This window comes from Stegostoma tigrinum, chromosome 1 (genome assembly GCF_030684315.1).
Source record: "Stegostoma tigrinum isolate sSteTig4 chromosome 1, sSteTig4.hap1, whole genome shotgun sequence".
Classification (NCBI taxonomy): Eukaryota; Metazoa; Chordata; class Chondrichthyes; order Orectolobiformes; family Stegostomatidae; genus Stegostoma; species Stegostoma tigrinum.
In genome coordinates this window covers 80,747,380-80,891,558 of record NC_081354.1, presented here as the reverse complement: position 1 = coordinate 80,891,558, position 144,179 = coordinate 80,747,380, and the positions used below count along the sequence as shown (strand labels likewise).

Genomic DNA, 144,179 nt, shown 5'->3' with positions numbered 1-144,179 from the left:
GAGAATTGACTGAATTAGCATTAGGCCTCCCTTGGAAAACCCACACAGGGCTCCCAGCTGCTTCCTTTGAGTACAAAAGATTAAAGGGTGATCTGATCAAAACTTTTATCTTATGGCACAGTGGTAGTGTCCCTACCCCTTGACCAGGAGGCCCGGGTTCAAGTTCCATCTGCTCCAGAGGTGTATAATAACCTCTCTGAACAGGCTGATTAGAAAAATAGGTCAAAGTCTTTAAAATATGTTTCAGACTTCCATTGGCGCAATTAAATTCTGCCTGTTAACTTTGTTTTTGTCTACTAATGTTGCTTTCCTTGCTCTGTATTATCAAGCCATGTAAGTGTAAATGAAAAGATGTAAAGCCATGCTCAGTTTCCAATTCTCATTTGCTGAGTAAAGACTGAGTCATTGCCTTGCATTTGAAGTGAATTATATGAAAAATTAGAATACATGATTTCAAATCATGTTCAACAGAACATACATTTTGTTACGATTTCGCCAACATCTAGCAGTATGTTTTCTACATGTTAAAGTACTATGCTATGATGCTAAAGCATACGTACAAAACTTTACTGGACACTTTACAGTGACAGGTCATTAGCATTTTGTTAGAGGTGTCCCTTGCTCTGCATGATAAATTGGAAGATGTAAGGTTAGTCAGTGAAGCAACAAAGAGGGACAGGAGTGCACAGTGGTTATGAGCAAGAGGTCCCTTGTATTCATGGTTTTCAAAAACCAGTATTCCTGTATTCACTTGGCCATATGCACATGGTGGTGCTTTTCCAAGGAGATCATTTATGAGATGCATAGACTTATCAAATAAATCAGATGGTGCAGTCAGGACTACATCATGGTGGTCACAGTAGTACTTAATTTTTATGCAACTTGATCCTTGAAGAGCACCACAGGTTATATAAATGACATCTCAAATTCCTCAGCACACTTTTACGTGCACAGTTCATTGCAGTTTTACATGTTGTGAGGAATGATTAATCTCTTATTGCCAGAGAAAACTGGAGTTAGACATTTTTAGCATTCAACAGAAACGCATGATTTCTCATGGTCCAGGGAGCCTTTAACACAACATGTGGTCATGTAAGTGTACAATTTAAGCTCAGAGTTGTAAGGAACAGCAAGGGATTGCATTTCCTCTCATGTGGCATGACTGACTACTGTCAATGTACGAAACAGGTGCATGGGAGGTGCTATGAGCCATTTATAACAGGACAGCTGAATTCATGGAGTTGGCAACAGATCTTGAGAGAAAAAACATGTACAACAATATAGTCAAACAACTGTGTAGAACAGCAATGTAAAACATTTAAAATCATGTTCAATTGAAAGCCAAAAAATCATTCTGCAAAGCAGAAAGAACAAACTAAAGACAAGTGGTACTCCATCGATGAATAAAAATGTACAGAAATAATTAACAGTTATGACATCGGCAGACAATAGATTGTAGAGGAATACATGATGATGGAAAATACAAACAGATTAGGAAAGAAGTAATTAAAAAGGAAAACAAAAGATTACAATGCAATTAAAACATCAAGGAACACAATATAAAGTAAAATAATCTTACAAAGGCATCAACTAAACAAAGAAGACTGTGATGGGAATAGGACAATTAAGAGATTACACATTTAAGTGAAGATTATAGCACAGATGTTGATAGAGATGTGACAGAAATACGATATAATTATTCTGTTTCAATGTTTATAAGGGAGGTAGGACAAATAGACATTTTATTCTGTAATGAGAGTGTGATGAGATAATGCATTTAAAATAAAATGTTGGATTAAGAAACAAACTAAAATTCAAAGAAGATAGACCTTTTGGTTTGGACAGATTTTGTCAATGCAGTTCAAAAAAATTCAGCAGCATTTTTATAAGTCATTAGAAAAATATGCTGTGCTGGAGGACTAGCAGGTAACTGACATAAATTCTATATTTAAGAAGGGAGCCATAACATGTCTAAGGAGTTACATTCCAGTCAGCGTAACATCTGTGGCAGAAAAGACCATGGAATTCTTGTTGAAGGGTAAAATATAGAACATCTAAAAATGGGAATTTTAACAATGAATATTTAGCACGGAGTTTAAGAGAAAATATCATGTTTGATCTTTTCTGATGAAGTTACAAATTTAGTAGACACAGAAGATATGGTTTATTGGATTTTAAATAATAATTTTTAGTGCATGTAAGTACATGGAATCAGAGAATATTGCCAGAATGGATTGCTTGCTGGCTTCAAGTCAGAAAGCAGAGAAAAGGAATAAAGGTCAATTATTCAGAGTGCAAAAGGTGTGAAGTGGTGTTTCAAAGGACCAGTGTTGGGATCATTACTGCTGAAAAATTACATTCATATTTCGGACTTGGAAATTAAAAACACAAATATCTAAATTTGTAGATGACACCAAATTGGGGCTGTTGCAAGACATGTTCAGGAGGAATACAAAAGATGACAGAATACGAAAGATGACGGAAGAGCTTCCCTAAATTTACAGAATAAGCAAATAATTGGCCAATGAATTTCAGAGTTGATAATTGTTAAATAGTTGTTTGAAAGAATAGGGAAGTAACTTATTAGTTGGAAGATGCAAATCCATGTGGTGTAGAGGAACAAAAGGATCTTGAAGTACAAATGTATCCTACATCACAGGTTAGCAAGCATATAATTGAAAATTAGAGAGTGTTGTGTTATATATCAGAAATGACATTCAAGGTCAGAATCACAAATTGTGCAACGGCATGACGCGTGGTTTCCAAAGCTGAAGGGAAGAACCAGTCCCTTGTCATCAACTTGCAGAAAGAAAACATTCTGGCCTGTTTTTGACCATTTTGATTCTTTGGAGTCTTCCTTGCTATAAATCAGGCTATTCTCTCTGAGAGAGATTTTCTCTTAGCACTCATGCTGCTTTCGTGTTAAGAGAAAATTCATTTTTCTTCCCTTTTTGTAACTTGCATATACATACAGGTTTGCAGAATGTGCTTTCTTAAAGCTGTGATGCATTAAAACTAACGCATAGCAGTCAATTGGAACAAAACTGCAGTAATGAGTTTATGGATCATTGGCCAATTATTTGCTTTTTCTGTAAATTTATTGGTGCTCTTCCATAATTTTTTGTGTTCTTCCTGAACATGCCTTTCCACAGTCCCAATTTGGTGTCATCTACAAATTTAGATATCTGTGTTTTTTTAATTTCCAAGTCCAAAATATGAATGTAATGTTTTAGCAGTAATGATCCCAACACTGATCCTTGTGGAACACCACTTCACACCTTTTGTATTCTGAATAATTGACCTTTATTCCCTTTCTCTGCTTTCTGACTTGAAGCCAACAAGCAATCCATTCTGGCAATATTCCCTGATTCCATTTACTCACAAACATCCAGTTCTGAGGAAGGGTCACCAGACCCGAAACATTACCTCTGTTTCCTCCTTCACAGATGCTGCCAGACCTGCTGAGCTTTTCCAGCAACTTTGTTTTTGTTCCTGATTTACAGCATCCACAGTTCTTTTGGTTTTTACTGCAGTAATGATGCTTAGTGACCCAAAAACTCATGAATAAGCATGCCTACATGTGACTAATGTTACATTAATTCATATAAGAAATGCATTAATAGGCTATTTGATGAAGATAGTAAGACATTGACAAACCAGCTTGACAAATGACAGCACTTCATTACGAATCGTATGAGAGAAACGAGAAGAGCCATTTGTAGTTCAAAAAAGTATCCAGCGATGAAAAAGCATGACAGGGAAGACAGTAGTGTTGGAGGTAGCTGTAATTGTTTCCAATGAGAACAAATTATTATAACTGAACAAAATTGCCAATTATTTTTCATTGACAAATATGTTCATTCTTGGAGCTTAGCTATGCCAAACATTCTTGCTTATCAACTAGGAAACTAAGATTCTAATGTACTCAACTCTCTTCTACTTGAGAAAACAACACCTTTATTGGTAGGACAGTAAGATTACATACTAAAGGAGTTCATTATAAATCTCATTAGGACGCTTACAAAGACAACAGTTGAATGCGAATTTGAAGAAGATGCATACAAAAACTTCAAATGTCGGATTTACTTCTACACAAAATAAAATCATTAAAATGTGCAAAATCAGGAGGCACAAAATAAACTGATAGAATAAGTACACAGTAATATGCTTGATGTAAAGATGTTTACAAAGTCAGGGCCAGCTTAACTGGAACTGAAACGTTTTCTTATTAAACAGGCTAGACGTCTACACTTGAACTCAAGAGAATTTTTTGCATTCAGCAAATGGCAGGAAAAAGCTCAGCCATATAGCTATGGAAAATTGAACTCTTTGTAAGTAAGCTTGTCAAATTTAATGAAGTGGGTGACGGTGAATTTAATACAGTAGTTAGGTACTTTTTCATTAAATTAGGCCCTCTTCTTGCTTTACCTTAAAAGATCCTGAATCCTGCTTTCTGCAGACTTGGCTCCTAATTTGAATCCAAGATCAAATGACACCATCAAAAAAATATTTTTCATGCAGTAAAAACTCAGAACAGTAATAAGGCCGAAACCCAGGAACACAACATAAGGTTTGGATGGTTATCCATGGAATTTTTACTGGAAAAGTGAGCAACACTTAAAAAATTCCCTAGCCAAGAGAGTGCGGATAGAGGTGGTTTTGGAAATCATTCAAAATCCAGTCTTAATGTAATGGAAAATAGAATGAAAATATTTGAACATTATTTAAATTTGTAAATAGAAAATCTTTATTTATGTTGCAAACTTTATCTACCACAGGATTTTCCAATTACTGCTGGTGGCGCTAAAAGAAAATAAATGTTAGTGACACCAAAATTAGCTATGTGTGTGTAAATACATAATAAAGCAATAATTTGTGGCAATTGGTAAAGTATTCAAAAACAGTGAAAATTTGATCAAGCATTTTCGAGAAAGGCGTTAATTTAATGATTCTGGATTATGGAAATCATGGATAAATTTTATTTTTAATGCGTGGTATGAATTTAAATGAGTATTTGTCAGAGAGTGGCTGACACAACAACATAAATAACGGCAGAATCTCATTGTTATCTGAATAATGTGGGCTGTGACGAGATTGTGGCAGAATTGCAATGACAAGTCTGCTAAGATCCATCTTGTTGCTGGGAGATAACAAGGTGTAGAGCTGGATGAACACAGCAGGCCAAACAGCATCAGAGGAACAGGAAGGCTGACGTTTTGGGCCTAGACCCTTCCTCAGAAAATCTTCTTTAATGTTTTATGCTTTTCACAAGAAGCATGGTGAGTTTCTTGCTAAGCAGCAGTGAGTTGTGAATTAAAGGAGATTATTTCTTGCTAAATGCCTTGTTCACGGCCCAAACCACCTCCTTAGTATTTATCTTCTTATCATACCAAAATTTTACCAAACTTGCCAAATAGGCCAAATGTTGAGAAAACCCAACCATAGAAACCAGAGCAGGTACCTGCTAAACTCAGCTTGCTACTTGCTCTCCTGTACCTCCATGTTGGACACTGGGCACAGATTACTCAGGGCACACTGCAAGGTCACCGGCCGTTCATGGAATTTGCAACCTGGCATGTGTCATTGAAACTTCATAGCACATCTGCTATCCCCTTACAGGTTGTTTCTACACTTCAATACTGCACCTTGGGCTGCCCCGGTAACTGTCATTGCAATGCTGCAGCAAAGGTAGTACGTCCTCAGGAACACACATCCAGCTCATGGGCTGGACAGGCTGTATTTCCAGGTTCTTAGTTCACTGTCATAGTGCTCACTCAATCCGAACCTATCTGGATACTCATAGCATTCTCACCGTGAATTGTTCTGTTTTTCCTTGTTGCGCTTTGCCTCCTCAGCCAGGTATATGAGGCTGATATTAGTTCAGTGTTGCCTTGCCATTTGGTGCAGACACAAAGGAAGGGATTTTGTCATGGTTGACAACAAGCCTCAGTCAAGTTAAGGGCGATAGCTATTGGAGGCTGTTTTACCCCTGGAATGAGAGCGAGGCAGGTGTTAAGGGAGAAGCAAGTGGATGGCACAGCTATTTCTTTTGTACAGGTAGGGAGGTAGCCTGGGTGAGTGAGTAGGCTACATGAGGGCATGCAGGATTAGTAGTTTTAGAAGTTGGACTGGATTAGAGCCAATGACAGAAGGTGTTGCAGGAATGATAGTTTGAGCTTTGGTGGGAGGTGGGCACAGTTGCAGAGATGAAGTGAGTATGGGGCATTGGAGAGCGGATGATGCCACTGATATTGGTGAGTAGAGAAGTTTAGTGACTTTCCTCCTATAATCCAGTGCAATCCTCCAGATGGCTGAGACTGCTGTATTGCTGGTGGCAACCTTGAACTGGCTGATGTGGTCTGGTGTTATGGTCTCCACTGCCATGGTATTGAGGCTGCCTTTTACTTTGTGCCACAATCCCCTGAGCAAAGGTTATCCCCTTGACTTGACTGAGGCTTGTTGTTTTCTTCCTTTGTGTCTGCACCAAATGGCAAGGCAATGCTGAACTAAGATGAGACCCTGGGGGGAGAGGGCATCCTTCCCTTCTAGCAGAACCTTCAGGCCCCTGCCTATACAGTGGGCTGCTAATTTCTCCCTTTCTCTGCCATGCCTGGGGATCCGTGCAGGGCAGTTCAAGACTGACCGCACTTGTCCAAGTGCACAGCAGGCTCTTAGAAATGGCATGGCTGCAAAGAATTTTACTTCATCCTGGGAGTTGTTCTTGGAGTGGTGTGTGTGATAAAATGACACAGATATGAGGGATACCATAGGGACAGAGGTAGTTAATTAAAGAGCTGAGATTGGTAAATCACAGTTAGAAACCTAGCTAAGCTTTGAGGCAAGAAACCCACCAAAAACCTCCACATAACTTGGACTTATTCAAAACATTATAAAATTCAGTGTATACAGTCATGTTGCAAGTTTTTTGATAAAATTGTTCTAGCTTCCTCACCTTGCGAATATCAGCACAAAACCTCAAGTCATCTTGTCAGTCTTATTAGTTCATCTATCTCACCTCAAATAATTTGATAACATCTAATAATTTAATAGAACTGAAGGGATCAATGTAGACAAACACGATAATCCCTCTCTGACAATAGTATAATTAATGTTTTGGATTGTGAAAATGATTGTGATCCTTGTTTATTTTCATCTTATTATCCCCATCAATTGGTGATTCACCATGGCAATATTGCAGTTTGAAAAACAAACCGACAAATAGTTGACCTACCTACTATACAGTTTAAGTATTACCTTGTACTGAGCGAAAGAGGTTTTGTGCTCTTTTTGGAAATGCTGCTTTATTTCTGAAATAACTGCATGCATTTATACAACACATTGAACAAAAGATGCTTCATTAAATTGCACAGAAAAATAGATGTACATACGAGGGTAACAAACAGTCTACTATTACCATCAAGGTGTGGAATCAACACTGGTTCAATGCAGAATACAGAAGGACATGCCTGGAGCAGCATCAGGCAATGAGGCATATCTAAAAAATTAGGTGTCAACCTTGTGACACTACAATATAGAATTACTTGGGTTCGAAATGGTGGAATTATCAGCAATTGATAGAGCTAGGCAATTCTACATCCAATGTATCAAATGTAAGCTCTGCAATCCTGCTACATGTAGTCATGATTGGTAGTGGAGACATAATCAGCAAACAAGAATGTCACCATACTTAATGATGGGAGAACCCAGGACATCAGCGCAAAGGACAGGGCCAAAGTATTTGCAACTATATTCAGCTACAGTGCTGCGTGGGTAATCCAACTCAGTCTCCTCTCTAAGTCCTCAGGATAATGTATGCCAATCCTTAGCCAATTCGTTTAACTCCATGTGATATCAAGAAGCAGCTCAAAGCACTGGGTACTGCAAAGGCTCTGGGCTCTGACAACTTTTCAGCAGTAATACTAAAGACATGTTACAGAATTAACACAACTGTGTACCAAGTAAAGGTACAAAACTGGCATCTACCTGGCATGTGAAAAATGGCCTAGCTATGTCCTAACTGCAGCGAACAAGACAAATTTACTGCAGCCAGTTACCATCCCATCAGTCTGCTCTTGATCATCAGCAAAGTAATTGAAGGAGTTGTTCTCAGTCTTGCCCAGTGGCACTTGCTTATCAATAACCTGGTCACTGATGCTAAGTGTTGGTTCCAAAAGGGCCACTTAGCTGTTAATTTCAATTTGCCTTAATCCAAATATGGACAAAAGAGCTGAACTACATGAGTGAGCTCAGAGGGATCGCCCTGGACATTAAGGCATCATTTCACCATTTCATGGCATCAAGGCATCCAAGCAAAACTCAATTCAATGGGAATCAAGAGGAAACTCTTCACATATTCTCTATGGAGTTTTACCTCATATAAATTAAGATGGTTGTGGTTGTTGATGTGTCTCTTTTCATAACTAGCTTTTGTAACATATTCAATATGACATGTCTCTTATTGAGTTAGATATCTGGAGGATCATTCACATTAACATGACACATCAGACTTAAATGTACAATCTATGTTATACATTACGTTAGATGTATTGTATTGCATATTTAGTCGACTGGCTGACGAACAAACTGAATATTGACCATTTTGTCAGGTAAAGTGAGTCAGCAAAAACCTGGCACAAGGGGTATGCGAAATTGTTCACTTTTCCAGGATGAATAAAGAAGCTGAGTGTTAACTAAGCGGGAAATGACTGTAGAAGTCTGAGGTGCAGAGGGATACAGGTGTTCTAGTGCACGACTCACACAAAGTTAGTATGCAGGTACAACAAGTAATTAACAAAGCTCATGGAATGCCATCCTTTTTTCCGGCAGGAATACTAGAAGAGGAGCAAGACAGGCAAGGACCCCAAGGTAAGCAGTTAGTATCATCAAGTGGAGTGGAGAGGTGAGACAGAAGCAGCCATACTGGAGGCAAATCTGTCTGGGACTTAGGAGCTGTAACAGTGAGGTTGAAAGGAGAAGCGAGAGCAAACCCAGAAGCAGACTTTGGGGAGTCAGCTTGGAAATTGAACACCAGGACTTCAAAGGTAATAATTGTGTGGATTACTCCCAGTGCCACATAGTATTGAGTATAGGAACAGAAGGATAGACCAGATAGACCAGAGGGTGATAGATTTAAGACAGATATCAGAGGCAGGTTCTTTACTCAGAGAGTGGTAAGGGCATGGAACGCCCTGCCTGCCAGTGTAGTTAACTCAGCCACATTAGGGGCATTTAAACAATCCTTGGATAAGCATATGGATGATGAAGGGATAGTGTAGGGGCTTGGGCTAATATTAGTCCACAGGTAGGCACTAATCTTTGGAGCTTGGGATTTTGGGTTCAAGTCCCAGCTGGGATTCAAATGAGGGGAAAGATGAAGTACCTTCTGCATTACGTCTGCATCCTCTGTAAGACTGTTCACTTTAGTTTATGATTTCAGGGTGGTATGGTGGCTCAATGGATAGCACTGCAGCCTGATAGCATCGGAGACCCGAGCTCAATTTCAGAGTTGTGTGGAATTCGCGCATTCTCTGTGCCTGCACGGGTTTTGTCCGGCTGCTCTGGTTTCCTCCCAAAGTCCAAAGATGTGCAGGTTAGGTGGAATATCCATGGGAGATGCATGGTTAGAGGGATAGGATGGGGTTGTGGGTCTGGGTGGGATGCTATTTGGAGGGTTAGTGTGGAATGGATGGGCCAAATGGCCTGCTTCCACACTATAGGGATTGTATGATTGGAAGTTCAACATTCCTAGTTATAGGGTATTCAGGTGAGGAGCAGAGGGGATATAGAACAGGAGGGGGAGGTGCAATCTTCCACTTAAGTGACAATTAAGGAATTAAAATTACAATCAAGAATCAATAATGGTGGTCAGCAGTATACAGGAGGAATGGTTTTTTAGAAGCTCTATGGGTAGAAGCAAAAATGACAAAAGGGGCTGATGGGTGTGTACAATAGACCCTTAAACAGTCAAGGAGAAATATGTCATCAAATTTCAGTGAAGTTTAACGACTAAAAAATTAGTGGTAGGGGAATTTAACAATCCAAATGTTGACTGGGATCATTTTTTAGTACAAGGTCAGGAGATAGCCCAATTCTTAAACTGTATCCTGGAGTACTTTTGTAGCCGATATGTAGAAACAGAAGGGGCCAGTTTTGGATCTAGTAGTTGGAAATGGCAGGTTGAAGGCGCATCAGTTTGAGCATAAGAGATAGTAGGAACTGCCAATGCTGGAGAATCTGAGATAAAAGGTTTAGAGCTGGATGAACACAGCAGGCCAAGCAGCATCAGAGGAGCAGGAAAGCTGACCTCTCAAGTCAAGGCCCTTTTTCAGAAATGAGGGAGGGGAAGGAGATTCTGAAAAAAAGAGGCAGAGGCAGGGAGGGGGATAGAAGAAGGATAAAGGGGAAGATAGGTGGACAGGAGACGTAAAGGTCAAAAAGGTGGGGTTGAAGCCAGTAAACGTGAATGTAGGTGGGGAGTTAGGGAGAATGGACTTGGAACAACTACTTCGAGATAAAACTGGGTCACAATAATGGGAGGTATTCCTGGAGGAAATAGCGAGCGTAAGGGTCAAACAGGTTCCTGTTACAACCAAAGGTGGGAGCAAGATGGAAAACTCTGTGTATCAAGGGACATCAATGATAAGAGAAATGAGATGATGATGGCAGATACTGAGGGCTCAATGCGGCAAAGTTTCTAGAAGAGTAAAAACGTATACAGTAGATCTTACAAAGGAGATTAGGAAAGCTAAAAGAATACCCGAGAAAACTTTGAAGTATCATATAAAGGAAAACCCAAAGGCTGATTTCTTAATTTTTTAGAGCAAGGGAATAATGAGGAAAAGATTTGGGTCCATTAGGGACCACAAAAGTAATCGATTTGTTGACCTAGAGGGCATGAGCATAGTTCTCAGTGAATACATTGTTGTCTATCTTCACTGTGGAAAAGGATGATACAGTTTAAAACATTGGAGTGGGCAACAGTGAAACATTAGAAAAAATTAACATAGGGAAAGAGAAGATTCAGCATTCTTGAAAGTGGATAGAGCTTAGACGTCTGAATGAGATGGATCCTAGACTGTTGAAAGAGGCAAGAGAAGTGATACTGGGGACCCAGCAGTAATTTTCAGGTCCCTTCTTGCCACGGGTAAGGTTCCAGAGAACTGGAGGACTGCTCTCTACTTAACAAGGGAGGAAGGGATAGACCTAGAAATTATAGGCCTGTCAGTCTAACCTCAGTGGTGGGGTCATTATTTGAAAAGAATCTGAGGAACAGAATATATCTGCACTTGGAGAGACATGAATTAATCAGGACTAGTCAGCTTGGACTTCTTAAAGGAAGGTCATGTTTCACAAATTTGAGTTATTTCTTTTCGTGGATTTAACTAGGAACATTGATAGATGTAAAATTTTGATGTGGACTTTAGCAAGACATGGCAAACTCGTCAGGAACAGAAGAACTCATGAGTTGTAGGCAAAATGGCAAGTTGGATCCCAAACTGGCTGAAAGACAGGAAGCGGAGGGTCATTGTAAAGAACTGGTTCTCTGTCACTGGAAGCCTGTTCCAGTGGGGTTCTGCAGGGCTTGGTGCTGGGACTTCTGCTGTTTGTGGCGTACATTAATGATTTGGACTAGAATTTAAGCAGTATGTTCAGGAAATTTGCTGCTGACACAAAAATTGGCAGCATGGTAAATAGGAGGAAAACCATAAAATGCAGGTACTATCAAAGCAGTTATCAGATGGGAAGGATAGTGATAAATAGTTTTGACACAGAAAAGTTTGAGGCAATGCACCTGGGACGACAAACGAGGTGAGGGATTACTCAATGAATGGAAGGGCCTTGAAAAGTAGTGAAAACTGGAGGGACCATGTGTGCATATCCATACCTCCCCAAAGGCAGCTAAGGTAGTTTAGAAGCTTTATTAGCTGAGACATAGCATACAAGGGCAATGAGGTTCTGATGGAACTGTTTAAAATGCTGATTAGGCCATAACTGGATTATTGCACGAAGTTCTGGTAACTACATTCTATAAAGAGTGTGATTTCTCTATAGTGGGTGCAGAGGAGATTAACCAGGATTCAGCCAGGGCTGGGGATTATGAGCAATGAAGGAAGATTGGATAGGCCGGAGTTATTGTCCTTGGAGTAGCAATAAAAGGGAGAGAATCTGATAGATGTATTTAATACTATGGGACGCATAGATAAAGTGGATAGGGAGGCATATTTTCCATTAGTAGAAAGGTGAATAATCAGGGAGCATGGTTGAAGTTTCTCGAACTAGAAGGTATAGTCTAAAAATTAGGGCTAGACCATTCACGGGGAGATGTTGGGAGACGTTTCCATAACTAAAGATGCTAGAGCTTTGGAACTCTTTCCCACAAGTGACAGTCGATGTTAAATCAGTTGTTAATTCTAAAATTGTAATTGATAAAATTTTGTTGAGCAAAGGTATTAAGGAATATGGGCCAAAGGCAGGTTAGGCCACAGATAAGCCATCATCTCATTGAATGGCTGATCAGGCAGAAGGGGCTGAATGGCCTACTCCTGTTCCTATGTTCCAATTTTCCCAATGACTAGATCCATCAGAGTTTCAGCTAAGATAGCTTCAGTGAAATCAAATTTGCATCAACATCCGCCAGTGAATTGACCGATACTTTCAGCTAGCTTTTGGGAGTATGACATGAACTCAAGCCTCTGAATCATAAGGTTGACTCTGATTTTAAGTTGATCTTCTAGGACATCAGTAAAAATACTGAAAAAATTATGTTTGACCTCCAGAAACAGGTGGAGCATTTAAAGTGTAGTCTTTTGGCATTGTTACATTTGCTATGGTGTGATGTATGCTGAGTATAGGATCTGCCAACAATTGTTGGATGATCCAGGCTTGGAACGATTAATGCCCAGGATCATTCACCTTTTATTGATCAGATCATTGGAGTTCTTTGGGAGACATCTTCAACCTCTTCTCTTTGCTGTCTGTGCCCAGAAATCATTGTATTCTGTTTTGAAATTGTTGGGGAGACTCAGGGAGGAACTAGAAGCCATAATAACGAGGCTCTTCAAATCGTCAGAGTAAAGGCTCTCCACTGAGACAAGCAAAGTAGGAAGTACAAATCAGATTTAAATCCTGTCTAGAAAGTAAAATACAGATTGGTGGCATGTGGTTCAATGCTGCCTCACGGTGCTCAGGACCTAAGTTTAATTCCAATCTCAGGTGACTGTCTCTGTGGAGTTTACACATTCTCCCCATGTCTGTGTGGGTTTCCTCTGGGTACTCTGGTTTCCTCCAAAAGTCCAAAGATGGTGAGGTGGATTGGCCATGGAAAGTACAGGATTATAGGAATAAAGTAGGAGGGGTAGGTCTGGGTGGCATGTGCTTCAGAAGGCCGATACGGACTCAATGGGCTGAATGGCCTACTTCCACACAGTAGGAATTCTATACTATGATTAGCAGAAATGGACAGTGTTAAGAAAGAGGTAGAAAGGAGAGGGATGAAAAATCTATAAGAAAGCATAAAAACAAAAAATGCTGAAAAGTCCAGCAGATTGAACAACATCTATGGATAGAGAAATAAAAAATAACACTTCAAGTTTGCGATCTTTCATCAGAACAGCAAAGTGAAGAATTTGATTAAGAGACTGTGATCTTACCCACATGGCACGTGACCATGACCATAGGAAGACAAAGAACATACTTACTTTCTAAAATAGTGTAGAATATGGATAATTTACCAAGAAAAATTGAAGTCCAAAAAATGATGTAACTTATTTTGTTGCTTCTTTATAGATAGACTAACACTTGTCTGGATGTACCACGAGAAAGTTATTAAAATGTCAATGATTTTTTGGAGGACCTTTAAAGAGGCATTATGAAACAATAGATCTTGTGGGGGATTAACTACTGTCTGGATATTTACAGAAACTCCAGACTTGGATCTGAATCTTCAATCCCAGGCTACAAGGACAGAGTCAGAGCAACTCTCAGTACTACATGCCCAACCCAGAGAAAAATTACCTTGAAACTTTAGGTTTTCATTCTAGGGTAGAGTGAGGGATTCTCTTGAATTTGGGCCCAGAAATCCTAGAAAAAATGCAGACACTGCCATTTACGAAAGCAGGCTGGACAGACACTTGGTACTAGCACTTGGCCCAAGGTTTAAAAAAACAAGAAGGCAACAAACAGCCCTTCAGCCCGCACCACCATACAATCCCTATGTCCCAAACTTGCACCCCATTTGCGTGGTGTGTTGTACCTTCCAACTCAAACTGTTCCCCTGCACCAACCCCATTTTAAAGTCTGAATGCTAAATTAGTGCTAACTTGTGCAAACCCAACACCACATATCCACCATGGGTAGACTTCAGGCCTCATGCTGGGATAAGATAAAATAAAGTTTCATGTTTCTATTGTAGGTTTTATTTAAAAAAGCAGACATGCATCACCTGTTATATTTATATTCCTTTAACTCCAGAGAGTCACAGAGTCTTAGAGGTATACAGCATGGAAACAGACCCTTTCGTCCAACTTGTCCATGCCGACCAGGTGTCCTCTATAAATCTCGTCCTATTTGAAATCATTTCACCCATATCCCTCTAAATTCTTCCTATTCATATACCCCATCCAGATATCTTGTGAATTTTGTAAATGTACCCGTTTCCACCACTTCATCTCGCAGCTCATTCCATATGTGCACCACCCTCTGCATGAAAAAGTTGCCCCTTAGGTCCCTTTTAAATCTTTCTCCACTCATCTTAAACCTATGCTATCTAGTTTTGGACTTCCCTAGCCTCAGAAAAAGACCTTGGCTATTCATCCTCTCTATCACCCTCATGATTTTACAAACCTCTATAAGGTCACCTCTGACACTCCAGGGAAAATAACCCCAGCCTATTCAGCCTCTCCCTATAGCTTCCTGGCAATATCCTTATAAATTGTTTCTGAACCCATTCTAGGTTCACAACATCCTTCCTTTAGGAGGTAGAACAGAATTGCATCTAATTCTCCAATGTCCTGTACAGTGCGGATGGAAGCCATTGAAACTTGTGAAGGCAAAGTCATTGAATATTTTTAAGGCAGAGGTAGATTTAATCCTTTATAAAAACAAATATTTAATTCAAATACTTAATCCTTTACAAAAGCAATAAAAACACTTCCCCTTGGCTAATGGAAATTCGGCACAATTGGAGGCTAATTTATATGGACTGCTGCCTCCACGAACCATGGTTGTGGGATTTGAAACTCACCCTTACTTACCACCGTGTCCCTACCTCTGCCACATGAAATTTTTTATTCAAGGGTAGACATGGGAAATTTTGTTTTTGCTACCATCGACACAAGGATGGCAAGGATCTCCCACCTTACAAAAATTAAAGGCTTAATTGCAAACTTGAAATTTAACTAAGCACAGTGTCATGGAACTAATGTAACACCAGACAATGTGAATGATCATCATTCATTGCCCATTGTGTGACAATAGCCTGTGCCATCAAGTCATTTATGTGGACAATAGGCGCATTAATTCAGTGAGATCATAACAGCAACTGCTTTCAGATGGCAGATATCTTGTCATTTTAAGACCAGCCCAGAGAGGGCATCTGAGACCCCAGCTGCAGGGCAGAGAGACCTCATCCTTACAAAAAGAAACTGGTCTCAAGAAGCTATCTGAGGCAGAGACGTGCAGCGTGAACCTGTGGATTATATATTTTCTTTCAGGGATTCAAGTATGATTTTTGGCTGAAAAAGTCAGAAGCCCATTACTGCTTGGATTAAACAATTGTGAGTTAATCAGATGAAACCTTCACTTTTCTGTCAGCAAAATTAAAAGGGATGCTCCAGTGACCACCTTGAAGAAGTATTGCAATAGTGACTTTGAACTCTTCTCGAATATATCAATACATGCTTTTTTATGTAATATGCTTTCTTATGTGTGTCCATGACTTAATGAATGAGGAGTGGCTGCTTACTATGATTATATTCAAAATGTTGTGTAAATTCATCTTTATCCTTTCTTTCGATTCAAAGAGAAGAAAATATTTTTTGTGACTGTTCTTAAAAGTCACAGCAATCAAAAGCTTAAAACACTTCTTAATACATGTTGTTAGTTAGTTGAGAGGTGAGAAAAAGGACGAAATTATCCCAAAATTCTCCCACATTTGTAAGAATGGAAAGGTGCCATGGAAATAGATGTGGTGCTGTTAGCGAAATGAGAAGTGGACCAGCTGGAACAGAATGAATGGTCCTTCAGAATGCTGAGGTAGGAGCAGAGAGGAAGACATACTTGGAAGTGTGGGATCAAAATGAATGGTACAGAAATAACATGAAAAGATTTGTGAAATATGCAGCCTGATGGATTGAAAGATGAGGACAAAGGAAGCCCTATCTTGGTTCTGGAGAGAGGGGAATGATGATAAAAGAAATGGGGGAAAAGTGGTGGACACAATCAAGACTTTGTCAATCACAATGATACCCTGGTTTCTCCTCAGTTAACCCCAACACCTCATCTCCTCTCATCACAGCTTTCCTCCGCAAATGCAGAAATTGTACACCCGTCGCTTTAATAATTTTCTCCTTGCCATCCAGGACACCAAACACTCCATCCAGGGGAAGCACTGGTTTACTTGTACTGCTTTCAATCAGTTGCTTTGTATGTGTTGCTCACAGTGTGGTCTCCTGTACACTGGGGAGACCAAAAGCAGTTGGGTGAAGATCTTTATTCAGTCAGCAAGAGTGAGCAATGACTTGTCATTTTAATTTTCACGTTGCTGTCATGCTGACAGTCGTGTCCTCAGCCTATTTCACTATTTCAGTCAAACTCATTGTAGGATTAAGAAGTATCAATTTATCTTCCAATTAAGCACTTTTCAACTTTCCAGATGTAACAATGAATTCAACAATTTCAATCATAATCTCCACCCAACATTTTTTCTGTTATTTGCTTGTTTTGTTTTCTTCCAACCAGTAGCAAATCTGTTCTAGATACATCTTCTATTTCTTCTCTTGCTTCAGCTCCATTCTCTTTGACTCTGCAAAAATAATTGTTCTGCTATTTGAGATGACCTGCCTTTCAATCTATCACAGATTTTCCTTTTGCCCTTGTTCTCCTAGTTCATTGCTCAAAATTTATATTTATAAGTTTTCCAATTTCTCTTGTAAACAATAGCTCTATTTGGTCTCTAGTGATTCTGCCAAACGTGTTGGGGTTTTCCAGCATTTTCTCATTTCAGATATCCAGAATCTGCAGTACTTTGGGTTTTTTTGGCTCAGTGGTTAGGACTGATACCTCATAATGCCAGAGACCCAGCTTCGATATCACCCTCAGGCAAATGTCTGTGTGGAGTTTGCACATGCTCTCCTTGTCTGTGTGGGTTGCCACCGGGTGCTCCGGTCTCCTCCTCACAGTCCAAAGATGTGTAGGTCAGCTGAGTTGGCCATGCTACATGCCCATCGTGTTCAAGGATGTATAGGTTAGGTGTTATACTCATTGGAAATGCAGGGTTACAGGGAAAGGTTAGGGGAATATTTCTGGGTGGGATGCTTTTTGGAGGGTTGGTGTGGATTTGTTGGACCAAATGGCCTGCTTCCACGTTGTCGGGATTCTATGAACATCTATTCTATGTATTAGAAATCTGCCATACAACGAATTTCTGAAGGAATCATCTTCTACAGTTGTAACTTTAAATTTTCAGGACAAGACAGGGAGTTTGGGACAACTTACCAATAGCTGTGCTGTAAAAAATTCACTTACCATTGAATGCACCAGACTAATACTTTTGAGGCATCTTTAGTGAAGAAATAATGGCTTAAGTACCCTCAAGTTCACGCAATTGTAGTGATTTCAGGGGCAAGTCTGTTATGAGGAACTGTTATGCCATGCATTGCGTAATCACTGGGTATAACATTTAGGTTTTTATGTTTATCAATGTATTCGCATACAATAGAAGTTCCTGTCAGATTTCCTCCACTATAACAACGAGTGCAGTAGCCTCACGGTTATTTCGTTCAAAAAATTTAGGCCGAAGAGTATAGTCAAGATACAATATAAGAGACTTTCATACAGGAACAGACAGAATGGGACCGCTGAGTGACAGGCTTGTACAGAAAGAGAGAGACGGTTAGCTAAAAAGTAAAGTACACGCTGAATGTGAAGAGAGGGAGACTTAAAGTGAGAGAACTATGAAATAGGAACGAAACAATTACAAGGGGGTCTCCGACTTAAAACAGCTGACTTACAAAAGCTCATACATACGAACATGATCCCATACGGGGTGTAATTTTAAAGACCTGACATATGAACATTTCCTGTACTTACGAACAGCTGCTTTATCTTGTGCAGTGTTGTGCTCCGACCTGCGTATAATTTGACTTGCGAATGGACTGCAGAATAGAACACGTTTGCAACCCGGGACTGCCTGTAGTTACAAGAAGAGAAAAACATTTCATTAGAAGAGATTGCCTATGAGCAATGCCAAGAGGAATCAATTAACATTCGAGAATAATCAAAAAGAAAAGCTTTGCTCTATTTCATCTGCAGTGATTTGGTCCAGAGGATACCTCTGGTATTTCAATGCTTCTCTTGTCAGTTACAAGAAAGCTTACAGACAAAACTTCCCCAAAGGGATTACTTTCTCATGCGCTACTCTCACAGCGTTACTGTATCCTTCATACTTTTGGCTGTCACCCATAAATCTGGTTTCCTTTCCAGAAACTTATGAACAATTTTTATTTATTTAAAAGAAATAACATTGCCAAATTTCTCACCTCCTTTCCTCGCCTGAAGTCAGAGTCTTTTTTTTACATATAAACACACACATTACAAGAAGTACGCCATTCGGCCCCTCAAGTCCTCTGCACTATTCAATGTCATGCTTGATCTAATTGTTCCGCATTCTCGCATTCACAAGATGCCTTTAAAGGATTCATGTTTCAATCACGTCGTCTCTTAATCTTCTTAATTCCAGCTGTTAGAAGGCCAGCACGTCCAATATTTTCACCGAAGACAACTCACCTATTACCAGTATTATCCTTGCCAAACATTATCTGAACTGTTTTCAATGCATTCCCATCCTTCCTTCTGTAACAATAATGCTCATAATAGTCTAGATGTGTTGTCACTAGTGTTCTGTATAACTGAAACGTAAACTCCTTACTTTTGTAGTTAATTCCTCTTTCAATAAAAAAATCAATTCCCTAATAATTATTCATACACTAGGACGCCCAGATTCCCGTGCACACTAGATCTTTGCAATATTTTACTATTTAGATAATTTGCTTTTTTTTGTATTTTCTCCGCCAAAATGGACAATTTCTCATGTTTCCACAATATAATCCATTTTCCAGGTCATTGCGTATTCACTTTACTTCTGCTAATAGCTATTTGCTATTCCTGAAAAAAATGAAAAAAAAAATAACCACACACTTCTGGCACTCATCATGACAAATGACAAGAATATGAATTTCAGGCAAAAACCTACCCTTTTGCAGTATGGGCCGGGGGTGGGGGGGGGGGGGGGGGGTTGCTGATTGATTGGCGGTGGATCCTGATTGGTAGAAGCATTGCGATGGAGAATGCATAAATTAATGATGATTGACACTTGACTGTCCAGTCTATGTTTAAATTTTAAACTCAGCTAGTAGACTTGATTGATCAAGTCATTGCCCTGACAGAAGAGGCAGCAAAAAGTTGTCAATTATTGTTGAGTTGATACAGGCTTACTGTACATACTTGTTCTTTATGCCTGCAAAGAATAGGGCTCTGTATACAAATGGACTAAGCTTCCAAGCGTGTGTACGTGCACCACACTGTGAGCTTGACTGCCAATTCTAAATTGGTTGAGAGCAGAATTCTTCACATATTCAGGATTATTCATTAAATGTGTCCACTTGTGGAATCACATCTCATATTGGACGCTGTGATGCGAAATTTGCAATTTTGGACTGTTTACGTACAGTCACTACCTTGCTGGTTGCATACATGTATCACCCTTTGCATGAAAAAGTTGCCCCTTAAGTCCCTTTTAAATCTTTCTCCTCTTACCTTAAACCTATGCTCTCTAGTTCTTGACTCCCATACAAATTATTTCATCACAACTATGGGGAAGAAATTATGTTTCAACCAAACCTCCCCAGAAGACTTTGAAGGGATTTTTTTCAGGGAGGTAACAGCCTCAACTTTTGGCTATCCAAACAATCATATTGACAGAGGAATTCTAGACTGCCAATGCCAACATTAGATTTTTGAAATTTATCTTTCAAATTTGGACATTGTTGAACTGGTATCCCTCTGTTGTCTTCTTTTGTACTTGTTAGGGGTTGAGTAACCTCTTCATAATTTCTGATTCCATCTCTCTGGATATATTTGTATGTGCATCTATGTTGAGAAGCACTTCCCAAGCCTCAAATTCATCCCACATCTAAAAGTATGTGATATAAACTCCGACTCTGTTCTTGTCTCAACTATATTACAGCATTATTACAGGAAAGAAAACAATCTGCTTACAGACATGTGGTGAGAATAAGAGAGTTCTGTTTGAAAATTTACAACCTATTTGTGACAATTGTGTGAGACTTGCCTGTGAAAGTCAACATGTTCTTTTCTTCAGAGACACCAGAGCTGAATGCTCATTTCATCAATAAAATGGTGCACTTTATGCTAGGATCATTGAGAAGTGATCAGCATCAGGAGTAGGAACCCTGGCAGATTTCCCTCTCTGCTACCTAGGTGTACGGCAGATAACTGTAGACTGCCCTTAACTTAAATCTAGGCTGCTGGTCATTCATGTCTCCACCCAGGAGAAAAAATCCTTCCTGTCTATCCTATCCATGTCCTTCATAATTTTGTACATTTTAATCATGTTCCCTCCCAGTCTCCTTTGCTTCAAGAAAAACAACTCCAATCTATCTCTTGAGATAATGAGAACTGCAGATGCTGGAGAATCCGAGATAACAAAGTGTGGAGCTGGATGAACACAGCAGGCCAAGCAGCATCTTAGGAGAACAAAAAATGACGTTTTGGGCCTGGACCCTTCATCAGAAAAAGATGAAGGGACTAGGCCCGAAACATCAGCTTTTGTCCTTCTAAGATGCTGCCTGGCCTGCTGTGTTTGTCCAGCTCCACACTTTGTTATCTCCAATCTATCTCTTAATAGCTAGAACTAACCAGCCTAGGCAATATCCTGGCAAATCACCTTTGTACCTTCTCTAGTCAATAACATTCCTTCTGTGGTTAGATTCTAGAACTGCACACAATACTCTAGACATAGCCAAAATCACTATTTTATACAATTCTAGTCTAATTTCTTTCCTCTTTGACTCTATGCCTCAGCTAATAAAGGCATATCCCATACACCTTCTTAACCACTTTATTTACCTGTCCTACCACCTTAAGGTACCAGTGGACATGAACACCAACGTCCTTCCAATCCTCCTTACTTCAGTCCATCTGACCAGCACATGTATATTTTCCTACAATCTAAGGCTATCTTCTTCACTACTTATCACCTCAACAATTTTCACATCATTCATGAACTTACTGATCAACACTCCTGCATTCAAGCTGAAATCAATGATATATATCACAAATAGCAAGAGCCTCAGCACTGATCCCTATGGAAGTGCACTGGAAACAGACTTCCTGACACAAAACACCCTCAACCATTATCTGCTGCTTTCTGTCACTAAGCCAATTCTGTATAAAATTTGTCAAATTTCCTTATGATCTCACCTTTGTTATAACTCTCCCACATGGGACCATATCTAAAGTCTTGCTGAAATCCAAGTAGACTATATCAAATGCATTGCGCTTATTTACATACCTGGTCACTTCTTTGAAAAATTCCATATGATCATAAGATATAGGAGAAGAATAAGGCTGCTCAGCCCATCGAGTCTCTTCTGCCAATCAATGAAATCATAGCTGATCTGATAATCCTCAACTCCACTTTCCTGTATTTTCCCATAATTAAACATGGTTAAAAATCTGTCTGTCTCAGCCTTGAATATAATTAACGACCCAGCCTCCACAACCCTCTGTTATAAAGAATTACACAAATTCACAGCCTTCTGAGAGGGGAAATGCATCCTTATCTCTGTCTTTAATGTGCAGCCCCATATTCTGAGACTATGCCCTCTGGTCAGGTTCCTATATATACTTCAGAACTGATTTGAATTCCCTTAAATGTTCCTCTGATGATGGTTAGGGGCATTTATTTAATAATGATTTTCTTTTCAGTGGTGGACGGGATATTATATTACTAGGGCCTCACTGGCCTATCAATGATAGCATTAGATCATGAAAACTAGCAAGAAATCATCTCTTTGTTTAAAAGTTGAAGTCACTTGTGTTGTGAACAATTTCATGGTGTGTTCAGATTCAGCCTTTTCTGCAGGATGATGTGTGCAGCGGGATTTATATTCTCAAAGCCATGTGACTTGGCTGAACTTGTCGACAAGCCTCTTGTGGACCTTCCGTAAAATGATGTGCCAAGGAGATTTACCAATATGATGTGGTCTTCGTACACTCAAGCTCTTCCCTATAGCTAAGGTGTACAAATTTTGGTCAACATAGCTTCAGCAATGTAGATACAAATGTGAAGTCTACATCTTGGTGGCCAGTCATAGTTTTTGATTTAGTATGATGAGGGCCAGTCCCTTCTGGGGGATGAAGTATACAGGTCATGAAGTAGTTCCAGGTGGAAGGTGGCAGAGGTAGATGTGTATTGAGAGTGGATAATGGTTCACAGGAGATATGCTGCTGGTCAGATAGATGTCTCATTCTTGTGCACAGATGACCATGATCCTGGTATCTTGGAAACATTTTTAGTTTCTTTCATAGGTTTCTCAGTCATCTTCATTGGTGAAGGAAAGCAGCCCTTCTGTGGGGATGAGCGACCATAAAATGATAGATTTTTTTAATCAAGATGGAGAGTGGGGTAGTTGATTCGGAGACAAGGGTGCTGAATTTTAATCAAGGGACCTGTGAAGATGAGAGGTGTGAGTTGGCCTTGATAGATTGGGGAGAGGTACTTAAAGGGATAACAGTGGATAGGCAATGGCAAACATTCAAGGAATGCAACAACTGTTTATTCTTGTTTGGCACAAAAGCAAAATGGATAAGAAGGCCAATCCCTGGTTTACAAAGCAAATTAGAGATAGTGTCCGATCCAAGGAAGAAGCATACAGATTGGCCAAGAAAAACAAAATGTCTGAGGATTAGGAGCAGCTTAGAATTCAGCAAAGAAGGACCAAGGGATTGATTAAGAAGGAGAAAATGCAGTATGAAAGTAAGCTTGAAAGGAACATAAAGACTGACATGAAGAGTTTCTATTGGTACGTGAAGAGAAAGAGATTGGTGAAGAAAAAATGTACGTCCCCTACAGACAGATATAGGGGAATGTATAATAGGGGACAAAAAAATGTCTGAGCATCTGATACATACTTTGGTTCTGTCTTCACAAAATAGGACACAAATCACATAGCAGAAATGTTGGAGAATGCAAGATTTAGTGAAAGGGAAGAATTGAGGAAGATCATTATTAGCAGAGAAATTGTGCTGGGAAAATTGATGGGAGTGAATGTGGATAAATCCCCAGAGCCTGATAATGTAAACCCCAGAGTACTTAAGGAAGTTACTCAACAAATAGCAGATACATTGGTGGTCATCTTCCCAGGATTTTACAGACTCTGGAACAGTCCCTGCAAATTGGACGGTAGCAAATGTCATTCTAATATTCAAAACAGGGAGACAGAGAGAAAGCAGGGAATTATAGACCAGTGAGCCTAATATCAGTAGTGGGGAAAATTCTTGAATCCACTATCAAGGGCTTCATAGTCGAACACTTATAAAGCATTGGCAGAATCAGACAGAACCAGCATGAATTTATGAAGGGGATATCATGCTTGACAAATCTGTTGGAATTCTATGAAGATGCAACTAGTAGAGTTGGCAAGGAGGAGCTGGTTGATGTGGTATATTTGGGCTTTCAGAAAGATTTTGGCAAAGTCTCACATGAGAGACTATTGTACAAGATTAAAGCACATGGGATCAGGGGAAATGTATTGAGATGCATAGAAGACTGGTCGGGAGAAAGGAAACTAACAGCAGGAATTAATGCGTCCTTTTCAAATTAGCAGGCAGTAAATAGCGGGGTGCCATGGGGATCGATGTTGGGACTCCAGCTAGTCACAAAATGTATTAATGATTTGGATGAGAAAACAAAATGTAACATCTCAAAGTTTGCAGACGATACCAAGTTGAGTTGGGGGGGGGGGGTTCAACTGAGACAAAGATGCAGAGATCCTTCAGCATGATCTGGACAGATTGGGTGAGTGGGCAAATCAATGGCAGATGCAGTATAATTTGGATAAATGCGAGGTTATTGACTTTGAAGCAATAACAAGAAGGCAGATTACTACCTGAATGGCAGTAAATTGGAAGAGGGGACAGTGCAGTGGGATCTGAGTGTCCATGTGCACTAGTCACTGAAGGTAAACATGCAGGTGCAGCACGCAGTAAAGAAGGCAAATGGTATGTTAGCCTTCACTGCAGAGATTTTGAGTACAGGAGCAGAGATGTGTTGTTGCAGTTGTTTTTTTGGTAGAGTTCAGATGAATGAGGGGGGATCTCATAGAGGTATATAAAATTCTAACAGGACTAGACAGGCTAGATGCAGGGATGATGTTCCCAAAGGTGGGTGTGTCCAGAACTAGAGGTCACAGTCTGAGGATTCAGGGTAGACCATTTAGGAAGGAGGTGGGGAGACATTTCTTCACCCAAAGAGTGGTGAGACTGTGGAATTCATTACTACTGGAAGTAGTTGATGCCAAAATATTGAATGTATTCAAGAGACAGCTAGATGTAGCTCTTGGGATAAATGGGATCCAAGGTTTAGTGGAGAAAGCAGGATTGGGCTATTGAGTTGGATGATCAGCCGTGATTGTGAAGAATGGTGGAGCAGGCTCCAAGGGCTGATTGGCCTCCTCCATCTTCAATGTTCCTACGTGTTCTTATATGGCAACTGCTCTCCCATTGCAATGTCATGTTGTTCTATGCATTGCAGCCTACCCTCTGTAGCATGCATTGCAATCCTCTGCCAGGCCAGTTAAGGCAGCAGAGGCTCATTTCCAACATACCATGTTTTGCTATATAATTACCCATGTGCTGCATTGCAATACTTCTCTGTGGTGTGATGTTATTACAGGGCACATTAGACTGAAATCTAGCTTGATAGATCAGTTTTTGTTTTGTTTTTACTGACAAGATGCTCATTCACTAAAACAAGGTGTTCATTCACTAAAACACAACCACACAATGCTGAAGATTTGGTCTTAACAATAAAACAGCATTTGATTATGCAAAAGAAATGGAGAGAAAGTTGAATTAAAAATAGAATAAATCAAACTGTTCACATACAACACAATTTAAAACATTTTGAACCACACAGTAATAATGCAATCTATCCCAACACAATCATGTTATATGGCTGAAAAAACAGATAGGTTTGACTGATCTGTTTCTTTCAAATCCCAGTCTTGAGAATTTGATAGCCTTATCCTTGAGTACTCACATAACTGGGCTTAGATTTTCTCAACTTTGTCTGCCATGGTGGGATTCAAACCTGGGTCCCCAGAACATTAGCTGAGTTTCTGGATTAACAGTCCAGTCATAATTCCACTAGGCTAAACTCTGTGACCAGTGGTGTTCCACAAGGAGCAGTGTTGGGACCTCTGTTGTAACGATTTGGATTAAAATTTTGGAGTTCTAATATGTAAGTTTCCAGATGACACAAAAATTGGTAGAATTGTGGGTAGTGAGGAAGGATATTAAATGATGCAGTGGGATACAGATCAGCTGGAACATATGGCGGAGAAATGGCAAAGTTTTATCCAAGATCAGTGTGCGGTGATGCATTTTAGGAGGTTAAACGCAAGAGGAAAGTATATTGTGATATGGAATATTGATATACAGAGGGATGTTAAGATCTAGGGGTGGTATGGTGGAACAACGGTTAGCACTGTTGCCTGACAGCAGCAGGTCTAACCTTGGGGGAATGTCTGTGTGGAGTGTGCATTCTCTCCATATCTGCAATGGGTTCCACTGTTGCTCGGGTTCCCTCCCACAGTGTAAAGGTATGCAGTTGTGGTGGATAGGCATGCTAAATTGCCACATAGTGTCTAGGGATGTGTAGGCTTGGTGGACTAGCTTTGGGAAGTGCAGGGTTGGGGGGGTGTGGGTTGCTGCTCAGAATAGACTCAATGTGCCAATGGCCTCGAACTGCACTGTAGGAATTCTCCGATTCGATAATAAAGTCCATAGCTGCCTGAAAGTTGCAACACAAGTGGTCCAAGTGGTAAAGAAGGCAAACAGCATGTTTGCCATCATTCTTGGGGCATTGAATATAAAAGTTGGCAAATCATGTTGCAACTGTATAAAATTTTCGTCAGGACACATTTGGAGTCCTGTTGCAGTTCTGGTCGCTGCACTTGTAGGAAGGATGTGGAAGCGTTGGAGGGGGTGCAGATGAAGTTTACTGGGATGTATCCATAGATGGAGTTTGTAAGCTATAAGGAGAAGTTGGACAAACTTGGATTGTTTTCTCTAGAGCCTTGGAACCTGAGGTGCTATCTGATATAAGTATATAAAATTATGAGAAGCGTGGATAGGATGGATATTGGAGTCTGTTTCGCAGGGTGAAATTGTCAAATACTAGAGGGCATTGGTTTAAGGTGAGAGGGTAAAAGTTTAAAGGAGATGTGAGAGGTAAGTTTTTTTTTATACAGAGTAAAGTACATGCCTGGAATGCATTGCCAAGGGAGGTGTAGAAGCAGATATGATAGCAAATTTAAGAGATATTTAGACAGACACATGAACAGGCAGAAAACAGGGGAATACGGATCATGTGTGGGAAGATGGGATTAGTTTATAATAGTATCATGGTCAGCACAGATATGATGGACTGAAGGGCCTGTTCCTGTGCTGTACTAGTCTATATCCTAATATGGTACACTGGAGGCCCACTAAGACCTCTTTAACAGTACCATGATTCTAAACTCACAGTGTCAGCAGGCAAATTCACTTTTAAAAATTGAATGAAAAATCAAATAGCAGAAATGACAAACGAGGAGAAATTTGCCCGGTAGGTAGATTAGGCAAAATTTATGAGGATAATAAAGTGTGAAGCTGGAAAGTCATCTTGGGGCCTGGGATAGGGGTGAGGGAGGAGGTGTGGGGACAAGTGTAGCACTTCCTGCGGTTGCAGGGGAAGGTGCCGGGTGTGGTGGGGTTGGAGGGCAGTGTGGAGCAAACAAGGGAGTCACGGACAGAGTGGTCTCTCTGGAAAGCAGACAAGGGTGGGGATGGAAAAATGTCTTGGGTGGCGGGGTCAGATTGTAGATGGCGGAAGTGTCGGAGGATGATGCGTTGTATCCGGAGGTTGGTGGGGTGTGTGTGAGAACGAGGGGGATCCTCTTTGGGCAGTTGTGGTGGGGGTGGGGTATGAGGGATGTGTTGCGGGAAATGCGGGAGACGCCGTCAAGGGCGTTCTCGACCACTGTGGGGGGAAAGTTGCTGTCCTGGAAGAACTTGGACATCTGGGATGTGTGGGAGTGGAATGCCTCATCCTGGGAGCAGATGCGGTGGAGGCGGAGGAATTGGGAATAGGGGACGGAATTTTTGCAGGTGGGTGGGTGGGAGGAGGTGTATTCGAGGTAGATGTGGGAGTCAGTGTGCTTGAAATGGACATCAGTTACAAGCTGGTTGCCTGAGATGGAGACTGAGAGGTCCAGGAAGGTAAGGGATGTGTTGGAGATGGCCCAGGTGAACTTGAGGTTGGGGTGGAAGGTGTTGGTGAAGTGGGTGAACTGTTCGAGCTCCTCTGGGGAGCAAGAGGCGGCGCCGATACAGTCATCAATGAAACGGAGGAAGAGGTGAGGTTTGGGGCCTGTCTAGGTGCGGAAGAGGGACTGTTCCACGTAACCTACAAAGAGGCAGGCATAGCTACTATCTATTATTTATTATTGCTATCTATCTACTATCTCCTACATACTACTATCCCTACCTCCCCACCTATACTCTCCTCTCCACCTATCTTCTTTTCTCTCCATCTTCGGTCCGCCTCCCCCTCTCTCCCTATTTATTCCAGAACCCTCTCCCCATCCCCCTCTCTGATGAAGGGTCTAGGCCTGAAATGTCAGCTTTTGTGCTCCTGAAATGCTACTTGGCCTGCTGTTTTCATCCAGCTTCACACTTTATTATCTTGGATTCTCCAGCATCTGCAGTTCCCATTATCTCTGATAAAATTTATGAGGATGCTGCTTCACTGAAGATCACTGTTCTAGCTCCACCAATCACAAGATCCCCCCCTTTCCCTTTTTCACTGCTTTTTCAGAGACAAAGACTGTGATTGGAGGAGCAGCAAGTGTGCGAGATTGGGAACCTAATGGTGGAGAACCTGGAGCAGTTATTTTGGCTGGTCCCACTGCTGTCATCCTCAATCACTTTGACAGGGGAATCTTTGAATGGAGGCAATGTAATTTTATTTTAGGCTCCCATAACTTATATAAATTGGGATAGGGTAGGATTTGAGTTTTTAGTTTACAATTGGGGTCAAATACATTTTACAAGTTAGCTATTTTCAGATCAGTGTTTATTTTTTAATCTCTGAATCTGCGGCTGTCCTACATGTGGTGTGTATGTAACTGAATCCCTGTTCATACCTCCAGAAAGACCTTCACAATTTTTAGGCTGATGGCTTTTGTGTGGAAATTTGCGTTTTTTTGCTCAAAAATCTTACATTGCTGACTTTATGCTTTTTTTTTGTTCATTTAAATACTGCGGTGTCTATGAAGTTAATGAGGCACAGTGCCTCAGTGGTTAGCACTGCAGCCTCACAGTGCCAGGGACCCGGGTTCAATTCCAGCCTTGGGCAACAGTCTGTGTGGAGTTTGCACATTGTCCCCGTGTCTGCGTGGGTTTCCTCCCGGTGCTCTGGTTTCCTCCCACAGTCCAAAGAAGTGCAGGCTAGGTGGATCAACCATGCTAAATTGCCCGTAGTGTTCCAGGGGTGTGTGGGTTATAGAGGGATGGGTCTGGGTGGGATACTTGAAGGGGTGGTGTTGGGCTGAAGGGCCTGTTTCCACACTGTAGGGAATCTAATCTAATGCTTCCGTTGCATGTTCTGCCTTTAAATTTAATGGCATTGTGATAATTACTCAGAATATTGATAATTTTTTAAATTGACACTCCTCCTACTCTCCCATATATATAGCTGTGTTGGCTGGGAAAATTTCTTCCAGTTGTCTATACCTATGATTTGAAGACAAGCATTCAATATTGAAATCAAAGCAGATTTTTTTGTTAAACCAAAATACTGTAAATGGATGCTACTTTTATCTATTCTGTCAGCCAAGGGAAATTTGTCAAGAATATTTCAGCCAGTTAGTCTGTATATTGCTGTTCCCATATTTGCATGCAAATTTTCAATGTCCATTGTGAAAAGTATAGCATTGGGGAGATACAGTTAGTGACTTAACCGCCTGTATAAAGTGAAATGTATATTTAAAGGGAATAAGGTGCTTCTGTACCAAGAAGTTCCAATAAATGTCTCTCTAATGCAAAGATGATCATGCAAGGTGATTTATTAACTTAAAAGAAATTACTGAAATGTGAACTGCATGTGGTTTCGCATTGTTATCCATTCATTGGCATGCTGTGCAAATTAATTTGTTTTTCTCTCACTGCATTGCTGGACCATTGGAAGTTTGTTACCTGATGTGCTTGCTGGCACCCTCTTTCAGAGAAGTGTTGAAGGGAATAGAAACTTCTTTAAAAATTCACTTGTGTGATTGGCCATCCTTAGTTGTCCTTGAGAAGGTAGTGTGAGCTGCCTTCATATACCAATGCAGTCCATGTGCTGTACATAGACCCACAAGACTGTTCAGGAATGCATTCCAAGTTTTTGACCCAGTGAATTTGAAATAGGCAGAAAAGAAAACAAAGAATGATGGAGAATGCCAATTGTTCACAAGTAATTTTTAAAAAAGGGCTGGAGTTGTGCCAATTATTTCCATTAAGTTACTTCGTGCCAAATAGAATTTTCACTGTGGACAGTATGAGAGATTCAAATATAATAAGATTACCAACACGTAGTATTTATAAATTCTGAGCTAAAAGGTTCTGTAATGTATGTAAAAATACAACATCATTACCAAAATACCTGATCGTATCATCTGCTGAATGTGTTAGTAATAATGAAAAAGAGCTGCTGACAGCCAAAAGGTAGGCCCCAAATCTCAAAAGTAGCCCCTTGAGAAAATCTCAAGAACAGCCTTGAAAGAGAAAATTTGAACTCCTTGGCAGCAGCATTCAAATCTGCAACTTCTGATATTCTGGGAGAAGAATAGCAGGCTCATAGAAACTGCACCATCTGAAAGATCCCTGCCAAGTTACGTAGCTCTGTAACATGGAAATATGTATTCTCCATTGTTGCTGGATCAAAATCCTAGGATTCCACCCTTAACAGCACTTTTGATGAACCTGGACAGCAGATAGTTGGCAGCAGTGGTCAAAAAGTTGTTCATAATAGCTTTTTAACTGCCTTTAGGGTTGGGTAATAAATGACTTGTTAGAATGATGACATCCCATGAATGAATAAAAACAAATTGCATCTGTATGAACACTGCAATATCCACGTCTTTTTGTTTTTCTGTATTTTTTAAATGTGGGCTAAATAGAAAAATAACGAGATCAAAGCCAGGATAGCTGAAGGATTACTGCATGTGTTTTGAAAGCAAGTAACCTCACACTCATATTTAAACTGCTGCTGATTTGTGTAGTAATAGGGGAATGTGCAGTAGATACAGCCAAGGATGTGCACAAATGGAGGATCATCCAGCAACAAGTAGATGATTTCTCTGTGGGCTAGTGATCAGTTTTGGATGAATGAGGTCTTCTACCTAACTTGAAATATGTGAATGGTTCTCAAGTAGCCAGACAGCTTGAGACTGTGAACAAGATAGGGAGAAGCCATCAGATCTACACAAACTTAGGGACTGTCTCTGTTCTCTGCCGTAAACAACACTTTATGCTTGAAGAAAACCAGTTGGTGTCTCTTTCAACAGTTGCTGTAAGCTATGACTTTTAATTAATGAGTCAGAGACATTTTAAGTATGAACCAAGACAACAAAGTGTGAAGCTGGATGAACACGGCAGGCCAAGCAGCATTTCAGGAGCACAAAAGCTGACGTTTCGGGCCTCGACCCTTTATCAGAGAGGTAAGTATGAACCAGTCTCCTTTTGCCTCCTGCAAATAAGTGGAAGCTTCCAGAGAAGGAAAACCAAAAGGCAGCATCTGATCAGCACAAGAAAATAATCTGAGAGTCCATCTTTTGAACAGAGACCACCAAACTGTACTATAATAGTAAATTGTAGTGTACTACACTCTGGATTCTCTCTCCCTTGCTCCCAAGTGAGATGTATCCAAAGCTGCTGTTGGAGGCAAGGGAGGATGTTTCAGGGACCCTGATACTCAAATCCTCTCTGACCACAGGAGGCATGTGTGGGCACTGGAACACAGATATTGTTGTACCTTTATTCAAAAAGGGTGATAAGAATATTTCAGAAAACTACAGGCCAGTGAGTCTCACATATGTTGTAGAGAAACACTTGGAAAAAAAAACTGTGGGGGGAAAGAATTAATCTCCACATGGACAGGTAAAGATTAATCGAGGATAGTCAGCATGGGAGTAAGAGTCAGTAAGAGATCATATCTTACAAATTTGATTGAACTTTTTGATGAGGTGACTAGATGTACAGATGAGGGTTGTGCAGTTGATGTAGTCTGCATGAACTTCAGTAAGTATTTTGATAAGGAGAGCTGATGGAGAAGCAAAGAGCCTATGGGATCGAGGGCAAATTTAATTTGAAGTTGATTGAGTGGCAGGAAACGGAGTCTGACAGTCAGAGGGTGTTTTTGTGATTGGATGGGTAATAGTGCTGGATCCTTTACTGTTTGTGTGTACATTAATGATCTCGACATGAATATAGGAGATATGAACAGTAAGTTCACAGATGACACAAGAATTTTTGGAGTGGTAAACAGCAAGTCTTCAACTACAGGACGATATGCTCAGGTTGTTCAGATTGGCTGAACAGGGGCAAATGGAACTTAATCTTGTAAAGTACGAGATGCTTCATCTTGAATGAACTAACAAAGCAAGGAAGTATATGTTGAATAGCAGGATCATTGGAAGTACAGAGGATCAGAGAGGTGTGCATGTTCATACATCCTTGAAGGTAGCACGACATGCAGATAATGAAGCCAACAAGACATATGGATACATGCCTTTATTAGTCAAGGCATTAATAAAAGAGCAAGAAGCTGTATATAACATTAGTTAGGCCACAGCTGGAGTAATGTGTGCAGTTCAGGTGACCACACAATAGAAAGGATGTGATTGCACCAAGATGTTGCCGAGGCTGATGTGATTCAATTATGAAGAGGAAAATAGGATTAGTGTTGATAGATGTTTGATAACTGGCCACTACATGAGGCTAAGATTATTCTCCTCAGCACAGAGAAGGCTCAGTGGTGATCTGATTGAGGTGTACAATGTTTTGAGGGGCATAGACATGGTCAATTGGGAGATATATTTCCTTCCAGTAGCGGAGTCAATAACCGAGAGATAGTTTCAAATTAAGGAGTACATTTAGAGAGTATGAGAGAAAGCAAAAAATCACCCAAAGATTTGTGGGTATCCAGAACTCACTGCCTGAAAGGGTGATACAATTAAGAACTATTTGGATAAGCACTTGAAACATGAGTAGCATACAAGTCTACATGCCAAGTGCTGGAAAATGGGGTGAGAATAGACACGTATTAGATAACTGCTGTGAACACACTGTGCCAAAGAGCCTCTTGGGTGTTGTAAAAACTCATCATCCACAATGTAAAAATAAACTAAGGGAGAGGTTTAACTAATTTATGGTGCACATGAAAGTTTGAAATTATAACTGCTTATGAACAAAAGAAAAACATAACACCTGGCTTGCAGGTGGTTGTGGATAATGCAACAGTTCTTAATAATGAAAATGCCAAACAAGCAGATGATCTGGTATGATAAGAGTTTCTATCTGATTACCTGTTCTCAAAGTCTGGGTCCTTCTCCACAATACACATCGGGCCCTCAATCCATTACAATAGAGTGGACAACATGCCTTCTCTCCCTCACAATGCAGTGTATTACACTTCAGATCTTCTCTCCCTCACTGTACTGTAACAGTAAATTACAGTGTATAAAACCATGGATCCTCTCTCTCTCTGCACTGTAAAAGTAAATTACAGTGTATTACACTCTGGATCCTCTTCCCCACACTGTAGTGAAACAGTACATTGCAGTGTATTGCAGTCCAGTTCCTCTCTTTCGCACTGTATTGTAATAATACACTATTGTATATTACATTCCGGATCCACTCCCCCACACTGTGCATTACAGTGTATTACACACTGGATCCTCTCACACAAATTGTAGTGTTACTGTACATTACAGCGTATTACACTGCGGAGAATCTCCTCCACACTGCACTGTAATATGATACAACAGCATATTACACTCTGGATCCTCTCCCCCAGACTACACTTTTATTGTACATTACAGCGTATTACACTCTGGATCCTCTCCCCCACGCTGTACTGTTACTGTATATTAGAGCTTATTGCGCTCTGGATCCTCTTGCCCACACCGTACTGTTACAATACATTACAGCGTATCGCACTCCTGATCCTCTCCCCCATACTGTACTGTTTCAGTACATTAAGCGTATTACACTCCGGATCCTCTCCCCATACTGTACTGTTTCAGTACATTACAGTGTATTTCACTCCGGATCCTCTCCCCATACTGTACTGTTTCAGTACATTACAGTGTATTTCACTCCGGATCCTCTCCCCATACTGTACTGTTTCAGTACATTACAGTGTATTTCACTCCGGATCCTCTCCCCATACTGTACTGTTTCAGTACATTACAGCGTATTACACTCTGGATCCTCTCCCCCACACTGTACTGTTACTGTATATTAGAGCTTATTGCGCTCTGGATCCTCTTGCCCACACCGTACTGTTACAATACATTACAGCATATCACACTCCTGATCCTCTCCCCCATACTGTACTGTTACTGTATATTAGAGCTTATTGTGCTCTGGATCCTCTTGCCCACACCGTACTGTTACAATACATTACAGCATATCACACTCCTGATCCTCTCCCCCATACTGTACTGTTTCAGTACATTACAGCATATCACACTGCTGATCCTCTCCCCCATACTGTACTGTTTTAGTACATTACAGCGTATTACACTCCGGATCCTCTCCCCCATACTGTACTGTTAGGAGACATTACAGTGTATTACACTCTGGATCCTCTCCCCCACAGTGTACTGTTGCAGTACATTACAGCGTATTACACTCTGGATAATTTCCCCCACACGGTACTGTTATAGTACATTATAGTATATTACACTCTGGATGCTCTCCCCCACACTGTACTGTTACAGTGCATTATAGCTTATAACACTCCGGATCCTCTCTGCCACACTGTACTGTAACAGTACCATACAGTGTATTACACCCTGGATCTTCTCACCCACACTGTACTGCTACAGTGCATTACACTGTATTATGCACCGGATCCTCTCCTCCACACTGGATTGTTACAGTATATTACAGTGAATTACACACAGGATCCTCTCCCCGACACTGAACGTTTACAATATATTACAGCGTAATGGACTCCAGATCCTCTCCCCCACACTGTACTGTTACAGTACATGACAGTGTATTACACACTGGATCCTCTCCCCCACACTGTACGTTTATTGTACTTTACAGCATATTATACTCTGGATCCTCTCCCCCACACTGTACTGTTACAATACATGACAGTGTATTACACACTGGGTCCTCTCCCCCACACTGTACTGTTACTGTACATAACGGTGTATTACACTCTGGATCCTCTCCCCCAAAACAGCGACCAGAACTGTACGCAATACTCCAAGTGCGGCCGCACCAGAGTTTTGTACAGTTGCAACATGGTCTCATGGCTTCAAAACTCAATTCCTCCATCACTAAAACCTAACACACCGTACACCTTCTTAACAACCCTATCAGGGATCTATGTACATGGACACCGAGATCCCTCTGCTCATCCCCCACTCTGTACTATTATAGTACATTACAGTGTATTAAACACTGGATCCTCTCCCCCACACTGTACTGATATAATACATTACAGAGTATCACTCTCCAGATCCTCAACCCCACACTCTACTGTTCAGGCACACTACAGCGTATTACACTCCGGATCCTCTCCCCAACACTGTACTGTTACAATACATTACAGAGTATTACACACCAGGATCCTCTCCTACACACTGTACTGTTACAGTGCATTACAGCATATTACACACTGGTTCCTCTCACCCACACAGTACTGTCATTGTACATTACAATGCATTACTCTACGGATCCTCTCCCCCACATTGTACTGTTACAATACATTACAGTGTATTACAGGCAGGATCCTTTCCCCCAAACTGTAGTTACAGTACATTACAGCATATTAACACTCTGGATCTTCTCCCCCACACTGTACTGTTACAATACATTACAGTGTATTACACACCAGATCCTCTCCAACACACTGTACTGCTAAAGTACATTACTGTGTATAACACACTGGATCCTCTCACCCACAGTGTATTGTCAGTGTACATAAGGGTATTATACTTCAGATCATCTCCCTAGTACTGTACTGAAACAGTACATTACAATGTATTTCACTCCAGATCCTCCCTCTCTCACTGTACGGTAACATAACATTACAATGAATTACAGTCCAGATACTGTCCCCCACTCTGTACTGGAACAGTACATTGCAGTGTATTACAGTACAGATCCACTCTCTCACACTGTACTAATACTGTACATTACAGTATATTACACACCGGAGCATCTCGCCGAAACTGTACTGTGACAGTATATTACGGTGTATTACACACCGCTTTGCACTCTGACCTCTGTACCTTAGTGACCAAAACGCGTCAGCATCGGAAGAGCTCATCGCGATGCGGGGGGGGGCGTCAAAAATTAATCAACTCATCAATTAAACTAAACCTTTGGTACATGGGGTCGTAAAGTACTGTTGGAAGAGTGTTGTTACTTTACTCCTGACTGTGTGCCTCTCCCATGTCCTCCCCCTGAGCGGAAGCTGTGATTGCGGAAAGGTGCCCGCTCTCTCCGCACTGACACATTGCGCTGTCCCGGCGTGAAAATGGCTCCTGGCAACGGCGAGGCGGAGCGGTGAGGGAGACAAATACCATCATAGAGAGAGAAATCATACAGGGAAGGACACAGACAACCTAAGGGCGTAGGGAGACCGACAGAAACATCTACATACAATCGGGGGTGGTCAGAGATAGAGAGGGACACAGGCATAAACATACAGTCGGGGGGAAGGGGTTAGAGACAGAGAGGGACACAGGCATAAACATACAGTCAGGGGGAAGGGGTTAGAGACAGAGACGGACACAGGCATAGACATACAGTCAGGGGGAAGGGGTTAGAGGTAGAGAGGGACACAGGCATAGACATACAGTCAGGGGGTCAGTGACAGTGAGGGACACAGGCATAGACATACAGTCAGGGGGAAAGGGTTAGAGATAGAGAGGGACACAGAAATAAACATACAGTCAGGGAGAAGGAGTTAGAGATAGAGAGGGATACAGGCATAAAAATACAGTCAGGGGAAGGGGTTCGAGACAGAGAGGGACACAGGCATAGACATATAGTCAGGGGGAAGGGGTTAGAGATAGAGAGGGATGTGGGCATAGACATACAGTCCAGGGGAAAGGGGTCAGTGACAGTGAGGGACACAGACATAAACATACAGTCAGGGAGAAGGAGTTAGAGATAGAGAGGGATACAGGCATAAACGTACAGTCGGGGGAAGGAGTTAGAGACAGGGACACAAGCATAAACGTACAGTCAGGGGGAAGGGATTAGAGATAGAGAGGGACACAGGCATAAACATACAATCGGGGAAGGAATTAGAGACAGTGAGGGACACAGGCATAAACATACAGTTCGGGGAACGAGTTAGAGACAGAGAGGGACACAAGCATAAACGTACAGTCAGGGGGAAGGGATTAGAGATAGAGAGGGATACAGGCATAAACATACAGTCGGGGAAGGGATTAGAGACAGTGAGGGACACAGGCATAAACATACAGTCCGGGGAAGGAGTTAGAGACAGAGAGGGACATAAGCATAAACGTACAGTCAGGGGGAAAGGGTTAGAGATAGAGACGGACACGGGCATAAACATACAGTCAGGGGGAAGGTGTTAGAGACATTGAGGGACACAGACGTATTCATAAAATCGGGGATTGCGGGTCAGAGACAGGACAGACAGTCAGGATAAGGCGTGTGAGAGCGGTTAGAGACAAAGATAGAAATACTCATAGAAACAGATCCTCGGACAGGGAAATGTGGACGGGGTTCAGGGAGCGACACACATAGAAACGGTGAGAGGGCCAGACACAGACAAAGTCTCAAACAGGTACAGAAACTTAGTGAGCGAAGGGGTGTCAGAGAGAGAGAGATACGGCGAGGCTGAGCCGTGAGGGGGTCAGAGACAAAAAGACAGAGTAGGGTTTCAGTGAAAGAAAGACGTACTGTAGGCTGACACCAACACAGACAGATAAGGAGAAAGATCGTCGGAGAGAGAGACAGCGACAGCCAGCAGAGCGGATTCAGGATCAGAGATATATGTATATAGATGCCAACAGGGTCAGGGAGAAGGGTTCAGACGCACAGACTGCCACACAAAGAAAGAGAATAGGGAGCGATAGATACACAGAAACGGGCAAACAAGGAGACTGTGACAGCGCAGATATAAAGTCAGACAGCCCAGGAGAGAACGGGGACAGGGAGCTCTAGAGCAGGAAAGACCGGGGCCTGGTCCGGTTGTGCCATGTCCGACTCAGAGGATGAAATTCACGACCGGCAGCTAAAGATCGTCATCTTAGGGGACGGCGCATCAGGAAAGGTGAGCGGGTTGGGGGTCGTGAATCAGAACCTGGAAGGGGACCCAGTCTTGTTTGCTGGGATCCCTCGCTGCAGCGAACATTGATGTAAATCACTCCTGATCTCTTACATTAACTCTTAGTTTCCATTGTAGACTTCCTTAGCAATGCGTTTCGCCCAGGAAGCTTTTGGGAAACAGTACAAACAAACAATTGGGTTGGATTTTTTCCTGAAAAGAATATCTCTACCAGGTATGAACATTCGACGAAGTTTCGCTCTGTGCAAAGTGTAATAATGTTAATTGGAGTAGATATATGGTTTGTATAAACTACCAGGTATGAACATTCGTCGAAGTTTCACTCTGTACAAAGTGTAATAATGTTAATTGGAGTAGATATATGGTTTGTATAAATATTGCATCTGTGCGAACTTCCCATATTATCTTAAATTCTTAGTCCAACATGTATAATGGAAAATGTCCATGTGAGTTGTCACCTTATAATTGTGCTTTCTCTAAGGTGGTGGCACAGTGTGCCTTTGCATTTCTTGGGAACTAGCCTTTAGAGCTAGGTGGGTACACCTTGCATTGGGAGGGCAAGAGATGAGATGGGAGATATTTCTCTGTGCCCGGGAGGCCAATTAAGGAAGACCACCCTCGTTTATCACCAGCCCATGGGAGTGGGTGCTTAGTGGGGCTTCTTTCTCTCATTGTATGCTCCATCCTAACAGTGATATGATGAGATATCCTAGAACATCACAAAGCACTTTCCAGACAATTAAGTACTTTTGATATTTAGTCATTGTTGCAATATGGAAAACAAAGTGGTCAGTTTGTGCAGAACAAGTTCACACAGCAAAAAGGCAATGACTAGGTAATGGTAAACAATTTTCCTCTCAGGCTCTCAAAATGGTCTAGGGCCTGGTTCATCTGTGTCATGTCCAACTTTGAGGATGAAATTCATGACCAGTGGCTAAAGATCATCATCTTCGGGGATGGTGCCTCAGGGAAGGTGAGCGGCTGGGGGTTGTGGGCTGTGAATCAAAACCAGGTAGGGAACCCAGTCTTGTTTGCTGGAATCCCTCACTACAGTGAACATTGATGGAGGGGCTGATATGGGGAATGGGATTGATGAGGGATGTGCCTCACTTTTCTGAATGGTGGATGGGCCGACCATTGCTATCCCTATATGCTGGTCGTGAATTTCATCCTCAGAGTTGGACATGGCACAGCTTGACCAGGACCTGGTCTCTCCTGGTCTGGGGCTCCCTGTCCCTGCTCTCCCCTGTCTGATGGGAAAATGTTAAATAATTCTGAAATTAAAGTTTCAGATAGAGTGTTGCTGCATGTCAAGCTCCCAAAAGCAGGAATGATTTCATGATCAAATAAACTGTTTTTAAACCTGATTAAAGGAAAAATATTGCCCAGGAAATGAGAGAAAGCAGCATCATTTGTCTTCAAAATAGCCATGGAATCTTTCGTGACCATTTGAGAGCCTGACAGGAAAATTGTTTAACATTATCTAGTCATTGTCTTTTTGCTGTGGGAACTTGTCCTGCACAAATTGACCACTGAGTTTTCCATATTTCAACAATGACTAAATTTCAAAAATACTTAATTGTCTGGAAAGTGCTTTGTGATGTTGTAGGATGTCATGAAATACACCTCTGATGAAGGGTCTAGGCCCGAAACGTCAGCTTTTGTGCTCCTGAGATGCAGCTTGGCCTGCTGTGTTCATCCAGCTTCACACTTCGTTATCTACAATAAAAACCTGAGCTTGTTTTCTCCCTTCTGTCTTTTGCTTTTTCTATTTTTTTTTCCTTTTCTCATTTCTTTCTCTATCCTTTATTTTTTCAGTCTTCAAAAATATTCATTTAAACCTTGAAACACTACCATTGTGATGAATTAAAAAGCTGGCACCGAGTTGCCCCTTTATTTAGTATACTTATAACTGTAACTTTCTTTTTGAACCTCATTTTAATTTAACAGAGAACTTTGATTTGTTCAATTGGCATTCTTCTTGGTCTGCAAAGAGGCTACAACTCTGTCTGGACATTGAGGCAAACAGTTTTTACAAAATCTTTGAAGGAATAAGTTTGGCTGTGCACTTTGGAGTCTTCCCCATTGGAAACATATATCAGAACTTTGGGCATGTGACTATATGGTTACAAAATTGGCTGAGTGATAGGAAATGGAGAGTAGCATTCAATGAACATTTTTTAGGTGGGAGGAACGTTTGTAATGAAACTCTCCAGGTGTCAGTATTTGGACCCTTGCTTTTGCTGTTAAGTATTAATATATCTTGATCATGCTGTGCAGTGGAACCTTCAAAGTTGGCTGATAACACAAAATTTGGAAGAATTGTGAACTATGAAGAAGACAATGTTGTACTCTGAAAGAACATAGGCCACTTATCTGCCCACTCTACAAACCTGTCTATGAAGTTGAATGCAGAGAAGTGTGAGGTGATGCATTTTGATAGTAAGAAAATGTGAAAGATCATCTAAAATAGGGAGCACAATTGTAAAGGGAGCTCAGGAGCAAAGGAACCTTGGGTGTGCAGAGATTATTGAAGCTAGCAAGACTGGTTGAGCAATTGACAAAACATGTATTATCTGTCTTCCACTTTATTAATAAGGGCATAGAACACAAGAGCAAGGAAACAATGTGGAATTTGTTGGTAATGTTGAATTTGTTGAAGACACTTCTTAGATCTCAGCTGGTGTATTGTACACAGTTCTGGCTGCCTCATTATAGGAAGGATGCAAATACATTGGAGAGAGTGCAGTTGTGATTTAAAAGGATGGTTTCAGCAATGGAAAATTTCAGTTATGATAATAGAGTGAAGAAGTTGGAACTGTCTCTCTTGGAGAGTAGAAAGCTAAGAGAAGAGCTGGTAGAGGTTTTCGACATCATGAATGGGCTGGGTAGATTAGGTAGGGAGAAACAGTTCTCACCTGTAAAATGATCAAGAGACAGAGTTCACAGATTTAAGGTGATTTAAAAAGGAGCAATTGCGATGTGAGGAAAAGAAATTGTTTTCACACTGCGAGTAGTTAGGGTGTAGAATGCACTGCCTCAAAGTGTGGTGGGGCCAAGTTCAATTGAAGCATTCAAGTGGGTGTTGGATTATTACTTGAATAGAAATAATGTGCAAAGGTATTGGTGGGAAAGAGGGGCAAGTCAGCAGGTTGGCACTCGGTAATGTGGCTTGTTTGAAGAGCTAGTGCAGTTATGATGGGCTGAATGGCCTCCTCCTGCACCATAACACCTCTGTGAATCTGTGATGTAATTTTTCAATGTTTCTCAATGAATTTTCTTCGTCCTGTCTGTTCTACATCCTTTAAGACCGAGTTGGTTTGTAATTGTTTTTGCTGTGTGAATTTTATTGCACTTTTTTAAAAAAAAGGGTGTCTTGTCACTGCAAAGCCTTTTAACCTCTCTTTGATTACATATAATTGTTGTTCGTGGACTCAGATATGGAAAGGAGAAACATTTCTACCTCAATTTTTTTTTTAATGCCATAATGGTCAAACTGAGCAGACCGTGAAATATAGAATTGAGAAACTTAAGGCTGCCAAAAAAGAAGCAGGAGGTCGAAACTAATTTGGAATTAAGAAAAAAGAACAACTACTAATTCTATTAGTTGCTTTGTCTTCAAAGTAGGAACCAATATTGTATTATTGTAACCTTATCAATTTTTAAGGAATTATTTTTACACTATGTATTTTGTTCTTTTTTAATTAATCTCTTACACCTTTCCAGAGAGGTTTGCGTAAATTCCTCCAGAAAGATTTGTCAAGAATTGGTATGTCTTGGTGGGATTTGATGTACCATCATAGAAAAGAGTGAGGCCAAAGCTGACTGTATCATGCATAGTGTGGTGCCTCAAGGATTTCCAATTTCATATGGAAAAGAAAGCTTGCTTAAAAAATAGAGATAACAAGGTGTAGAGCTGGATGAATGCAGCAGGCCAAGCAGCATTAGAGGAGCAGGAAAGCTGACGCTTCTGGTTTGGACCTAGAAGGCTTTCCTGCTCCTCTGATGCTGCTTGGCCTGCTGTGTTCATCCAGCTCTACGCCTTGTTACCTCAGATTTTTCAGCATCCGCAGTTCCGACCATCTCTGAACTTGCTTAAAAATTACCTGTCTGCTTTTGCAATAATATGGAAACCTGTTATGGATCCTGCTGGAATAGATTTTCTGCTTTTTGAATATAAAGTAATGAGAACCTGGCTTTGCTGTTATTAGAAGTTGGCATTTTGTGTTGTATGCAGCTTAAGTTTGTTTTCTTTCCTTCAGCGACGAATTATGAAATACTGAGATAAAATTAATCCGTAAGTGGAAGAATTCATCCATTTAAAGCTCAACAATCTTCTCTCTCTGATGTGGCCAGATGTAAGGATTTTGTTAATTTGTTGTTGACCCAGCAGTGGAGGGAAGTATCACTGACCCACAGAATCTAACAGCATGGAAGGAGAACAGAATCTAACAGCGTGGAAGGAGAACATTCAGCTCATAGTGCCTGCACCGGCTCTTCAAATAAGTATATTGGAAGCCCATCTAGTTTACCTTTGCAACATTTAAAAATTAAACTTCAAAGATTCTCAAAATTGGTCTGATTGATTCCGTACCAGACTTTTGAACAACCAATCCCAGACTTTGAGAATAATGAATTCTTGACAACCAGTTAGTGTCTTAAAAAAAAACTTGGCAATTTATTTACAATACAATAACTTTAGTTGAGCAAAATTAAATGAAGTTATGCAGTTAGTCTAATATATAAATCCAAAAATTTTTGTTTTTCACTCCCATTCACACAAAAAACAGACAAACCAATGTCGTTAAGGAATAATTTTTTAAAAAACTGGCCAGATTACTTAAGTGGTTTTCACAATGTAATGTTCTACAGGCATAGATAATGATTTCTTCTTTGATTTTCTGAAGTGGTTGATCATTCCGAAAAGTTCTGAAAAGGATCACTGGGCTCCAAGCTGTTAACTACTTTCTCTGCACAGGTCCTGCCAGACCTCCTTAATCTCTCCAGCAATTGCAATTTTTGTTTCACATCTTAAGCATTCACAGTTCTTTGTTTTATTCCAGTAAAATATTACTCTTGTTGATAATGTACATTTGATGGAAGGCCATCCCTTTCTGTCATGTGCATTATATTCAAACAAAGTGATTTTCCATAATTGATTACAGTTCAGTGATGCATTCTATTTTAGATGGTCACCAAGGCAGATGATGCAGTTGTTTTCAGTGAGGTTTCTCCTATGGTTTCCTGTCACTACGTTCTTACCACTGTAGCTTATTGCGATCTCCTACACTAGCATTTTTCTTTCTTTTTCCACTGTCCAAAACAACTGTCTTTTTCCTGTTTCTTTTGCTGATTTGCCACCAAGAATTCCAGTCTTACATTTCAGACAAGTGCTTTTCTTGTTACTACTCTTTTATCCTCCCTCATAGTACTTCCACATGACAATCTCACTACTGGCAAATCTCGCACTACTTAAGAGACCAACGTTTAAACAGTATTATATGTATATTATGTATGTGAGATCTGCTCATTTTCATCAGCTTTCTTCACAACTCCTATGATGGCTCCTTCTTGGGAGGCAAAACAAAGGTGTGATTTGGTCGCCAGGGCTATACTGTCAGTGTTTGGATGGCTTAAGTAATGGAAGGTATAATTAGTATTGGCCTTCTAGTAATGAGCATGTTATCTTCACCCTTGAGTTGTGTTTCCTACAAAATTATAATCATAGAATCTTAGTGCATACCTCTTTGGTGTGTCATGTCCATGCCAACTCTAAGAAAGAGCTGTTCAAATTAGTCAGCTTTTTCATGACTCAACAAATTAGTCATCTTGAATTATATGGCAATCATCATTTGAAATTTCCTCTCGAATTTGATTTTTGCTCCAGATATGTGCAAAGTAATTTCTGTTTATTTCTCCTCTAGTTTTTTTACCCTAGTTACTTTAAATCTAAGACATCTGATTACTGACTGTCTTGTCACTGGAAATCATTTCTCCCTACTTGCTGTGATAAAATGACTCATCATTTTGAATCTTTTCAGGAGTGGGAACAATTTCTCCCTACCTACTCTGACCAGACCACCTTCAATTTTGAAAACTCTTATCAGTTCTCCTCTTCAAGGAAAATGATCTGAACTTCTCTAATGTATCTTCACAACTGACATTTCTCATGATTCTTGTAAACTTCTTCTGCTGCTCTCCAATGCTTTCACATCCTTCCTAAGATGTGGCAGCCAGGACTGTTCTTAAAATCCAGCTGAGGTCTAACTAGCATCTCATAAAAGATCAGCATAACCGTTTTATTCTTGAATTCTCTATGGCTATTAATAAAGTTCATGGTACTGTATGCTTTTTAAACTGCCCTTTCTACCTTTCCTGCTTCCTTTCATAACTTGTGCACGTATATACACTGAGATTTATTTGTACTGCATGCCTTTTTTGCATGGGACTATTTATTTTATAACCTCTTCATGCTGTTTATACTAGAATGTATCAGGCCCACACTTCTCCACATTGAATTTCATGTTCCATTTTTCTGCTATTCCACCAACTTGTCAATATTCTTTTGAAGTTCGACTTTGTCCTTCTCACAGTTGATGATGCGTCCAAGTTCTCTGTTGTTTGCAAATTTTGAAATTGTCTTTTGCCCATCTAAGTTTAGATCATTAATATAATTCCGGAAAAGCAAGCGTCCCATTTCTGATCCCAGAGATTTTCACTGCAAGCTATGGCCCACTACTTCCTGTTTCCTTACACATAGACAATTTTATATCGACATTGCTACTGTCTCTTTTATTCCATGAGCTCCATTTTTTATGTGGCACAATATCAAATTCATTTTGGAAGTTTATATGCACCACATCAACAACATTATTTGAATCAACCCTCTCTGCTACTGCTTCAAATGCATCCAGAAAGTTAGGGAAACACAATTTTCCATTAATAAATCCATAATTAGTTAACTCTTATCTGACTGGCAATCGAGAAGTATACCCAGGGAATTTATTAATTAATGTTTGCTTATGATGAAAGTGCATGAAGAAAGATTCCTGTGAATCATATCTAATTCAGACGACACTTGCCTTCCTTGTATTAGCAACATCGCTCCTTGGTTTTTTTTACTTTTTAAAATTGTTGTTTTCCTTCCTCATTCTATTGGCTATCATAAGCATGTATCTTGAAAATACATGTTGATTCAGTATTGAGTCATACGGCTTCACTGTTGAACTTAGTGGTCTCTTTGAGCCCATTCCTGAAATGATCTGAGTATTAAAGGTGAGCATTAGTGTTCCAACTGCAATGATTGGGCATTGAATCTGAGCCTATACTTTTATCTGTCTTTTTCAGTTACTCATTGGAGTTCCTGAAACACCACGAGAACCCAGAGGGTAATACCTTTTGCCATCCATTTCCTCTGGTTGAGTTCTTGACCATAAACGATGGCACAGTGCTTAGCACTGCTTCCTCACAGTGCCAGGGACTCAGGTTTGATTACACTGGCAGGTGACTGAAATTTGCGCATGCTCCCGTGTCTACGTGGAGTTGTTCTGGGTGCTCCGGTTTTCTTACGTAGTCCAGAGATGTGTAGTTTAGGTGGATTGGAGATACTAAATTGACAATAGTGTCCAGGGATCTGCAGGCTAGGTGGATTAGTAATGGGAAGCAAAGACGTTCACTATGCAGAAATTCACCAGGGTTATCTTGAAACTGTTTCATAGTTCTGTGACAAGAATGGACACTGTGGACTTGCATTTTCAAGTTTCTTTCCAAGCCATACTGTTCTAATTTGGATGGAGATGCCACTATTCCTTTATCACTTGGTCAAAATTTTGCAAATTCCTACCTAACATCATCAGTGCAATGCATGTAGTGCTTCAAAAGCGTCTAACATCACCAACTCTGGGCAGCTAAGAATGGGCATTGAAAGTAACTGCATCAGAACTTATAAAAACTTGTACATCTTGAATACTTTGGTGCAAATACTTTCTGTGCTACTGCACATTCTATCACTTCTGTGTTAAATTTATGTATTTCGATTTTAAATAAAAGCTTAGATACAAGCCTTTGAAAATTTAGTTTTCAGACAGTTCATTGGATTTGCTTCAGAAACAATCAGCTTCTGTGAATTATTTATTTTTCCAAAAAATATTGCTTTGAAATTTTCATAACATGCTTGGAATTTCTTTGGTTTAAGTTTGAGTTGTAAAAGAAATGCCCTTCTTTCACTCCAGTGACTGGCAATATAGAAGGCTCAGACCAACTTTGGTTACAAATGGAAAGATGAAAAGCTTAAAATTGAGTGGAAGCATTTTCAATTCCATGTGAGATCTTCAGCACTGTAATATTAAAACTTGAGCATTCTTTTCTAGATTTTAAGTATGCTAAGTATTTTGAAACTGCCAAAACATCAAAATGATGATCAAGGAGCACTCACTGCAAAGAATCAGCTTGAAAGAGATGAGTTATTGTCCCACCTTACATGGGCTCATAGAGTTTTGATTAATGTAGAATATTCCTCTTCTTAAAGGATCCACTGTAAAATATGTTTCACTAGTCATTTGGGAGGCATCCAGTAAATAAGTTCATTCCCATGAATGGATTATTTCAGTCTTGTTAATGAAAAATAGCCAAAGTAATGTTTTTAGTTCCATCCTTGGCTTTTGACACTTAAAATAAGGTTAAGAGTTATGCCAAAAATATTTTACAAGGTTATTGCAAGACCCATTGGTGGTTTTAAATTCAGCCCAGTATGAACTGGTCAGTGTGCTGGCCTAATGTTTTTAATGCAGTGAATGTAAATTTGTTGTTATTTGTTTATTTCCTCCATTCATACAGTTTGTCGCTTACTTCCTGTAATATATGGTTATTGAAAAGAGAGATGGTCCTTGAAACTCTCTCAGAAAAGATTTCTATTGTGCATTTGTTAAATGTCTGCTCCCCAATGTATTAACTGTAGTTGCTAAATGCAGACTGCTGCGAAATACATGGTACTAAATTTTAAACACTGAATTTTTTTGTTAGTCTGTACTTCAGATATTAATCTGCTATGAATACAAATATTATTTGGTTTATTACTTATTTAGTAATTTTCTAATGGCTCATGTAAGCACACACTTCATATCTAGATTCTTTTGTGACTCCATATTTAGAGAATGTGTAGACTCCTTCCATAATTTTAAGATGACATTTTAGTTAGAGTTGGGACAAAGTAAATACTCATCCAGTGATCCTTGCATTTAGCTATTTTCATTATTCAAATGAGATTAATAATTAAGCATCGGGTTTGATGTGCAGACCTCGTATTGAATATCCCAATCAAGCATTCAAAGGAAACAATTCTATCGACAACAATGATGTCACTTTAACTTTTTCTACTCAACTGGCATTGTGGCGGAATGGGAAATTGACTGAAATCATTTACTTGTTTTTGTATGTTGGAAAATTTAATTCTAGTTCATGAACAATTGGTTCTAAATTACTTGTCTGTTTCTTTGTGTAGGTAATTTAAATGTTACACTGCAAGTCTGGGATATAGGTGGGCAAACCATTGGAGGAAAGATGTTGGACAAGTACATTTATGGAGCTCAGGTAAGAACTTTCTGATTAATCTCCATAGATACTAAAACAAGGTAAATATCTAGATTTAATGTTGACATTAATAGGTAATAAATACCTAGATTGTAAAACATTAAAATATCAATATTTGTCCATCCAGAGTCAGAGTTATAGAGCTATGCCGCGTGGAAACAGATCCTTTCGTCCAACTCATTCATGTCAACCAGATAGCCCAAGTAAAAGTAGTCCGATTGCCAGCATTTCATTCATATCCCTCTAACCTGTTCCTATTCAAGTACACATTAGATGTCTTTTACATGTTGTAATTGTATCAGCCTCCACCAGTTCTACTGGCAGCTTGTTCCATACGTACGTCATCCTCTGCATGAAAAAGTTGCCCCTTAGGTCCCTTTTAAATCTTTCTCCTCTCACCTTAAAAACTATGCCCTCTAGCTTTGGACTCGCCCATCAGGGAAAAGACCTTGTCTGTTCACCCTGTGCATGCCCCTCATGATTTTATAAACCTCTGTAAGCTTACCCCTTAGCTTCCAATGCTACAGGGAAAATCGCCCCATCCTATTCAGCTACGACCTGTAGCTTAAACTCTCCAACCCTGGCAACATCCTTGTAAACCTTTTCTGCACCCTGTCAAGATTAACAAAATCCTTCATATGGAGTTGTTGGTTTGCCAAAGTGACTGGTTTTCATGCAAACGTTTAATTGCCCTTCTGGCTGACATCTTCAGCGCTGTCTAGTCTCCGTTGAAGCGCTGTTGTTCTGTTCCATTCTGATTTTATATGGTCTTGTCTGTCATGATGGGTAGATCTGTTTCTGGTTTTGTTCCATAATGGTATGTAGAGGGGGTCCATTTCAACATGTGTCATAGATCCATAGAAACCCTACAACGTGGAAGCAGGCCATTTGGCCCATCAAGTCCACACTGACCCTCTGAAGAACATCCCATCCAGACCCACCCCTACCCAGTCTCTGCACTTCTCAGCCTTGACACTTTGAGCAATTTAGCAATGGGTAATTGACCTAATGTGCACATTTTTGGACTGTGAGAGGAAACTGGAGCGCCAGGAGGAAACGCACGCAGTCGCCTGAGGCTGGAATTGAACCTGGGTCCCTGGTGCTGTGAGGTAACAGTGCTAATCACTGAGCAACTGTGCTTCCATTTGTTTATTGTACTAGTGGTTGCCTGGTTATGGAAGCCTGGATTTCAACCACTGGCGCCATAAAGGAACAAGTTGAAATAGTCCCCATCTACGTACCACTACGGAGCAAAACCATAGAACACAGAACATAGAACATTACAGCACATTACAGGCCCTTCGGCCCTCGATGTGGTGCCGACCTGTCATACCGATCTCAAGCCCATCTAATGTACACTATTCCATGTACGTCCATATGCTTGTCTAATGACGACTTAAATGTACCTAAAGTTGGCGAATCTACTACCGTTGCAGGCAAAGCGTTCCATTGCTTTACTACTCTCTGAGTAAAGAAACTACCTCTGACATCTGTCCTATATGTTTCACCCCTGAACTTAAAGCTATGCCCCCTCGTGCTCGCCGTCACCATCCTAGGAAAAAGGCTCTCCCTATCCACCCTATCTAACCCTCTGATTATTTTATATGTTTCAATTAAGTCACCTCTCAACCTTCTTCTCTTTATCAAAAACAGCCTCAAGTCCCTCAGCCTTTCCTCGTAAGACCTTCCCTCCAGACCAGGCAACATCCTAGTAAATCTCCTCTGCGCCCTTTCCAAAGCTTCCACATCCTTCTTATAATGCGGTGACCAGAACTGTACACAATACTCCAAGTGCGGCCGCACCAGAGTTTTGTACAGCTTAACCATAACCTCTTGGTTCCGGAACTCAATCCCTCTACTAATAAAAGCTAAAACACTGTATACCTTCTTAACAGCCCTGTCAACCTGGGTGGCAACTTTCAAGGATGTGTGTACATGGACACCGAGATCTCTCTGCTCATCTACACTACTAAGAATCTTACCATTTAGCCCTGTACTTTGCCTTCCGGTTACTCCTACCAAAGTGCATCACCTAACACTTGTCTGCATTAAACTCCATTTGCCACCTCTCAGCCCAGCTCTGCAGCTTATCTATGTCTCTCTGCAACCTACAGCATCCTTCGTCACTATCCACAACTCTACCGACCTTAGTGTCGTCTGCACATTTACTAACCCATCCTTCTACGCCCTTATCCAGGTCATTTATGAAAATGACAAACAGCAGTGGACCCAACACCGACCCTTGCGGTACACCACTAGTAACTGGTCTCCAGGATGAACATTTCCCATCAACTACCACCCTCTGTCTTCTTTCAGCAAGCCAATTTCCAATCCAAGCTGCTATGTCTCCCACAATTCCATTCCTCCGGATTTTGTACAATAGCCTATTGTGGGGAACCTTATCGAACGCCTTGCTGAAATCCATATACACCACAACAACCGGTTTACTCTCATCTACTTGTTTGGTCACCTTCTCAAAGAACTCAATAAGGTTTGTGAGACACGACCTTCCCTTCACAAAACCGTGCTGACTATCCCTAATCAATTTATTCTTTTCTGGATGATTATAAATTCTATCCCTTATAACTTTTTCCAACACTTCACCAACAACTGAGGTAAGGCTCACTGGTCTATAATTACCAGTGTTGTCTCTACTCCCCTTCTTGAACAGGGGAACCACATTTGCTATCCTCCAGTCATCTGGCACTATTCCTGTAGACAATGACGAGTTAAAGATCAATGCCAAAGGCTCGGCAGTCTCCTCCCTGGCTTCCCGGAGGATCCTCGGATAAATCCCATCCGGCCCAGGGGACTTATCCTTCATAAGGTGAAGATAGATTTCTAATACCTCTTCCGTGTGAACCTCAATCCCACCTAGTCTAGTAGCCTGTATCTCAGTACTCTCCTCGACAACATTGTCGTTTTCTAGAGTGAATACTGTTGAAAAATATTCATTTAACGCTTCCCCTATCTCATCTGACTCCACACACAACTTCCCAGTACTATCCTTGATTGGGTCTAATCTTACTTTCGTCATTCTTTTATTCCTTAAATACCTATAGAAAGTCTTTGGGTTTACCCTGATCCTATCTGCCAACAACTTCTCATGTCTCCTCCTGGCTCTTCTGAGCTCTCTCTTTAGGTCTTTCCGGGCTACCTTGTAGCCCTCAAGTGCCCTAACTGAGCCGCCTTCTTCCTTTTGACCAGAGATCCCACCTCCTTCGTAAACCCCGGCTCCCGCACTCTACAGCTTCCTGCCTGCCTGACAGGTACATACTTATCTAGGACACACAGGAGCTTTTCCTTGAATAAGCTCCACATTTCTAATGTGCCCATCCCCTGCAGTTTCCTTCCCCATTCTACGCTCCCTAAATCTTGCCTAATCTCATCGTAATTGCCTTTCCCCCAGCTATAACTCTTGTCTAGTGGTATACACCTATCCCTTTCCATCACTAAAGTAAAAATAACAGAATTGTGATCGCTATCACCAAAGTGCTCACCTACTTCCAAATCTAACACCTGGCCAGGCACATTACCCAGTAGCAAATCTAATGTGGCTTCGCCCCTCGTTGGCCTATCTACATACTGTGTCAGGAAGCCCGCCTGCACACTCTGGACAAAAACTGACCCATCTATAGTACTCGAACTATAGTGTTCCCAGTCAATATCTGGAAAGTTGAAGTCCCCCATGACAACTACCCTGTCTCTCTCACTCCTATCGAGAATCATCTTTGCTATCCTTTTCTCTACATCTCTGGAACTATTTGGAGGCCTATAGAAAACTCCCAACAGGGTGACCTCTCCTTTCCTGTTTCTAACCTCAGCCCATACTACCTCAGTTGACGAGTCTCCAAACATCCTTTCTGCAACTGTAATACTGTCCTTGACCAACAATGCCACACCTCCGCCCCTTTTACCATCTTCTCTGTTCTTACTGAAACATCTAAATCCCGGAACCTGCAACAACCATTCCTGCCCCTGCTCTATCCATGTCTCCGAAATGGCCACAACATCGAAGTCCCAGGTATTAACCCATGCTGCAAGTTCACCCACCTTATTCCGGACGCTCCTGGCATTGAAGTAGACACACTTCAATCCAACTTCTTGCTTGCTGGTGCCATCTTGCTTCCCTGAAACTTTATTTCGGACCACCCTACTCTCAACCTTTTCTATAGTCGAACTACAATTTTGGTGCCCATCCCCCTGCTGAATTAGTTTAAACCCACCCGAACAGCCTTAGCAAATTTCCCCTCCAGGATATCGGTACCCCTCTGGTTCAGGTGAAGACCACCTTGCTTGTAGAGGTCCCACCTACCCCAGAAAGAGCCCCAATTATCCAAGAATCCAAAACCCTCCCTCCTGCAGCATCCCTGTAGCCACGTGTTCAACTCCTTTCTCTCCCTATTCCTCACCTCACTAGCACGTTGCACGGGCAACAACTCAGAGACAACAACTCTGTTCGTCCTAGCTCTCAGCTTCCATCCTAGCTCCCTGAATTTCTGCCTTAAATCCCCGTCTCTCTTCCTACCTATGTCGTTGGTGCCAATGTGGACCACGACTTGGGGCTGCTCCCCCTCCCCCTTAAGGATCCCAAAAACACGATCAGAGACATCACGCACCCTGGCACCCGGGAGGCAACACACCAACCGTGAGTCTCACTCGTCCCCACAGAACCTCCTATCTGTCCCCCTAACCATGGAGTCCCCAATGACTAATGCTCGGCTCCTCTTCCCCCTTCCCTTCTGAGCAGCAGGGACAGACTCTGTGCCAGAGAGCTGTGCCCCACTACTTTCCCCTGGTAAGTTGTCCCCCCCAACAGTATCCAAAACGGTATACTTATTGTTGAGGGGAATGGCCACAGGGGATGCCTGCACTGCCTGCTGGTTCCCTTTCCGCCCCCTGACCGTAACCCATCTGCCTTTTTCCTGTACTTGAGGAGTGACTACGTCCCTGTATCTCCTCTCAATAACCCCCTCTGCCTCCGGAATGATCCGAAGTTCATCCAGCTCCAGCTCCAGTTCCCTGACGCGGTTTTCAAGGAGCTGGAGTTGGGTGCACTTCCTGCAGATGTAGTCAGCAGGGACACTAGTGGTGACCCTTACCTCCCACATTCTGCAGGAGGAACATTCAACTGCCCTGACCTCTGTTCCCATTAATCAAAATTCCCAATGCTTAAAAAATAAAGAATAAAAAATAAACTTGTTACCTTACCAATCAGGCACACAAATATATTACCCCAGACACTCACTCGCCAGTCCCGTGTCGGCTCCTGCTCAGCGTCCCTCTGCCTATTCACAAGGAAACATAATTACCAGAATTACCAGAAACATAATTACCCACCATGACAGAACAGACCACCTAAATCCAGAATGGAACAAAACAACAATGCTTTGACGGAGATTAGACAGCACTGAAGATGTCACCTAAACGGGGGTTGAAACGTTTGCATCAAAACCAATCAGCAAGACGAACCAACCGACAACTCCAGTCACAATCCTAACTACAGATCTTCACTAAAACATCTTTCCTAAAGCAGGGAGACCAGAATTGCACAAAGTAGTCCAAAACTGGCCTAACAAATGTCCTGTACAGCCGCAGCATGACCTCCCAACTTCTAAACTCAATGTACTGACCAGTAAAATCAAGCATACCAAGTGCCTTCTTCACTGCCCTGTCTACCTGTGACTTCACTTTCAAGGAACTATAAACCTGCACTCCAAGGCCTCTTTGTTCAGCAAAACTCCCCAGGACATTACCATTAAGTGAATAAATCCTGCCCTGATTTGACTTTCCAAAATGCAGCACCTTACTTCTGAGTTAAACTCCAACTGCCACATCTTGGTCCATCTGATCAAGATCCTGTTGTACTCTGAGACAACCTTCTTCTCTCTCCACAACACCTCCAATTTTGGTGTCATCTGCAAACGTACGAATCATACCCCCCATGTTCACATCCAAATCATTTCTATAAATGATGAAAAACATGGACCGTGGACCCAGCACAGATCCTTGTGACACACTGCTGGTCACAGACCTCCAGTCTGAAAAACAACCCTTCACCACCACCCTCTGTTTTTTTATCTTCCAGCCAGTTCTATATCCAAATGGTTAGTTCTCCCTGTATTTCATGTGATATAACCTTGCTAACCAATCTGCCATGAGGAACCTTGTCAAATGCTTTACTGAAGTTGGAATAGATCATGCACACCGCTCTGCCCTTCATCAATTCTCTTCGTTAATTTTTCAAAAAACTCAATCAAGTTAGTGAGATGCGATTTCCCATGCTCAAAGTCGTGTCGACCACCCCTAATCAGTCAATGCCTTTCCAGTTATGTGTAAATCCTGTCCCTCAGGATTCTCTCCAACCAATTGCCCACGACCAATCTTAGGCTCACTGTTCTATAGTTCCCTGGCTTTTTCGTACCACCTTTCTTAACTAGTGGCACCATGTTAGCCAAACTCCAGTTTTCCAGCACCTTGCCTGTGGCTATTGATGATACAAATATCTCAGCAAGGGGCCCAGCAATCACTTCCCTAGCTTCCCACAGACTTCTAGCGTAGACCTGGTGAAGTCGCATTGATTTATCCATCTTAGTGTTTTAAGATGTCTAGCAACCCCTCTTCTGTAATATGGACATTTTACAAAGTGTTGCTACTTATTTCTGCATGTTCTCTAGCTTCCATATCCTCCTCCACAGTAAACGTTGATCAAAATACCCATTTAGTATCTCCCCCTTCTCCTGTAGTTCCACACATAGACAACCTTGCTGATCTTTAGGGACCCCTATTCTGTCCCTAGTTACTCTTTTGTTCTTTATGTATTTGTAGAATCCCTTTGGGTTTTCCCTAACCCTAATTCCAAAGCGATCGCCTGTCCTCTAATGGCCCTCCTGATTTCCCTCTTAAGTATACTCTTACTGCCTTTATGCTTATAGAACTTTTAAGTCATTGCACTATTGAAACAGAGATTCTTGAAATTATTTGAATCCCTTTTGTCTACAGGGACTGAGTTACGTGAGAATATTGTATGATTGAAAAAAATGATAGATGAATTTTATGGAGATAAATTTAAATTGCTCAGTGTTCACAGTAATAGACTGAAATATTAGGTTGTACGTAGAAGTCCATGTGTGATGCAGCAGCCTTATATATGCCTTTACCATTGTTGGTAACTGTTGCTGTCAGAAGTGATTTGCATTTAAACAAACATACTTTCCAGTGTCATTTTCTGTGTTGTGCTTTTTTCCATTTTAATTGTGTACCTGACAGCCCTGTGTGCTCAGTGCAACAGGTAAAATGGTATACTTATGATAAAACTAAGAGCAAGATAAATGCTGTTTTGCGTGGGCATATTGAATTCAAATTCAATTAACACCAGACTTAACATTTAGTTTTAGTGTAATTACTTCACGATTAAAACAGACCTTTACCTTTCAAATTCTTGCATTTTTGTAGTTATCTTTGGAGTGCCAATAGGGTGTTTTGATTTGTATAATATTTTGGGAATCTAATTTTGATGTCAGTATTTACAAATAATAGGAATAGGTTTGAAGTACAAAGAAAGTCACAAGATAAAATATGCCAAGGTTGATTTGTTCTTTTCAGCAGAATATAACAAAGTGATAAGTTGCATTTGATTGAATCCACCCCTCTCGTGAAGAAATGCATTTGCAGGTTTTATGGTCTAAATCTTCAGAACTTAGAAGTTGTATATGCTTTTCTTTAATTTTTTTTGTAAGCTTATTTCTTGTAATAAATATTTTTGAATAAGCCTATATTTGCTTAGTACTATAGAAATTGAGTGCTTCTGGTAAAAGGTACATGCTGTTAAAGCTTTTTGTCTTGTACTCATCAGAACAGACACAAGATTCATTATGCCCACTCAAAACAGCATTTATATTTCAAAGAAAAGAGCATTTTCAGTTTGGATGTATTCATATGCAAAGACCTGTCCTCTTCAGAAAATCAAACCCAAATTATTTAATATACTTTGGAGTTAAACTTCACTGTTTAAGTGTCTATATACATGTGTGTGTATTGTTATTAGTAAAAAAAACATTAAGTATGTCAGACATAGTTATTTTGCTTTATGTTTGGCTGTCTGCCTGCTTTCTGCCCTTGTATTTATTGCTTTATTTCATTTTATCTCGCAGATAAATGTTTTCACTTCATCCCATTGTTTTATGGCCTGTACTACATACAGTTAACTGTCGGCTTATTTTTCAGTTTTATATTTTTATCCATATAGAATTTATGTTTGGAGAACCGCCCTGAACGTTCTTGTATTCTGTCACTATGATCAGATCTTTCACGGAGACTGTTACTTTGTTCTTTCCTTCCACATAATCTTAAATCCACATTCTTGTAAATTTCACATAATCATTAGTATCACTGGGCTATTAATCCAGAGACTCAGAAAATGTTCTGGGGACTTGGGTTTGAATCCCATCATACTAGATGGTGGAATTTAAATTCTGAAATTAAGAGTTTGATGCTGACCATGAATTCAGTGCCTACGTGTGACTTCAGACCCACGACAGTGTGGTTGTCTCTGGGGAATTAGGAATGGGTTCGCCTGCAACATCCTCATCCACTGAATGAATAATAAAAAACATCACAAATGTAGCACAAACTATAGGCATTCAGCCCATCAAGACTGTGCTATGTTTTGTTTTTAATTTTTAATAGATCTATTAAATTAATCCGAACAAAACCAGCAATTTCTGGAGAAATTTAGCAAGTTTGGCAGCATCTGTAGACAGAAAGCTGAATTAATGTTTCAAGTCCAGTAAACCCTTTTTCAGAAATGGCAGAAATCTTAACTCAGACCAGCTGAGTTTCTGCAGTAATTTCTGCATTTATTTCAAATTGCTGGCATCCACAGTTCTTTGTTTTATTAAACTCATCCAAAGCCCTGTTGTCACTCCATATTCCCATGATTCTTATTCAAATCTTTATCCATTTTCCTTTCGAAGGATTACCGTTGAATTTGTTTCCATCAAACTTGTAGCCAGTGAATTTCAGATCCTAATGGCTTGCTAGGCTATTAAAAACCAAAGATGGCTTTCTGTTATTTTACCATATGACAGAATGCATGGATATTGCAAAGGTTATGGGTCTGGGCAATATTCTAGTTATAGTACTAAAGACTTATGCTGTCAGTGTACCCAAGCCCCCTAGCTAAGCTGGGTTTAGGAAACTGAAGACAAAAAAAGCCCCCGGAAAATACAGAGATTACAAGAAAGAAGTCAAGGAGGGCGAAAAGGACCATGAATGTCTTTGGTAAAAAGCATTAAGAAAATTACAATAAGGCGCAAGAAGATATTTCAGAAAAGTGTAAGCCCACTGAAGGACAAAGGAGGGAATTTATGTGTGGAACCAGAGGAACTGGGTGATGTCCTCAATGAATATTCTGCATCGGTATTTGCCACTATCAGTGGAGGGTGAGACTCGGCATGCGTACGTAGACATTCTGTGGCACATCAATATGATAAATATAAAAAAGGAGAAGATGGTGGGTGTGTTAAAAAGCATTAAGGTAGACAAGGTCCCAAGACTTGATGGGATCTATCAGAGAATGCTGAGGCAGGCAGTTGAGGAAGTTGCGGGTACCTTGTACGAAATCTTTATATCCTCTTCAGCTACAGGAGAAGTCCCAGAGCACTGGAGAAAGCCAACATTGTTGCTTTGTTTAAGTATAATCCAGGAAATTACAGGCCAGTGAGCCTAATGTCAGTGGGAAGGAAATTATTGGAGAAGATCTTTAGAGATAGGATTTACCACATGTGAAAAAAATGTGCACTTATTAGCAAAAAGCAGCAAGATTTTATGCAGGGAAGTTTGTGTCTCACAAATGTGATTGAGATTTTGAGAGTGACAAAAATGATTGACAAGGGCAGGGTGGTAGATGTTGTCTATATGGACTTTAGCAAAGCCTTTGACAAGGTCCCTCATAGCAGACTGATACAATAGGTGAAGTCACATGGGATCTGGGCTGAGCTGGTAAGATGGATACAGAACAGGCTTAGTCATAGAAGACAGATCGTAGTGATAGAAAGATGTTTTTCTGGATGAAAGTCTGTGAGTAATGGTGTTCCATAGAGATCAGTGCTATGACCCCTGTTGTTTGTAAAATATATATAAATGATTTGGAGATGCCCTGATTAGTAAGTTTGCAAATGACACAAAGATTGGGAGAGCAGCACTTAATGAGGAGGATTGCCAGAGGATACATCAAGATATTGATAGGGTGGAGGTGGAGAAATGGCTAAATAGGTTTAATCTGGACAATGCAAGGGTAATGCATTTTGGAAGATCTAATGGAGGAGGGAACTGTACAGCAAATGGCAGAGTGCTTTGCAGCATCAGCATATAGAGGGGTCTAGGCTTCCTGGTCCAGAGTTCTATGAAAATGGCAACACTAGTGGATATGGTGGTTGAGAAGGTTATAGCATGTTTGTTTGCGGTACAGAGCACAAAAACTGCCAAGTTGTGTTGCAGCTGTATATTCCTTTAGTTGGGCCACATTTGGAACATAGTATACAGGTCCGGTCACCACACTACAAGAAGGATTTGGAGACTTTGGAGAGGGCTCAGAAATTGTTAACTAGAATATTGCCTGGTTTGGAGAATATTAGCTATGAAGAGAGATTGGACAAACTTAGTTTGTTTTCGCATGAACGAAGGATGAGGGACAGCCTGATAGAAGTTTACAAAATTATGAGTGGCATGGATAGAATGGACAGTTAGAGTCTTTTTCCCAGGGTAGAAATGTCAATTACGAGGGCACATATTTTAAAGTAAAAAGAAGTAAGTTCGAAGGAGATGTGAGAGGCAAGTTTTTTTACATAGAGTGTGGTAAGTGCCGAGAATATGCTGTGAGAGGATGAGTTGGAGACAAAAGTGGAGGTGGATACAATAGAACCATTTAAGAAACGTAATAACATATATCTGAATAGGCAGGGAATAAAGGGCCACTGACAATGTGAACGTAAAAGGTTTTTAGTTTAGAAAGGCAACGTGTTGCGCAGCCTTGGTGAGCTGAGGGGCCTGTTCCTATGCTGTACTGCTGTTTGTTTTAAGCTGTTCCAGTTTAGTTAGAACATTGGCATCTAGCTACTAATGTAGCAAATTGTTCGGATTTGTCCTGTTTACAAAAAGCAGAGTAAATTCAACTTGAGACAACAAGGTGTACAGCTGGATGAACACAGTGGGCCAAGCAGCATCATAGGAGCAGGAAAGCTGATGTTTCAGGCCCAGACCCTCCTTGGCCTGCTGTGTTCATCAAGCTCTTACACTTTGTTGTCTCAGATTCTCCAGCATCTGCAGTTCCTACTATCTCTGAAATAAATTCAACATGAACAAATCACCTCATCAGTCAGTACTGAATTGTCATCAATGCAATCGTGATGGAAAGTTTGAGTCATACCTAACACAAAAGATGGTTGTGTTTGTTGCAGACCAATCATTTTAGCCACAGGACATCACTGCAGCAGTTTCTCAGTTCCATACCCAACCACCTTCAATTGCCTCACCAATAATGTACCCTCCAATTTAGATCAGAGATGGGAATGTTAGCTGATGATTGCTCCTTTTTTTTGCACCATTCACTACTTAGACACTAAAGCAGTCTGGATGCATATGTAACGATACCTGGGCAACATTCGTGCTTGGGCTGATATGTGACACGTGATGTTCACACTTCAAGTGTTAGGCAGTGATTCTTCACAGGAAATAATTCAACCATTGCCCTTGAGTTCAAGTCCCACTTGCCCCATAACAACATGTCTGAACAGGTTGAATAAAAAAATCTATAAATACTTGACTCGAGTAGAACCAGAGGCTGGGAATTCTGCAATTTGCTTGGCTTCTCAAGATGGCCTGTTTGCCATCTATAAAGAAGAGGTTAGGGGTTTAATGAAATACTCTTGACTAGCCTGGATGCATGCAACTCCAAAAACACTCAAAAAGTTCTATCATCCAGGACAGAGTGGCTCACAAACCTTATGCCACCTTCAACATTTGCTCCCTTAATTTCTAATGCACAACTGTTCAGTGTGACTATCTGTAAGATTTACTGCAATAAATAAAAAAAACCTGAGACAATACCTCAACCTCTGATCTTTATGACCACCACTACATCAGTGGACAAGGCAGGGGATACATGGGAACACCACCATCTGCAAATTCTCCTTCAGTCCACACACCATCTTTGCTTGGAACTATGTTGTTGTTATTTCATTGTCGCTGGGTCAAAATACGGAAACTTCCTTCTTTCCTAACTGCATTTGTGGTGCATTTTCACCACGTGGTCCGTTTGCAATGGGCAATTAATGCTGCCATGGTGAGTGAAGCCCAAATCTTGTAAATGAATTTTTAAAAATCATTTTAGTTTTCAGGAACTCATTTTTCAATATCTAACTAGATACTTGTGTAGTGATTGTAACAAGGTCAGCTCCTGGACATCATAGAATGTGACTTCCCTGATTGGTGCTGTTAATCTGGTCCAATCAGGGAGCCCTGCATGACATCAATGCATTGAGCAGGGATACTGACACTTTTGCGCCCGACGCTTTGTCAGGCAGTACTATAGTTAAGGACTGTTCATTTGTACGCAAAAGGTGACTTGATGATGGAATACCAGCCTCTGTAGAGTTATTTCACTCACTGATACAGTCATTTAATGGCAATAAGTATTTGTGCTGATATTTGGGGTGCATGGACTTGTAGAACATCGGAATTTCAAAAATTCAGCAATAATCTCAATTTCCATTAAACTGAAAGCCGCAATAACACAAGGAAAAACATTTTCCTATAGTATTTAAATGGGCCCACAACAACAGGCATAAGCGAACAACAGAAGTTTTATTTCAATATTATAGACACACACAAACCATTATCTCACCTCTTCCAGAGACTTGTGAGCCAATGCTTTTGTGTCATATATAATCATAACTTGAAGATTTTATCCAGGTAGTTACTTTTTATTATTTCATCTCAGAACTCAGTCTCTGATTTAAATTTACTAATGGACAGTGATCTAATGATAATAAGGTGTAGAGCTGGATGAACGCAGCAGGCCAAGCAGCATTTTAGGAGCAGGAAAGCTGACGTTTCGGGCCTAGACCCTTCTGATGAAGGGTCTAGGCCTGAAACGTCAGCTTTCCTGCTCCTAAGATGCTGCTTGACTTGCTGTATTTATCCAGCTCTACACCTTGTTATCTCGGATTCTCCGGCATCTGCTGTTCCTATTATCTCTGACAGTGATCTGATAATAAGTTCCACTACATTATTTCCCCCTAGTTTAGTAGACTTTGAACATGTGCAGTTTACTTTTCAAACATCTATGCCATAAATCACCCTTCACAGACTGTTGTATTGCTGAAGTTAGCTAGTAGTGGTAGCCCAATTTCATGTAAAATTCACATTTAGATACTTAAATTCATTTTTTTTTGTTAATTTGTAAAGAAGAAACATCTTTTTCTTTAATTGGGACTTGTTCAGTTTTAGTTAAGTGACCTACAAGTATCAGTTCAATGTTTTCTTTCTTGCAAATGGAAAAAACAAGCATCTAGTTATTTATTGGTGGGTCAGTGTTTGAATGGTCAACAATATTACAGCTCTGCATTCTGTGGGGTTTTTAGTCCTTACCTAGTATAATCTGTTGAGAGTGAATCTTTATTTAAATGAGTTGTTCTGATATTTGGGGAGAAATATCAACACTTATACTTTCAGTTATTCAACTCTTGACATAAAATAGCACAATTTTACAAATACCCAAAGCTCAGGCAACATATATGGCAAGAGAAGCTGAGTTACCATTTTGGATCGGTGATCTTTTGTCAAAATCAGACCAGGGCCAGATGTGAGAAAAAAAATGTGAGAAAGGTATTGCTGGTAATGATTTTGCAATGCCATTTACTTTTGTTTATGATCCATGTTTTGGTTCTTTATTTGTCCCATTCCCGCTTCTGCCTTGCACATTTGTTTTGTCATTTTAATCAGCCCTGCCTTCCTTCCCAATGCAGCCCTTCCTCTTTGTTCTTAACAGTTTCCTGTTTAGAGGTGACCTGTAGTTTACTATGAAGCAAGTGACTGGCTTCCTATTGTGAAGCACAGGCTCTTCAAGCAGTATTCTTGGCTCACAGTTAGGATTTATTTGATACTACCTCTTTAAAACTCATTGTGCAAAGTGAGGCTTATAGCTCCTAAGTCAAAACAGTTTTCTGTTAAACCCTATGCTGAAGCTCTGTTTAGAAGTTTGTTGTTGTAGTTTCCTTGGCAACAATTTTTCAAGGGTTTAAAAATGGATGTTCACATGTATAAATTTTGTGAACTTTGATGTGTTTGACATTTTGGTTCTGAATGCTTTCAAAACACACAGTCATGATGACTTCTGGAATGTATTTTTTTCAAGGATAAAATGATTCTGCTCAACAAAGACAGTGGGGGAAAAAATCTCAGATCAGTTAATATTTCTAAAGTGTTAAGAAAAAGGCAGGAACTGTATTTAAAGCACTATCTAAAATTCATTTTATTTTATCTGCTTGAGAAAAGCCTTTCTGTTGAAATTTGTACCAATTTTATCATTAGTTATCTGGTTAACTGTTTGCTTAACAAGTTTGCAGGCCAAGCATGGGCCTCCTGCACTGCCACAATGATGCCACCCGAAGGTTGCAGGAACAGCAACTCATATTCCGCCTGGGAACCCTGCAGCCATATGGTATCAATGTGGACTTCACCAGTTTCAAAATCTCCCCTTCCCCTACTGCATCCCTAAACCAGCCCAGTTCGTCCCCTCCCCCCACTGCACCACACAACCAGCCCAGCTCTTCCCCCCCACCTACTGCATCCCAAAACCAGTCCAACCTGTCTCTGCCTCCCTAACCGGTTCTTCCTCTCACCCATCCCTTCCTCCCACCCAAAGCCGCACCCCCAGCTACCTACTAACCTCATCCCACTTCCTTGACCTGTCCGTCTTCCCTGGACTGACCTATCCCCTCCCCACCTCCCCACCTATACTCTCTCCACCTATCTTCTTTACTCTCCATCTTCGGTCCGCCTCCCCCTCTCTCCCTATTTATTCCAGTTCCCTCTCCCCATCCCCCTCTCTGATGAAGGGTCTAGGCCTGAAACGTCAGCTTTTGTGCTCCTGAGATGCTGCTTGGCCTGCTGTGTTCATCCAGCCTCACATTTTGTTATCTATAATGATACTGTCTCAGTTTTGATGACTGTTAAGTGAGATCCTACAGAGGATTAAGATAGCCCAGTACGTAACTTGGTCAAAGAAAGCTTTCTGTTCGTTTTTCCTGGATTGTTACTTAAATTTTGTCTAGATCTTGTGGCAAGTATTGACACTGTCTTAAATGGTTTGGAGAATTGGAATTTCGCTGTGAAAGTGATCCAAGATATCTGAGCCAAAATAATCAAGTTAAGGAGGTTCAAGAAAACTCTTATTTTTTTTTGTACTGCTGCAAAAATAAAACACTCAAATCCTCTGGGGAGAAATATACATTTCTTGTGCAGTACATGCTGGAGCTTTTAAATCACTTCCTCCCTTAATGCAATGCCTAGTATTGCTAGATGCCCATTTTATAGAGGCATCATTGCAATTGAGCATAAATTGAGTTTCAAGAATGGAGAATGGGACATTTAATGTTAGTGTGTTATTCATAACGTTGAAGCATATGTGCCTGTTTTTAGATTTGTGTTTGCTGTTCTTACCAGGAGTGACAGAACATTGAGTGGCCCTAAAGTATATGGGATTGCGCATAATGGGGAGAAATAAAAAAAATTCATCAAAAAAGTCTGGATTATTGTGTAATAATTACAATCTGGAAACTAATTGTTTCACCCCGTAAATTCACATCTTAGTTCTCAATAAACAATCATTCTAATCATGGTTAACTGCTTCATTCTCATTTCTTTTTTACTTCCATCTCACTTAATCACATTTCTCATGTATTCTTAAATGTTGATTTTGGTTGTTGCTTTAATCGCTGTTTCTGGCGAAGTCTCTCTGTTTTTGTTTTAATAAATGTATTTCATGACTTATTTCCTAAATCCCTTGTATTTCATCTTGTACCTATAATCCTTTGTTCCTAATGGCTCAACTAATGGAAACAGACTGTTTGTTTGTTTTTGTCGTCTCTGTCACAATGCTTTTTGACTTTAAATACCTCTATTGAATCACTACAAAGTTTTTAAGTAGCAAAATGTGCACCGATGTTTCAGGTCTTTTTGGCTCTTGATTTCCTTTATAGTGCGTGAAATTTTTACTGAATCTGAATTCTGCTGTTGCTGTTTTAAGAATTCTTCCTGAAATGTGGGACCTTAAACGTAGTGCTTCACCTGTGATTTTAGTAATATTTTGCATGGATTCATTTCTTCATCTCCATTTTTAAAAAATTCTATAGCTGTAGTTGTAAATCCTGGTTAAGGCTTAGCCTTTTAAGCTGCTTTTAATAAGTTGTGAACTGGGCTACCTAATTTCCCCTGCTCTTCCATATTTCCATCTTTGAGTAAAAATGCATTTAACTGCATTGAATTCCTTCTGCCAAGTGTTTTACCAGTATTCTCTTGCAACATTTCTTTGGTTTTCAGAGTGATTTACAGTGCCTCCTATTTTAGTACAACTCCCTCCAGACCTATATGAAAATCATTAATGCCTTTGGTGAGCAGAAATAGAATATTTTGGAACATTGCTAACTGCTGTCCACTGTACTCTGTTTTATTCTTTCTTGTTTGTCTTTTCTTTGCTTGTAATTTTTCAACTTTACTTTTTCCTGTACTGTCTTAATTCCTGCTGATTGTCATTTATATATTTCACTTTGTCTGTTTCAACCCTTTCTTTTTAATCTTTGACTGTTTGTATTTTCCTTGCTTTCTACTTCCATAACTTAAATGATTCCTTGTTACTAGAACTTTTGTTTGATCATTGAACATTTAATTTGTCAGAATTGTCTATCATATTCATGGTTACATTTATTAGTGTGTTTTGCATGCAAAAAAAGTTTACGTCCATATATGTAGAAAAACATGATCACAAAATGTACTGTATTTTCATGGGAAAGTTGGAGAAAATGTAAAGTTGATTAGTAGACTTAATAAAAAATAAACTGGTTCATCATGAAGGAAGATGTTTAGTTACCTCTTAAAATAATTAAAATAGAGAATTCACTGAGCAGAACAAACTTAGAATTGCTTAAGTACTGTGAATGTCTAACCAAGAGGCAGATAATTAATAATAACATTTCTAAAGTGCAAAGAAGTATTCTGTACTACTATGTATCCCTAATTAATGGACAGTATATCCTTTCGAAAGTTGAACATTGCAGCCCATTTATGAATTACAATGTTTAACTGCCAGCATTTTTCACTGGTCCACTTGATAAAAATAGTACAATATTGGTGTTATTTTTTGCCTTGTTTTGGACCAAATGGATGTTTTTTAACTGCATTTGCAAAGAGAATCACAAAAGACCCTTTTTCGTATTGGAACAGGAAAGTCCCCATATAAAAAAGATCGTAGTGGAGGTAATAGTTTTTATACAGTGGAAGACCAAACATTCATTAATAATTATGACATAAAGTGGAATTGCTAAGATGGTGTGTGGTGTTATTTGTTTGTGAGATGGGGCAGAGGTGGGCAGAGATGGGGTGGTGGGCGCTGGGTTTGGAGTTTAGGTGCTTGGCTGTGTTTGTTTGTAGGATCACGTGAGCAGGCATGTTTATGCCCATACTTTCCATTTTTACCTCCATTGGGCTAGCCCACTCAAGTAGGGTAAGAGAGTATAACTTCTATGTTGTTGCGTTAATAGAGTGGACAAAAACTTAGTGATTAGTGATTTTAATAAGTTTTATCAATCACTGAAAATGACCTTTTCTTTTAGAAAAACTGTCGCCAGCTTCATTGTACTGCATTAGTCCATTTCTTAATAAATTAAACTTTTATTGTATAACCTTTAAAAATACACTTCCCAGTGCCTCTTGCAGTAGAGAAAAGAATAATTTGAAATATTTCAAACTCAAATGATCCAAATTCAGCATGAACCCTGCAAGACTCTTTAAACTTGCCCATATTTTATTTTTGGATTAGGATTATTCCACAGCATAACATCGTGGGCCGAAGGGCCTGTACTGTGCTGTATTTTTCTATGTTCTATGTTCTTTGTGAAGGTGTGCCAGTTTTTATGCAATTTATTGTGCAATTATTCAGCACAATTTACTTTTGAAAAGTATGTGATAATAACCGACTAGACCCAACACTTATTCCTCATCTCTGTCTGCCCTTGAAATATGGAGGTGAGATGCCTTTTTGAAATCCGGCTAGTCCCAGCTGGTGTAGTACACCTAGACTGCTGTTTGGAAGGAAGTATTTTAAGAAGGAAGCAATGATTTTTAATACCATCATTACAGACTGCAAAAACATGAGTCATACTCAATGTAATGTGGGCTTAAAATTCTTCAATCCTTTGCAATACTTTGACTCAATTAAGGTGAATTTTTTTAAAAACCAGCACCAGCTAGTGAACATTCTAAACTATTACAATGATGCAGCTGACTCATTTTAACGTTAAAACATCAACCAAAATAATTTTAAACGTAAAACTCCTTTGTAGGTAGGAAGCACATTAGTTTACCTTTTAAGATCTCTTAAAGTGCCAAATAATTTAATCTGCAATTGCTGTTACACTCAGCATTGAAGAACTTGCCTGATTGTTATACCTTAAATAAAGCTGGTCATTGTTCTGAAGCTTCAAAGATTAATTACTTTTTAAAATCACAAGTATATTTCTTTGTGGAGATAACAAAGTAAGTTTTTATCCCGGGATTTTTTTGTAAGTTATCTTGATTTGAAGTGGTAGGCTGCATCTTTTTCTGACATGTATGATAACTTAGAATGAATCGCTTCGTGATTCTCTAAAGATATTATTGAAATTGTTGAGGTGCAGAAAGAGACCATTCAGCCCATCAAGCCTGTGCCGGTTCTTTACAGAGTGCTAATGTCCCACCTTTTCTCGACATTTTTGCATAGTATTTCTTTGAAACACTCATCCAATGCCATCTTGAATGCCTCAATTGAACCTGCGTTCACCACATTTCCATACAGTGCATTCTATACCCTAACTCCTCGCTGTGTGAAGGAGCTTTTCTTGCTTTGTTTACACAGCATCTTAAATATGCCGACTTGTTCTTTTTTTCTTTACAAGCAGAAACAGCTTCTCCCTAAATTAACATTAATAACTTTGATACTGAATGGTAAGCTTGTGAATTTTGTTGAAATACAATTGCAACTCTTGAGTATTCTTACATTTTAGAAGATAATACATTGGTGTAGAAAGGGGAGAAATCATTGTTGGATCCAGTATGGAGTTTGTTAATATGTAAATATGTTTAATTGTATAAGATTTCATCAGGTCAAGTAAGATGAGATTGAGTCTTGAGACATTTTGGTTGCCTAATCAACTACATGAAAAATATTGCATGTTAAAAGGCATTTTTAAGTAAGATCATTTCCACTGTATTATGTATCACAATGATGTTTTAAGTCTGATGAAAATGTAAAACTAAAAACTAATTTCATCATGTTATGAATAGTATAATATAATTGTTACATACATTGTGTCCTTTTCAGAATTAAGTTACAGTAACCGTTCAGGAATTTTGTATGTATATTAACATTGTGCATGCATGCCATTCTGGACCACCTTGTAATGGACAAATCAGAAAATTTCATTCTTTTCTCCTCAAGTTTAAGGGGATAAAATTAATATTAATTAATTACTAATTAGTGATCCATTAAATAATCTGGAAATTTACTGGTGAAAATTAAGACAGCTTAATGGAAAGATTGTATGTATATGTTACCTCATTTATGCATCTGTTGATCAGCAATGTCTGCATTATGCAATATAATATTAAACATTGTTTTAAGAGTTATGATCGTAATGCTATGAGAATACTGTAGTTAATTTCATTAGAGTACTTCCTTGTAAAGTCTTTGTTAGCTTACTAACAGATTCTGTGTTAATTATTGTTACTGTAATATACCGTATGTTTCAGAATTACTAAAAGCTGAAACTGTTAAAATGGGCGTGGTTTATCACTAAAGTCAACTTTTAAAGGTCTAATTATTATTCCTTGCACTAGAGCTATTACTAGTATTACTTCTAATGTGTAGTTTTATTGTTTCTATCGTTCCTCAGGGTATCCTATTGGTATATGACATCACGAACTACCAGAGTTTTGAAAACCTTGAAGACTGGTATGCCGTAGTGAAGAAAGTAAATGAGGAATCTGAGCAACAGCCTGTAGTTGCATTAATTGGAAATAAAAGTAAGTGAGTTGTTAACTTGAAGAACTTTTGTTTATGTTATGAATAATATTCAAAATCATTATAAGACTATTCCGCTATGTACTCAGTAGTATTTGATGCCTTTAAATACTTAAAATTCACAGTCAAGAAAAGGCTAAAAGGCTCATGCCATGCCTGTCTACTATCAGTTAGTGCCTCCCACTGCTGATTTCCTTAGAACTCATTTCTAGCATGTTTCAAAAAGAAATGATGTACCCCACTTTCTGGATTAGTATCATTCCATCTCCCTTTTAACTGCCAACTGAGCCTGAATTATTGCTTTCTTTCTGTGCCTACACCTGGTATCTACAGCACAGCGATGAAATAAAAAAATCTTTTTTCCTTAATTTTACCCTAGGTTAAGTTTTGTATTCATGACTTATAACCCTGTGTGTTTTCAAGTTAGATAGTTTGCTTTTATATACTGAATTAGCATATGATTCATGTGTTCCCTTAGTTCATATGGTTCAGTTGCTAACCATCATAACTTGATCCTTGAAAATTAAGTCTCCTGATTAGTTTGTTATAAGTTTTCTAATACATCTTTTGTAGTACAGAAAGCAGATTCCAGAACTGGATTTATCCACCAATGAAGTCTGAAATCTGATCATTACTTGGTAATTTTTTGAGAATGATTAAATAATTTTATATATGCTCAATAGATACTTCAAAAACCTTTTTTGTAACTGAATTTGCAAAGTAGGTTTATCTGTTGTTGCACAAATGCTTATTATTGTCTACTGTAATTACATTAATTTATGTTAATATCCACAATAAAATCTACAGTGGTATGTGTTTGGCCTTTACATTTTGATTTAATTTTTGTTTTTCTCAATGTGAAGCAGTCTGCTACTGAGGGCAATGGCACATTTTGGTCTTTTTAAAGCCGGCTATCTGCATTGTACTTGGATATTTGACAGACTGCTTCAGTATTAGTATTTTTCGTATTCAATTTTCTCTCCATCTGTTAAGTTTCAGGTCACTAAATGCCTTGCCTAGTTGCCATGTCTTTCTTTTGAACTGAAAGAGACCAGCTTATCAGTGCTGCCATGTAATGGGATTCTTTTCCTTGGACAATCCCTTGGGATTGAGGATGACTTACTTTCAGTCTGGTTTGATTGAACTTAGCAGGCATTTCAGAACCAGAGAACAGCCTACAGCCCTGGCCAAACGTGGGGCAGATGACGTTTGAGAGGTCAAAGTTGTTTTGGAAGTTTGAGATAACAACATGTAGAGCTAGATGAACACAGCCGGCTAAGCAGCATCAGTGGAGCAGGAAAGCTGACGTTTTGGGCCTAGATCCTTCTTCAGAAAGGAGATTTATGCATTCTCTATGATGCATTGGTTTCACTTTTGCTGACTTCGAAGTCCCTATTAGTGCCTTCCTGATTAAATTCTGCCCATTTTGGTTGATTACAAGTTGGAACTCTCTGAGCCAGTGGGGCTCATCTCGTTTCCAAGTGATGAGGTCAGTGCTTCAGCCCAAGCAGTAGGTTTCTGTAAGTTGGCTTCCCTCCGATACAGGACAGATAGATTTTGCACATGCTGTGTTGAGAGGCTCATATCGTAATGCAACTGAATTATGACTAGAAAAGGCTTCCATTTCATCAAGGCATAAGTGATCTGTGATCACCAATACCAGTTCTTAGAAATTTGTTTACAGTAACTTATCAGCTGCCATTTTATTTTCATCCTTGAAAGCACTCATGTTCCTGTTGTACTTGGGGGACCAGATACTTAGTAAGGATGGTTACTAAGGGCCAAGGGCTGTGCTGTGCAGCCATGGCTGACGACTCTGTTACATAGGCCCCTGACTGAGGTGGAGTGTAGATACAGCGCTTCTCATTCTTTTACTAGAGCCATGGTGGAGCATTATGAAGCTGAGATTTCATTACTTGGATCAATCTTGGGTTCATAGTATTGTCCAGAAAGAATGTGCTGCATAATCCCAGTATGCTTGGCTCTGCACAGTTGGAACAGGCAAAGGGAGAATACGATGGACATTAACAAACTGGGAGCTTGATAGCAGTAATCCAAAGAGGGTCATGGATATACTGAATGGGGGGGGTGTGGAATCATCACTTTCTGCATGGTAGAACACAGAAGCTTTGGACACCGTAAGTCAGAGAGGACTTAATTGATACCCAATATCGGTAGAAGAGAGTTGGGTACAATGATCACTCATTGACTGTAAAATATTGGTGTTTGACATGCAAGTAGAATGCTTCTGTTCTGAGAGGCAGACGCAGTTTCTGATAGTTTGATTTCAGTTCACTTTTAATGTTGCTGAATAAAGGTGAATGTTCTAATATGTTTGAAATCTTCCTTTGTATGTGATGATCCCATATTGAACAGTGATGTGATGCTTGGTTACAGTGAGTTTCTGGGAAAGAGTAGCAGTGACTTAGAGGGTTCTAAGAAGAAATGTGGCTAAGAATACATAAGCTTTGTGGCTTGGTGCTTGAATAATGATTGGAATAGACATGTGCAGTTCATTGTGCAAGATTGTGTCAGCAGTGCTGCCTGTGTGTCAAGACAGGTGTTGTTTTGGGCCGCTGTGCCACCATGTTGTCTGTGAAAGACGTCTCTAGACTGCCAATGGTTGACTGAATGCGTGGCCAGGAATTCCAGTCTATCCCAGCATCCTATCGCAGGTGAATACTTTTTCTTCCAGTGATTAGGAGAGTTGAGCTCGCATCAGATGAGAGGGTTGCAAAGGAGCATGGTATGTTTTGAATCTTGGTTAAATCTTAACAGAAATTGACGGAAAAAGTGCAAAGTTTAGTTTAACATTGATCAATACCTAAAATAACCTAGTTAGCATAGTGGAGGAAATGTATTCTAGAATTATTTAGCTGAAATTTTTGATTATTTTGTTCTTCAAAGTGCCAGACACAATACAGTTAAATTGTCTATTGATCAGGTCACCATTGCAATTTTAACAATCATTATATTTTCATTTCAACCACTACTAACTATAGTATCTGAATTGTAACAGGCCTGTAAACCCAAAATCTATGGAGTAAAGCTGTTATTCGATGAGAATTTGATCATATTGTGCAACGTTAGATTTTTATTAGATTAGATTCCCTACAGTTTGGAAACAGGCCCTTCAGCCCAACAAGTCCACACCGCTCTTTGAAGCATCCCACCCAGACCCATGTCCCCATAACCCACACACCCCCTGAACACTGCGGCAATTTAGCATGGCCAATCTACCTAACCTGCACATCTTTGGGCTGTGGGAGGAAACCGGAGCACCCGGAGGAAACCCATGCAGACACGGGGAGAATGTGCAAACTCAGCACAGACAGTCGCCCAAGTGGGAATTGAACCTGGGTCCCTGGGGCTGTGAGGCTGCAGTGCTAACCACTAAGCCACTGTGATGCCCCTTAGCCACCGTGCCGCCTGTTGCTTTCTTCCAACATTTACTTAACTGTATGGAATTGTTTGAAGCTAAATTTGCAAGAAAATGATATTGAGACTCCAGAAACTCTCTCTTTAAGAAAGAAAAATGCCAGATTTAAATTTTAACAGGAGCATCATTTGCCAAGAAATAGTTGAAGATTTTAATTTTAAATCTGCTTTACAATTCATTTTTAACAAATAAAGGCTTAAGCATTTATGTCAACAATTTGTGAAGTGTTAGCTAGCAAATCTGTGTGACTATTTGTTCAGGGATATTTGTTAATATTATGTTGTTAAATTATTGTTTACTGTTTTAGAAAATAGTAAAGTGGCATTTTGTTGCAATTGAAGTTCCATAATCTGCAGTTTTGTTTTGGAAATGACTGAAAAAGTAATGCACAGCGTCAATCTGTTTTAACTCTTGTTGATATTACCTCAAATTTTGTGATACTATGATTACATGGCAAGGTACAAATGCTGAGGTTATTGAAGAATTTTATATCCTTTTATGGGAGAAGCATAGCATTCATTATCATTCATTTATATTTACCTGTACAGCAAAATATTTGAAGGAATTCTGTTTCACTATATGACCAGCCATCTTTTAAAGTCATTCAACCTCCGTTAATGTCATCCAGTTCTATTGAGGATCCCCAAAGGCAAAACGCTTAGCCGAGTTGGAGTTTGTGTCAGATTTCTTTGCTTTTCCCACCATCTGATTCGAAATCAGACTCCTTAAGTGTCAAACGAACTTTCTCAGTAGATTTATTGTAAACAGAAATTAACCCAGGTTGCATGGGAGCTGTGTACATTGTGATTTATGACTCTGAAGTGGGTTTGGGGCTCTTGTTATCTGTAACTTCTATGTAGGGGTATGAATTTATCAGGCACTAACGTGCTTCAGATGGATGAATGATTTCTGCTGCTGAGACGTGGAGATGTTAACCAGATCTACTCACAAATAAAGACTAATAACACTTATTTTTAAACAGTGTTCATGACGGATGGACGTGAGGAGGAGAGTAGATAGAGTCTAATTAAGAATGTTGACTGTATGTTCTCTTTAGTTGTGATTGATTAGTACAGGAGTGCTATCTCTACACCAGGAAATGATGCTGTGATACATTGCTAGGTGAAAGGTTAAATCTCAAAGTATATTCTAATATTTATGCACTGCTGTTGGTAGTGATGCATTAACCTCAAAATTTACAGTGACACCATTTGCTAGAGCTATTTCTGCAATCTATTTATAAACTTAGTATTGTGGAATACAGTTAATTTCCCCAAGGACAGCAATAGGAGGTAATATTTGTGTATTTTTCTTTTGCATACATGTATCTCAAAATAAAAAGCATGGCTTGATCCAGTGGGTTAATAAAAAGCCCTGTGGCACTTCATAAATCTTGAAACATTTATTGACCTTTATTCTACTGAATAAATTAATTTGGATGCCTTTTGCAAACAGTAGCCATGCTTTTCAATACCTTGAATTTTGGACCTTTTTCAGGTTGTTTCTCATATGCTGGAGTACTTCTACTTTGCCATATAAATACCCTTGTGCCAACATTCAATAAGAAGTGTGCATTTTTGTGTGTGTGGAGAATTACTTTTCCATTTTCTCCTTGATCTTTAAAATCAATTCATTTAATCTGCCCATTTAGTCAGGGTTAAAATTGACATCTGTGATTTCTCATGACGTATTTTTTCACTACGTTATATGTTAAAGGTATATTTCATTCTTTTGCTTGCAATCAGTTGTTTCTGTCATCTCTGAAAAGATTGAATTTATATTAGTGCCTTAACTAGGGAATGAAAAATAGCGTTTCTGCTTCTGGTTGTGGTGTGGTGCCCCCCTTGGCAAATTACTCCAGGATCAGAATTTACTGTAATGGCTGACTGTCTTGCCAGGGTTTACACAATAAAAACCAAAAGAATTGTGGATGCTGCAAATTAGGAACAAAAGCAAAGTCGCTGGAAAAGCTCAGCAGGCCTGTCAGCATCTGTGGGGGAGAAAACAGAGTTAATGTTTTGGGTCTGGTGACCCTTCCTCAGAACAGTTCTGTTGCCAGACCTGCTGAGCTTTTCCAGCAACTTTGTTTTTGTTACCAGGGTTTACACTCGACTAAGGTTCAGGAGATTAACCTTACTCCTGTAATTGTATGAGTGAACACTTTTGAGAAAAATAGAGAGGGTAACAGCAAGAAATTTAAGGGAAAGTACTAACCTTGCTTTATTCCACTCTTAATTTGGAAAAAGGTAGACTCTAAAACTCACTGGTGTAAGGGAATACAACATTACTTTAGAAAAATTGAATTTTTGATATGGGAGTACAATGTTACGTATGGAGCATTTTCCTGTTTAGTTTTAGACCATTATTGGAATTGGATCCTCATGTACTATTCCATTCAGGTACACTCTATTCATTCGAATTATAACAATGCATAAAGAGGCCATTCGGCTCATTGCATTTGCACCCACTCTCAGAACAGTATCCCACCCAGGCCCACCCTATCCCCATAACACACATGTACCATGACTATTCCACCTAGCCTGCGCATCCCTGGACATTATGGACAATTTAGCATGGCCAACCAACCTAACTTGTACATCTTTGGATAAAGGGATGAAATTGGAGCACCTGGTGGAAACCCATGCCGACAAGGGAAGAATGTGCAAAATCCATACAGTCACCAAAAGCTGGAGGGAAACCCAAATCCCTGGCACTGAGGTAACAGTGCTAACCACTGAGCCACTGTGCCATCCTTTATGAGCCACCTTGCCACCGTTCATTGCAAGCTTGATCCCAACTTCTAATCATCTGCCATTTTAATTCTCCATCTGACTCTAATCTCTCTCAATTAGTCAGTGACACTGTTCCATGAAGCTTTGTTCAAGCTTAAGAAACAGCACCTCATCTCTTGCTTTGACATTTTACGGCTTTTGTAACTTAACATTAAACTAAACAATTACAGAGAATACATACTGCCCCCTTTTGTAGGACGGAAATTGTATGTAATGATTTTGCTTTTCACATTGACAGTTCCTCTAGACCCATCTTTTATTTTTCTATTTTTCCTTCCCAACCCATTTTGACTAGTGCCATCATCCCTATTGTTATCACTTAAGTTGTATTACCTTTGAACCTATTTCAGACATTCCCTTTTGTTGTTTCCTCCTTCCCCCATTTCCTCGTCTTGGTATTTGATCGCAACATACTGCAACATCTCTAAATTTTACTGTTCTGAAGAAAGGCCATAGACCTGAAATGTTAATTTTGTTCCTGTTGCAATAGGTGCTGCCCGAGATTTTGTTTATTTTCAGCATTTTCTGTTTTACTTTGGATTTCCAGCACTATTTGGCTTTTGTATATCATCTGTATTTGAGTAATGCAGCCAGCGGATAAAGCTTGCTGGTGTTTACTTTGCTTCAAATATATTTTATCTTGCCCAGTGCTTATTCCAAACCCTCCTCATCCGAAAGAAGTTCAATCTTTTGATACAGTGCCTTGGATACTAGTTGAATCTCAAAATGTGCGAATCCTGGTGTGGAGATTTAGCTTGTGGGTAATTTAGGGGCAGGCAGAACTGATGTGAATGTATGTGAACTTCCATCTATCAGAATTGGAATGCTTGGATAAATTGCTCTTCTCCCATGTCAGTACTAGGTGGTGAAGTTAATTGTAATGCCACTGTTGCCGTCCTGGCAGAATTCAACTAACACATACTGCAAGGGATGGGTATTGGGCTGAGATCTTCTTGATTGCCGTGATTTAGCTTCACATTGGATACACTCACTGAACCATGAATTAAATTCTGTATCAGCTTGTATGCTGTTTGGTTGATGTTCAAAGTTACCATCATTGAATCCCAAACTATCAGCATCCTTGGGGTTACCATTGACCACAAACTTAACTGGACTCACCACATAAACACAATGGCTACAAGAGCAGGTCAAAAGCTGAGTACTGTGGAAAGTACCTCACCTCATGACTCCCCAAAGCTTATCTACCATCTACAAGGCACAAGTCAGGAGCGTGATGGGATACTCCATCTGGATGGTTGAAGCTCCAACAACACTCGAGAAGCTTGACGCCATCCAGGACAAAGCAGCCAGTTAGATTGGCACCACAGTCACAAACCCTTTCCACCGTCAACACTCGGTAGCAGCAGTGTGTACTATCTACAAGATGCACTGCAAAAATTCACCAAAGATTGTTAGACAGTGCTTTCCAAGCCGATGATCACTTCCAATTAGAAGGAAAGGGGGAGCAGATACATGGGAACACCACCACCTGAAAGTTTCCCTCCACGTCACTCACCACCCTGACTTGCAAATAAATCACCATTCCTTCACTGTTGTTGGGTCAGAATCCTGGAATTCCCTCCCTAATGGCATTGTGAGTCAACCCACAGTGTGTGGATTAGAGTCATTCAAGAAGGTAGTCCACCACCCCCTTCTCAAGGGCAACTAGGGATTGGCAATAAATGTTGGCTCGCCAACAACGCCCAGCTCCAACAAATGAATTTAAAAAAAGCTTAATGGGTTCCAGTTCAGTGGGAGATGCCTCCCATTTAGCTTCCATGGCCTATTGAGGGAGTCCCTTGGGCTACAAAAAATATAAAAATCACCATGAAAAGGTTTCCTTCTTTAAGTTGGAAATGAAAATTTTTCTCTGAGTATTTGTAGTTTTGGAATACACTATTTCAGAGAGCAGTTGGGTTAGGATTATTGATTATTTTTAAGGCTGAGTTGGATTCTTTACTGTCAAGAAGTCAAAAGTTGTTGAGATGGACAGGAAAGTAGAGGACGCAACCAGATTAACTGTGATCTTATCCAGTACTTTATCACACTCAAAGGGCCAAGTAACCCTACTCCTCATTTGTTTATTTTTATGAAACTGTGTTAGCCTTCCCATTGCAGGGGGTAAATATTGGAGCCTGTGGCTTCAATCTATTTGGAACGTGATGCTCTAAAAACTGGCCGTGACTATGGCAGTGGTTTTGGGAATGTTTTGTTTGTGATGTCAGAAGTTCCTAATCCTCCTGCTTCTCTTAATTACCTAATTTGTGGCTAGCAAGTGAGAATTGTGCCTTCCTCGCTTCTTTAGCAGCTCCTGCCTCTGTCTTTGGAGCTGTTGTTGATCTGTTAGCATCAGATTAACTCGTGTTGAGAAAGCTATGGAAGCAGTCACGTAATTAGCCAAGAAGGAATTAAGGTTAGTGGTAGAATTAGATCAGCATCAATGCTCACTCTTGGAACAGTTGACTTAAAATTGCATGCTGAGCTCCAACCTTATGTGTAGATCAATGTGCCACCTGTCTTCTTGGTCAAAGAGCTGTGAATAGAAAATCCTAGAGAGTAGAGAACATAGTTTTCTTCCTTCAAAACACTCTTGATGGTATAAAGAAATGTTCTTTGTTCTTTTATAATGAAGCAATAGTAATTGGTTTCTTGTAATGTGCACAATTTCACTGTTGAATTATATTCAAATCCTGGCCTGTCAGTGCTACTTAGCAGACTTACTATAAATCCTACTGCCTCTCCACGCCATGCCACCAACTTGGTTTCAACTGAAGAGAGACAATATAAGATAAACTGTCTCTTAAATGCTGACATTCAAAATAAAGTGCTGAATAGATGATTCTCCAAGAATGCAAGACAACAAAACTATTCCAGGTAGAACACATCTAACATGCCTAGTACTGACCGGCTCAAAATTATGAGGGGTCTGTTTAGAACAAATTGGGAGAAGCAAATCTACTATGTTCTTTCTCATACCTCACACTCATGTACCCACACATCACCAAGGTGCCAATGCTCCACAGCGCCCACATTTGCATGTAACATAGAGTCAGAGTATCATACAGCACAGAAACAAACCCTTTAGTCCAAACAGTCAATGCCAAACATAATCCCAAACTAAACTGGCTCTACCTGCCTGCTCCTTGGCCCATATCCCTCCAAACCTTTCCAATCATTGTCCTTATCCAAATGCCTTTTGAACATTGTAATTGTACCCCCATTTACCACTTCTTCAGGAAGTGGATTCTACACGCGAACCACCCTCTGAATAAAAATCTTGACTCTCATGGGTTTTTTAAATCTCTCTCCTCTCACCTCAAAAATGTGCCTCCTCGTCTTGAAGTCCCCTATCCTAGGGAAAAGGCAACTGCCATTAACTGTGTCTATCCCCTTCACAATTTTACAAACTTCTATAAGGTTGTCTCTCAACCTCCTACACTCCAGTGAAAAAAGTCCCAACCTATTTGGCCTTTCTTTATAACACAAACCTTCCGTACTTGGTAACATTCTGGTAAATCTCTTCTGAACTCACCTACCTCAACCTCCAATACCACTGAACCTGCATGCCTTCTATGCTGCCTAATTTCCACACCTGCACTGTGAGTGGCAGCTGCACCACCGACTTTTAATACTTATCTTTTATCCTAGGACGCAAACAGCCCCCAACAGCATTGAAAGGCAGAAGATGGGTGGTGGGCTGCCGGACATTCAGCCTCTCCGCACATCTGATGCAGAGAGCATCCTGAATGCCCCATAACTGACTGACTGACTATTTCCAAGCTCCTGGACTGGTATCAGAAATTTACTGTGCATGGATCCCCTGAATGAAGGCTATTTCCATCGGCTGAGGACTGCTGACAACCATGACAAGCTTTCTTTGTCTGTATCTGTGTTAAATGATAAAGCAAGACAGAAGTATACTACCTTAGTATCCTTGCCTGAGGAGACAAAAAGCTAAAAGGAAAGACAAGTCAATACAAGGCGGAGATGTTGTGAACATCTAAGTAGGCTCAGACTGACGAATAGTATGACAGTGAGATAAGCGTCTGGAGATGTAGACTGGCCTGTCGATGAGCTGGGTGCTTGTCCCTGCGTGGGCAGTGTCCGTGCTGCAGCACAGATAGTTGCTAGTACAACACCTGAAGTTGAGAAGCATCCTGTAAGTGAATCAGAGTGTGCCATGACCCCTCTTAGAGGTTGGCATATGTTGGATGCCAGTGTGTGAGGACATGGGTTGTGTGTGGTCTGTGCCTAGGGGTTCTGCCGAGTATCTGACATGAGACCATCTGAAACAAGTGTTGAGCTGAGTTTGCCAGGAATCTGATCTGGTTTTTATGTCAAGGTTTCTTGATGTTTGACTAGTTTTGTGAGTTTGTTAAGATGCAAAGCCAAATATTAATGAAGCTTCTAGTGATAATCCCATTTAATTGGCAACTCTGCCATCCCCGTTACCTTGACTCTGTCTTTTACCCTTGGTCCGTGAACTCCCCAGCTAAGTCCGGGATACCACCCACACCCTCCACCTCCTCCAAGACTTCCAATTCCTTGGTCCCCAAAATCTCATCTTCACTTTGGACATCCAGTCCTTGTACACTTGTATTCCCCTCACGCAGATGCCCTAAAAGCCCTCCGCTTCTTCCTATCTTGCAGGCCCAACCAGTCCCCCTCCACTGACTCCCTCGTCTGCTGAACAGAACTTGTCCTTACCCTTAACAACTTCTCCTCTAACACCTCCCACTTCTTATAAGCTAAGGGGATGGCCATGGGCACTTGCATGGGCCTGAGTTATGCCTGCCTTTTTGTAGGACTTGTGGGACAGTCCCTTTTCTGCTGTTACACTGGCACTATCCCCGACTTCTTCCTCCGCGACATTGATGACTGCTTTGGTACTGCCTTGTGCTCCCGTGAGGAGCTTGAACAGTTCATCAACTTTAGTAACGCCTTTCAGCCCAACCTCAAATTCTCCTGGACCACCTCCGATACCTCCCACTCCTTCCTGGACTTCTCCGTTTCCATCTCTGGTAACTGCCTCAACACCGACATCTGTTTCAAGCTCCTTGACTCCCGTAGCTACCTGGACTACATGTCCACTCCTGCAAGAATGGCGATCCCTTACTCCCAATTCCTCTGCCTCTGCTGCGTCTACCCTGAAGATGGAACATTTCACTTCCAGACATCGCAGATGTCCTCCTATTTCAAGGACTGCAACATGCCCCCTCTGATGATCAAAAAAAAATTCCATCTCTTGCATTTTGTGTACTTCTGCCCTCAAATTCCTAACACCAACAAAAATATACTCAGAATCCCCCTGGTCCTCACATACTGCCTGCCAACCTCCGCACCCAGTGTATTGGTCTCCACCACTTCTGCCACCTACAATTCAACCCCACCACCAGAGGTATTTTCCTCCCCACCTCTATGTCTCATTTGTAGGGACTGCTCACTCCACGACTCGCTTGCCTGCTCCACACTCTCCACTAACCCCACCACACCTGGCACCTTTCCCTGCCCCACCGCAGGAAGTGCTACACCTGTCCCTACACCTCTCCTCTCATCTCCATTTAAGGACCAAAGCAAACCTTTCATAGCCGACAGGAGGTCACCTGTATATCCTCCAACTTGGTCTACTGTATCTGTTGCTCCTGATGCGGCCTCCTCTATATTGGTGAGACCGAGCACAAACTCGGGGACCATTTTGTGGAGCATCTGCACTCTGTATGTGACAAACGACAATACTTTCAGATCGCCAACCATTTTAGCTCCCCTTCCCACTCGCTGGGTGACATGGTTATCCTGGGCCTATTCCAGTGTCACAATGACAGCATTTAAGAGCAACACCTCATCTTCCACCTCAGGAGGTAAGGTCTGATGCCCTTATCGTAGAATTCACCAGTTTTACAATTTCCCAGCCTCATGCCATGCCCAAATATCCCCCTCATCCCCACTTCCTTGATCTGACTCAACCTGTCTATCTTTTTCCCCACCTAACTGTCCTATCCTTCCTGCCAACCAATCCCCACTACCCCTACTTGCATCCCACCTACTATTCCCCAGCCCCAACCATCCTCCCACCCATCTCCTTGACCAACCACAATCTGTCCATTTTCTCTCTCACTTATCTGCCCCACCCATCTCACTGACCAATCCCCACCACTCCCTGCATTGACCTATCCCCATCCCACTTAGCTTTTCCCAATCCTACCCCTTCTCTCTCTATTTATTTCCCAGCACTCTTCCCTCCCCATTTGTGAGGAAGGGTCCCAATCTGAAACATCAACATTCCTGCTGTTCTGATACTGCCTGGCCTGCTGTTTTCCTCCAGCTCCACACTGTTGTCTCTGTCTCCGGCAACTGGTGTTCTTGCTATCTCCTCATGGTAAAGAAGATGTGGTGCAGTGAATTTGGTTAAATTTAAATAGAAATTTGTTGATGGCATTCCCTGTCTGGCAGATTTGGGATGTTGCTTGTATGCCAGAATCCTAACTTGCTATAATTTGAAAATAAAAGCAAATTGAGGGGAACAATCATTTGCATCTGCCAAAACTTTTCCGTAGTTAATGTCTGTCGTTTTAAGTTCCCTGCGTCAAAATGTTTTTTCTGCAGAAAATGCAGTCAGGATGTTTTAATTATAAGTATGAGGTAGCAAGTTCTCCTATGCATTTCGGGTTATCTAGAAAATGGCCTGGACATACTGACTAGGAAGGTCTTACGTTGAACTCCGAGCCCGTACTGAGCCGGCATGACTCTAATATCTCTAGCTTAGACGGGGAAAATAAGTTAACCAATGTTGCCATTCTTAATATGTATCCACCACAAAATAATCTCCTAAAACTCCTCATCAATGTATACAAGAGTAGAATTTGTAGGAATGTCAAAAAGACCACTCAACTTCTTTATCATGTCACTGAAGTTATGTTAGCGAGTTTTGAGAAGATTTGTAGCTCAGGTTGAGGTTCTGGATCCTAAACAGATAAATAGAAAGCGGGACATAACACCAGCGCTTCATTGGAGGCTCACTGATGATGTTACCTAGAATGGTGACAAAACGTCTGAAAACGAACCTTCCAGCTCAGCGAGCAAACTTACATCCAGAACTGAAGTTTTGTTTAAGCGTCTGATCTAAACGTTATTCCAGTGTGAGTAGTTTGACTTATGTTATCTGAAGTACCTAATTTGGTGTGTAAATTCCATCTTCACGCATCTTCATTTGACTTGTAAATCAGGATGTATCCACATGATCTCTGCAATTTTAATTATTGCTGTAAAGATATGTCTGACTTTATTGTTATCAACGCGGCCTTTATAATACGCAGTAAAATTTCAAGAGGTAAGAGCCTGGTGTTTTCCTGGTAATTTTATTTTTAGTTATTAACTATATTTTAATCATTAAACTCATATGAAAAGGCATCTTAAGATATGAAGAAAGTTCAACAATTGATCTCTGCAGATTACATTTCTCGTTAATATATTTATGTTTCAACTGTTAGGATTCTTTAATATCTAAATAGACTGATTCTTTCTAGTTTGTTGCAATATCTTAAAGTATATGACATTTTATCATAGATAAACAATTTCATTTTATTCTGTAGTTAGCCTTCCTTCCTTGGCATTTCTCCATGGATGAAAATTTTATGAAGGTTGTACGCATCAGTTACAAGCCCACTGGTGACCAGCAGATTGTAGTGCTTGTGAAGGTGTAGCCGTTGCTGGGGGCATTTGAATCTATCTTTTTTTCTCTTTCATGGATAGCTTTTTGCTCAGTCTCAAAAGTTTCTAGAATACTTGTGCTCTAGCATCACGAGGCAGCTGTATTCATGATTTGTGCTTTGTGCTAGAGAAGGTTGATTGTGGTACATAGAGGGACTCCTTCAGGATGATTTTGAAATGTTGCTTTGGGCTTCTCTGTTATAGCAACCAAATCAAGTACAACACATTCTTGAGCAATTTCACTTTAGGCTGTCAACCAACATTACTTTACTTTAAACAACTTTCATAGTAAACAGAATCTCATCCATGCTTGGAACGTGTACCTTGGTTTAAATACTGCATATTGTTAATCTTAAGCCAGTTTCCACTATTGTTATTTCAGTTTAGGTTGCTTTCCATTCCTAAGATTACATTTACCTTTCTTATGAGGTGAGGGATTATGTGGCTGACTTCCTTCTGTATCTAAATTGACAACACTGTATAAAATTGAATATATTTGTAAGTCCATTGCATTTTACATTGTTCAGTTAAAACCTTTAGACAATATTGATCGAAATGTTTAGCAGGATTTACCAGGGACTAAAATGTATATAAATAATGTGCTAATTTTTGAAGATTCTTAATATTTTAAGCATAATTTAGTGCAAATTTATTTTTATATCCTTGATAGTACTTATTACTATTGACTTCCTTTTTGCAATATTAAAACATAGTTGATCACTTCAACTTGGGTCTTAAGAGCAAGAGTAGATCCACAAACCTGACTGCCCCGGCTGACCCGTTGTCTCTGCATGCTCCTGCCCCGCTGAACTCATCACCACGTACTTTGACTCTGTTTTTTGTCCACCAGTCCAGGAACTCCCCACCTACATCCGGGACACCACTCATGCCCTTCACCTACTCCAAGACTTCCGATTCCCTGGCCCCCAAAACCTCAGTATTAGTCTTGACATCCAGCTCCTGCACATTTTGTATCCCTCATGCAGATGGCCGAAAAGCCCTCCGCTTCTTCCAGTACTGTGGGCCCAACCAGTCCCCCTCCACAGACAGCCTCATCCGCTTAGAAGAACTCGTCTTTACCCTTAATGACTTCTTCTTTAACTCTTCCCACTTCTTACGGACTAACGGGGTGGCCATGGGCCTGAGCTATGCCTGTGTCTTCATCCCATCTCCACCTCATTGACCTGGCACAACCTGCCCATCTTCTCTTTTACCTATCCGCTTCACCCATCCCACTGACCAATCCCCACCACTCCTTACCGCACTCACCTATCACCATCCCGCCTGCCTTCCCCAGCCCTGCCTCTCCTCTGTCTCTTTACTTCTGAGCTCCCTTCCCCCTTCCCATTTCTGAAGAAGGGTCCCGACCCAAAATGTCAACTTTCCTGCTCCTTTGATACTACTTGGCCTGCTGTGTTCCTCCAGATCAATACTGTGTTGTCTCTGATTCCACCATCTGCAGTTCTTGATATCTCCCAAGAGTAGATCATTTGCTTTTTATGCCTGCTTCACCATTCAATAAGATCATAGCTGATCTCAATGTGGTGTCAACTCTATTTTGCTTTTTGTGTCTCATACCCATGACAATTAAAAGTTAATCTGACTCTCCCATGAGTAAGTTCAATGACTCAGTCTCCACAGCTTTCTGGGGAAGAGAATTCTACATACCTGCAACCCTCTGAAAGGAGAAATTTTCCTTGCCTCCATTTTAAAAAGACACCACCTTTAAAAAAAAATGTGTCCCCTAGTTCTCGTCTTCACCATGAGAGGAAACAACTTCCTGATATCCAACATTAGAATCTTGTCTTTCATTTAGATTTTTCTCAGCTCCATCGGGTATAAGCCTAAACTATTCAATGTTTCTTCATAGGACAAGTATTTCATTCCAGGACCGAGTGGAGTAAACCATCTTCGAACTGCTTCTAACAAAATTATTTGCTTTTTCAAATAAGGAGTCCAAAATGTACACAGTATTCCAGATGTGGGCTCATCAAGGTTCTGTACAGCCGCTGTAAATGCTGTCTGAAATATTCTATTCCCTTTGTGATAAATGCAAATATTTCATTTACCTTCTGATTATTCTCTGTAATAGCTTGCAAATAATAGGCTTAAAGTAGTATTAAGCGTACTAAGCACGAATGTTAAATATTGAGCTGAGTACTTTGGAATTTTGAACATCAAAATTTTTGTAATAATTATAGTTTTTTTTCTGTGGAATGTTATGGAAATTGCATTGGTTTATATAAATAGATTCATCTTAATTTTATTTTAATCATTCGTGACTGGAGAGACCAGAATTACTGTCGATTCCTAACTGCCCTGGCAAAGGTGTTGATGAGTCATTGGAACAAAACATAAAAAGTTATGTTGTTATCTAACATTTTAAAGAAATATAAAAAAAAACAAATGTTGAAATGTTTTTAAATGATTTTAAAACGAGACCTTCTCACAACTGTTTTGAAAGTTGAAATGACTTATTTCAGTGTCCTCGATGACAAATGACCTGGATTATTAAAATTACATAGAGGTAACATAACATAGAACATTACAGCACAGTACAGGCCCTTCGGCCCTCGATGTTGTGCCGACCTGTCATACCAATCTCAAGCCATCTAACCTACACTATTCCATATACGTCCATATGCTTGTCCAATGACGACTTAAATGTACCTAAAGTTGGCAAATCTACTACCGTTGCAGACAAGGCGTTCCATTCCCTTACTACTCTGAGTAAAGAAACTACCTCTGACATCAGTCCTATATCTTTCACCCCTCAATTTAAAGCTATGCCCTCTCATGCTTGCCATCACCATCCTAGGAAAAAGGCTCTCCCTATCCACCCTATCTAACCCTCTGATTATTGGCAAAGTAACTCTGTAACTTCTTTCCACTCCAAAACACCAACTCTGGAATACTGTAGTGAAAATACTGTAGTGAAAATTGAAAATGTTTCATTGTTTGTGAGTATTCATCCCAAATTCTGACCAGTATCATTTCTTTTCTTTTAATCTTGATGTCAGTGAATCAAATAGCTAAGCTATTCAAAACAGAATAGTTTATGATAACTTGTAGATTAATGTGCATGCAACAGTCGCACAATTACTGGGCTTTTCCTGATACTTTTATGGCGAACACTGACAGTTTTGTCATTAGAACTACAAAATCCAAGTCAAGTATATCTGGTTTTCCAAAGGACAAATTTTAGGCAATAAGAAGAGTTTCTTTGAAATTTAATATATACTGGTGGAGCAAAAATAGTATGTAACAAATAAACCACAGAGCTGGTCAATAAATTACACTGTATTGTAGGGATGCCGGTCAGTGAGAGCACTTCTATGAATGTTTTCTTTAATTTCCATATTCTGTGCTGAATCTGTAAGTTTAAATGATAAATGACTGACAACACACAGCACTACTCAAACTTCAAGTAGGCTCAACATATGTTATGAAACTAACCATTTTACAATTTTTCTAATTTTAAATAAATCATTTCAATTTTGAAAATGTACTGTAGCATTATAGTGCTTGAAGGAAAACAACATTAATACTAGTACAATAATTACCAAAAAAAAATTACCATCCACTCTAGAAACCCGCTGGGGTCCCCAGAGGCTTCATTTCTGCAATTCGCAAATTTAAGAGATTAAGAGAAAAATTTGGCTCATTGATTAGGATGCTCTTTGTGGTCACTGTCCTGCACAAAAAGGTTAAGTATTAATGGAAAATGTTCACATTTTCGTGACACAAAGTAAACATGTTTCTTGTAAATTTTCTTTTAAATTCAGATGTACAGTGAAATTCAATGTATTCATTCATTTAGCCATCCAAAAAGCAAATATTGTTGCACATACTGTATATAAGAAGTCTTTTTGTAACTACTTGTGTGGTATGTCACAGATCATTAACTATGAGTAACCACCTGATCTGTGGCAGTCTGGTTATACCATTACAGTTAAATATACTTTTATTTGAATAGCAAAGCATGCTGATTTGTGGGAAAGGCTCTGTTAACGACTGTGGAATCTCTTTAGATTGTGGTATAAGCTGAATGATTAAGGTATAAAATGCTGCACTAATTCAAACTAGATTAATGAAGCAGCCAGAAAAGTTCAGAGATAGTAAGAACTGCAGATGCTGGAGTCAGAGATAACACAGTGTGGAGCTGGAGGAACACAGCTGGCCAGGCAGCATCAGAGAAACAGGAAAATTGACGTTTTGGGTCGGGACCCTTCTTCAGGGAAAAAAAGAGTCCCAACCCAAAATGTCAACTGTCCTGCACCTCTGAAGCTGCCTGGCCTGCTGTGTTTTTCTAGCTCCACACTGTCTTAGCCAAGAAATTTGCTCTTTTCAAACAGGGGGGCACATTGTTTTCACTGGAAATTAAAAATAAAAGCTTTTGGACAATTTAAGGATTTTGTATATGCAATTTGTCAATAGATATATTGTCATAACGTCACTTTTTGAACGAATCAGACTGCATAATTTTGAAGTAAAAAATTAAGCGCAAGTTTTTGGTTTTACATTTGTAAGCATTGTGAACTAGAATTTAGGTTTCTATTTGAAGGAAACTAAACTAAAGCTACTACTTTTAAATATTCTTTTTGCTTTTATGTTGCCATCCTGTTGGAATACCAGTGTGGAATGACTACAGTTAGCAACTGAATGGACGGTTTAATCAAGCAATATCAAAAATAACACACTGTGCCTGCAGTGGTTTTTGCCATGACTAATCCTGAACATTACGCAACATGATATAAAACATAGAACAGTATGGGCCCTTCGGCCCATGATGTTGTGCTGAACTTTGACCCTAATCCTAAGGTCTATCTAACCTCTACCCCTACGTTATACTATCATCCATATGCCTATCTAATAGCTGCTTAAATGCCCCTAATGAGGCCGACTCCATTACCCTCTCCAGCAATGCATTCCACGTCCTGACCACTCTCTGAGTAAAGAACCTACCTCTGATGTCTCCCCTATATCTATCTCCACTCACTTTAAAACAATGCCCCCTTGTGATAGCTACCTCCACCCTCGGAAAAGGTCTCTGGCTGTCTACTCTAATATATGCCTTTGATCATTTTGTGCACCTCTATCAGGTCACCTCTTGTCCTTCGTCATTCTACAGACCAAAGCCCTAGCACTCTCAACCTTTCCTCATAAGACCTTCCCTCTGTTTCAGGCAACATCCTGGTAAACGCTTCCATACCTTTCCTGTAATGAGGCGACCAGAACTGGACACAATGCTCCCGATGTGGCTGAACCAGGCTTTTGTATTGCTGGAGCATATCTTCGCAGCCCTTGTACTCAATCCGTCCATTAATGAATGCTAACACACCATACGCCTTCTTAACAACTCTATCCACCTGGGTGGCAGCTTTCAGGGAACTGTGGATGTGAACCTCAAGATCCCTCTGCTCCTGCACACTGCCAACAATCTTTCCGTTAACCCTGTATTCTGCTTTCAAGATTTTCCTTCCAAAATGAATCACCTCATACTTTTCAGGGTTAAACGCCATCTGCCACTTCTCAGCCCAGCTCTACATCCTATCAATGTCCCTTTGTAACCGAGAACAACCCTATGCACTGTCCACAACATGACCCACCTTTGTATTAACCGCGCAGTTACTAATTCACCCTTCCACTCCTTCATCCAAATCATTCACCAAAATCACAAATAAAAGTGGACTCAACAGATCCTTGTGGTACACCACTCGTAACTGAGAACCATGTTGAATATTTTCCATCTACTACCACACCTTGTCCTCGAAGTGTCAGTCAATTCTGAAGCCATTCTGCCACATTTTCCCCTTTCCCATGCTTCCTTACCTTCTACGTGAGCCTACCATGTGGAACCTTATCAAACACCTTACTTCAATCCATGTATACCACATCCACTGCTCTACCTTCATCCACATGTTTGGTCACCTCTTCAAAGAATTCACTAAGGTTTGTGAGGCATGATCTACCCCCCTTAAATTCATGCTGACTATCACAAATCAAACTGTGCCTTTCCAAGTGATCATACATCCTATCTCAGAGCCATTTCCAATAATTTGCCCCCCACTGATGTAATACTAACTGGCCTGTAATATCCAGGGTTATCCTTTATTCCCTTTTTTGAACAAGGGAATGACGTTTGCCTCTCTCCAATCTTCTGGCACTATACCCATGGACAGTGAGGATGAAAAGATCATTGCTAAAGGCCCTCGCTCCCCATAAAATCCTTCAATAAATCCCATCAGGCCATGGGAACTTATCTATCATCAATTTCCTCAAAATTCCTAGTACATTCTCCTTACTAACAGCAATCTTCTCTAGCCTACCAGTCTGTTCCACACTGTCCTCCTCTATAACTAGGTCCCTCTCAGTTGTAAATACTGAAGAAAAGTATTCATTAAGGACCTCTCCTTATATATGACAGATGTGATATATTAGAATTTTTACTATACCGTATCAAAATCAGTTTAAATGCCTCGTTTTCTTTCTACATCACTTTTTGTATGGCAGATTGTCATGGTAATCTTACATTGCTGTTCAGATGAAAATGCATTGCTGTATTGTTTGACCACTACCTATTTATGCTTGGTGATGATGCAAAGTCAAACATGCTTCTAATCTGTGTTTTGTTAGTTGCAGTAATAATTTAACTGTCTGTCACTGAAATTCCATTACAAAAGTATAGACGTGAAAGTCAAGTGGTTTCCTGAGAAAATAGTTGATTGAGCTGAGTGTGAATATGATTATCAGTGAGTATCCTTTTTTTCTTCCAGATCTTCATATTTCTACATTTATTGTAAGAAACTATATGCTTGAAGTTTCTCTGATAATATTTTTGTTCCTTGTAACTAATTTTTCTTTAGTTTTTTTACATGTTATTTTCACGATTGGCCTCTTGTCAATCAATGCACTTTTTTTTGTTGTTCCTGAAAGGTTTGGTGTACTTCCTCCTGAACCAGAGTAATCTTAGTTTGCTAATCACTAAATTTTACACAGAATTTCTATGCACAATCCTTTAATTATCTAATGCTTTCACATTGTTCTGCAAGTTAAAGTGACAACTTCTAACTGCAGTGATTGTATCAAGGTCAGGCAGCTGGACCTCATAGAATCTGAGTACCCTGATTGTGCCTGTTAGTCTATCCAATCAGGGAGCTCTGGCTGACAGATTAAAAAGTGTAAGCGTCAGAGATACTGACACTCTGGTGTGTGATTCTGAATGAGGCAGTATTAAATTCATGGATTGTTCATGTGTAAATAAAGGGTGAACTGTGATTGGATACCAGCCTCTGGGGAGTTATTTCAGTGGCACCGAGAGTAAAGCATGATCCTCAGTAAACTTGCCCTCATTAGTCATCTTTGAGTTGGGATAAGCTTTTCTTACATCATGCTTCTGTTTGGGAAGCTTGACTCATTCAACCCTGATATTGAAGACTGGGCCCAGTATGTGGCAAGAATGCATTATTTTTTCTGGGCAAATGACATTGTGGCAGATAAAATACTATGAGTAATTCTTCTGGCAGCCTGTGAAGTGATAGCTTTTTCTGTCATTAGGAGCCTCACTTTCCCTGAGGCCACATGATAATATTTTTCAAGAATTGATGGACCTAGTTAAGGAATGTTAAGACCCCAAGTCCCCTCTAATTCTGAGACATTATCGCTTTTACTCGGCTATTCGAGAACCAAGGGAATCCATGTTGGGATTTTTGACTAGGCTAAGATGGCTGGCAGAAGGCTGTGACTTTGGTTTAACCCTAAATGAGGTGCTTAGAGACCATCTGGTATGTGAGACAATGACATAACTAGCTGAAGCCCAGTTGGACTTCAAACAATGCTGCTACTGGCCTTATCATTGCAAAATGAAGCATGTGAGTTGCCCAGTATTCCAGTGAAAGTGAACAGCCTCGCCAGTCAAACTGAGCCTGGGGAATACCACTTAAGTGCAGCCAATTACATAGCCTCACTCAGGACATACCACGAACAGAGAGACTCTAGGTTGCCTCACAGCAAAACTCCAAAACAAGGCCAAGGGTTAAAATATTCATCAGGATCCAGGCCAGCAAGCGATTGCAATTGTTGCTAGTATACAGTCTTCAGACAACAAAGGAGTCCTGCTTGACCTAAATTGATTAAGATAACCCATAGGCTGGTATCCAGGAGAGCTCATATCCAAGAAAGTCCCTCTGCAACTTGGTTGGAACAGCTAAGTTGCTTAGCAACACCAAAATCAGAACCAATCAAGGTAAACATCTGATTGAATGGTCTTCCAGTTCTAATGGTGCTTGACACTGGCATGGCTGTATCAGTGATTGCAGAACCAGTTTTTAATAAAATTTGCACCAGACTCCAACCCTTAACTTTCCACAAGATCTTATCTCGACTGAGGATCTATACTGGGGAAGCTTCACAGATTAAGGGTACAACTTTGGTTGTGGTCTTTTATGAAAAGCAGCTGGTTCAGTTACTAGTGATTATAGTAAGCAGGCCCAAGCTTGATGGGGAAAAATTGGTTGCATGTGTTTCACAGAGATTGGCTCAACATTTTTCAATTAGAAAATGGATGCCTGAGTGAAGTCCTAATTAAGTTCCCGGACGTCTTTCAGTAAGATCTAGGGACTATCAGAGGAGTCAAACTACCGTTATTCACCAGAACGCAATTCTGTGATTCTGCAAGACCCGCCCAGTGCCATTTGCTTTCTGAGGAAAAGTAGAGGCCGAAATTACAAGGCTGGAAAATGAATGAATCATCAAAGCAATCCAATTTACAGAATGGTCAGCACTGATTATACGGATTTTGAAGCTCGAAGTGTCAGTTACGCTGGTGCGGATTTCAATCAAACAGCTTTTCTCAGCTGGATAAGCACTCAATCCCTTGGATAGAGGATTTGTACGTAAGGCTGGCAGGCAATGCAGCTCTTCACAAAGCTGGACATGAGCTACACTTAGTTGCAATTGTATTTAGGCCATGATTCCCAAAAGTATGCTCCAATTAATACATATAAGGGCTTGTACCGCTATATGAGACTGCCATTTGGGGTATCATCGCCCTGTTCAATTTTTCAAAGTGAAGAACACTTTACAAGGTCTATCTCAGGTTTATATATACCGAGATGAAGTCCTAATAACAGGAAAAACTAATAATAAACACTGAGAGAACTTGGATGTCACCCTAAGGTGGTTTTCCAAGGCAGGTATATCGCTGAGAAGGGAAGAATGTGTGTTCCAGGTCCCTCAAATGACTTACTTGGGATACAGAGTTGACAAGACTGCATTACACCCATTAGAAGATAAAGTGAAGGGAGTCACAGGTACATAGGCTCCCACATTGGCCCACGAGCTTAAGTCATTTCTTGGACTGGTAAATTGTTATGGAAAATTCATATATAACCTGGCCTCCATTGTAGCACTTTCACATCAACTCCGAGAAAAGGGTCAGCCTTGAAAATGGTCCCATATTACAAGCCCTAGCTTTCAATGAAGTAAAGGTGTTGGCAAACTATGATCCCAAGAAAGCTCTGCTGTTGACATGCGATGCTTCCCTATGTGGCACTAGGGTAGTATTAGCTCATAGGTGGCCCAGTGGAGAGGAATGCCTAATAGTGTATGCATCCATTATTTGGCTAATGCAGTGTGTAAATATGCCCAGCGAGAAGAACTGGTTGACTGCAAGTCTCTTTGAAGCAGAATTTTTTAAGATTCATCCATGGGATGTGACTAGGCCATTATTTATTGCCCATCCTTAATTGTCCTTGGGAAGGTGGTGGAGAACTGCCTTCTTGAACCACTACAGTCCCTTGGTGTCATGACAGCTGTTAACGAAGAAGTTCCAAGATTTTGACGCTGTGACAACAAAAGAATGGCAACCTAATTCCCGGTTAGAATGGTGCGTAGCTTGGAGACAAACTTTTAAACGGTGATATTCTCATGTATCTGCTGCCTTCTTCCTTCTGGTTGGTAGTATTCTTGGATTTGAAAGGTGTTGTCTAAGGTGCCTTAGTGAATTTCTACAGTGCATCATGCAGATAGCACAATCTTCTGCTATTGAGCAACTGTGGTGGAGAAGGTGAACGTTTGTGGATGTGGTACCAATCAAGCAGGCTGCTTTTTCCTGAATGGTGCCAAGTTTTTCGAGAGTTGTTGGAGCTGCACTCATTTAGGCAAGTGGAATATGTTCTGTCATACACCTGACTTGTACCGTCTGATGATGTACAAGCTTTGGCGAGTCAGTGAATTACTCACTGCAAAATTCCCTGTGATCTCCCTCAATAGGTGTAGCCACAATATTTATATGGCTAGTCCAGTTCACTTTCTGGTCAGTGGTAAATTCCAGAATGTTGATAATGGGGATTTCATCGATGGTAATGTCAAGAGGTGATGGTGGGATTCTGTCTTGTTGAACGTGGTTATGACGTGGTATGTGTGTGGTGTGAATATTATTTGCTGTTTGTCAGCTGAAGTATCAGTGTTCTCCAGGACCTGCTGTACTTGGACATAGACTACTTCAGCAAAAGGAGTAGTAGTGAATGGTGGTGAACATTGTGCAATCAGTGAACATCTTCTGACCTGATGGTCATGAATAAAATTGGCCCTAAACCCTGAGGAACTCTTGCAGTGATGTCTTGGAGCTGCAGTGACTGCCCTCCAAATGACAACTAACTTCCTGTGTGCAAGGTGTGAACCTACCCAGCAGAGAGATTTCCCCTGCTTGCTGCCACACTCTGTCAAATGCTACCTTAGTGTGAAGGATGACAATTCTTGTCTCACTTCAGGAGTAATGAGGCAGAGAGCTGAGTGGGCCTGCTGAAACCTAAGCTGAGCATCGCTGAGCGGTTTATTGCTTAAAAAAGTGCTGTATGAAAGTACTATTGAAATCCCTTCCATCCATTCACTGATTTTCGTCAGTATACTGATCATGTGAGAATTGGTAAATTTGGTTTTGGCCTGCTTTTTATGTATAGAATATACTTGGGCAATTTTACGCATTGCCAGGTGGATGTTAGTGTTCTAACTGTATGGAACAGCTTGGCTAGTGATGTAGCTAGTTCAGTACTGTTGCCAGATGTTTTCAGTGCCTTTGCAGTATTCAGTGGTTCAGCCATTCCCATCTATCATGTGGAGTGAATCAAATTGGGTAAAGACTGGTTTTATGATGCTGGTTGAAATACTGAGTGTTTCTGTCTGAAAATTGTTGTGAGGGCTTCAGTCTCATCTATTGTACATCGTTGAATATGGGGATATTTTTATACAGCCTCCTCCAATGGGTTGTTTCATTGTCCACCATCATTCACAACTGGATGTGACAGTGCTGCAGAGCTTAGATCTGCTCTGTTGGTTGAGAAATTGCTGAGCTGTGCCTATCACTTGCACATTAGTAATGCAATGTTGAAACTTCAGAAAGTTGACATCTCATTTGTTGGCATGCCTCGTGCTGCATCTGGATGCAAAGATAGGTGGAAGAGGGAGAAGGGTGCAAAAAGTCAGCAACGGGATATGGATAGGCTAAATGAGTGTGAAAGAAGATGGCAGATGGAGCACAATAGGGTTTGTAACTCTGTAGTAAGAAAAAAAACAAACAATATACTTGAAGTTGATGAGAAACTATTAGATTTTGGTATTCAGAGAAATTTTGGTGTAGTTCTAAAAAGTATAAAGTAAGCTTTTGAGTATCTGAAACAATTTGGAAGACAAATAGTGTGTTAACCTTAGTAGAAGGAAGTTGGATTGCATTCAGAAGAAAACCTTACTGAGATTGTGCAGAGATTTAGTGAGACTTCCCCTTGAGTTATGTGTATGGTTTTGGCCTTTGTTTCTAAGGAAGGAAATACTTGCTTTAAAGGGAGTGCAAAGTTTGTTGGATTAGTCCTGGGTTGAGATATTTGTCCTATGAGAAGAAATTGACTAGAATGGGTCCATGATACCTGGAATTTGGAAGACTGAGAAGAGAAATAATTGAAACAGTCTGAGAGGGCTTAATGTCATAGAATATTGAGAAATTATTTCCTCTGACTGGAGTGCCTTGAACCAGAAGGCATTGCCTCCAGATAAATGTGCAGCCATTTTTAAGTTGAGATCAGAAATTTCTTCACTTTGGGTTTGTGAACCCCTGGAATTCTCTATGTCATAACATTGTAGAAGCTAGCACATTGCGTATATTTGAAGCTGAGGTTGTTCTATTTTGGTGTTTAAGGGAATCTTGGTTGGAAAAAACAAAGCTATGATTTTATTAAATAGGAGCACAAGCTCAAGGCTTACTCCTGTTTCATTTGTACCTACATCTAGCATGTATGCAAAAGAAGGATACTGACAATTATAGATCAGCCAAGTCTTTTAGGGTTTCAAATACATGAATTCCTTGCTATTAAGCCTGAGAAATGCTTTTGGTAGCGACTAGGAAACATCTATTTGACTCATTTTGCCCATTGGGAAGAAGGGGGCAGTAGCAACAAGGAATGAATGTTATAAAAATGGCCCAGATGGTTGGGGGAAAGTTTGGAGAGATGGAAATGGGTTCCTTGTGCATCGAATATTGCATGAAGTATTTAGGACCATTGCATCTTTTCGAGGAACATTGGATAATTATTTGAAATAGTGGAAAGTACAATGCTATGAGGAGAGAACAAGACTTTTCCTTTGTTATAAATTTATCTTGTTCTCTTTTGTATTACAGCATCTAGTCGGCCAGAGATTTAGACTTAAAATTTGTTTTTTTTTCCAAATGAATTGGCGCATATGTGCCCAACCAGAAAACCACATATAAAAGAAAGCTTCAATGTTGCTAAAAATTGTATAAAGACTGGCCACTGAAATGGTGATATCTTCATAATTGCTGCTTCTACAAATGTGCTTCTTTCTTCAGATTTTTAAATTCACCTAATCAGTCACTGTATAAAAAGGATTCACTTTTCAGAAGGGAATATGTTGCATGTATGTGCTACAGACCTTTTTCAGTATTTGCAGTGTTACAGTATCAGAACAGTTAAGTATGTGTTTCCAACAGTGTTATTTTTGTCCTTTCTAAAATTTATTTAGAAATGTATCTGAATTTAACATCTAATGTTCCACTGAAACAAATCAATTCACTGTACTGCCAGATTTGAAAGCAAGTAAAAAGCTTTCCTTGCAAATTTATAAACTGATTAACAAAGGCATTGATAATGATTTCAGTAGCACATACCCAATTTCACTTGTCCTTCAGGTTATGTTAGAGGTGGAAATAGCTGGTAATGCTGACGTTTTTGAAGGAATTGCACATTGAAATTGTAGATGTTCTTGACACAGTCTTCACAGTCTTACTGTTGCCTTTGGATAACGTGCTAGAGAACTGGAAAATTGGAAGTATTATACCTGTTTCAAATGTTTCAAAAAGTGGTGGGGATAAATCTGATTCACAGCAGTGGCAGAGAAACTTCTGGAGACAATAATCCATAGCAATATCAATGACAATTTGAAAAGTATGAGTATAGAAATGAAAGCTAATATGTTTCTTTTCAAAGCAAATAATTTTTGGCTGACTTGATGCAGTACAGAGGGCCATTGAGGGCAGTTCAGTTAATGTGCATGTTGACTTTTAAAAGGCAGTTGGTAAATGGTCATAATAAACTTTTTTTTAGCAAAATTGAAACCCATTGAATTAAAGGGACATTGGCTTCATTGGTACATGATTTACAAAGGAACAGAAAATGAAAGCAGTGGTAACATATTGTTCAGTCATGTCCCATGAGGATTGGTATGGGGAGCATTTTTTTTAGATATGTATTAATGACCTAAATTTCAGTATACCAAACATAATTTCAAAATCTGCAGATTACAGAAAACTTGGAAATGTGAACCATGAGGAGGGAAGTGGCAGTTTATGAGAAGAAGTAGATAGATGAATTTAATGCAGGAACATGTCAAAAAACATCGGAGGTGACTAAAATGAAAACAGTCATGCTGTGAGTCATTATGATCTAGAATATGCTGCCTGAAAAGCTGGTGGAAGCAGATTCAGTTACAGCTTTGAAAAGTGAATTGCAGTATAAAATTGGAGTACACTTAAATTCTAAAAGAAAGTAGTGGTGATGTAGGGAAAAACAGAAGTGTGTGTCTAATTGAAGCACTTTGAAAAGGAGCATGGGCAAGATTGGTTGAGTAGCTCTGCTCTATTGTTCTTTGATCCTATGATGTAGGACAACTATGTTGAAATCTTCAAAATGATAATAATATGGTCAGGTTTTACAACCATTGAGTGTATAAAATACATGTGAACTTTGAGACACAATGTGTTGTGCAACCTCAAAATGTGCTGACCATGAATTCACATTTAGTCTGCTAGTGATAATAGATGTGAACAAGCTTAAGGCCGCTTTAGTCCAGTTGAACAATAATGTACCTATCTTTACCAACTGTATATTTTTCAAATTTATATGACTGGGTATTACTGTGCCTCCTGTTTCATTAGCTAGTGCTATTTAGTGTTAACATTGCTATACACTTCACAATATTGTACATAAAGGTACTTTAAGATAAACAAATACAGGGAATTAAATAAATGTATTTCATCTGTTAGTAACTAATAGCAATCTGTCAGAGGCATCTGAGTAAAGGCATAAACAGTTTATTTTGTGTTTGGAATTACTTCCTGGGGGTAGTTAATGTGACACACAGTTTGTCAGAAATGAGTTTAACCAGAACAGTGAACCAGATTCTTGCCTGATGCAGTATAATTACAAAGGATTAAAAAAAACTGCACAAACTAATTGTATTCTTTTGCTTAAAGGAACTAAACACAACCACCTTGTGTAGGACGATTCTTTGTTTATGCAATTCATTTAAAAATCATTGTAAAGAATTTACACATCTTGAGTCTTTCTCTGGTGGCAGTGTTATGTGAACATTGTGGTTTAGTCAGCAACATACACAGCTGTAAACACTTTACAGGGAATGCCTTGTATTTTGAAATGAATTGTAACCTCCACCCTGGTATGGCTTCCATCATATTAATATCCATTAGTCTTCACGAAATGTTGTTTGTAAGCAATAGCAGAGCTCCTAATAATTACCACTAACTGTCTTCTGCACTAGATTATACTGACTCCCTTTTGCCCTCCTTTCCTCAGTTTTGTGAAAATGTGTTTACTTAGCAAAAACAAATTTTGTTCTTCCTATTCTCCCTCACCCTTATTCAAATGAATGATCAGCTAATTGGAATGCAGTTGATTCATTCAATGCCTAGATTAAAAACAAACTAAAATTATGTATGATGAAAAGCTTTGTTTTCAACACAGAATGTGAAGTAGTTATTGTGGTTGATAAGTAAAAAACTAAATGCACAGCTTTCCTATTTGAGCTTGCCATTACTCTTTATTTTGCCTCCTCCTCCCTGTGAACCCAGGGAAAAGAACATTACTGAGCATCTAATGGAGGGTGGTTTCTCTGCTGTGATGAACAGAAAATCTCCAATGTGCAGGAGTTGTCAACTTCTGCTCAATTGGTAGCATTCTTTCCTCTGAGTCTGGGAGATTATGATTTCAGCTTGCGCCTCAGACATCTCAGCACGGTTTAGGTTGAGATTTCAGTGTGGTATTGAGGAAATCCTTTCTCATTCTTCAGATGAAATGTTAAATTGAGGCCCTTTCTGCATTCTTTGGAGAATGTAAAAGCCCAATGCGTTAGTTTGAAACAGCTTTTCTTAGTATCTGTCAGCCAACATTACTGATTATTTGGTCATTATTAATTGGCCTGCATTGACTGTGAAGCCAAGAGTTGGGAGAATGAGAGGAGTTGGATGAGGAGGGATGCCATAAATGAATTGAAACAGATAAATCTAGTTATCAGAAAAAATGCAGTGTAAGTGTTATGTCACAGCTGGAGCATGTGGGAGCTCATAGATGCCAAGGGCAATCCACAGCACCCATATCTTCAGTAAATATTTGCAGATCTGCAGCACAAGGAGCTTTACTTCAAAATTTTGAAATAGAGTTAGGAGCTAAAGTGTAACTTTAAAAATATACATTTTTGATTGTGGACTTCAATGAAAAGAAAATGAAATATCTTAAAACAAAGACTTTAGAAAAAATTGCTGCTCTTTCAAAACCAAGTTTCTGAAACTCATTGCATGCGGTGTTTACACTGCTGCTTTGTTCAAGCAGTGGGGGAAGCTGTTTGCAGACAGGCCAACCTCTTGAGGTATGTGCAACGTGCAACTAATTTGGTCAGTGGCTAGGGATAGAGGCAAAAATGACTGAGTCAGACAGACGAGGGGTTGAGATGGTGGGAGTGGAGGACCCTCAGCCATTACACTGGTCCAACAGACTTGAGGTTTTTTCAGCTAGTATGAATGAATGTGAAGGCAAGTGAGGGCAAGCAGACTAATAAGGGTATTGTGGTACAGGAAGCTATTCAAGTGGGAGGACTTAACAGAGTGTTTGGTTGAAGGCAACAGCATTTTCATGGTGATAGTCACAATTCTCCATCACCAAGAGCAAATATCAAGCTGGCTTGTCGCTTGTCCGGTAACAGGGTCCGGAATATCTGCTCAGAGCATCTGCTCAGAGCTGTCGAGAACTTACAGTGGAAAGGAGAAGATCCAATTGTCATGGTCCATGTAGGTACCAGTGACATGGGTAGGACTATTCAGGACAGGCAGTTCTACATAGGCATATGAGGAGGTAGGCACTAAATTAAAATGTGGAACATCAAAAGTAATAACAATCTGAACCATATGCATATTGGCATATTGCAAAAATGATCAGCAAGATAAATCTGTGCCTCAAAGACCAGTGTGGGAGACATGTGTTTTGCCTTGAGGGGCACTGGCACCAATAACGGGAAAGTTGGGGCTACACTGTTGAGACAGACTTAATGTGAATTGTTCTATAGCTACTTTTCTAATGACTCATATACCAAGGAACTGGAATGGGATTTAACCCAAATTGAAGGGGTGAAAGGCATTGTGTTGAGGAACAATGAATACATTAAATAGAAATAATAAGGTAATAGACCAAGAATTTACAACCCCAAAATTCCAGCTCATTGCTCTACTCTGGCTTCCAGTTAGGGAACCCCTAATTCAGCCTAATTGTTAAGCCATTGATGGATCTGTTTTTTTCCTGTGAGATTTATTTCTAAATGGATGACAGATTTATTAAGATTCATACAGGGATTGATGAAGTAGATACCGGAAGAATGTGTACCTTGCCTGGGTCGAGTAGGATGGGTTTCATAACTGAGCGACACAGGCTGTGAGTAAGGGGAGGGACATTTAGAGCTGGGATGAATAGGAATTTCTTCTTCATTCTGAGAATTGGGAGTCTTTGAAATTCTTTTGCCCTGTGGCTGTGGCGGTTCAGTTGTTGATTATGTTCAAGATTGTGATTGATACATTTCTATATATCAAAAGCATCAAAGGATAAGGGGATGGCGGAATAAAAATAGATGTTAGAGAGAGCTTAAGTAGCTGAATGGAGCACTCCTGCTCTTATTCTTGAATTATTTATGATCCTTGCTGTCAGAAAACTAGCTTCCACATTTTCTGCATTGCAACTGGCTACACTTAAAATGTACTTAATTTGCTACAAACCTCCAGGCCGTCAAGATGAGTTCACAATATATGTTGATGCTGTTCCAGATTTATGTCGATCAGAGGGATAGTTGGCAAAAGCCATTGGAAACTTTCTTTCCTGGCTTTGAGGTTGATTGGATCTCAAATTTTTTTGCTTTACAGCTAGGATATTAATCTCCCATCTTTGTATTCATACCACCCTATTGTTCTACTATGATTAAAGGACGTGCTGTCATATTTATAGAAGATGTTGCATCACATGTATCATGGTCTCTTGTCATTTCTACATCCTTGGGGAGAATACCATGTGTCACTTGCTTCTATTCCTATGTATCCACTTAAGATGCACACTTGTGTATAAGGCATGGAATTTTACAAGCAGAGGGATTAATTTTCTTGCGATAAGCAGAAAAATGTGTACTAGCCTGCACATTATATGCATCATTGATGCCTCTAAACTTTGATTTATTGGTGTGAGAGATCTATCATGTCATTTTCGAATTTCTGGACTACTCTCTAGAAAGTGCAGATTTTGTATCATAATATGCATTTGAAAGTATTGAGCCTTAGCCGGATTTCATTTGTGAACTTATTGGATTCTGCGTGATAGTTAGTAAAAAATCTAAAATACCATTTGCCTCCATATTTCATGCTGTTTTCCTCCCTATTTTGAAAGTCTGTTTTTTGTTTCCAGGTTCCCTCAAACTGTCTGTAAATAGCAATAGATTGTTTCCATTGGTTAGAGAGATAGTAATTGAAACACCAAAATTTGAGATCACCAGAAAATAAAGGGGAACTTGAGAAAAATGTAAGAGATTGTTAGAATGTGCAATTATTTACTTCTGGCTGTTTTTGAAACAGAGAGCATAAATTCTATTAAAAGGTTAATTAGACAGTTGTTTGCATAAAAAAGTGGGATATTACAGGGTCGATGAGTACTGTGAAATATAATATGTGAAGAGCATTGTATCTTAACAGAATTAAAGGTAACGTCATTGAGATTATAGCACTGATGAGTGTTTTCAGTGACAGAAGCAGAGAATACCAGCAAAAAAGATACATACACTGGGTTATGCAAAAGCTATCAGCCATATAAATTGAAAGAAGATGTTGAAGATGACCAGGGTTTATTAGAGATGTAAAATGGTGAAGGCTGCTACAATCAGGACAATATTCGGTGCACTGAACCCTGTGTGATTGGGTGTGTTGTGAGACCAAACTGTCGACAAAAATTGGTCATTAGCATCTAATCTATGATTAAAACATCAGACAAAATATAGAAAGGCAAGTAAAAAGACCAATTGTGAAGGCTGTAAGAACAAGGCCTAATGGCTTGCAGAACTAAAGATTGACAGATACTAATGGGTGGAATGAATGCTGTGGTAAAAATACATGGAATAAAACTTAATGTAAAAATGCTGAAAGTGATGAAAATTGTCATAATACTAAGGTCAATAACAAGAACAGGTGTTACAGTTCAGATACTCAGGAAATGTTGGAAGTGGAATAGCAATGGCAAAGAATGCCATGATGTCTTAATATGAAGAATTGTTGAACATAAGAATGATCTCAAAATAGTTGTCAAAATTGAAGTGCCTTGTTGTACAGGTTTTGAATGTGGACCTTTTGAATAGTAAAGACTAGGGCATTTTGAATTGGGAGTCTGGAACAGGATACAGCGGGTCAGCTGGAGAAAACACAAATAACACTGAAACTCAGGGTAGTGAAAAGGAGAAAAACATTAGCAATTGTGATCAACTGAAGGTAACTTGGTTGAATTGACCTTATAGTATGTCATGTGAACTTGCTGAAGGAGGTGACTCAATTACAGTTGCAGGAATGTTTTGCTGCAATCATACAGAGGGTTGTTGAGTCCACACCTGGAGTATTGTGTGCAATTTTTGTTGCCTTATCTGAAGAAGGAAGTTCTGGCTATGGATGAAGTGCAGCAAAGGTTTACCAGAGTGATCCCTGGGATGGTAGGCTTGAGGTATGCAGAGGGGATTGGTTAAGATTACATTCATTGCAGTTTAGAAGAATGAAGAGTGATCTCATAAAATAAAATTCTGACAGGACAAGGAAAGATAAATGCAGGAAGGATATTCCTGATGACCAGTTGAACCAAAGAGTCTGCTTCTGTTGTAATGACTACGACTCTGTGACTGCAGAGTGCATAACCAGAGGTTACAGTTTAAAGATACTGTGTAGGCCATTTAGGCCTGAAATAAGGAGAAATTTCTTCACCCAGAGCATGGTTAGCTGTTGGAACTCTGTCACCAACAGCGGCTGAGGCCAAAATATTGAATGTTTCCAAGGAGTTAGATATAGTTCTTGGGGCTAAAGGTATCAAACGATATGGGAGGAAAGGAGGAACAGTGTACTGAGTTGGATGATTAACTATGATCAGAATGAAAGACCGAGGAGGCTCAAGGTCAAATGGCCAACTGCTTTTATTTTCTATTTCTATGTTTCTATCATTGAAGATTGGAGGAATGTAGATGAAGAGGAAGAAATAGAATTATGCTAAACAACTTGAAACTGAGAATGAAAGACCTCTATTATCAAACAAAGAAGTATGTCCATCTGTGAAGAAATGAAGAGATGACTTACCCTAATGTTGATCTCTACCTTTCAGAAGTAAGCAGAAGGGTATAATTAGGGTCTGTGAAAATCCGGAAATACTCAGAGGGTCAGACTACACCTGTGGGTAGCAAAACAACTTGATGTTTCAGGTCAATGACCTTTCGTCAGCACTGTTACAATGACTCTGCCTGACTTGCATTTTCTGTTATTCGTTCACATTCCCAGCGTCTGCAGTTTGAATTTAACTAGGGTGATTGTGAAGTAAAATAACTACAAATTTAATGGCTGGAAAATCTATTTAATTACTGTAACATTCTATGATTCTGTAAGGAGTTTAGAGGCGATTGAAATGATTAAATATTCTGAGGTATGATGCCTTCTGTGCTACTGAGGCCAAGGAGGTTATTCATTGTGGGGTGTGGTTTTTGCCTGTTTATAGATGGTCTGCTCATGTTTAATAGTAGATACCTTTTGAGGTTGGGCACTTAGACATTGTCTGAGTAGTGCAGTGTTTATTATGCATAGATGCTTTATCCTCCTACAGAAGATTACTAACAAGGATCAATTCTCAATGTGGCTTGACTAAGAGCAATCCATTTGTCATACAACGAAGCAGGCTCCATAAACAAACTGCTAATGAATCTGAGACCATTTTGACTTTTCTGTAAACATGAAAATTCTAACACTCACAGCATCTGTCTCTGGCCAGTTTCAAAATGAACCAATACTGAAAGCAGTGATTGAGCAAAATATATTATTAAATAAATTTATTGCTTGTAGACCTGCAAGTATACAAATTCACGCAGCGCTTAATCTGCTTTCGTCTGGCACGATTCTCTGGGGAATAAAATGTTGCTGAGAAAAATGTACATTTCATGTAATTGAATCCAATTCTAAAAGTTATGCCAGTCATTTAATGTACATTTAAAATGAAATAAGCAACCCTTTTCACTACTGTTGCATTACAAAGCTGTGAATTATGTGTAAGTATCGCTTAAGCAGTAGCAATTTTGAAATGTCTGTCAGAACAGTACTCCCATCTAGTGAAAGCTACTGTATTTGCATCCATGACATTGATCCTGACCTGCAATGAACTTAATAGTACTGTGTAATAGATTTTGCCAATTCATTTTTGCTTAGCATATCAATATTCAATATTCAGACCGTGTATTTGATAGTGAAGAAGGTTACCTTAGAGTACAATGAGATCTTGATCCGATGAGCTGACGAGTGGCAGATGGAGTTTAACTTAGATAAATGTGAGGTGCTGCAATTTGGAAAGGCAGATCAAGGCAGGACTTATACACTCAATGGTAAGGTCCTGGGAAGAGACCTTGCAGTGCAGGCTCATAGTTCCTTGAAAATGGAGTCACAGGTAGATAGGATAGTGAAGTTGATATACTTGCCTTTATTGGCCAATGCATTGAGTGTAGGAGTTGGAGGTCATGTTGTAGATTTACAGAACATTGGTTAGGCCACTTTGGAATACTGTATACAGTTCTGGCCTCTGCTGTAGGAACGATGTTGTGAAACTTGAATGGGTTCAGAAAAGAATTACAATGATACTTGCCAGGTTTGGAGGATTTGAGCTACAAAGGAGAGGCTGAATAGGTTGGGGCTATTTTCCCTGCTGAGGGGTGACATTGTAGAGGTTTATAAAATCATGAGGAAATATCTAAAAGAAACCTAAGGGACAACATTTTCACACAGAGGGTGGTGCGTGTATGCAGTGAGCTGCCAGAGGAAGTGGTGGAAGTCGGTACAATTATAACAATAAAAAGGTGTCTGGATGGGTATGCAAATAGGAAGTGTTTAGAGGGATATGGGCCACATGCTGGGAAATGGGACTAGATTTATTTAGGATGTCTGGTTGGCTTGGTGAGTTGTGGCTATCGATGATATAAATATTGCAGTAAGGGGCCTAGCCATCACTTCCATAGCTTCCCTCGGAGTTCTAGGGCGCACCTGATCAGGTCCTGGGGATTTATGCACCTTTATGCATTTTAAGCCATCCAGCTGCTTCTCCTTTGCGGGCTAGGTTTTCTGCTGTCCAGGACCCTCATGAGCCATAGTCACCATCCAAGAGCCAATCAAAATGTTGCAAGTAAACATCACTTCACACTTGGTTGAAAACAGTATTTTCCTTTTATTTAGTCCACTTTTCAAAAACAAAGGAAATAAAAATATGTAGATTTTATATACTACATCTTCAAATGTTTTGATGGAGACAAAATGCACAACAGTGACAACTGCACAGTCCATGGGTAGACAATGTCTCACCTTTGCATTGAGGATGCTTTCCCTTTTGTTGTGTGGTACTGCCACTTGCTGAATGTGATTTATTTTCAACAGATATTACAACTCAACTGGGTTTCCAAAAATGATCAGCAGCAGCAGATTTGAAACGTGATGTTCTGACATATTCCCCAATCTAGTATTGCTATCAAACCAAGGAATCAACCCTGCTTTCAGTTTCTTTGTGATTCGTTGCTATTGATGCAAGGTTGTTTGCACACCATACAGATGTATGGGAACACCACTGCCTGCATGTTCTCGTCCCAATTCAGAATGACTTGGCAGTGCTTTATAAATGGCACACACAACTTAATTTTGACTTTGGTGAATAGTTTTGCTATTTTCAGGAGCTCCTTAATTGAGTTTCAGCTAACATGGGACGTGAGATAGAAATTTCCTAGTCCTCAGCTGTTTAATTGAGTCATTCCAAGTTTTCATAGAGTTTTAGTTAACTGAACCTCAGGAGTTATAAGCCATGATCTGCAAGAGAGAATCTTTTGAAAGGTAAGTTCAAAACATTTTTCCCATGCTAGCTATGTCACTTCTATGGCCAGTCACCCAACATATGCTGCATAGAAGCAATGAATCCAAGTGTGACAACAAGAAATTTTTAAAAGAAAGCTTTTATGATTGCATTGGTGTTTTTCCCTTGCCAATTTCTTTAAAGATCTCCTTTCCCTACAAATCAAGTGTCAAACATTCTGATCCTTTTCAAGTATCAATAGTTGTAACTGCAAGCAGTTGAAACGTCTTTATCTTTTATTGATGTTTATTTACAAAGACAGCTAAAATTGTCAATCAAGTGATATTTTCCCTGGGGCTCAGCTGTTTCAATGGTTTAGTGGATTTTTGAGCTGTCAGCCAGGTCTCGTTATGAATTCTTAGCTGAGAGCCATGTTATTGATGAAACTAGTGAAATGGGAGGCTCGAAAAAACACAGCAAGCAGGTTGCATCTGGAGGAAAGGAGCAGTCAATGTTTTGGTATTACTCTTCTTCAGAACTAGAGAAGGGTAATACCTGAAATATTTTATTTTTAGTTTTGTATGGTTTTACAATCAATTTAGTTGAAACATTATATATGGCTAAATGTTAAAATACATTAGTTGAATACAGAACAGTATTGTATCTCTTTCCCCCTAGTCGACTTGGAGCATATGCGAACTGTGAAGGCAGACAAGCATCAACGATTTTGCCAGGAAAACAACATCAGTGGTCATTTTGTGTCTGCCAAAACTGGAGATTCTGTGAGTTTGAACATTTAAAGCAGTTTGGAACAGTGTGCTTATATTAGAATAATAGAAGTAGAAAAATGGTATAAAGAAACCAATGATATTGAAACCAGATATGCACAGAATCAATAACATAGAAGACATTTCCACCTAATTAATTTAAGGGTTGTTTTACTTGGTTACAGTGCTTAAAATGCTATGTTTTTCTTGGTTAGGAGTATTAGGTTTGCATAAGTAAATCGAAAGTGCAAGGATGACCTGGATTGATGGCAAAATGCATATACCCCATGACAAATGAAGAGGGAAAGAAATTTCTGATAAATTGTTGATTAATATTTACGGCAGTTGAAGAATTTATATTTCTATTTTAACCGTTATCATACAGTAACTTTCGAAAACACATGGGTCCAGACTTCCTGTTGACCAGCCAGCCATCACTCATGTGTGGATGGGATTTGACAGGAGAGTCCTGCGGAATCTCCATCGGAGTAGACTCTGAAGGAATTGCCTGGGAGTTTAAAGGTTCTGCTTTCCCGGTCCTCTACATCTGGAACCCTCTTAAAGTCTCAATTTAAATCGAGAATTCAGAATTTCCAATTACATTCAGTAGAAGTTAGAGTATTAAATATATAGCCTAACAGTTACATAGAGTAACTGTTCAAATGACCCCATACCTCAGTCACACCGACCCTCATCTACATTTTCCCCAGACAATTTACGCTGTCAAAACACTGACCTGACAGCCCTGATCTGCTGCCCTATCATTTTCCGACTCCATACCCTTGCCCCTTCTTCACCCCCTCTGGATACAATCACGCTTATCCTGCTCCGAATCTGACCCTGCTTCAACCCCAGGACACGGCCCACCTGTTTCCTGCTGCCAGTCTGAACCTATCCTCCTCCAGCTATGCAGCTGACCCAATTTTCCTGTCAGTCGACACACTCCTCTTTTCTCCTGCTTCACAAATAGCTTCTCTTCTACCACCAGACTCAACATCCACCCTATCTACTTCTGTTGATCCTGATTTCTCTTACCCACCTCAATCCTACTAAACATTACATCATTTACGTGTTTCAGAGATAGTAGGAACTGCAGATGCTGGAAAACCTGAGATAACAAGGTGTACAGCTAGATGAACACAGCAGGCCGAGCAGGTAATTTTTCTGAAGAAGGGTCTAGGCCTGAAACGTCACCCTTCCTGCTCCTGTAATGCTGCTTGGCGTGCTGTGTTCATCCAGCTTGGCACCTTGTTGTCATTTAGGTGTTTTCAGTTGGCGCCCTTCTTTTCTTCTTTGTGTCTAACCCCTATTTACCTGGCACCCTCCCCTTAACATTACATTTTTCTTATGTACTTGCCATATGATAGCAGTTTCCAATGTGGCTGACTGGATCTTTGTCAGGGTCTGGACAACGACTGCTGTGAAAAGAGGAATGGTCTGCCTTTCTCCAATAATTCTGCATTTTAAAACAGCTGCCAGAATGGAAGTATGGCGCTGCATTTCTGAAGGAGCCCTGATCAAAATCTCATCTCATAAAGGCAGAGGCCCCCCCTTTTATGAAAAGGAGCTGAATGACAATTCGCTTAAAATTGTCACTCCTCAGAAATTGCACCCCTTATTCTAACAAGCCAAATGCTAAATGGCTATTTGTCCTTTGTAAATTACAGGTGGCCTTAATTTTGTGTCACCTTGTTAAATGCAGTTTCATTTGAACATTGTTTTATTTCAAGAACGAGCGATCGGATCATCCATAACCTGATAAAGATGGGGCCAAACGAGTAAAATGGTTGATATCACATTCTATATTATGAAAATATTTTGCCTCACCATTTATAAAACATATTTTTCAAGCTGGCAAAATAAATTCTCCAAATGATTTTAGAAATTTTATCGCATCAATTAATACAAGTTGGCTTTTATGAACCTGTACTGAATTCCTGAACTGTAACTAAAGCAGTTTATTTCTTAAATAACTTTTGTGAAAACCCATAGTTAAACAAAATTATCTTTATTGTGCTAGAATTAGCTGTAGCAATGAATGATTTAGGGTTTCTTGGAGTCCCAGTTATGTTTTTATAAGCAGGTACATTAGTTAAAATTATATTTGCATGATTTTACATTTAAAAATGTTGCATGTTCTAATCACAATGCTGGTTTAATTATTCTTGATAGTGTAAAATTGAGCAAAAATCCCAATCATTTAAAATACTGGACCAAAACTTTGGACTTTTCAAAACCTTTTAGAAGTAACAAAAGGGTGGCTGGGCTGAGGGCTCTGGGAAAAACACACAGACACAGAGATGGCTGTTTGTACTCATTGGTTAGCCCGAAAAAAATCCAGTTCATACCTCGACTCTAAAAGAAAAATTAACCAGACCAAACACTCTAGACTGAAACTAACATTTACCTCAGCCCAGACATTATAGACCGTATACAGATAAGAACACATTCAACTTCCATCAATATTTATGCACAGAGATACTGGACATTCTATTTAATCAAAATACATTCACACCGACACTCAACTATGAGGAAGCCTTATTGGACACAAAAAACCATAAGTACGGTAAACTTACTGGTATCTACCACCCAAAACAGGCTTCCTCCACATCCCAAAACCTCAACCCTACCCAGGTCCTTCCCCACAATGTGCCTGCCATCATTGGCCGTGTGGCCACTGTCGGAGCAACCACGGATGATGTCACATCCTCCCTGGCCGGGTACTCCACTTCTGGGACAGCGAACGCCATCGACGTCGCTGCTGATGCCACTGCCTCCATTTCCGAGGCCAACATCATAGATACTGAGGATGCACCTACCATCACCGCTGCTGCTGCCTCCTACCCCACTCCGCCCAACGCCGATGGCGCTCCACCCACTGCCAACGCTAATGCAACTCTGCCCACCACCACCAACGCATCTCCACCCATAGCTGACGCCGACATCATTCCACCCACTACCTCCACAGCCAGCAGCTCCAGAGGAGACAGCAGCACTCAGCCCTGCCGAGTCTTCACCATCCCCCCCATACCTACACCTGAGGATGAACGGTCAGTCTTCACTAAAGGGCTCACCTTTGTCCCTCTCCATCCACACATCGACAAATACCGGTCATGTTTGGACAGAGCAGTTTTTCCGCCGCCTCTGCCAACTCTCCGACACCACCTCCTACCGTCCCCGAGATCATGACTCTACCCCTGACCACCAAATCTTCATTTTCCAAACCATCCAGAACCTCATCACTTCAGGAGACCTCCCATCCACAGCCACCAAGCTCATTGTTCTTCACCCTGTGCCTCCCGCTTCTATCTCCTTCTCAAAATCCACAAAACCTGACTGCTCTGGTCGGTTCGCAATAAACAATTGCACCTCCCAGTCGCAAACCATTTCCACTCCCCCTCCCATTCTTTAGAAGACATGTCCATCATGGGCCTCCTGCAGTGCCACAATGATGCCACCCGAAGGTTGCAGGAACAGCAACTCATATTCCGTTTGGGAACCCTGCAGCCCAATGGTATCAATGTGGACTTCACCAGCCTCAAAATCTCCCCTTCCCCCACCGCATCCCAAAACCAGCCCAGCTCTTCCCCTCCACCCACTGCATCCCAAAACCAGTCCAACCTGTCTCTGCCTCCCTAACCTGTTCTTCCTCTCACCCATCCCTTCCTCCCATCCCAAGCCGCACCTCCATCTCCTACCTACTAACCTCATCCCACCTCCTTGACCTGTCCGTCTTCCCTGGACTGACCTATCCCCTCCCTACCTCCCCACCTATACGCTCCTCTCCACCTATGTTCTTTTCTCTCCATCTTCAATCTGCCTCCCCCTCTCTCCCTATTTATTCCAGAACCCTCACCCCATCCCCCTCTCTGATGAAGGGTCTAGGCCCGAAACGTCAGCTTTTGTGCTCCTGAGATGCTGCTTGGCCTGCTGTGTTCATCCAGCCTCACATTTTGTTATCTTGGATTCCCCAGCATCTGCAGTTCCCATTATCTGCCCTGGTCGACCCGTTGTCTCCGCCTGCTTCTGCCCACCGAACTCATCTCCACCTATCTGAACTGCATTTTCTCCTCCTTGGTCCAGGAAACCCCTACCTACATCTGTGACACCACCCACGGCCTCCACTTCCTCCAGAACGTCCAATTCCCCGGTCCCCAACACCACATCTTTACCTTGGACATCCAGTCCCTATACATCTGCATTCCACGTACAGATGGCCTAAAGGCCCTCTGCTTCTTCCTGTCCCACAGGCCCGACCAGTCCCCCTCCACTGACACCCTCATTGGCTTAGCCAAACTCGTCCTCACCCTCAACAACTTCTCTTTCAATTCCTCCCACTTTCTACAGATAAAGGGGGTGGCCACGGGTACCCGCATGGGCCCAAGCTATGCCTACCTCTTTGTAGGTTACATGGAACAACCTCTCTTCCGTACCTACACTGGCCCTAAACCCCACTTCTTCCTCCGTTACATTGATGACTGTATCAGCGCCGCCTCATGCTCCCATGAGGAGCTCGTACAGTTCATCCACTTCATCAACACCTTCCACACCAACCTTAAGTTCACCTCGACCATCTCTAATACCTCTCTGTCCTTCTTGGACCGCTCTTTCTCCATCTCGGAAAACCACCTAGAAACCGATATCCATTTCAAGCCCACCAACTCCCACAGCTACCTAGAATACACCTCCTCCCACCCACCTTCTTGCAAAAATGTCATTCTCTATTCCCAATTCCTTCGCCTCTGCCGCATCTGCTCCCAGGATGAGCCATTCCACTCCCGTACACCTCAGATGTCCTCGTTTTTCAAGCACTGCATCATTCCCTCCCTCAGTAGTCGAGAACGCCGTTGACCGCATTTCCAACAACTCATCCCTCACACCCCGTCCCCGCAATAACAGCCAAAAGAGAATCTCCCTTGTCCTCTTGTACCACCCCACCAACGTCTGTGTCCAACACATCATCCTCCGACACGTTCACCATCTGCAATCCGACCCCACCACCAAAGACATTTTTCCCTCTCCACCCTTATCTGCCATCCGGAGAGACCACTCTCTCTGTGACTCCCTTGTCCGCTCCACACTCCCCTCCAGCCCCACCTCACCCCATACTTTTCCCTGCAACTGCAGGAAGTGGTACACCTGCCCCTACATCTCCCCCCTCACCCCGATCCAGGCCTCAAGAAGACCTTCCACATCAAGCAGATGTTCACCTGCATATCTGTTAATGTAGTATACTGTATCCACTGTACCCGTTGTGGTTTCCTCTACATCGGGGAAACCAAGCGGAGGTTTGCGGACCACTTTGCAGAACTCCTAAACTCGGTTCGCACTAAACAACTGCACATCCCAGTCGCGAACCATTTCAACTCCCCCTCCCATTCCTTAGATGACATGTCCATCCTGGGCCTCCTGCAGTGCCACAACGATGCCACCCGAAGGTTGCAGGAACAGCAACTCATATTCCGCTTGGGAACCCTGCAGCCCAATGGTATCAATGTGGCCTTCACAAGCTTCAAAATCTCCCCTCCACCTACCACACCCCAAAACCAGCCCACCTTTTCCCCGCGTCCCTATCCTGTCCATCCTCCCACCTATTCCCTCCTCATACCTCATGGCCCACACCCATCTCCTACCAACTAACCTCATCCTGCCCTCTTAACCTGTCCGTCCTCCCTGGACTGACCTATCTCCTCCCTACTTCCCCACCTCCACTCGCCTTTACTGGCTCCATCCCCACCTTTTTGACCGGTCTGTCTCTTCTCCACCGATCTTCTCCTCTATCCATCTTCTATGCGCCTCCCCCTCTCTCTCTCCCTATTTATTACAGAACCCCCTCCCCTCCCCATTTCTGGGCCCAAAACATTAGCCTTCCTGCTCCTCTGCTGCTTGGCCTGCTGTGTTCATCCAGCTCTACACCTTGTTATCTCAGATTCTCCAGCATCTGTAGTTCTGACTATCACTGCCTCAAAGGGAACACCATAACACAATGGCAAGTGCAGATTTGGCGTGCACAGGCCCATAGTTAGTATAATTGCAGATCCCGACCTCACCTGAGACAGCGACTTGCCCCAGGAGTTATCCCCAGAGTTACTGTCAGGAGAGGAATCCCAACATGTGTGGCTTTCCCCGAGAACTATCTGCACAGCTATCTCTGGAAAAGGGATCCCGATGGCAATCCTGAAACCTACTGACGCACGCCTGTTCCATACCAGGATAACCAACAGTGAATGATCCCGACCATCAGATCTGACAAATGATGACCTCTGAAATCACTGACCCGACCAACTCCACAAGGCCTCAGACACAAAAACAGCTCACAAAAACCACCACAAAGTAAGGAAAACCAAGTACTCACTCAATAAGGCCTCAGACACAAAAACAGCTCACAAAAACCACCACAAAGTAAGGAAAACCAAGTACTCACTCAATAAACCCACTATGCATCCTACCGCATCAGCAGATTCAACCCAGGCTGTCAACTGTCTTTATCGAAGCACTGGCCATAGCAAGTAGCAACCACCAGCTTTATTTCCAAATCATGTTTATACCCTGTGGTGAGTTTAAAATCTCAAGATCCCAAAGTATCCAACATAGATAGCAGGGAGGAGAAGGTGGGTGGATACACTGCAGGGAACCAAAAGGTATGAAGCCTGACAAACGTCCCTCTGTGATTAAAACCCTGTTGTTTAGTTCTAATAGTGTTTAACCTGTATTTGATTTAATCGTTTTTAGTTACTGTCCTCTGTATAATTGATGGTGTCAATTTCACTATTTGTTGTATTTGCCTTTATTTGTTTTAAATACATACCTTTTGCACTTTATAATCACAGAGATTCTTTTGCCCCTGAAACACCTGTCTACTGCTTTACTAATTTCACATTCCTAAATAAGGTCAGTATCAGAATCAGGGATCTGGGGGTGATTCGAACACCTAAAAATCAGCAGATTGCTGATCGCAAATGAGAACCGCTTAATAATAGTGATGATGAGTTTTACAATTTGGTATATAGTTTTACAACTGCGTACCATTTTGTGTACAATGCAATTGATAAAGTTAGAGCTTTATTTTTCCCAACCCACTCCAGAAAAATAAATGTCATTTTTTTAATTCAAGTTTTTTGCCATATTTATTATGTTTCGATTTTCATCAGTTTAGTTAGGACCTGGATAAAATACTGTATATAAAATACAACTTATGACAAACTTCAAGATGTGGGTAGATCTAGTTTGAATGTCCAATGATGAGATGAAAAAATGATTAATCTAGTTAGTTTAGTAGCTGTGTATATTTGCTTTTTTCTTATCTTTTAATGTGTTCTTTTTGGTAGGTATTCCTGTGTTTTCAGAGGTTTGCAGCTGATATAATTGGTATCAAGCTAAATAAAGCAGAGATTGAGCAATCACAGGTATTGTAAAATCACTGAATTTGATTAGTTTATATTAATTTATTAAGATGTTTTACTTTAATCAACATATTGCTGTCTCTAAGTATTTTATAGATCAATTAATGATTTAATGAATAAATAAATCAGTATGTAAATTATGGTGAAATGTTATTCCAAAATTTATTCAAGTCAAGAGTTCATTTATGAAAAAAAGAATTTCAGGCACCAGTGAATCACTTATAAACGGTTAATATCCATTTATACAGGTATTATTATAAACAAAGATATTTTTCTTCTTTTATATCCATGAATTAAATGGTGATATCACTTCTGTTTTAAATAAACAATGCATAGTTTGGAGCTAAACATTCTCATTGCCACCCAAAAACAACAAAAGATTAAGGAATATATGAGCATATGAGTAAGAAGCATAAGTAGACCATTTGACCCATTGATCCTGCTCAGCCATTTAATAAGATTGTGGCTGATTTGATTGTAACCATATATCCACATTCCTACACGTCCTAATAACCTTTTATTCCCTTGCTTACCAAGACTCAATTCACCTCTTCTGTAAAAGTATTCAAAGACTCTGCTTCCGTGAGCTTTTCAGGAAGAGAGTTCCAAAAATGTATGATCCTCCTTGAAAAGAAGGCCTCCCTTCTGTTTTAAATGGATCTTTGATGCATTTTTAAACAGTAACCCCGAGTTACCGATTTCCAAGAACAGGAAATGTCCGGTTCACATCTAGCCATCATATACTTGCATGTTCAATCTTATATATTTCAAGTGAGATAAAGTAGTAAATTGAACATAGGTTCATAAAAATCCCTTTACTTCCATATGCTTATTCTCAGAATGTAAGCACATTGCACTCATTACCAATTGTAACATGCACATTTTAATGTATTAAGATGCTTCAGGGTGAAGCAAGGTTCCTGAACTCTTCAATCTTACTCCAGAAGTTCATTTTATCTTTTATATTGTGCATTACTTCCTTTTTAGTTAGAACATAAGAAATAGGAACTGAAGTAGACTGTATATCCTCTTGAGCATGTTCATGACTAGTCTGACTCAACTTTACATTTCTGTCTGATCCTGATATCCCAATCAAGAACCTTTCCAAATCTCGAATATAATTGTGAGATAGAACGATGATAATTCTGGGGTGGAGAATTCCAAACATTTACAGCCCTCTGAAGAAATTTCTCCTTATCTCAGTCCAAAATAGTCAATCCTTTACTATATGGCTATGCTCCCATGTTCTACATACTTAAACTAGGGGGAGCAGCCTTTCTGAGACTACCCTGTCAAGCCTCTACGGAATCTGTTTCAGTAAGGTGACCTCTCATCTGAAAATCACAAAATACTCAATTTATTCAGTATCTCACCTTAGGAAAACCCTTCCATTCTAGGAGCCAATGCAATAAATCTTTTCTGAAGCAGATGCAAAGTAAGTATATCTTTCATTTGATATAGAGAGAAAAGTGTGCACAATGTTTCAATGTGGCCTCAACAAAGCACAATAAATTGTAGCAAGGCATCCTTATGAATTACACAGTATGTCAAGGCTTGTAACATGCAACAATGATAGCGACTTACATTTACGTAGTGGCTTAATATATAAAAATGCACCAAGATAGAAGTGCTGTCAAAAAAACTTTGACATTAAACCACAAACCGATATGTTATGACAGACAATTAAAAGCTTGCTCAAAGGCACGTTTTAAGGAGTGTCGAAAACAAGGGAGCGGAGAAGTGGTGGAGAGATTAGAGAAGGAATTTCTGGTCTATAGATTAGGCAGCTGAAGTTACAGCCATCAGTGGTGGGTGATTAAAATCAAAGGTGAATGAAAAGCCAAAATCGATGGAGTACAGAAGATTCTAGAGCTAGAGGAAGTCCTAGATTTGTTGGGCAAGCTCCTGAGCACATTGAATTTGAGGATGGACGTTATAAATAAAAGTATTGTCATTATTACTGAAGCAGAAACCAATGCCAGTCAGAGAGGACTAGTGAACAGGGCATGCAAGTTATATTTAAATTCTAATAGTTTGATATTTAAACACAGACTGCACTGTTACTTTGAAGTCTTCTGTATCAATTGTGAGAATTATCTCACAAACAGCAAAAGTAGAAAATCAGAAAGTAACGCTAATGTTAGGTACAATAATGATTAGCACAGATTGTAATTCAGGGCGATCACATATTTTTGCCAATGCAAGGCATGTTTTGAATAATATACATGTGGAAGTCTTCATGAAACAGAGGGACATGATGTGATAGCAGCCTTGGAGACTTGTCTGCAACGTAGACAAAGCTGAGAGCTAAATATAATAGAATTATCCTGCTGATTTCTCCAACTTGCAATTTACATTGTTAATTCTAAAAAGTGTATTAAAGCCTTTAAAATCAGAGTTCAAGTATCTATGAAATAAACTTAAGTTTGATTGGGTCTGTAGTGTTTGGGAGATTTATACCACTGGGAAATGTTTAAGCTCCGACTGCAACCAGATGCTTGTCCTGTTGGCAAATTGAGTTGCCAGACTCTAGGCATGAAACTCTGGGTCAAATCAGAGGTCATTTTTTGACTAGCTGTTCAGTTAACAAAGAATAAATGGGAAAATGTCACTGTCTGATGGTCCACCAACTGATAATGAAACTTGAAGTTTTAAGTCAGGCAGTTTCCTGAAACTTAAGTTTCAGGAAAATTAATGATCAAGAAATGATCCTGATTAGCCTGATAAAAGGGCCCGTGTGCTTTGGTTTGTTTTATGGTGTGAAATAGATTCAAGATCACAGCAAATATTTTGTTTATTCATGAATTATTTGTAAAGTAAATTGGATTACAAACTTGCAAAATAAATATCATAAGGATTGTTCAGAAATCCTGCTGGTCCTCTAATTCAAGCTAATTAAAATAGTTAAAGCTCAGTAAGAGCTTTTGATGAGTTGCAGTTCTGATTTGAAGGAGTGGCCATGCTACTCTCACCTTCAGAAACTAACCAACTGAAAACAGGCTGGTATATGCGGATGAACTGCCCAAGGGTTGTCACCTGGACTGTGTAATACTTTCAGTAGTGCAAAAGGAGACTGGATAAGAGAATACCTTGGCACCGCACATGTGCAGGGGAAAATGGGTACTAATTCCAAGGCTTAAATGTGATATGTATTAACATTGCATTAGGGGTGGGGGCCAAAACTGCCAAGGAAAATTGGGTGGCTGTTTTCAACATAGAACCATTCCAGCTGACCCCCAGGGCAGGCTGTAAAGTGCCTAAGTAGAAAATGAGGTAGTATTAATTGAGCCCGTGTTGGGCTTTATTGGAACGCAGCAGCCGGCTCAGGTTAACATGAGAGTGAGGGGTGGTTTATTGAAATGGCAAACCACTGGAAGATGGGGGTCATTCCTAGGAACAGAGACAAAACTCTCAGATTTTGGGCCTAATGGTGTTAAGCAAGAACATCTTTCCTAGGAAAAATTGAACTCTGGGCATTGAGAGGGCACAGATAGAAAATGGGCAGAAAGGTGATGGAGTTGAATTTCCGATACTGATTTACTGCTGAACTATTTGGAGATGACTGAGAAATAGTGCTGCAGGAGGATATAACTTTCTAAGCAAAATCATCTAAGGTATCTGTGCTCCTCGTGTAGAAGACCTTGCATCTTGTGATGCTGGTCTCCATGACCTGCTAGCGACCATCAAAATCAGCATGATCTTGAATGTATTCGCATTTGGTTCCTCCTAATAGTCAGCTCAAGAGCTTTGGCCTCCTTCACTGGATTCTCCCAAATCCGGGATATAATCAGTTGCACCTTCTGGCAATCAAAGCACAGTGACTGGACAGTGATATCCATTAGCAGGAAAGATGCATTCGGTCAACATCCAACAAGTTTCCAATCAAAATAAAAGTTCTCCTTTTGTCGGCAAGTTTTCCTGCTAGGTGCCACAACTGCTTTATCTTCTATTGTTTCATGCTGCCTCAATCTTCACTTCCAGCCTCTCAATGACTGGATAGATCCTAAGGGATGAGAAATTCCATGAAGATGTGCCTACTTACTCATTCTTCCACGGGAACACCAGATTTATGCACAAAAAATGATAAAAACCAATGTCACCTGTTTACCTCTGCAATCACACTTCTCTCTGTCGAAATAAGGAGCTTTGGTAAAAACTGTAAATCTGCCCCTGAGGATAACAGGCAGTGATAGCTTCCGTGGGATGTTAACGTGAGTGCCATACTTCTTCAGATCCAATATCTACCCCGCTGACCGTAAGTAGATGGAAAAATATGATGAAGGATTTCCTCAGGCGAAGGTACGAATTACAGTCAGTTTCCTACCAGTGCTAGTTTCTGTTCCCAAAACAAACCTGACTTCAGTTTCCTGCCTTCATATGGAAAATTCAGTTCTAGAAGTTTTAAATACAGAATAGTTACTGTTCAGTCCAATAACAAAATAAGAACAATTTCTTTACACAAGACAGTGATTAGAATTTGAACCCATTACTACTAGAACTGATTAATGTAAGATGTTTAGTTGCTTCCAAAAGGAAGCTAGACAAATGTGTGGAACAAATTGAGAAAATCTGAAATAAGGAAGACAGAACAGCAAGAGTGTCATGTAGAGCAAACACCAGTACAGGCCAGGTGAGCCAGGTGGCCCGACTCTGTGATGTATATTCTTTGTAATTTTTAAATATGACCCCCAGGGCAGGCTGTAAAGTGCCTAAGTAGAAAATGAGGTGGTATTCATTGAGCCCGTGTTGGGCTTTATTGGAACGCAGCAGCCGGCTCAGGTTAACATGAGAGTGAGGGGTGGTTTATTGAAATAGCAAACAACTGGAAGATGGGGGTCATTCCTAGGAACAGATCAAGGATGTTCAGCAAAACAGTCATCCAACCTTGCTATTGTAAGGGAGACAATACTGTGAATAGATTTTCTAATGCACTAGACTGAGGAAAAAGTCCAAGTGAAAGGCTGTTTCAGAGACAGTTGGAACTGCAGGTGCTGGAGAATCTGAGATAACAAGATGCAGAGCTGGATAAACACAGCAGGCCAAGCAGCATCAGAGGAGCAGGAAAACTGATGTGTCGGGCTTAGACCCTCTAGGCCCAAAATGTCAGCTTTCCTGCTCCTCTGATGCTGCTTGGCCTGCTGTGTTCATCCAGCTCTACACCTTGTTATCTCAAGTGAAAAGCTGCTTCATTAGGAAGGTATGTTTTGGGACTTGGACACTGAGAATGCAGGAGATGAATGACCAAGTGTTACACCTTTTTCAATTACATGGGAAGGTGCCCTGGAGGAGTGAGGAAGTGTTAGGAATGATGGTACAGTGGACCAGGATGTCATCAAGGAAACAGTCCCTGCAAATGCTGACAGTAGAGGGAAAGAGAGGATATGTTTGGTGGTGGCATCCTGCTGAGGTGGCAGAAATGGTGGCTGATGATCCTTTGAATGCGGAGACTGGTCAGGTAGAAAGTGAGGACAAGGGGAACCCTATCGTTGTTCAGAGAAGGAGAGGTAGTAAAGGTGAGGGCAGAAGTCTGGGAAATTGGTCAGACCAGGCTGAGGAAAATGAATATCATGGTGGAGGCACCCTGATGGAGGGTGTCATTATTTGAACAGTTGCGACAGATGTAGAAACGTACAGGAAGTAGGGTGTGAGGAAGTGTAATTATAGTAACTGTGTGAGTCAGTGCACTATTAATGAATATTGGTGAACAGCCTATCCCCAGAAATGAAAACACAGAAGTCAAGGAAGAAGAGGGAAGAATTAGAGATGGACCAGGTGAGGGTGAGAGCAAGCTGAAAATTGGAAGCAAAATTGATAAACACAAACATTTCCAATTCCACACAGGAGGAAGCAGCATTCATGTTGCAAGTAGAATCTAAGTAGGAAGGATAATTCCATATTGTCCATGAAAAAAACACAGGTATAGCTGGCACCCATGCAGGTACCCATAGTCACACCCTTGACTTGGACAAAGTGAGATGAAGAAGTTGTTCCAAGAGAACAGAGCCCTGCCAGACAAAGGAAGTTGGTGGTGGATGGAGACTGTTTAGACCTATTTTCAAGGAAGAAATGGCGAGCCTTCAGGCGATGCTGGTGGGGGATGGATGTTTTGAGAGATTGCATGCCTATGGTGAAAAAGAGATGGCTCGGGTTAGAAAACTCGAAATTTTAGAACTGATGTAAAACATCAGAAAAATCACAAATGAAACATTGAAGAGATTAAACAAGGGGGGAATAAATAGAGTCAAGGCAAGAAGAAATAATTTCAGCGGGCATGAACAGGCTGAACCAATGGGTCTGCCAGGACAGTCCTGCTGTTAGATTTTGGGAAAGAGGCAGAAGTGGACTGTGCATGGTTTGAGGACTATAAGGTAGGAAGCTGTGGAGGCATCATTTTCAGAGGAAATGAACTCTCTGACAGTTCTCACAATAACAGATTGATGTTCAGTGATGGGGTCTGAAATCACAGAGGCCTTATCCTGTCACCAAGTCATCTTTATTTACTTGTGGAAAGTCCTTGATACTGACACAGCTCCCTCAGAGCTAGTTCTCAGACTGTAAGGATGCCTGACCCTCCTGTTGTTATTTGTCAGCTCGATTGGATCAGATTAACAGCCCCAGTCAGGGAGCTCATATTCTGTGAGGTCCACCTGGCTGACCTCATTAGAGTAAAGACCAGATTACATTACAGGCTGGGGATCCAGAGGAGTTGGGTGGCAGTTTCTGAGAGTTGGCACTCAACCCCAGTCAGGTAGCAGTCAGAAGACAATGGCACCAGCTTTATCATCAGTTTTGATAGTCAAATTGAGGTTGGACCTGAGAAAATGGAGTTTGGCAAGTTCAGATGGAGACAGGTTAGTGTGAATGAGGACCATAGATAAATTAAGTCAGCTGATATCATGTCAGAAGTTGAAGAAAACAAGTGGAAGTCGAAAGATTGACGAAGAGATCCAGAAGGAGGGAGAGTTATTGGAGATGAATGAAAGGGCCTATATGATGGCAAAGGACTCCTATTGAAAGAAGTGGACAGTGGACGAAGAATTCAATGCCATGTCATACCTGAAATTGATTGAGGGGATAAAATTAAGCCCTTTGCTGAGTATAGGAATTTGTAAAGTCACTTTGATTGTGAATGTGTTGAAATTGCCACTTCAGCTACAATAGAGGAGGTGACACATTGCAGTGCTTGATAAGGGGAAAAATTTCATGATTTTGCTTCTGCTCATTGTTGATTTGAGATCTGATCAGCTCTGTTTGAAAGATCACAATTCAAATTGATAGTGATGTTCTTCCACTATTGTTCTGAAATAAAGAGCTGCTGACCTACAGTTTATCGACTCAACTGTGGAGAATTGTTTTTTGGGTAAAGTACAGAGTTGTGTTACTAATCATTTCCATTATTTGCTGTCAACCTCTGGAGAGGAAAAGAGAAAAGTGGAATTTATAACACCAGCCATGGTAATTTTTATTAAGTTTGATAATAAAAGCCATTTGAAAATCATAGAATAGTGTTTCAAGTGAAAAGTTTTCAGTTGTCTGTATATTAGTAACTCATATTCCTTTGAAAAAAATTGAAAGAACTTATTCTGAGAAAAAATAAGTATAGGCTATCTCTTATTACATTTTCTATAAAGATGTAGTTTCAGTAGATAGCAAGAAAAGTCTAGTATTTTAATGAGATGTTGATTTTTGGTATGCACAACACTGACAAGCATTTACTCCCAAAGAGATATGTTATCCAGAGGTTTGGGACCTTAGTGATAAGTTTCCCTAGCTTCCTAAAAACCCATTTGTCTTTCTGTAGGATTGTTTTAGTGGAGACATGTTGGCTGTGGAAAATGTGGGGGTGGTTCAGTGTAGTGTCATCTAACCTGACCTCTTCACACCCACAAAGGTTCTCATAAAATGCCAGAGTCAGCACCTCACTTTGGATGACAAATTACCTGGTTGTTTTATTTCAACTAAACTGTTGTCTTGGCACTGAGAATTCCATTGCCAATCAACGGTGGTGAATTTTTGTGCTAATTACTTATTAAATGATTTTCTTCCCTACCCTGTCTTGTTTAATTTGTTTCGAGCTCCATCCACTCCCCCACTACCTATGTTAATATAGTATTTCCCAGCAAAGTGGGTGGGCAGATGATCTTCTCCCAGCTCTCTGATAGTAATAGCCTTGAATTATCTGCAAAGAAACGTATGTGAAATGCCTAGGTTACATAAGATTATGTATTTTATTTGTTGCACCTTTAAAGAAGAACTTGTACTGCTTAAATGTTGTATATTACCTTGTTCCTTTGCTGTGCTTTTTACCACCAAGTTAATTACTATTTAGGTATGATTTTTTATTCCTTACTTAACATTTCCCAACGTAAAGTCTTTAAACAGAATTAAAATTGATTTTGTACTTCATAATTTAACGGTCTATTTCATCCTTACAGCAATATTATAGCTACAGGTAATCATGTTTGCAAACAATTTAAAAATAACTGCATTTTTTAGTTTAGTAAAAAGACCTTCAAATAGAAACTGAACAAATGTAATTGCTGAGATTTTGCTTTGCCTTATTTAGTGTATGATTTTGTTCTGAGAGTTGTAACTTAAAATATCGCATTCCAATTATATTAAATGCATTAGAAAATACTGATTCTACTTAGTCCGTGATTTCTCCTAAAGGGAGTAATGTTTAAATGAAACAATATTGCTGTGCTTAGCCAGAGTGCTAGGTAAATAGTAGTAGCTTAACAATGTCTAATTGTGTGTAATCTATAAAGGAAAATGTGATACTTTAATAAGATAACTTTTCTAGTGGCTGTGAAATTTGTATGTATCTCTTTGAGCATAAGCATATTTTCTTTCTTTCATTGTATTCCTTTTATTATTATTTCACTTTTGTGTACAGGGCAGATCGCTACAGTTCATCATTTTTGAAATTTATTCATCCATGAAATGTGCCCATCACTGGCTGGATCTGCATTTATTGCCCATTTCTAATTACCCAGAGGGCATTTAAGAGTCAACCGCATTGCTGTTGGTCAGAAGTCATATGTAAGCCGGGCCAGCTAAGAATGGCAGATTTCCTTCCCTAAAGGACGTAAACCAGATTGGTTTTTACAATTAACACAGGTTACCTGGATGCCGTTAGAGTAGCTTTGCTTTACAGAATTTAATTCAATTCAAATTTGGTGGTGGGGATTCAAGCCCATATCTTCAGAACATCAGCGTGGAGTTCTGGATTGCTAGTTCCACACGTAAACACTACATGACAACCTCCCCATAACTATAATGGGGTAAATTTATGAGACTAGTGTTCCATCTGTAAATAAGACAGAGAGCTACCATCATGTATTTTGACAGACTGATGAAATTTAAATAAGATCTACAGAAATGAGCTATTCCAGGTTCATAAAATCCCTGAAGTGGGGATTGAGGCCATTCAACTATTGAATCTACACTGACCCCCTGAACAGCATTCCACCCAGACCCAGCCTCCCAGCCTATACTCGTAAACCTGTTATATCACTGCTAACCCACCTAACCTGCACTTTCCATGTGATTAGGGAGCAATTTAGCATGGTCAGTCCACCTAACCTGAACATCTTTGGACTATGGGAGGAAACTGGGGCACCTGGTGGAAACCCATGCAGACAAGGGGAGAATTGCAAATTCTACACAGATAGTCACCCGGGACTTGAATCAAACTTGGGTCCCTGGCACTGTGAGACATCGATGCCCATCACTCAGCCACCATGTCACCCCATTCAGGGGCTTTTGAAATTTCTAACATAGGCTATTGACATGTCCAGCAGCATCCATGGGAAGAACAATCCCTTGGGGTCCCAGGGCTGGCAGAGCGTCAGAAATTTTAAAATGAAATTTCAATTTAGACAGGGTTGTTTTTTAAGTTGTGTGTTGGGCCTCCAAGACGAACCCTGACTGATTATTGGAAAATGCATTTGTAACATAGAAACATAGAAACATAGTAACATAGCAGATAGGAACAGTTTTGCTCAGTGGTTAGCACTGCTGTCTCATAGCGCCAGGGACCCAGGTTCAATTCCACCCTCAGGCAATTGTTTGTATGTAGTTTGCACATTCTCCCTGTGTCTGTGTGAGTTTCCTCCAGGTATTTTCTGGTTTCCTTCCATAGTCCAAAGATGTGCAGGGTGGATGTATTGGCCATGCTAAATTGCCCATAGTGGCCAGGGATGTTTCAGTTAGGTTGGTTAGACATGGGAAGTGCAGGGGTAGGGGAATGGGTCTGGCTGGGATGCTGTTCAGATGGGTGGTGTGGACTTGTCAGGCTGAATGGCCTGCTTCCACACTATACGGATTCAATGGTTCTATGAGGATCAGCAGTTGGCAATTGAACCCCTGTGATCGTATCTAACGGCTTGTGGTTTGGATTGATTTGATTCCACAAATTGTATTAAAGAAAAGATGACTGCTTCTGTTATTGACTGGCATGTTCTTAAAATTAGGTCTTGCAATTTAAATAAATATTATGGAAGTTACTTGGGGTGGATTGCATATTTTTCTGGATGAATAGATCAGGTGCTTTGTGAAAACTCAGGACAGATGACCTTGCTTGGAAGACAGTGACATTTTTTTGTGATCACATGGACAGGGAAGGTTTGATTAATTCAGACTTTTCGATAACAAGAGGTGAAATGATCAACTGAAACCTTAGCAGAGCACTCGTTAGCTAATTGTCATCCTCAAGATCTGTTTTTTTTATAATACTCAACTCCCACCATTCTAAAACTATTTTCTAGTTTTATGTTTATATCATTTCACCTGACAGAATAATACACCAAGCATCATTCATGTTGACATGGCTTCATTTTGAAGTGAATATGATGTGTTTTGAACAGATTTACATTACTCGTTAGTGGATGAAATTACTATTGTACACTAACAAATACATACTTGTCCACTGTGAACCATTAAAAGTCAACATTTTTCCTTTATACAAAAACTTACGTTTTAATAATAATCAGCTGCTTGTATTTTTTTGTTGCAGACACTCTGCTGCCTAAAGCAGTGTGTGATGCCTGGAGGGAATTAATCTCATCCTCAATTCAAATTTTTGTTTACATTTAGCAACTAACCAAAATTTACTGTTTTAAAATGTTGCTATTGTTTAAAAGAGTAAGATAAGTTCATATGAGCATATAAAATAGGAGCAGAAGTCAACAAATCAGTCTTTTAAGCCTTTTCTGCCTTTCAAGCAAACCGTGGTTGATTGGTATGCTTCAAACTCCATATTCCCATCTACCCCATATTCATTAATTTTGACTAACAAGAATCTATCCATTTCTGTCTTTAACATATTCAATTATCCCACTATTAGAGCCTTCTGAGGCAGAGTTCTAAAGTCACTCAGCTCCCAAAGAAAAAAATTCTCCTCTCTGTCCTGAAAGGACAAGCTTGCTGCAGTGTTCCAGCGAAGCCCAACGCAAGCTGAAAGAACAACACCTCATTTTCCGCTTGGGGACCAAGATGGGTGCGAATTCCTGGAATCTCATTTGTCTAATGAATTCCTCTGTGTCTGCCGTGAGACCAACGGGGCCTGATTCAAGGCCTGTTCTTAGCTGGGAACTTTGATCCCTTCTGGTTGAAGGGTGTGGTCAGCTAATTTGACAGTGGATTTTCCCATGGTGGTACCCCTTTCATCTGTGGTAACAGGGGAGGCTTGGTAGTTGCTGCTGGGGATGTGTAGTCCCTCCAGCTTCATGCTCTTGGTGTGCATGTGGGTACTGTAGTTCCATTGCCTCATCTGTTTTGCAGTGTCTCGTAACTATACTGCTGTATCTTGGGCACAAGCTGAGAATATGGGCTTTTATCTCGATTTCAAGATTGTGGCGCTTGCTGTAGAGTTGGTGTATGAGATGATTGGCGAGTTTGCGAGAGGTGTGATGGCAAAGTCTGTCAGTGTAATCAGCGTTGTAGGTTGACTTGAGTGGGTTTGTAATCTGTAGTCCTCTCTGGATCTTTTGCACTTTCTTGCATTTTTGTAGAAACTTGATGTCAGTGTCAGCATGTGCAATCTTCTTGGAGATCCTCTCCACTTTGAGCTGGCAGTTGGTGTCGTAGATGGTAGCCATGATGTGCAGATCCTGGTGTAGGACCGGTGTGGACAAGGTCACAAATCACACTGCACCCGTTTTAGAACATATAAAACATTATAGCACAGTACAGGCCCTTCGGCGCTCAATGTTGTGCTGGCCTGTCATACCGATCTGAAGCCCATCTAACCAACACTATTCCATGTACGTCCATATGCTTGTCCAATGACTACTTAAATGTACCTAAAGTTGGCGAATCTACTACCATTGCAGGCAAAGCGTTCCATTCCCTTACTACTCTCTGAATAAAGAAACTACCTCTGATATCTGTCCTATATCTTTCACCCCTCAATTTAAAGCTATGCCCCCTCGTGCTCACCGTCACCATCCTAGGAAAAAGGCTCTCCCTATCCACCCTATCTAACCCTCTGATTATTTTATATGCTTCAATTAAGTCACCTCTCAACCTTCTTCTCTCTAACGAAAAGAGCCTCAAGTCCCTCAGCCTTTCCTCGTAAGACCGTTTTAGTCCAACAGGTTTATTTGAAAACACATCAAACCAGCAGACAATGGACAGCCATTGTCAAACAGAATAGAAAGACTACTGCAAGGAAGTGAACCAACAATTGAACAACCAAGAACACTATAAGACAACTACCTGCTGATCTGACCAAAGAACACACCCGTCAACCAAACAGACTGGTCAAGACTTTTGATCCAGCCCTGCAGAGCACCCTACAAATCCATCCTGCATATTTCCTGTATAGGGGACTTGTATGGCCTTCCAAAGATACACAATACGAACACACCTGGATGTCCCATTGTATCAAGAAATGGGACCCTGTGTGAGAACATCTTTAGCTATGTTGAGGGCATATTGAAACCCATTCTACAGGGAGCTCCCAGCTTCTGTCATGATACTACAGATTTCTTATAGAAACTCAACACCCATGGACCAGTTGAATGAGGAACATTCCTCATCATAATGGATGTTTCAGCACTCTACATCAGCATCTCCAACGACAATGACATTGTTGCAACCCCCTCAGTACCCATTACTAGCAACTGCCAATTTCCAGACACCATCCTACAACTCATCCAATTCATTCTTGAAAACGACGTTGTCACTTTCGACAACCAGCTCTTCATCTAGTCACGGAACAGCCATGGGGACCAGATTTGCTCCCCAGTATGCCGGCTTTTTCATGCACAGGTTCGAGCACGATTTCTTTGTCGCACAGAACCTCCAACCAATGCTATATACCAGATGTGTTGATGACATTTTCTTCCTTTAGACTCATGGTGAGAAATCACTGAAACAACTGCTTAGTGATATCAACAAGTTTCAACTCGCCAAGAGACTTCCTATGGACTATCTAGTATCAGTTTCATTCTTGAACACATGCAGCTCTATCAAATACAGACACCTCTGTACCTCACTCTACCGGAAATTACACGATACTACATTTCTCTAGTTTCTACTCTAAGCATATTAAAACAGCCATCCCCTGCAGACAAGCCCAACACATATACCATCACACATGGGAACACCACCCAACACCTGCCCAACAGATACTTATGTGACTCGGCCAATGTTGTCTACCTCATACACTGGGCAAGGAAGCCCTGATGCATAGTACGTAGGCAAAACCGTGCAGATGCTGTGACAATGGATGAATGGACACAGCACAGCAATCGCCAGACAGGAATGCCCTCTCCCAGTGGAGAAGCACTTCAGCAGCCAAGGACATCTGGCAGACTTTGGGAAACACAACAATGTAGAATCGCCAAGCAGATGCTGGTAGCAAAGTTCAGTATTGATGAGAACGCCTCACCCGGGATCTTGGAGTTATGTTACAGTACAGGTGACCCCACCACAGTATACACTCTTGCACACATGCATACGTACACTCACAGTCACTTACTCACACTCACGCACACACACTCTCACCGATCATCTCTCATTCATCCACTGTCTCTCAAGCACACGCACACATGCACACTCACTCTCATTCTCTCTCTCGCACACCCTCTCTCTCTCTCTCTTTCCCACACACAGACTCTTTCTGTGTGTCTCTCTCTCTCTCTCTCTCTCTCTCTCTCTCTCTCTCTCTCTCTCTCTCTTCACTGACACGCACACACTCACCCCCCCCCCCCCCCCCCCCCCAACACTCTCACACGCACACGACACTCACACACGGGACACACACATGCGAATCTATCGGACGAATTTGTATTTGCAGATACATTCTACTTTGTTCGAAAGCAAACAATTTATAGATAGTCAATATGGTGTTTTATAAATTCCTACTTTAGAAATAAAACCAGTCTGACTCCAAACTAAAACACAAACAGATTCTAAACAAGGTCTCAGACCTGGCATGCATTGTCTGACCTAAAATGTCACCTATTATTTACAGTGATAAAACCTTTAACTCTCTCAGGACAGTGACTTCAAAGGAATTTGGGGATTTACATATACATTTTAATCACTTAAACCCTTTTACATGATTAATGATTTAACAGCTTCTTAGGTTTATTTAGAACATCCTCATCAGTAGTGTGACCCTTTGATCTTTTACTTATAAATTCTGCGTTTGATACTATCCTCTCTTACTAACAGCTGAAGAAGGAATAAGACTCTGAAAGCTTATGTTTTCAATTAAACCTGTTAGACTATAACCTAGTGTGGTGTGATTTCTAGCTGTTATAGAGACATGGCTGCAAGGAGACCAAAGCAGAGAGCTGAGTATTCAAAGATACATGATATCCAGGAAATACGGAAGTTGGGGAAAGGTGGTGTTGTAGTTCTGTTAAGAAGGCACTAACATTATAGTATGAGATGACCTTTGTTCTAAAATTCAAGATGCAGCATGAGCTTGGGTAGAACCAAGAAACACCAAAGGGCAAAATTCTTTGGTATGAGTTGCTTATAAGCCACCATGTATATGTAATGTAAATCACAGTATAAATAGACACATTAGAGCTGTATGTAACAAGCATAACACAACAGTCATGGGGGATTTCAAATTACATATAGGCTGGGTAAACCTAATCAGTACAAATGTTGTCAAGGGTAAGGCTGTTTAATATTGTCACTCATAGGGTGGTAATCGTTAAAAATCTTTGCTAAATTGTTAAATAAGCTCAAGATTGAGATTGATAGATTTTTACATATTAAAAACACTCAGAGTTATATGGATAATGCAAGAAAATTATGTTGTAAGAGAAAATCAGCCATGGCGTCATTAAATGACAGAATGCCTCAATAGGCTGAATGACCTAATCTCTGTTTCTTGTGTTCTGATGATTTTTGTGTTTAACAACCCAGTGTGAATCAAATGTAAGTGAAATGGGCACAATTCTCTTGAAAATCTTGAGCACATGTTAAGAATTGGGGTCTGGTGATTGGGTCTATGGATCAGGGTCTGGTAATGTTTAAAGGCATGGGACTGGCTTCCTTTGAACTTGAATTTGTTGTAGTGCATGATGATTTCACTCTATGTGGTAATGTCAGGGGCTCATTAAGGATTGGGCTCTGGTGGTGGTGAGCAAAAGTTGGAGGCCTTCATAGGGAAGGTCATTGGATTGGGGAATTTAAATAATGTTTCCACTGTTTCTGAAACATGGCTAGAGAAACTGAGGAAATTGACCCCCTTGATGTTTAACAGCAGTCTAATAGTTCTCTTGTGAAATCTTATATTAAAAAAATGCCAAGATCTGTAGAATAAGCTGGGCACTGTCAGTTTACAGTGAGCTTCTTATTGCAGCCTGAGAACCGCAGTGTTTACAGGTGGAGTTTCAACTCTTGGGAACTGTCAGTTCAATTCAAAGAAGTGACTATTTTTATTGGCTTATTTGAAAGCCAAACATGATTTTATTCATTTGGGACTTTGTCAAAATGTAATTAATCTAGATGAAGATATTATGACTTCACTGGTTAGACAATTGAATTCAAAACAGTCAATAGAATGACTCCTTACAAGATGGCTGTTCATGTTGATTTTTTAAAAATCACATGATAACAACTCAAATGTCAAATTTCCAGGTCAATATCTTTGCAGCCACTGAATAACAGAACTAATTCCAATCAGTGCTCTTCACAAGGCTTTTGGAGCAGCCATCAAGTTAGTTTCGATTTTTTGTGTGTTTGATTACTTATTTTAGGTGTTAAAATCTCCACATAGGTGAGATCCCAGAGCAATACCTGGTTTGACAGGTCATGCTTCATTTTCTGCGGTTGGTTGACACAGTGATAAGTCATTGAGACATTTTGCCAGGAGGCTGCAGATTTTCTTAAACAACAGAACACAAGTTTATTAATGAAAGAAGAAATGACTACCAAAAGCTATGGATCTATGTTTAGACAATAGTTAGAAAGATCTTAATAGAAACAGAAAAAAACAAAGTTTCAACCCGTTTCACTACGCCACCCCTTACAAACTCTCAATCCCAGAGAATGATCATTCCTGTCTTGAGTTTTTAAATCTTTACTGAACTGACATTTTCCAGATTCTTTCCTATGGACTTTTGAGACTGTTTTTCATGATTCCTTTCTGAGTCCACTGACATGAACTTCGCTCAATCCTGATGGCCTAAATTTCTTCAGTTCTAACAACTTGGAGATGCCTGTCCAAACTTCTCCTGACTTGGATGCCCAACATTAATACACTTGAGTTAGCATGACTCTTTCCCCTGAACTAATTCGATTCTCCTTCTCGGAGAAAATCTTCTACATTTTGTTCTATTCTGAAGTAAAAATGAAATTAATTGCCTTAATGTGTTTGCCCTGCCTGACACAAACCCAAAGTATAAATGTTTAATCCATTAACATCTCGGGTGTTCTCCCGGGTACTAAACTGCATCACATGTTTCCTTAGAACGGATCTATTTATCACTATTTCAAATTTACTTTGTGATCTTTTTATGAAACGGTGATGTCACAGAATTGACCAAAATTCATCTGTCTTTTCTAATATATGTTATCATTCTTGGATTGTTTTTAAAAAAAAACTTTTATCACATTATCCTGTGTTCCAGCCATTTATGCTGTCTTTTTGCATTTAAAATTTGTGCTGTCACCCAGATTTCCCAATGTAACATTTGTAGTTCCAAACTGGAATTTATTAAATTTGCCAGTTTTCTCCTGCTAAATGTTTCTAATCTTCCCGCAGTCTCCTAGAGCTTCCAGAAGTGAGAGACTATGTTCCTGGTTGCTGCTGTGAACAAATCTGTATGGGTGGCATGGAGGGAAGGGGCTATGTAGGAAGATGAGTTTTCACTTTGCATCCACAGAATGTGTCCAGTGCAAAAGTTTATGAGAAATAAGACTTAGGGGTATTCCTTGTTTGCACTTGAATTCAACAAGATCACAGCTGAACTTCACCTTTATCTTCCCATGCAGTCGTCAAATTCCTTAATTCCCTTAGTGTACAAAAGGATGATGAAGTTATTTGGACTTAATAACCTTGAGGCCCAGGCTAATGTGCTGGAGACAAGGCTTTGATTCCCATTGCAACAATTCAAATTTGTATTCAGTAAAATAATTAAATAAAACAAACGCAGTTTAATACTAACCCTGAAACTATTGTTGATTGTTATAAAAACAAATCTGGTTTAATACAAGCCTTCAGGCAAAAAAAAATCTGTAATCCTTTCCTGATTTGGCCTGTATGTGAGTCAAGATTCACAGACATCTGGTTGATTCATAACTGTAGTGGAAGTCCCTCAGTTATATCAAACTGATATGAGGTGTAAACATAGAAATGATCTAGACTGTCCACTTGACATCAACTTAGGTTCTGGAAAACAACAGTTGTAAAATGTTTTTAATTAATATCTGGAAACGTGGTAAAATTGCAAGAACTATTTTGCAGACGAGTAAATCAATAGCCTAACATAGCCTGGAAGATATGATGCCTTGAGTATGGTAATGTCCCAAGCTCCACCATCAACATCCCACAGGCAAAATAGACTCACCAGAGTGGTTGCAGAGTGATGTATGTTTGGGTGGGCATTGTCCTCTGAATCTTCAGAATTGACCATGGAATGTCATGGTGTCAGTCAAACATTGACAAAGAAACCTCGTGTTTGTTACCATTTACCAAGATCACTTGTATGGTAAAGTAATGCTCCTCCATATTGAGCGCTACTTGAAATAAGCATTGATGGTGGGAAGAGCACACAATGTACACTAGGTGGACTACATCACCTTCACTCTTTCACTAAGAGTGACCCAGTAACACCAGTACTAACCAAGCTGACCAAGTTGTAGGCTGGATTGGCAGAAAACAGTGTGGGAACTAACAAGGGGAAACCAACCAGACCTCATTGTTACCAATCTGCCTGCCACAGATACATCTCTCCATGATAGCATTGATAGAAGTGACCATTGCATGTTCTTTCTGTGTAAAATATCTCATTCTCACATTGAGGATTGCCTCCATCATGTTGTCTGGCATGACAACTACACTAAATGGGTGTGACTTTGAAAAGATCAAGGAACTCACAACTAGACATCCATGTCAGCAGCAGGATTTGGAGTGGGAGGGTGGGTGATAGAGCGTGTATCTTATCCTGAGATTGTGACTCCCAATGTCTAGATTCCACTCAGGATCTACCTTATTAAACTCATCAACAATTTTACAGTTCAATGAGATCAATTTTCATTCTTCTACACTCTAGAAAATGTAGGCCAAGTTTATTCAGCCTCAACTCAAATAACATCTCCTCATCCCTGGATTCTGTCTGGTGAACTTTCAGTGCATTTTCTCCAATGCTTATATATTATTTGCATGCAAGGAGACCAAATCTGTTCATGTGTACTCCAGGCCTGGTCTTGTGCAATTTCAGCAAGATTTCTTCACTCTTAGCCTTTATTACAAAATGATTGGTGTATAACATATCATTTGCTTTCTGAGTTCCATATTGTAAGCAAGTTAATTTTCTGTAATTCATTCACATTTTGCACAGTATCTTGCCAAACTCGTCTCATTGACTAACTGCTCTCCCTCAGCACCCATTACATCTAATTCTGTTCCCAGTTTATTGCACACTGTTCCCATAAATTGCTACTCCGCAGATATCCGCTGGAAGTACACCATTTCTTGCACCTGAACCACCCTTGAAGGCTGCTAACATTGTAATGGCACAGCAGACAAGCTATTTATGGCATATAAGTGATATCAACCATAACCTCACAACCTCAACTTAACCCTCATTGCTGTTAAATCACCACAGCACAACGTTTACCTGTTGCAACATCACATCCCTGAGTCTTAATACCCCTCTGATGTCGGCGCGACTGTGTCTCCAGCGCCCGCTGTAGATTTCATCTTGCCCAGGAGGGGAACATCACGTACAGGCAGATAATCGTACAATCCCAAACATTAACTTCTATTGACAGCCAGCAAAATGGAGTATAAACAAAATCAAAACCAGTCCTTCACAATCTCACGTTGTGACTAGCAACTATTTAACATTCCATGATGGTCTACTGCGCCCAGTTCTCACCCACTGGAATCAGGTGTCAGACAGCTTCTGTTTGGCATGTAGTGCCTGATGTTAAGCTTTGTCATGCACAAGAAGAGCTTCTTTCTTCCCAGTTTCATTTTCCTCCAGAGAGATTGGACAAACTCAACCTTTAGGTGTTTGAAAAATTAAGAGACAATCTCACTGAAACTTATATAATACTTAAAGGGATAAACAAGATAGATGCAGGTAAGATATTTCTCCTGGCTGGGCAGTCTGGAACCAGGGGACACAATTTAAAAATTAAGGGGAATGCCATTTAGGATCAAGTTTAAGAGAAATTATTTTACTCAGCATAGTGAATCTTTTGAATTTTTTATTGCAGAGGTGGTGGAAGCTCAGTCTTTGAGTATATTTAAAGTAGAAGTTGATAGATATTAAATTGTCAGTGACGTGAACAGTTATCGGATAATAAAATGTGAGGCTGGATGAACACAGCAGGCCAAGCAGCATCTCAGGAGCACAAAAGCTGACGTTTCGGGCCTAGACCCTTTATCAGAGAGGGGGATGGGGGGAGGGAACTGGAATAAATAGGGAGAGAGGGGGAGGCGGACCGAAGATGGAGAGTAAAGAAGATAGGTGGAGAAGGTGTGGGTGGGGAGGTAGGGAGGGGATAGGTCAGTCCAGGGAAGACGGACAGGTCAAGCAGGTGGGATGAGGTTAGTAGGTAGCTGGGGGTGCGGCTTGGGGTGGGAGGAAGGGATGGGTGAGAGGAAGAACCGGTTAGGGAGGCAGAGACAGGTTGGACTGGTTTTGGGATGCAGTGGGTGGGGGGGAAGAGCTGGGCTGGTTGTGTGGTGCAGTGGGGGGAGGGGATGAACTGGACTGGTTTAGGGATGCAGTGGGGGAAGGGGAGATTTTGAAACTGGTGAAGTCCACATTGATACCATATGGCTGCAGGGTTCCCAGGCGGAATATGAGTTGCTGTTCCTGCAACCTTCGGGTGGCATCATTGTGGCAGTGCAGGAGGCCCATGATGGACATGTCATCAAGAGAATGGGAGGGGGAGTGGAAATGGTTTGCACCTCCCAGTCGCAAACCATTTCCACTCCCCCTCCCATTTTCTAGATGACATGTCCATCGTGGGCCTCCTGCACTGCCACAATGATGCCACCCGAAGGTTGCAGGAACAGCAACTCATATTCCGCCTGGGAACCCTGCAGCCATATGGTATCAATGTGGACTTCACCAGTTTCAAAATCTCCCCTTCCCCTACTGCATCCCTAAACCAGCCTAGTTCGCCCCCTCCCCCCACTGCACCACAAAACCAGTCCAGCTCTTCCCCCCCCCACCCACTCCATCCCAAAACCAGTCCAACCTGTCTCTGCCTCCCTAACCGGTTCTTCCTCTCACCCATCCCTTCCTCCCACCCCAAGCCGCACCCCCATCTACCTACTAACCTCATCCCACCTCCTTGACCTGTCCGTCTTCCCTGGACTGACCTATCCCCTCCCTACCTCCCCACCCACACCTTCTCCACCTATCTTCTTTACTCTCCATCTTCGGTCCGCCTCCCCCTCTCTCCCTATTTATTCCAGTTCCCTCCCCCCATCCCCCTCTCTGATGAAGGGTCTAGGCCCGAAACGTCAGCTTTTGTGCTCCTGAGATGCTGCTTGGCCTGCTGTGTTCATCCAGCCTCACATTTTATTATCTTGGAATCTCCAGCATCTGCAGTTCCCATTATCTCTGAGTTATCGGATAATATGGGTAAATGGTATTGAAATGTTCGATCAGCCATGATTGTAATAATGGCAGAGTAGGCTCACTGTTGAATGGCCTACTCCCGTTCCTTTCCTATGTTCCTAAGGAAGGGAGGAAAAGAGCCTCTCCATCCAAGCAGGCTAAGTAGAAATAGCAGGGGAGGTCAGTAGTTGATGCATGACTCCCACAAATTCAAGATGCTGCATGAAAAGTATCGCTATCTTGGGTAGGTGGAGGGGGTGGCGGGACAGGAAAGGTGAATAACATCGTTCGGCGTCATTTTCATGCATGCATTTTGCTCAATTTTGCAGTGGCATTGGCCACAAATGCAACCTGTGGGAAAACAGGAGACAAAAAAGAACTTCAATGTAATTAGTGATAATGGGAACTGCAGATGCTGGAGAATCCAAGATAACAAAGTGTGGATCTGGATGAACACAGCAGGCCAAGCAGCATCTCAGGAGCACAAAAGCTGACGTTTCGGGCCTAGACCCTTCGTCAGAGACCCTCTCTCTGATGAAGGGTCTAGGCCCGAAACGTCAGTTTTTGTGCTCCTGAGATGCTGCTTGACCTGCTGTGTTCATCCAGCTCCACACTTTGTTATCTTCAATGTAATTAACCTGTTTGTCTTATGAAACAATGGTTCAGTTAGCATCTGTTTTACTTTTTGTGATAAAGAGAAAGCAAAAACCAACTTATGCAGTATCCTAGGAAGAATGCTAAAAGGCATCAGAGACAGTTCTCAGCCAAAGGGAACACAAGGATGAAGGCGTTTTCTGATGAAGGGTCTAGGCCCGAAACGCCAGCTTTTGTGCTCCTAAGATGCTGCTTGGCCTGCCGTGTTCATCCCGCTCCACACTTTGTATTCTATGTATAGAAATCAGCTGTTGTTTTGCCAAATTGCTCCAGATAATCTGCAAGCATTGTACCAATAGAACCAGTGAGGAACAAAGAACTTTCTCTCGCTCTCCAGAGTCCTCCTGACCTAAGTCCACCTTCACAGGCAAAGTCAGAAGCCATCAAGGTTGCTGTTTTCAATTTTTGTATCTTTCAATTACTTCATTTGGGGAGAAGAATCTTCAAGATTGAAGCAATCTAAGAGGCCTTCATGTCTACAAGTATCTTTTATCCTTACCTACTTTCATGCTTGTGAATTTTTAGGAAATAAGTTTATCAATGTGTGTTTTCTTTTGTGCTGTAGTTTTACAATAAAGTAACCTTTATCTTTAAGACTTCCTTGGTGATTATTTTTAAGTGGAAATTCTCAAATTAAAAGGAGACTGTGCGAGCTGATACAAATTCTTGGTTCATGAACTACTCTGAGGGCATGATTGATGTTGACAAGACAAACCATTATGAGTACTTGCATCTCTCTACTTTGCATTCTCTCCTCCTACAAGGAAGGAATGTGTTGATAGTGTAGTGTGGAGTCGCCCTCTGGTGCTGGCCATCTTATTGACCACTAGCAATGAGTGTGCTTCTATTCCACTTGGAAAGATTCTTAATCCAGGAGTTTATGGGTGTCAGTAGTGACCTGTGGTGAGAACCAGATCCTTTTGATCTGCTGGTGCTCAGGAATGTCTATTTGGGAGACTAGGTTTTGGGGGCTCACTCCCATTCAGCCTGTTATCAGTGTCAGTTCTGTCCAGTGGAGAGACATGTGGCCGAGGAAAAGCCAGCTGGTACTGCTGCTGGTGGTGTTGCTTTCTGTGGTAGTTTTGGCGATGGTGTTGCTTTTCTGCTTGACCCTTATCAAAGGTGAAAGATAGAGCTGTGTAAGCTGTTCCAATACAATGATGAAACCTGGAGCAGGAAAGTACAGCCAAAACAGAGTATAGTAGGTAGATACAACGTATCCCCAAGAACTGTTGGGTCCTAACCCAATATCACGTTTTGGGGGATTTAACTCCATGTGCAAACCTGCAATATGTTGCTTTTTGTTACCCCAGTAAAATACAGTTATATTAGAGAATTACATTATTTGCAGTGCCTTTACTGTTCAAACAGTATTTATTGTGCTGTTCGTATTTTTATATAAAGATAAAGTGCATGGTTATGTAATACTTTAAGTTATATGTTATGCAACATAACTTTATGTTATTAAATTTCAGGTTAAATTAGTTCTTTATTCTGCAAAGGAAAGTTGTTCTGTATGGGTTAATTCATTTCCTATTCTGCCCTGTAGATTTCCTTCATTGTTGCCATACATTTCAGTTTGAATTTATTGATCATCATTACCTTAACATTATTGGTAATCCATTTAAAGTAAACACATTACTGGTGGTATTAAAATCACAAGAGAAATCTGTGCTTCACTGTTTTATTTTGCTATATTTGACAATCGGTTTAGTTGTTACCTATACCTGTGAAACATTTCAATTCTGTCTTCATTTGTTCTTTTCATTGTTTTTTTTCTCTGCTCCCTCACTTGTTTGCGTTTCTGGAATCTTTTTGTTGACAGCGTATTGTCAGGGCTGAGTTGGTAAATTACCCACATGATGCGAAACTATCATAGGGCTCTGCACAATTCCGGAGTAAAGTGTGTACGATGCAATAATTCAGGTACTACAGCAGAAACTTGAACCAGTTAGTTTCTCTTTGAAAAAATTTTTTCAAATGAAGGACAAAAATGTGGTTCATTTATACAGAGTTATTTTAACATAAAATGATAATTTTTATATGCATTTTTGTGTACATAAAATTATCATTTTATGTATATTTATCCCATTCTGTGTTACTTTTGCATTCACTTAGCAACTTTATAAAGAGATAAAAATCCATAATGTGTAGTTGACACATTGTAGTACATTCTGTCCAGTCTTTTGTTTACTGAAACTTAACTCACGCAGAATGAAGACAGTTTATTGAGTGTTGTACATCTATTTTTGTGGAGTACTAAGCTAATTCTACGTTTATTGCCTTACTGTGCTCAGCAATGCAAGGATACGTTATTTATGTTCTTGCAATTGAAAATTTTACTCGTCTCATATTAGCATACTGACCGTCTCTAATAAATCTATTTTGACATATTTTATGTTTAATTTGTTGAACATTCCATAATATCTCTCCTTTTTTCTTTTATGACAGCGTGTAGTGAAGGCAGATATTGTGAATTACAGCCAGGAGCCTATGGTGAGAACTGTGAACCCTCCTAGAAGTTCAATGTGTGCAGTTCAATGATCCCGTCACATCCATATTAGTACATTTGGCAATCCTGCTTCGTTCACACAGGCCCATTCTTTCTCAGGAACTTAGTTTTGACAGCAACCATCTCGGTAACACAGTAAAAGACTTCACGGACTGACTGCATTACCGTATGCTGAGAAATACAAGGCAGCCACTGTCCACTGCAGAGATGCAAGAGTTTGGACCACACATTTGAGCATAATTTTCAGAATTGCGTTATGAAAGGATTTTCACCATTTTGTTTAAAATGATGGTGTGACTGCATCAGATACATTTTTTGTAATTACCAAAAACCTAATTTATTCAGTATTACAGTTTATGTATATCGACATTTACAGAAAATGCTTTTAACTCCCAGGAAATTTGCTTGAAATAACAAGACATACAGGTTTAAAAACCTAAATAAAATCCATTTTTATTATAATTTTTTAAATAAGAAATGTGAACTTTGTAGCAAATTGCCATGAAGATGCGAATACTACTTAAGAAAAAAACTCCTTGGGCAAACAAAGAGTCAAGCCTGTGAAAATAAATTTAGCCATTGAGTGTAGCCCTCTATACCTTTACACTTCCATAGCAGCCAATTGCATATTGAATACCCTGAATGATTTTATTCTTACTTACTTGCCTGGCTGATTATTCCATGCATTTATCAATCTTTTGGTACCACTTTTATTCGATTTCAGTCTGTTTTAGGTAATTTAATTTCAAAGTCTTTATGGTATAATATAGTATTCTGGGTAGCATTACTTATACCATTGAATATTTTACACACTTCTGTGATGTTCTTCCTGAACCATTTTTCCCCCCAGAGTTTTGCATTAAATTTTGTTTTGTAGATCTTTCCCTTCTACTCCTGGAAGTCAGGCATGCCATTGACTTTTGCATCCTGTCCTCTATGAATCTGTTTGTGGACCCGTCTGTCCATCTGTGTATATTTTATAAACACATTTTGTGGCATGAACAGAATTAACTATGAAGTATGATCTGAGACTGTACGTTATAAAGCCCTCAGATAATTCCTGTATCTGTGTACTCTGCTGTTGTGTCAAATGACTTGGTATTATTTTAGCATTTTATTTGTATGTTATTTCATCTTCAAAGAAATAAGGACTAGTACCATTGTAGAATCTTTTGCAACATATGCATTTATATAGCACTTTTGTCTAGTTTCAATGCCAAATGTTCGCTGTACGTCTGGCATCCTGGTCTAACTTCATGCCAGTGTGAGAACTTCTCAGGAGAGAACTGCCACTTGCTTGAAATTCATATTGTTTGGAGTACAATTTTGAACCCTAAGACATTAGTGCGTAGAAGTTGTTAGCTCCGTGTTCGAAACAGTTGGATTTTACTAACCAGTTTAGGAACATGGTGCAAACATAGAACATTCGGCCCTCGATGTTGTGCCGACCTGTCATACCGATCTCAAGCCCATCTAACCTACACTATTCCATGTACGTCCATATGCTTATCCAATGACGACCTAAAGTTGGCGAATCTACTACTGTTGCAGGCAAAGCGTTCCATTCCCTTACTACTTAAAAAACACTTTCACTCAATCAGTGTATATGTACTCCTTCATATTTCTCATATCAAATGTCATTCTGTCTACTCTTACTATTGTTAACACTGGCACATCACTACTCTGCCCTGCCACTGCTGGAATTTAAAAGGCCCCACCAAATGAGGCGTAAGATCCTGAAACTTCAGGACCACTAAATGGCAATTTCCACTTAGAAGTTGCAAGGCCTCAGCCATAAGCAGTCTTTTATTTTTAAACCAGCTTCTTATTCTAGTTTTACCATAGCTCTATTGTAGATTTAGTCTAATCCCTTTTCACTGGAATTTGCAGATATTCTGAAATCTCAAATAAACAAGCACTACCATTGGAAGATCCACCATCAGCTTTTTTTTCTGGAGCATTCACCAGTAAATCAAGGTGATTTGTTAGGTGTTTCCTACTTTGATTTTTTTTTTATTTCTTTGGTTAGTGACGCTCCGGTACTGTCTCTTAGACTAATTTCCATACTTTTACAATATTATTGATATTGGCACTTTCCTAAGACAGTACTGTCTATACTTTGTTTTCTTTCCAACCTTTATTGATAATGCAACTGATTTGTAAGTGCTAGTATATATTGGTCTTGTTCTTTATGACTCCTTACACATCTCTATACCTCATGGCTGTCAGCTTGAGAATGCAGTAAAGTAAGACTAAAGACATTTAACAAATTTTTTTTTTACAAATATTTAAACATAAATGTATAATTTCATAGTAAGTGATATTTGAATCTTGCTAGGTACGTACAAATATTTTTGATTTTATGCATATTTTGTTTTAACTATTTCAATGCAAATTCCATCGCGTTCTATTTGATGTCTCAACAGCACAAAAGGACTCTTGGCATTCACATTCTGTACTAATTTGTAAATACTTTCTAATGAACTTGTTCAGAGATTTTATTATATAGCTCTGGAGCACATGAGACTTGAACCTGTGCTCTGTGGCCCGGAGGAGAACACTAACACTGTATCCATACGGTTAACTGTGCGGAGTTCGCACATTCTCCCCGTGTCTGCGTGGGTTTCCTCCGGGTGCTCCAGTTTCCTCCCACAGTCCAAAGATGTGCAGGCTAGGTGGATTGGCCATGCTAAATTGCCCGTAGTGTTCGCGGGTTTGTGGGTTGTTGGGGGATGGGTCCGGGTGGGATGCTCCAAGGGGTGGTGTGGACTTGTTGGGTCGAAGGGCCTGTTTCCACACTGTAGGGAATCTAATCTAATCTAATCTAATCTACTCTGAAAGCAGTCAAATATATGTGATTATTGGTAGCCGTTTGAACCATGTCCACTTGCAGATTAGCAAAGTGCCAGCTGCCTGAATAGTTGGAAGTTTTGTAGTGTCAAGTCCACACAAGTACAGTGTATATTACATGGTTTCAATGCAGCATTTAGAAATGTACATAATATTTACATCACTTTTAATAATATTCCTCTCTAATATTCCAACCATGATACTATATGAGTTCATCTTACTAAGGATCATTAATTAAATTGTAAAATAAATCATCTATGATCTTTTGCAAACTTCACAATTCCTGTTGTAAGATAAATGATTCATTGTCCCAAAAGTAGTTAACTAGATGCCCAATATTTGCAATATCAATGAAGACTCAGTAGTTCAAAAACATTTTTGATATTTCAATATGATTTTTTTTGTCATGTATTACATAAAAATAGAGTTGCATTGCAATTTTATTACGGACTTTCCAAATGTATGTCATTTCTCAATGCACAATATAAAGGATGTACAAAATAAACTGTTTAAAAATTGCTGAGCTGATGTTGTAACATTGATGTAATTGTTCTTGTGTTGTAAATTTTATTGGTATACAAATATGTTAGAAGAAAAACATTTTACAGCTTTGTTGGAATGTATATCTACTTATAAAATGAAATCAATGAGATTTACAGAAGTTGGCCTGATTGATTCATTGAACACAATTTATGGTAAACAGCCTGATCTTTATTGAAGGTATTTCAATTTAACTTTTTTACATTGCTACTTTGAAATATTCAAGAATTATATATTTTAAGAGTTTTATTTTTAATTAAAATTGGTCAACTTAACAATTTAAAGTTCATAGAGAGTGGTTCTTTATTGTACAAAGGAAAATTATGCTTTTCTGAAACTTTCCCAAAACCATTTTTAGCTCCAAGTTTGTCAAAATTTTATGCAGACTGCAATATATCATTCTGAACTATATCACTTGGCAAATGGCCGTGTTCCTTATGTGAGGCTGGGTACTGTGTACTCTCTGATGTATCTTGGCGAACCTGCCTCACCTGTCTTTCTCCAGGATTCCAACAAAGTTGTTTAGCCTGGGCCACCTGCAGGACCAGCAGTAGCCATCATTCCCATAGGCTTTGTTGATATTGAAGAGCCAGCAACCTAGAGTTGCTCAGAAACTGGGCACCAGATAAATTTCATTGACATTAAGTTGGGGTAAGGAATAATGTAGTGAGGTTGCCAGTGCCAGCTAGTGGAATGTCCTATCGGTGTGACCATTACATTCTAGCTGCAGAGCATTATGACACTTTTAGCGAAGTTGCAGAGGATGAGAGCCCTTGCAAAAATTCAGCTTTTGCTACACATTCTCAGCCAAGGTTCCCGGATTGGAATTGGAAGCAATTTACCTTTCACGTCTTCCCTCTCTTTAACAGAAAGCAATTTGATCATATGTTGCTGCAATTTCTTAATGAAGAAATTTGTGCTGAGAAAAGGAGACCTTAGCGTGATTTTTTTAGTGTGATGGCATAATTGATGGGTGTGGAGATTATTGACAAAAGAAACAAGATAATGGTGTTTCTGTCCATTCAGCTTGACATCCAGCTTTCAGGTCAAATTCTGGTGTCAGAAATGTCTGCCATTTTGTTGTCAATTGTGTTTAATTTAGACACCAATTATATTAGTTAGTTATCCAGGCAATTTCTCCCCTGTTTAGCCCACAGTAACCTATTCCCTTCAAATAAAATAAGCACAAAGGATTCTATCGTGTGTTGGCCTGGAAGTGGGTTTAAGGAATCTTTGATTGAAATTTGTGGTAATCTATAATGGCTAATTTTGAACCGTATTTTTTTTTATTTGTTTCTTTATAGTTTCCACTTACCTAGCCAAATGCTTTTTTGTTATTTTTGATATGCCCAAAACATTTAGGAGATTCCCAGGATATCAATAGTTCTGTTAATTTCATCCCCCATGCTACTTCCTCCCCACCCTGCAACAGCATGGTAAACCATTCCAGTCAAATTTATTGTCAGCATAAGTCCTCAAGTAAGAGAGAATTTAGTCAGCATTACGAGTTATAGACTGGGAGCTGTTTAAAAAAAAATACAGGTATGTTTTAACGAGCAACTTGTCTACAATGATCAATATCAGCACATAGAATTCTTAATTTAGGAATCTAAGATATTGCTTTCTGTTTGTGGCATTGTGAGAAATTGAGTATGAGACAATCAACTTTTTAATACTTGTGAATATTTACTACAAATATCAAGCTTAGATTATACTGTAGTGATTAGTACTCTACCGTCGAGTACCTGGTAATTCAAGATAGTTATGACAATTATACTTTAAATTTACATACAATCTTAAATTTACTTCAAGAAACAATTTAATACTTGAGCAAATATGTGAAGAAGATTGTACTCCCAGGATAGTTTATTCATAGGATGGAGTATCTTTGTCTCAGTCAAAGAGGAGGTCTCAAGGCAAGGACACTCCTAGGGGTCATCCAAAAATGCTACTCCTAACTGTGTGTGTTATTCACATTTCATTCTACTTTGTCCTTGTAGTCCACTAAAACAGCTTGTAATTGTTTATTGTTAAGTCTTGTAGAAAAAAGAATTCTGAATGAATTATAATAACACTGTTTTTATGTGACTTGGTTTGGCATAAACAACCTCAAGTACAAGGCTGCTAAGGCCATTCCACACTTCCCTCTCTTTGCAGTGCTGTCTGAAAGCTTGTACCTGGGAAAACTTCAATGTCACGCACTGCTTGGGGCCTGCATCAAATTTAATACCTTAACTTCTGATTGAATTTGGTGATTCTTTTTTACAGTTCAAATCTTTCCTCTTTTCTTTCTCATGAAGGAAATATAAATGTGAGCAAGAGTCACATGCAAATCATGCAATACCAGCTTAGTGATGATTGGTTTTCTTTCTCAGTAAATGAGTAAACCAGTTGGTTTTTGCAAGAATTCAGAATCTCTAATTGTCATACTTCCTAATGCTGACGTGTAATTTACCACCATATATTGAAATTCATTTTGCTGCTTGCCATGACAAAATTTGATTTTCCACTCTTTAACTTGTAAAGTCAACAATGCAACCTTAAGCTATGTATATACAGATATAAAAGATATTCTTTGTGCCTAAAGTTCAGATCACTGAAGACTTGCAGGATAGATGGGATTGTTTTATCTGGTTAAGGTTAGGAGCATCAATACATACAGTAGGTTGTGCAAAGCGATGAGGTCAGAAGGAACTACTCATTAAGCTGGAAAATCTGAGAGTCAGATGTTCATAATATTTGTTTTTCTCAAAGCTTAATTGATTTATGCAGCTAGATCTCACAAATAACAGCAAGTTCTTGGCTCCATCCAATCTGACGTCACACAGTATTTGGGTAGAGCTGAAGGACTCTGTAACGAGGTCCCAATAACCACAGACTTGTCATCTTTGGCCCCTGATACCCTTTGTAATTATACTATCTAGTCAATATAATAAACACAACATCTCATGTAAGAAATGTGCCTATTCTGTTAAACTCAGTCATGGTTTCTGCTCTATATTGCTCATGAAATTAGTGCTTAGATTCAGCAGTAGTGACCTTCCTCTAGGCCATACAAGGCCCCCAGTTCAAGATCCACTTGTCTTTAAGAGAATAGGCACATTTCTTACACGAGATGTTGTGTTTATTATATTGACTAGATAGTATAATTATAAAGGATATCAGGGGCCAAAAATGACAAGTCTGTGGTTATTGGGACCTCGTTATTATGTACCTGAACATTTTGATTAATAATAACTAGCTATCAGATGGGAAGTAGAATTGACTGCAAGGGCTGAAGCGCATCATCACCCCAATATTTTGATATAATTTTAT

At 40.2% G+C, this 144,179-nt stretch overlaps 1 protein-coding gene across 1 annotated transcript; it reads left to right on the top strand.

Annotated features, from left to right (window-relative positions):
* Positions 1-36,286: 36,286 nt before the first annotated feature.
* On the top strand, positions 36,287-141,027 carry rab28 (RAB28, member RAS oncogene family). Its single transcript, XM_048541532.2, has 7 exons — positions 36,287-38,101; positions 38,234-38,330; positions 47,616-47,704; positions 67,912-68,041; positions 105,542-105,645; positions 112,959-113,036; positions 137,414-141,027. The coding sequence occupies exons 1-7, from the start codon at positions 38,027-38,029 to the stop codon at positions 137,504-137,506; spliced, it is 666 nt and encodes a 221-aa protein (XP_048397489.1). The 5' UTR covers positions 36,287-38,026; the 3' UTR covers positions 137,507-141,027.
* Positions 141,028-144,179: the final 3,152 nt, after the last annotated feature.

Coding starts and splice junctions, on each gene's coding strand:
- rab28 (XM_048541532.2), top strand. CDS start 38,027: ATGTCCGACTCAGAGGATGAAATTCACGACCGGCAGCTAAAGATCGTC. Junction 38,102..38,233: donor GGGACGGCGCATCAGGAAAG/GTGAGCGGGTTG, acceptor TTTCCATTGTAG/ACTTCCTTAGCAATGCGTTT. Junction 113,037..137,413: donor CAGAGATTGAGCAATCACAG/GTATTGTAAAAT, acceptor CTTTTATGACAG/CGTGTAGTGAAGGCAGATAT.